General features: G+C 44.5%; 1 protein-coding gene across 10 annotated transcripts; it reads right to left on the bottom strand.

Moving 5' to 3' along the window:
• Positions 1 to 52995: 52995 nt before the first annotated feature.
• On the bottom strand, positions 52996 to 134304 carry LOC112244903 (protein MTSS 2). Of its 10 annotated transcripts, none has more exons than XM_024412774.2 (16): positions 133739 to 134304; positions 122053 to 122114; positions 121764 to 121837; positions 72983 to 73067; positions 70108 to 70199; positions 69681 to 69755; positions 68770 to 68778; positions 67779 to 67936; positions 67248 to 67355; positions 63645 to 63742; positions 61236 to 61455; positions 61017 to 61091; positions 60450 to 60599; positions 59778 to 59954; positions 59208 to 59388; positions 52996 to 59020 (listed from the first exon to the last, which is right to left on the bottom strand). In XM_024412774.2, the coding sequence occupies exons 1-16, from the start codon at positions 133805 to 133807 to the stop codon at positions 58245 to 58247; spliced, it is 2409 nt and encodes an 802-aa protein (XP_024268542.1). In that variant the 5' UTR covers positions 133808 to 134304; the 3' UTR covers positions 52996 to 58244. The 10 variants fall into 10 exon arrangements, with proteins under 10 accessions (XP_024268542.1, XP_024268545.1, XP_024268544.1 ...); XM_024412777.2 differs by having other exon boundaries at positions 61236 to 61368; XM_024412776.2 differs by having other exon boundaries at positions 59223 to 59388; positions 133739 to 134303.
• Positions 134305 to 144179: the final 9875 nt, after the last annotated feature.

The following is a 144179-nucleotide window of genomic DNA, read 5'->3' as shown; positions in this document are numbered from 1 at the left end:
AACTACGACAGTAAAATCAGAACCTCAGTGTTGCAATCATGTCCTCATCAGAAACATGACACCACGTGGAGGTACAGACAAACTTCGTAATCACTGGGAAGACAACTTTCACACAGTTCTACGCCAGGTGTGAGAAGACATTACGATCTATGAACTGAAACAAGGAAGGTCCAGACAAGTCTTTGCATCGTAACCTACCCTTACCGTGTGGCCACCTGCCCCTGGAAGTTCAAACACAGCAAAACTCTAAGCCAAAGAAAAGAGGAACAAACCAAAGTAACAGACAAATGGAAGAACTCGAACAGGACAATGACGACGACGATGATGAATGCTACAGATATGAAATGCCGCCTTGGGAGTACCCAGAAAGAAGCGAAAGTCCCGATGTAGAACCTGCAGAACACGCAGTTGATCCCGAACAGGACACACCTGTGGACAACCCAATGCATCTGCCAGAAGAGACTAAGAACGAAGTGGAACAGACAATGGACTTACCTGTAGACTTACCCATAGACAAAGAAGTTCCAGATCTTCCGTCACCAGCTCAAAGTGACTGCAACAGGGAAATAGAGCAAAAGTCTCAGTTGCCTATGGGAGAACACAGACCGCCGAAGTTATTCACGTATGACAAGCTTGGAACTCCAGCCTGTTACAATGCAGGACCAACAAACAATGTTGTGTACCAGTACCAGCCCTTGCACTATGCAAATACACAAGCAATGGCCTTATGGACAACTCCTGTTCAACAACAAAAAAGAGACAAGCACTGGCTAATACAGAAATAGACTGTTTAGTGAGCAAATAATATGAAAGTGATCATGGACTTATATGTACAGAAACAAAGCAGCTCATGGACTTACAGATACAGTTGAGCACTACCTCGGGTATACTATTGTTTTTTTTGCTATGCGAGAAAAAAAAGAGTTCCTGCTGATGTTTTAAGAGCCATACAAGACGTAAGAATATTTAAAGACACATAAGACAAAATCATGTTTAAAAGAGGCACATAAGGTAAAATACTTACAAAAGAACAATGCAAAGAATGTCAATTTAAGAATGTGAAGAGAGTGAATGTAACATTCATAGAGCACTTAAGGTCAATGGTGATGTTATCGGGAATTAAAGTGCCTTAACAATAATACAGAATCATAATATGTAATATGCTATACATTTTTCAAAATGTTAAAAATACGATCTGTGTACTCTATTGATGTCTGATCTGCGTTTGATTGGTTGTACCTAGGAATTCCTATAGGGACACATGAGTAGCGATAGAGAAAGATATAGTGGGGGTAGGAGGGAAAGAGGGAGACAGGAGGTTTGGGCTTCAGTAGTGCATGACTTTGCAGTTTTACCACCATTGTGACAGTGACAATGGCCCAGTGAGCAGTGGACTGAATCATCTCTCTCTTCTGTGTCTGCCTGCCTGTTGCTTTCAGACTGGCCCCGACTTTATAGTCTGCCTGTATTTTCTTTTCTCAACCCGAGGAGGTAAGTACACACCCCATCTTTCTCCCCCAACACATGATGAGTTCTTATTTTTAAAGCCACCCTAATCTTACCTCATCCACCCACCTTCCTCCCCCCTGTTCAGTCTAGACAAGCTGGCTTTAAGAGTGGGATAATCTTCTAATCTCTTTGTTGAGGGAAATGGGAGAAAAGGGAGAAAGTCATCTGCAAAGCTTGTGAAATGTTCTCTTGTTAGCCCAGAAAAAAACAGCCGTGGCAGCAGCAGACAGGACTTTTACCAAATTAGCTTTTTAAAGCAGAGGGAGGAAGAGGACTGCAGGCTCCACAGAAGAGAGAAACAGTTTGATGTCTGTGGCTGAGGCACTTCTTGACTTAGCAATCATATGTAAGGCTGTCAGCAGTGTGCTAAACCCCAGTGGCTGGGCACTGTGGGCAAGGACACACACACACACACAAACTCACAACATGCACACACACACCCGTGAAGGCTCTTCAGAGGAGGAAGGGGTGGACCGTCCTACTCAGTGAATTCCATACAAATAAAAATAGTGAAACATTTTTTAAAAGTTCTCCTTTTTAGATGAAACTATACTAAATATATTCACATCACCAAATAACTGATTAAAACACACTGTTTTGCAATGAAGGTCTACAGTAGCCTCAACAACACCCTCTAGCGTAGCACTATGGTATAGCCGGAGGGCGGCTATTTTGAGTCCAATTCTCACCCCTCCCATAGACTTACACAGTAATTATGACGACTTCCGGAGGACGTCCTCCAACCTATCAGAGCTCTTGCAGTATGAACTGACATGTTGTCCATCCAGTCAAAGGATCAGAAAATGAATCTAGTACTGAAAGCTAAGCTACAGCTAGCTAGCATTGCAGTGAATGAAGTGTGTTGAATAGTTTACTCAAAGAAAGAGAAATAAAATATTTTAACAGTTTTTCTTAAAAAATGAAGGTGAAGCAGCAGAGCTAGAGAGTAAGGGAGAGAGCGAGCTATATTTCATTGTATTTTTTTCCTTCTTCTTAGTTTAACTTTCACTTACTTAGCTAGCTAATGCAGCTAGTTTAGCCTACTCAACAACCTGACTCAAACAGAGAGAAATGCTATTTATGTGAGCTAGCTGGCTAAGGCTATCCAACACAGCAGCTCTTCCAAGTCAAGGTAAGTTTTAGGTTAAATACATTTATTGCCACCGTTTATTTGATTTTATTAATCAAGTTCCACCATGGGTACTATTATTCCTATCTGCTCCTGGCTGATGCTTTTATCCAGGGTCACTTGCATAACGTATCGTCTTATGTAATATCTAACCCAGTCTTTCACTTGACAGAACCTGAGATGTGGCTCTGCTTCTAAATGGCATTCAGTTTCTTCTGTCACTCAGCCAGTGAATCAGAGCCACAGCCAGAACACTGTACTGTTGCTGCACATAACCAGAGTGCACCTGGAATGGAAATCACACAAAAGACAACTGACTCCACGCCATCACCATTAGACGACAATGAGGTCTGCTTTTCTGTTCTTATTTGTCTGTTATGGAAAAAAAATGCAGATTAGCTGAGAGAGTGAGACATAATCACTTGTTGGCAGGCACTCTCACTTTCCCGCTTTCATTATCCTCAATTTCATTTGTGCATATTCATATTCACACCTGGGAGGTCTGGGAGGGAGGTCTGGGAGGGAGGGAGGTCTGGGAGGGAGGGAGGTCTGGAGGGAGGGAGGGAGGGAGGGAGAGTAGTGTTTATAGCAGTCTGCAGCAGTCCCATGTAAACACTCTTCAGAACACTGAGTCACAGAGCCGAGCTGTCTCGCCAAACTCTCACTGTGCAATGAGAATAGTGGCACTCCTGGATAATGAACTACTTACTGTAGGCTTGGGCTGGAAGTGGCCATGGGTGAGACGACAGAGAACTCATGAATGATGCGGAACCCTCCAAGCTGTAGAACCAATGTTGCGTTCATAGACTAATTGGATAATCAGAAATTCTTATTTAGCTGCATGGAACATCTCTTACGGAAATTGCACGGACTAATAGGAACATTTGTCTGACGACGAAACTATGAAACTATTATTGGCTTACACCCCTATTAGCTACAGCCACCCCTGTAACTCCCCTTCAAATAAGTCAAAGTTATAGGTGCAGAGGAGTTGGGTTATTGTCGAACTAGTGGTTATGCTCATTATCCTTCAGGCAGATACAGGTAGGCTCCAGTGGAAGGTCTGAAACTGACCTGGAGGAATAGCATTTTAGAGCTGAGGAGATGAGGAGCAGGTGCTAATGTAAACATGGAATAGCACACCTTCAGGCCTCAGGATAACCTTGACCTAGCGAGCAGAGTTATCCTGAACGTCGAGGCAGCTGTGTGTATGAATACTCTAATTATGTATTGTTTGTCTACAAAATGAGCAAATTTCTCTTCCAAGGCTGCAATGTAAAAGAGTTCCGGATGAGTATGAGTCTGTGGAGAAGAACGTTTTTATGTCGATATTATAATTTATGGTCCATTGAATGTAAAAGTAATGTGTTCTCTTTACAATCAATAAACGGCTAAGATAAGGATGCTCTCGTAGTTAACTGTATGTGCAAATGACTAAGTGCGCATTAACAATACTTTAGTTAGCAACTGTTGACAGGCATTCAATTAAACCTATATTAAATAAACCTTTATCACTGTCTGTGTATCGTTGAACAACCTTGCAGCTGACATTGATGTGCATAAACCTCCATAAGCCTATATAATGACAATAAGAAACCACACAGAAACCCTTTCATTTTTGACAGGTGGAACAACTGGATAATGATGTGTGCTTGTCGTTGGGCAGATTTACATTCAGATTTCCGGCACCATGTTCAATAGCAATCTAAATTGCACAGGATACACAGCAATCAATTGATATACATTGAACTGAATTCCGTTGTGGACCATGGGTTCACTCATCTGACCATGGGTTCACTCATCTGACTGCATCATTCTGTTCACATTTCACAGTATTTGTGTGTCGTGAAACTTATCATTCTGTGCATGACTCGCTGCGGTTTAGACGTGTTTTTACTAGTCTTATACAGTGTGGGCTGTATCGACAGAGGTCATTATAATGCAGGCCTTGGTCTGGGATCCTAGCTTGTTTATTTCTTCTCCATGGTATTGCATCTCCATGTCAAAGAGCACTGTTGTCATATAATTACACTCCCAGCTCCCATGACACAAAGTTAGACGCCAACCCTGATTAGAAGCTCCACGGCTTGCTCTCATTCTACTGAAATTGCACTCACACTACAATCAATTTATGACACTACCAGATCTTTACAGTCAGCCAGGGGATGGGGATTGAGGCACTCCAGGCACTAATATCAAAGCTGTCCCCTCAGCCAACCTCATAGTCACATCTTCAATTCATTAGGGGAGTTAGCTGACCCTTGACCCAGGAGGGCTTAGCGTTGACCTCTGTGTTGTTTTGGGCAGCTGAGGGGTGGCTCTGCCCCACATTTTCAAGAAAGGAAGAGTGAAAAGTAAACCCCTCAGCAGCTGCAAAAACAACAATAAGCCCCACTCTGATTAGAATATGAGAGTGAGCACACACAGTCAGAGTAGTTGTTGTTACTTGTGTGTATGCACATGCTTCCTTCTCCTTAAACAGGGATTGCTCATATGTGATTCTAGTAATAATAAGGAAAAATGTGTCAAGTCCCCTCTCCCCAAGAATATATATTGTAACACACAATGTACAGTATACCTGCACTGTATGTAGGCTATACTACAGTATATGCAAACAAAACTTCAGGAACAACAACATGCTGTTTCTCATCACACACACACATTCTAATTGTCTGTTTACCTCTTGTCAGAGCATTAACACGATTTCAACCCTTTCTACTCGTCTCGCACTGTCATGATTATCGTGAGCTCTCGATCCCACAATTATTAATGTCATGTGCCTGAAATTACATTTTGTGAAATCCATTGAAATATACTTAAATGGTTGGTTACGTGTCCACTCATTTTGGCAGTCATCTCAATCAGTCAGACCATTGGTTGCAGGCTCTCTAGTTTGTGTGTTGACTCACAGACACACACCAACACACACATTGTGTGTAGCCGTCTGATTGGTCACGAGACCAGAACTTTTACCAATAAAAGAAAGTCATTGAAAATCATTGAAAAAAAAAATATTTCTTGAGCCATATCTTCCACTATCACTCTTTTACACTCTCATCTCTATTCCTCTCATCTCTGCCACACACGCTTGGCTAGCTATCTTTCTCATGTCTTTCTCCTCCACTCCGTTTGCCTCCCTGACCTTCTCCCTCTATTAGGTCATCAATCTGTTCCCGCTCTCCTTCTCTCTTTCCTCCTCCTCTTTCCTCCTGTCTCCTGAGGAAAGGTGTCTGCCATCGGCCCCTGCAGATCTTCCCTGTCGGGCAAACAGCCAGCCATACTGAAACCGCTTTGCTGCTTCCAACCAGGTGGTACACACAGATAAAGCTGAGCTTTGATTCCAACGCAGCCTCTCCTGAAGGCATCTGCAGCCACATCCAATCTCTATGTTAATCAAACGTAGATGCACAACGCAAGACAGCTGAGAGAGCTCGATAAACCCATCCTCCACTGCTCTCCTCCCTCTTGCTCCCCACAGCCCAGACAGACTCAGGCTCTGTGCACGCTATCCAGAGGCCACCCCACTTACAGACAGACATGGGTCGTAAGATGTAAATGAAAAACAGGTAAAAGTAATGTGGAATAACACTATTTTCTCAATCCATCCACCGTTTGTCATTTAAATGTGGTCTATCATGTGCAGCATTGTAGTGCGTTCAGACACAGTACATTTGGTGGCTGCCGCTGCGATTCAGGTTCATTAGCATTTATGCAGCTCTGCCGCTTGAAAGTTGAGCTAAATTCTATATCAAAACACGATATTTCAATTCTCAGCCAAGTTTGAAAAAAGAAACGTATTGCTCGATGTGCTATATGTCCTCCACGTCTGTTGCTATCTGTTAACTGCAGCGCATTAAAACCAAGTTCAGTTTCATAACTAAGGCATCAAATATTTTTCTTGCTATCCTCATGAAGACGTCACCATCTTTGGGGATGAAAATGGTTTTATTCTGAGGCATAGTCCCGCTGGGGAATTTGATCAGCGTAACAATGTTAGTCTGACTAAATGACGGGATAAATCAAAAGTTAATATGTTGGCCAGAGTCCCAAATAATCCTGTTTTGGGGGGGGTTAAAGTGGAAGACAGTACTTTGGGTTGTAATGATGTAGGAAAATCTCCCTGTTGGCGCTGAGAAGGACACATAGTAGCTGGGATGATAAATATAATCATGGCATGTGAGCTGTGGTAGCCTACACGAGGAACCAGAAACACAGGCCATCTCTCTCTGCCATCTGCGTGTGTGTCCTCAGCTGTGCATCAATGGCAAGGAGAGGGCAGCGGGATAGGTCCCTGTCACAGTCTAGGTGTTTATCCAAATGGCGCTCATTTATGTAAATAAACACCTGGATAATGGAAAGTACATCTTCACTGGAATTGTGTAAATGTGCATGCTAAGAACAGTTGGCATGTCTAATCATTACAGGAAGGATGTAAAGGTAAATGACTTGGAGGGGAAGATTATCCATCCAGGGGTTAAACCCTTCCCTTATGTTCTGGGTCAGTTTGAAATCACTAAAATACTATTCCACGTAATTCTTCCACCATCACCCTACTTTCCTAAGTATGGATCTCAAAATGTTTTATGTTTTATTTTTATTATTACACTCTGTACTGGAATAGTGACATCCATGATGTTCTGGGACAATTTGACCCCTGCAATTTGACCTTGACCTATATCAAATCAAATGTATTTATATAGCCCTTCTTACATCAGCTGATATCTCAAAGTGCTGTACAGAAACCCATCCTAAAACCCCAAACAGCAAGCAATGCAGGTGTAGAAGCACGGTGGCTAGGAAAAACTCCATAGAAAGGCAAAACCTAGGAAGAAACCTAGAGAGGAACCAGGCTATGAAGGGTGGCCAGTCCTCTTCTGGCTGTGCCGGGTGGAGATTATAACAGAACATGGCCAAGATGTTCATAAATGAGTAATATGGTCAAATAATAATAATCACAAAGGTTGTCGAGGGTGCAACAAGTCAGCACCTCAGGAGTAAATGTCAGTTGGCTTTTCATAGCCGATCATTGAGAGTAATCTCTACCTCTCCTGCAGGTAGCACGTCCGGTGAACAGGTCAGGTTTCCATAGCCGCAGGCAGAACAGTTGAAACTGGACCAGCAGCACGGCCAGGTGGACTGGGGACAGCAAGGACTGTCAGGTAGTCCTGAGGCATGGTCCTAGGGCTCAGGTCCTCTGAGAGAGAGAAAGAGAGAATTAGAGAGAGCATACTTAAATTCACATAGGACACCGGATAAGACAGGAGAAATACTCTAGATATAACAGACTGACCCTAGCCCCCCGACACAAACTACTGCAGCATAAATACTGGAGGCTGAGACAGGAGGGGTCAGGAGACACTGTGGCCCCATCCGATGATACCCCCAGACAGGGCCAAATAGGCAGGATATAACCCCACACACTTTGCCAAAGCACATATATAATTTTAAAAAGGTGTGTCCTTAGAAACAAGCTAATTTATACACAGGACTGGTGCAACTTTGCTGATCACATATATACAGTGCCTTCAGAAAATATTCACACCCCTTGACTTTTTCCTCATTTTGTGTTACAGCCTGAATTTAAAATAGATTAAATTTAGATTTTGAGTGACTGGCCTAGACACAATACTCCATAATGTCATTGTGGATTTAAATTTGTAGAAATGTGTACAAATTAATAACAAATACTTATTGACTCATTTTTTTATGGCAAGCCTTTAATACGTTCAGTAGTAACAATGTGCTTATTAAGTCAAATAAGTTGCATGGGCTGCAACAATAGTGTTTAACATGATTTTTGTATGACTCTCATCTCTGTACCCCACACGTACAATTATCTGTAAAGTCCCTCAGTCGAGCAGTGAATTTCAAATATAGATTCAACCACAAAGACCTGGGAGGTTTTCCAAAGCCTCACAAATAAGGGCACTTATTGGTAGATGGGTAAAAAATTAAAAAAAACAGTCATTGAATACCCCTTTGAGCATGGTGAAGTTATTAATTACACTTTGGATGGTGTATCAATACATCCAGTCACTACAAAGATACAGGCGTCTCTCCTTCCGGAGAGGAAGGAACTGCTCTGGGATTTCACCATGAGGCCAATGGTGACTTTAAAACAGTTACAGAGTTTAATGGCTGTGATTGGAGAAAACTGAGGATGGATCAACAACATTGTAGTTACTCCACAATACTAACCTAAATTACAGAGTGGAAAGAAGGAAGCCTGTACAGAATATAAATATTTCAAAACATGCATCCCGTTTGCCATAAGGCACTCAAGTAAAACTGCAAAAATGTAGCGTTATGTTTGAGGCAAATCCAACACATCACTGAGCACCACTCTTCATATTTTCAAGAGTGGTGGTGGCTGCATCTTGTTATGGGTATGCTTGTAATTGGCAAGGACTAGGGAGTTTAGGGGATTATAAGAAATGGAATAGAGCTAATCACAGGCAAAATCCTAGAGGAAAATCTGGTTCAGTCTGATTTCCAACAGGCACTGGGAGACAAATTCACCTCTCAGCAGGACAAAAGCCTAAAGCCAAATTATGTGACCTTGTGGCATAGTTATAGTTTTGACTTGGCTTGAAAAACTATGGCAAGACTTGAAAATGGCTGTCTAGCAATGATCAACAACCAACTTGACAGAGCTTGAAGATTTAAAGAAGAATATTGTACAATCTAGGTGTTCAAAGCTTTAAGAGATTTACCCAAAAAGACTCACAGCTGTCATCGCTGCCAAAGGTGATTCTAACACCTGGGGGTGTGAATACTTAAATAAATTACATATTTCTGTATTTCATTTTCAATAAATAAAAATGTTTCATTTTGTCATTGAGGTATTGTGTGAAGATGGGTGAGAAACAAAAAGCATATTTAATCCCTTTGAGAATTCAAGCTGTAACAAAATAAAATGTGCAATAAGTCAAGGGGTATGAATATTTTCTGTGAGCACTGTATAAGTATGATGTCCCTATGATAGTCAGAGATTGAGAAAAACTGATCTGAAGTCAATTTTAAATCAATTTGACCTTTACCTTGACCTTTGTGCTACAGACAAATGGTATGACATGCAGTAAAGATATACCCATGATGCTCACAAGGATATAAGTATGTTTTCCCTGTGATGTTCAGAGGCCGAGGGACAACGATCTGAAGTTTGGCTAAAAATGTCATAAAATGTAATAATTTGGTACAGTAATCAAACATTTGTCTCTACATTTTGAACAGTTGGGTGTATCAACTCAAAGGGGGAAAAAATATGAAAGAGGACCTTCTCAGATACTGGAAAAATACATTTTGTGAGTATAAATCAGGTATTTATGATCTTGATGTACTTACTTTACAGGTCAAATTGACCCGGGACATAAATGGTGTAGGCCGAATCGAACAGAAGGGAAGGGTGTAGGATGTAGATCACATAGCTGCTAACCATGGGCTCCAGACGGCTGTGTTTTCATCTGTGTTTCTGTGGACCTGTGACAGTGAGAGCGCAGGACAGAGCAGTCTTCCTGCGAGGGAGAGAGCCCACCTGCTGAGGAAGACAAACTGCATTGGCCAAAACACCTCTTTTTGTCCCTCCCCACAGATCCTCCCTGTCCTTTGGTCTCCCTCCTGTCTCTAAAGCATCATAGCAGACAGTAGTTTGGTAAAGGAGAGGAGATGTTTCTCCTCCATTGTTTACTGGTTGAATAAAGCATAAAGGCCCCATAGAGTTGGGCGGACCAGCAGTGCGTTGATGACGTTCCAGCAATTCGCAGGACTGTTAGCCAAGCGCAAAAAGAGAGAGGTGTCACAGCAGGGGAGCTACGCTTCCCTGATGTATATGTCAAAGTACACTACATGACCTGCTCGTCCGAACATCTCATTCCAAAATCATGGCATTAATATGGAGTTGGTCGCCCCTTTTGCTGCTGTAGCAGCTTCCACTCTCCTGGGAAGGCTCTGTGCAGGCAAGTCAAGTTCTTCCACACCGATCTCCGCAAATCATTTCTGTATGCACCTCGCTTTGTGCATGGGGGCATTGTCTTATTGAAACAGGAAAGGGCCTTCCCCAAACTGTTTCCAAAAAGATTTCCCTTCACTGGAACTAAGGGGACTAGTCCGAACCATAAAAAACAGCCCCAGACCATTTGTCCTCCTCCACCAAACGTTACAGTTGGTACTATACATTGGGGGAAGGTAGCGTTCTCCTGGCATCCGCCAAACACAGACTCGTCCGTTGGACTGCCAGATGGTGAAGCGTGATTCATCACTCCAGAGAACGCGTTTCCACTGCTTCAGAGTCCAATGGCGGCGAGATTTACACCACTGCAGCCGCCGCTTGGCATTGCAAATGGTGATCTTAGGTTTGTGTGAGGCTGCTCGGCCATGGAAACCCCTTCCATGAAGCTCCCGGTGAACATTTCTTGTGCTGAGGTTGCTTCCAGAGGCAGTTTGGAACTCGGCGGTCCCGTTCTCTGAGCTTGTGTGGCCTACCACTTCGCGGCTGAACCTTTGTTACTCCTAGAAGTTTCCACTTCACAATAACAGCACTTACAGTTGACCGGGGCAGCTCTAACAGGTTGGATATTTGATGAACTGACATGTTGGAAAGGTGACATTCTATAACGGTGCCACGTTGAAAGTCCCTGAGCTCTTCGTTAGGGCCTTTTTACTGACGATGTTGGTCTACGGAGTTTGCATGGCTGTGTGTTCAATTGTGTACACCTGTTAGCTAAGGGTGTGGCTGAAACAGCCAAATCTACTAATTTGAAGGGGTGTCCAAAAACTTTTGTATATATAGTGTATCTTGTGTAACACACGCATATTCATATAGGGATATGTATAAAGTATATGTAAATATAAATGCATGGACATATAGGTTAAACGCAAGCAGACAAGGCAGTGAAAGAGTACAAACAAACTATTATGAATTAAACATAGCCGTTTCTCCTTTATATCCCCTCCTTCTCTCCCATGCTGGCTAACTCGCTCTCTATCTCGGCATTAAAAATAGGCCCGGGGCAACCGAAAACCTCAAGAACCTCTGGAGCAAAACAAGAACTCCACTGACGTGCTACCAGTGTGTTTGTGCGTCTGCCTGTGTGTCTGTTCCCTTGATTAATTATTGAGGGTCTCACTGGAGAGGCAGCAACAGCTTTAGGGTGCCAGACAGACAGGTTAACAGGGCAAGGGGTCAGAGAAAACGCAGAATCTCAGAGCAACGTGTGCATGTTGTGAGTACTAGATTGGTCTCCCTCTCTCTTTTCATTCCGTAGGCACCAAAGGGCCATCGGGGGAGAAGAGTCAGACTTAGGGGCTGTAGTGAAGGTCGGATAACAGGGAAAGATGTTGGTAGCAAGAGGGGTTAATGCCAAATTAATTGCCCTCTCCACCAGTCTTGAACTGCTCAGCATTTTCAGCAATTGGATTTCTATTATCCTTCTTTTTGTCCTCTTCCCTCCATTGTAGTTGACGTAGTGGAACGGAGGATCAGTTAATCTGAGGAACCCGCTCCACCACTCCCCTACTCTTCTTCTTAGTGGGTCCCCCCTCCCCTCCCCTCCCTCTCCCTCTCCCTCTTTCGCTCTCTCGCTCTTTGCTGCAGCTTGCCGGACAGGCTTCTTTGATCTCTTGCCCAACTCAACACTACTCTGAGATTCGATCCAGGAATATTTCCCCTATTCTCTTTCCTTATGTGTCGAGTATAAAGGGCCATTTTCTCCAACTCCTCGACTGGAGAGAGATTAACCATGTGAAGAGTGCCGCTTTGAGTCCGATAAACTGGAACCACATAATTGGAAATCAAAGAATGTACAACAACTAGGTTGTTGGAGCAAAATGAAGGAATTAATGTTTGAATGAGGTACAGAGCTCCCCTAAAAATCTCTACAATCATAAGATATTTTGGATAGTGATCAGTTGAAGGAGCAATTCTAAGATGACTAATCACTTTCATGAGTGGTCACTGTGAAAGTGATTATAGGAAACATGTAGGTTAAACCCAGTGGTGTAAAGTACTTGAGTAAACATACTTTCAAGTACTACTTAAGTCATTTTTTAAATTCTGTACTTTACTATTTTTATAACTTTTACATCACTACTTTCCTAAGGAAAATAATGCACTTTTTACCCCATACATTTTCCCTGACATCTAAAAGTACTCGTTACATTTTGAAGGCTTATAGCAGGACAGGAAAATGGTCCAATTCAAGCACTTATAAAGAGAGCATCCCTGGCCATCACTACTGCCTCTGAACTGGCGGACTCAATAAACACAAATGTTTCGTTTGTAAATGATGTCTGAGTGTTGGAGTGTGCCCCTGGCTATCCGTAAATTTAAAAAAAAACAAGAAAATGGTGCCGTCTGGTTCTGCTTAATAATCAGGATTTTTAAATGATTTATACTTTTGATAATTATAGTAAGTACATTTGATCAATTAGATTTACTTTTGATACTTATGTTTAAAACCAAATACTTTTAGACTTTTATTCAAGTAGTATTTTACTGGGTGACTTTCACTTGAGTCTTTTTCTATGAATGTATCTTTACTTTTACTCAAGTATGACAATTGGGTACTTTTTCCACCACTGGTTATACCATACAGCAAACAAATAACCTCACTAGAGGGAAGAGAGCAGCTCAGAGCAAATTACATATCTCATTTCAAGTGAGATTAAGTGAAGGCTTCAGCATTATTTTCTGGCTTTGTAACTTCACTTAGAGCCTTAAGAGAAGTCCATTTCAATTACGAGGCTGAGAATATCTCCCTTCTTTCTCTATATATACAGTATATAATCACTCATTCTCTCCCTGGCCCTTGCAAGGACATAATTCTGCAAGACTCAGTGATTATCTGATTATCTAGACGTTTCACAATTTCAATCTCTTGCCAATATTTTAAAAGAGGTGTACTAATGTACTGTACCTAACACAATCAATCACCCACCATGATCAAGGATGATACTAGAACCAGAAGAGGAGTTGCCACCAACAGCCCATCTGAGCTGAGATAGAGGAAGGGCTGAGACTTCATTCAGATCCGCTTTAGCCGACATCCCGCATAGCGGTTGTTTTGGGCGGTGTAACGATGTGCGCTGAGAGTCGGGAAGCAAGTTCAGGGAGTGAGTGCTTTAATAAATAAACACAACATAATTTCAAAATAAGCACCACTAACAGCACACAGACATGACACAGAATCAATGACGCCTGGGGAAGGAACCGGAGGGAGTGACACATGTAGGGAAGGTAATCAGGGAAGTGATGGAGTCCAGGTGAGTCTGATGACGTGCAGTTGCGCGTAACAATGGTGACAGGTGTGCGCCATAACGAGCAGCCTGGTGACCTAGAGGCCGGCGAGGGAGCACACGTGACAGGCGGTGACTTCAGAGGTGGAACTGCATTAGAGCTGTCAAATTCAATACCTAAAGCGGACATTGTCATTGACTGCACGGAGTTGCATTAAAATAAATCTAATGCAGCCTTGTTTACAAGTTGGAACACTGCAATATAAGATGTAATCTACACCTCAATTAGTATGATGGAAATTCTCATTATTTTTTGTTTAATGAGTTTCAATTTGAGCGTCATTGTTTCTCTGTAGTCCACACAAAACAAACAATACCTCACAGTGATGGGTTGCAAAGAACTGAACTCAATAGTGTGTGATAATGACATACAGGTGTGAGAACAGGTGATTAGAATCCAGGTGATTGGGATCTGGAGAGTGAGCTGCGTTCAGGGGATCTAGGTATTTGAGGGTGTGAGTTGGAAGCAGACGTTACAATCTGATTGAGTCTAGGCCACACCAAACGTGTTGTTCATTGAGTCATTGCAACTAAAAAATAAAGAGATGTCGAGGTCGGTTATCTGAATTTTCTAGTGTGTGTATTTTACACTTGTTTTTGGACACCTCTTCTAAGGACTTTGTACTCCTTTTAGAAAATGTTTCTGACATCTAAGATACAAAGGGTCTAAAGAGCCTCAAAGAGAAACTATCCATAAACATAAAATGGCCAGTAACCCAAGAAGATTACACAAGCCCCTGCTTTGTAAAAAAGTTCATATGTGCTAAATATTATGATTTTGATTGTAGATAACATGTTCTTTGGAAATATGCACCACACATGCAGTTAATTACATGTCTTTAGTATTTTACAGATAGAAAGATGAAAGAAGTTAAATATCCACAATCTGCTCTATAGAAGTCCAGTCCTAGTGGAAAAATGGAACCAAAATATGTATGTTCTCGTGATCCAGTGACCAGAAAAAAAATATTTGCAGTATATGCATATTTTAAAACAATATTTCTGAAATGTTGAAATACAAAGAATTATTATATTGGTGTCTATATTCAACTGGTAAAAGTTAATTATGATATGATTAAGGGGGAAAACATGACCCTATTAGGATGTGGTGCCTTGCCATTAAATCATTGTCATTTGTGTTTTGGGGCAATTAACCATGCAGCCCCAAGTGACAGAGAGCACATAAGTTTAAGACAGGACCTACAATTACATCTGGTCTGCAAAATTCCATTGGTGTTCTTTGAGCTGACCCATTGAAAAAATATAATACATCTGCTGAAAAATGACAGATTACAGAAAGCAATCTCTAGCTCTCATTGATGTGGTAACACACGCTGGATTTAGAGTCAGGTCACTCCTCATGGGGGATCATAATAGCTGGGCTTATTTAGTGACATAGAGTGAAGGAGAGGCAGAAGATGAACATTCAGGATTTGAGTGATCAATCCAGAAGTATTTGTGATTGCTTGGATTACTGCTATGATAAATTAATGCTAGCCCTTTGACCCCCTGTGTGTGTAATCTACTGTTAAACTACATAATTGTTGATGGGATCAATAATGGGCTACAGGATATACTACTTGGCTGACCACCTCTGTGAGACCCCTGTTCACAGCTGTGTCTGCCTGAAACCCGGCATTGCCATGAACCCTAATCAACATTCAATACGGAGTCCTCCATCGTTCTGCCCAAGGATCTTAATTACCATGGTAACATCTCAAAAACACCCAGTGCACCTCCGGAGTGTGTGGAGAGAGACAGAGAGACGGATATACAGAGAGACAGGGACCCTCCGGGTGGTCGAGCTCATTCCCTGTGGTGTGTATATACACATACAGCTCTCCTGCATTATTCACAAGTCTGTTTTCTTTTTTAAACTTCCCCCTTTAGAAGAGCAGTCCATATGCATTAGGACTGTCACGCACCGAGAGCAGACTAGGGGCAAACGTCTCCCTCCCTCCCAGCCGCCTGCCCTCCCCCGCAATCCACCACCTCCAAACAGTGAATCAATACAAGAGTGTATTCAGGGATTGCATGTCAGTTCCACTCTGAATGCACAGCAAGAGGAGGCAGGCAGGAGGGGACTGTGGATCTGCAGGTTGCTAGCTAGCTGTTCTGTTACCTCTACCTGTTCTCTACCAGCGGTAGAGCACATCCAATTAATGTGTCTCAGTCGTGTTTAGTTTGTAATTAACAGGCTGCTCCATGAAGTGCCTGAGGGAGATGTCGTTTGCACTTAGCGATTGCCTATGAGTTTAAACTGACATTGTGAGATGATGCAATCTCTATTGCACTCCACACTGCCCTTTCCCACCTGGACAAAAGGAACACCTACGTGCGAACGCTATTCATTGACTACAGCTCAGCTTTCAACACCATAGTGCCCTCAAAGCTCATCACTAAGCAAAGGATCCTGGGACTAAACACCTCCTTCTGCAACTGGATCCTGGACTTGCTGACGGGCCGCCCCCAGGTGGAAAGGGTAGGTAACAACACATCTGCCACGCTGATCCTCAACACTGGAGCCCCTCAGGGGTGTGTACTCAGTCCCCTCCTGTACTCCCTGTTCACCCACGACTGCATGGAAAGGTACGACTCCAACAACATCATTAAGTTTGCAGACGACACAACAATGGTAGGGTTGATCACTGACAATGACGAGACAGCTTATAGGGAGGAGGTCAGAGACCTGGCCGGGTGGTGCCAGAATAACAACCTATCCCTTAATGTAATAAAGAGAAAGAAAATGATTGTGGACTACAGGAAAAGGAGGACCAAGCACACCCCCATTCTCATTGACGGGACTGTAGTGGAGCAGGTTGAGAGCTTCAAGTTCCTTGGTGTCCACATCACCAACAAACTAGAATGGTCCAAACACACCAAGACAGTTGTGAAGTGGGCACGACAAAGCCTATTCCCCCTCAGGAACCTAAAAAGATTTGGCATGGGTCCTCAGATCCTCAAAAGGCAACATTGACTGGTTGCATCCTGACTAGTTGCATCACTGCCTGGTACGGCAACTGGTCAGCCTCCGACCGCACTGCACTTTAGAGGGTAGTGCGTACGGCCCAATACATTACTGGGGCTAAGCTGCCTGCCATACAGAACCTCTATACCAGGCGATGTCAGAGGAAGGCCCTAAAAATAGTCAAAGACTCCAGCCACCCCAGTCATAAACTGTTCTCTCTGCTACCGCATGGCAAGCGGTACTGGAGCGCCAAGTCTAGGACCTGAACAGCTAATCAAATGCCTACAAATGCCTACTATGCATTGTTTGTGTGTGTGTGTGTGTGTGTGTGTGTGTGTCCCGCCAACCCCTTTTGTGTGCTGCTGATCCTCTCTGTTTATCATCTATGCATAGTCACCTTAACCAATCCCACGTGTTCATATTACCTCAAATAGCCCGACTAACCGGTGCACCCGCAGTTTTTGATTTGTATTTCTTTACTTACAGTGCCTTGCGAAAGTATTCGGCCCCCTTGAACTTTGTGACCTTTTGCCACATTTTAGGCTTCAAACATAAAGATATAAAACTGTATTTTTTTGTGAAGAATCAACAACAAGTGGGACACAATCATGAAGTGGAACGACATTTATTGGATATTTCAAACTTTTTTAACAAACCAAAAACTGAAAAATTGGGCGTGCAAAATTATTCAGCCCCTTTACTTTCAGTGCAGCAAACTCTCTCCAGAAGTTCAGTGAGGATCTCTGAATGATCCAATGTTGACCTAAATGACTAATGATGATAAATACAATGTGTAATCAAGTCTCCGTATAAATGCACCTGCACTGTGATAGTCTCAGAGGTCCGTTAAAAGCGCAGAGAGCATCATGAAGAACAAGGAACACACCAGGCAGGTCCGAGATACTGTTGTGAAGAAGTTTAAAGCCGGATTTGGATACAAAAAAGATTTCCCAAGCTTTAAACATCCCAAGGAGCACTGTGCAAGCGATAATATTGAAATGGAAGGAGTATCAGACCACTGCAAATGTACCAAGACCTGGCCGTCCCTCTAAACTTTCAGCTCATTCAAGGAGAAGACTGATCAGAGATGCAGCCAAGAGGCCCATGATCACTCTGGATGAACTGCAGAGATCTACAGCTGAGGTGGGAGACTCTGTCCATAGGACAACAATCAGTCGTATATTGCACAAATCTGGCCTTTATGGAGAGTGGCAAGAAGAAAGCCATTTCTTAAAGATATCCATAAAAAGTGTTGTTTAAAGTTTGCCACAAGCCACCTGGGAGACACACCAAACATGTGGAAGAAGGTGCTCTGGTCAGATGAAACCAAAATTGAACTTTTTGGCAACAATGCAAAACGTTATGTTTGGCGTAAAAGCAACACAGCTCATCACCCTGAACACCATCCCCACTGTCAAACATGGTGGTGGCAGCATCATGGTTTGGGCCTGCTTTTCTTCAGCAGGGACAGGGAAGATGGTTAAAATTGATGGGAAGATGGATGGAGCCAAATACAGGACCATTCTGGAAGAAAACCTGATGGATTCTGCAAAAGACCTGAGACTGGGACGGAGATTTGTCTTCCAACAAGACAATGATCCAAAACATAAAGCAAAATCTACAATGGAATGGTTCAAAAATAAACATATCCAGGTGTTAGAATGGCCAAGTCAAAGTCCAGACCTGAATCCAATCGAGAATCTGTGGAAAGAACTGAAAACTGCTGTTCACAAATGCTCTCCATCCAACCTCACTGAGCTCGAGCTGTTTTGCAAGGAGGAATGGGAAAAAATTTCAGTCTCTCGATGTGCAAAACTGATAGAGACATACCCCAAGCGACTTACAGCTGTAATCGCAGCAAAAGGTGGCGCTACAAAGTATTAACTTAAGGGGGCTGAATAATTTTGCACGCCCAATTTTTCAGTTTTTGATTTGTTAAAAAAGTTTGAAATATCCAATAAATGTAGTTCCACTTCATGATTGTGTCCCACTTGTTGTTGATTCTTCACAAAAAAATACAGTTTTATATCTTTATTTTTGAAGCCTGAAATGTGGGAAAAGGTCACAAAGTTCAAGGGGGCCGAATACTTTCGCAAGGCACTGTATCTATTGTTTACCTAATACCTATTTTTTTTACTTAAAAACTGCACTTTTGGTTAATGGCTTGTAAGTAAGCATTTCACTGTATGATCTACACCTGTTGTATTCGGGCGCATGTGACGAATGAACGTTGACTTGATTTGATTTTGACTTGAGCATTTATGCCCAGGCTTGTAAGAGGTGATAGAGAGTGTTTACAAGGTGGTGTAGATGGAGGGACATTGTGGAAAAGATGCAATTGAGATGTTTCCCTTGGGTTGTCATCTGGAAACAGAGCAGGTTACGCAGAGAGAGAAGTTCTTCGGCTACAGTTTCACCCAACACTACCAAATAACATTTACACAACCAAAGATTCAGCCCTAAAGCTAATCTTTCAAATCCTGCTGCCAAATGCACACGCCATATCTGAATTAAACACTCTATGGAAATGACATGTCCTGCACTAGGAGGATGAGAACAGATCAGGTATGAAGAAGGAGACAGCCTTTCTAATAAAGAGCACCTTTCCTATAAACCAGGGCTCATTTAGGACATTTGAATTGGTTGGAACTGTTATTTTCTCCTACCTACCCTGTTTTCTCCTCCCTAACCTGTCTTACCAGATATTATTATTTCAACAGGTCAGAATGACTTAACAGGTCCCTGAATCTATTGTATCTAAGTTTTTTTTTAAATATGAAAGACATTGTATGTTCTGCTTCAGATTACATTTTTTATTTTTTATTTGCCTTGACGATCAATCAAATAAATAAATTAAGCCTAGTTAGGTTTCCAGCTGGCAGCTAACATGCAATGTTTTTACTACCAGTAATCACATCAAGGATTAGGTACTTTGTATCCCGTCAGTAATCTGTCCATACTTCTTCACTAAATCCGTCAAGTAGATGCCTGAATGTTGCAACTTCTCCTCCTCTCCTCTCTTCCTCTTTTCTGTCTTCCTCTGACCCAGCCCTTTCAGCATGTTCTTCTCCCTCTGTTCTTCACTGTATCACAGACAAGAGAGCAAGATGGCAGGATTGACAGAGATGGAACCTCAGCAGAGAGAATAATCAAGGCATATCAAATGGCCTGAGATGAAAGCGTGTGGAATATTTAAAAAAACGTAGTTTTGATTGGGAGCGTGGAGAAATGTGGCAGTGTCTTAACTGGGCCCTTCCATGGCAAAGGAGAAATATGGTTTCACTGAGATGTTACAACCATTTTCTCTCATATCCCCCCAGATACTTTCAGAGAAATGAGTCACACAATTGAAGGCAATCAAACGAATGGTCCCAGAGAGGAAGAGAGGTTTGCCTTCCACATTCCGTCATTCATCTTAATTCAGTACATCACGTACAGGACCCAATCACCCAATCACATTACACACAGGAGAGTTCAAAATAACTGAAGCTTACAACAGGGCGGAGTTTCATTAAAGATCCAATGCAGCCGTTTTTTATCTCAATATCAAATCATTTCTGGGTAACTATTAAGTAAGTACTTTCCTGTGATTGGTTTCAATTACAATGTTCAAAAATAAACACATATAGCCTCTTAGCAAAGAGCAATATCTCAAGCAAGGATTTTGCTATGAATGTCTGGGAATAGTCTGAGTGGGGATAACTGAAACCAGCTGTCGGCAGAGAGGTTTGGAACTCTCTTTCACATTGGTTCATTAACTAATTTACTGCCTGGTAATGTCCCCAAAGCTCCATCCCACCAAAACAGGCTGAAGTTGCAGGCGGTCTTTTCAAACAGCTTTAGGGCTGAGTGATACGGCAAAAATATCATATCACAGTATTTTTCACATTTATGACAGTATGACGGTATTTGACAGTGTATTATCTATAGTCCCAATAAAAGTTTTAAATCTGCTTTATGAGTAGTTCATGACCCTAGGGTGGCAACACATACGTTGTAAGGGATTTCAATGGGTATATCTCCATTCTGATTGTTTTATACTGTTCAATCCAACTTAAAACAATTTCACCTTTGTTATCATTTCCACACGGCGCCACGCGGGGCTGCATGACATGGGCAAACATCTAGACCTAGTTAGTTGGTGAACTGTAGGAATCATGGAAATGGTATGATTATTCCAATTCTATAGTTAGAATATAGTGGCATCACCTTGAATACATTGTTGTTTGACATGAAAAGGAATGAATAAGCCAGGGAGGAGTTATTGGCAGGATAGGAACCATATATATATATATTCCATATATATATATATATATATATATATATATATATATATATATATATATATATATATATATATATATATATATACACACACACACACACACACACAACCTCTCCATCAACGTCAGCAAGACAAAGGAGCTGATAGTGGGCTACAGGAAACGGAGGGGTGAACACACCACCCATATCGATGGGGCTGTAGGGGAGTGGGTCAAGAGCTTGAAGTTCCTCTGTGTCCACATTACTAAGGAACTAACATGGTCCACACACACCCACACAGTTGTGAAGAGAACACGATAGCGCTTCATCCCCCTCAGGAGGCTGAAAATATTTGGCATGGGCCCTCGGATCGTCACAAGTTCTACAGCTGCACCATTGAGAGCAGCTTGACTGGCTGCATCACCACTTGGTATGGCAATCGCAAGGCGCTACAGAGGGTGGTGAGTACAGCCTAGTACATCACTGGGGCCGAGCTACCTGCCATCCAGGACCTCTAACATCAGGCAGTGTCAGAAGAAAGACCAAAAAATACAGAATCCAGCCACCTAAGCTATAGACTGTTCTATCTGCTATCGCATGAAATAACAGATATGGAATCATGTAGTAACCAAAAAAAGTGTTAAACAAATCTAAATATATTTTGTATTTGAGATTCTTCATAGTAGCCACCCTTTGCCTTGATGACAGCTATGTATAGTATTTTACGTATCGTAGACTCGTCAACAGAGATGTTACCATGTTCCAGAGATTTCTGTAAGTCCTTAGCTGACACTCTAGGATTCTTCTTAACCTCATTGAGCAATCTGCGCTGTGCTCTTGCAGTCATCTTTGCAGGACGGACACTCCTATGGAGAGTAGCAACAGTGCTGAACTTTCTCAGACCATTTTTCATACAGTGGACTGATGACAGAGATACTTTTGTAACCCTTTCCAGCTATATGCAGTCAACAATTCTTAATCTTAGTTCTTCTGAGATCTCTTTTGTTTGAGGCATGGTTCACATAAGGCAATGCTTCTTGTGAAGTCATTAGCCTAGGGGTTCACATACTTTTTCCAACCTACTGTCACGTTCTGACCTTTATTTCCTTTGTTTTGTCATTATTTAGTATGGTCAGGGCGTGAGTTGGGTGGGCAGTCTATGTTTGTTTTTCTATGTTTTGGGGCATTTCTATGTTTCGGCCTAGTATGGTTCTCAATCAGAGGCAGGTGTCATTAGTTGTCTCTGATTGAGAATCATACTTAGGTAGCCTGGGTTGCACTGTTTGTTTGTGGGTGATTGTCTATGTTAGTGGCCTGTGTCAGCACAGGTCTATTTTGTAGCTTCACGGTCGTCATTTGTTTATTGTTTTGTATGCAGTGTCAGTACTTTCTTTATTAAAGATTTACCATGGACACTTACCACGCCGCATTTTGGTCCGACTCTCCTTTTCGCCTCTCCTCTTCGGAAGAAGAGGAGGAAGACCGTGACACCTACACTGTGAATGTTTAAATGATGTATTCAATATAGACAAGAAAAATATAATATTTTGTGTGTTATTAGTTTAAGCACACTATGTTTGTTAATTGTTGTGACTTAGATGAAGATCAAATTTGATGACCAATTTATGCAGAAATCCAGGTAATTCCAAAGGATTCACATACTTTGTCTTGCCACTGTATATACACTACCGTTCAAAAGTTTTGGGGTAACTTAGAAATGTCCTTGTTCCCCATGAAAACATACCTGAAATTAGTTGCAAAATGAATAGTAAATATAGTCAAGACGTTGACGAGGTTATAAATAATGATTTTTTAAATTATAACTGTGTCCTTCATAGAATCCTCCATTTGCAGCAATTACTGCCTTGCAAACCTTTGGCATTCTGGTTGTCAATTTGTTGAGGTAATCTGAAGAGATTTCACCCCATGCTTCCTGAAGAACATCCCACAAGTTGGACTGGCTTGATGGGAACTTCTTATGTACCATACGGTCAAGCTACTCCCGCAACAGCTCAATAGGGTTGAGATCCGGTGACTGTGCTGGCCACTCTATTATAGACATAATACCAGCTGACTGCTTCTTCCCTAAATAGTTATTGCGTAGTTTGGAGCTGTGCTTTGGGTCATAGTCCTGTTGTAGGAGGAAATTGGCTCCAATTAAGTGCCGTCCACAGGGTATGGCATGGCGTTGCAAAATGGAGTGATGGCCTTCCTTCTTCAAGATCCCTTTCACCCTGTACAAATCCCCCACTTTACCACCACCAAAGCACCCCCAGACCATAACTTTGCCTCCACCATGCTTGACAGATGGCATCAAGCACTTCTCCAGCATCGTTGCATTTTTTTTGCATCTCACAAATGTTCTTCTTTGTGATCCAAACACCTCAAACTTAGATTAGTCTGTCCATAACACTTTTTTTCCAATCTTCCTCTGTCCAGTGTCTGTGTTCTTTTGCCCATCTTAATCTTTTCTTTTTGTTGGCCAGTCTGAGATGGATTTTCTTTGCAACTTTGCCTAGAAGGCCAACATCCCGGAGTCGGCTCTTCACTGTTGACATTGAGACTGGTGATCTGCGGGTACTATTTAATGAAGCTGCCAGATGAGGACTTGTGAGCTATCTGTCTCAAACTAGACACTCTAATGTACTTGTCCTCTTGCTCAGTTGTGCACCGGGGCCTCCCACTCCTCTTTCTATTCTGGTTAGAGACAGTTTGAGCTGTTCTGTGAAGGGAGTAGTACACAGTGTTGTACAAGGTCTTCAGTTTCTTCGCAATTTCTCATATGGGATAAATCAAATCAAATCAAATCAAATTTTATTTGTCACATACACATGGTTAGCAGATGTTAATGCGAGTGTAGCGAAATGCTTGTGCTTCTAGTTCCGACAATGCAGTAATAACGAGCAAGTAATCTAACTAACAATTCCAAAAAAAAACTACTGTCTTATACACAGTGTAAGGGGATAAAGAATATGTACATAAGGATATATGAATGAGTGATGGTACAGAGCAGCATAGGCAAGATACAGTAGATGATATCGAGTACAGTATATACATATGAGATAAGTATGTAAACCAAGTGGCATAGTTAAAGTGGCTAGTGATACATGTATTACATAAGGATGCAGTCAATGATATAGAGTACAGTATCAACGTATGCATATGAGATGAACAATGTAGGGTAAGTAACATTATATAAGGTAGCATTGTTTAAAGTGGCTAGTGATATATTTACATAATTTCCCATCAATTCCCATGATTAAAGTGGCTGGAGTAGAGTCAGTGTCATTGACAGTGTGTTGGCAGTAGCCACTCAATGTTAGTGGTGGCTGTTTAACAGTCTGATGGCCTTGAGATAGAAGCTGTTTTTCAGTCTCTCGGTCCCAGCTTTGATGCACCTGTACTGACCTCGCCTTCTGGATGACAGCGGGGTGAACAGGCAGTGGCTCGGGTGGTTGATGTCCTTGATGATCTTTATGGCCTTCCTGTAGCATCGGGTGGTGTAGGTGTCCTGGAGGGCAGGTAGTTTGCCCCCGGTGATGCGTTGTGCAGACCTCACTACCCTCTGGAGAGCCTTACGGTTGAGGGCGGTGCAGTTGCCATACCAGGCGGTGATACAGCCCGCCAGGATGCTCTCGATTGTGCATCTGTAGAAGTTTGTGAGTGCTTTTGGTGACAAGCCGAATTTCTTCAGCCTCCTGAGGTTGAAGAGGCGCTGCTGCGCCTTCCTCACGATGCTGTCTGTGTGAGTGGACCAATTCAGTTTGTCTGTGATGTGTATGCCGAGGAACTTAAAACTTGCTACCCTCTCCACTACTGTTCCATCGATGTGGATGGGGGTGTTCCCTCTGCTGTTTCCTGAAGTCCACAATCATCTCCTTAGTTTTGTTGACGTTGAGTGTGAGGTTATTTTCCTGACACCACACTCCGAGGGCCCTCACCTCCTCCCTGTAGGCCGTCTCGTCGTTGTTGGTAATCAAGCCTACCACTGTTGTGTCGTCCGCAAACTTGATGATTGAGTTGGAGGCGTGCATGGCCACGCAGTCGTGGGTGAACAGGGAGTACAGGAGGGGGCTCAGAACGCACCCTTGTGGGGCCCCAGTGTTGAGGATCAGCGGGGAGGAGATGTTGTTGCCTACCCTCACCACCTGGGGGCGGCCCGTCAGGAAGTCCAGTACCCAGTTGCACAGGGCGGGGTCGAGACCCAGGGTCTCGAGCTTGATGACGAGCTTGGAGGGTACTATGGTGTTGAATGCCGAGCTGTAGTCGATGAACAGCATTCTCACATAGGTATTCCTCTTGTCCAGATGGGTTAGGGCAGTGTGCAGTGTGGTTGAGATTGCATCGTCTGTGGACCTATTTGGGCGGTAAGCAAATTGGAGTGGGTCAAGGGCGTCAGGTAGGGTGGAGGTGATATGGTCCTTGACTAGTCTCTCAAAGCACTTCATGATGACGGATGTGAGTGCTACGGGGCGGTAGTCGTTTAGCTCAGTTACCTTAGCTTTCTTGGGAACAGGAACAATGGTGGCCCTCTTGAAGCATGTGGGAACAGCAGACTGGTATAGGGATTGGTTGAATATGTCCGTAAACACACCGGCCAGCTGGTCTGCGCATGCTCTGAGGGCGCGGCTGGGGATGCCGTCTGGGCCTGCAGCCTTGCGAGGGTTAACACGTTTAAATGTCTTACTCACTTCGGCTGCAGTGAAGGAGAGACCGCATGATTCCGTTGCAGGCCGTGTCAGTGGCACTGTATTGTCCTCAAAGCGGGCAAAAAGTTATTTAGTCTGCCTGGGAGCAAGACATCCTGGTCCGTGACTGGGCTGGGTTTCTTCCTGTAGTCCGTGATTGACTGTAGACCCTGCCACATACCTCTTGTGTCTGAGCCGTTGAATTGAGATTCTACTTTGTCTCTGTACTGGCGCTTAGCTTGTTTGATAGCCTTGCGGAGGGAATAGCTGCACTGTTTGTATTCAGTCATGTTACCAGACACCTTGCCCTGATTAAAAGCAGTGGTTCGTGCCTTCAGTTTCACACGAATGCTGCCATCAATCCACGGTTTCTGGTTAGGGAATGTTTTAATCGTTGCTATGGGAACGACATCTTCAACGCACGTTCTAATGAACTCGCACACCGTATCAGCGTATTCGTCAATGTTGTTGTCTGACGCAATACGAAACATCTCCCAGTCCACGTGATGGAAGCAGTCTTGGAGTGTGGAGTCAGCTTGGTCAGACCAGCGTTGGACAGACCTCAGCGTGGGAGCTTCTTGTTTTAGTTTCTGTCTGTAGGCAGGGATCAACAAAATGGAGTCGTGGTCAGCTTTTCCGAAAGGGGGCGGGGCAGGGCCTTATATGCGTCGCGGAAGTTAGAGTAACAATGATCCAGGGTCTTTCCACCCCTGGTTGCGCAATCAATATGCTGATAAAATTTAGGGAGTCTTGTTTTCAGATTAGCCTTGTTAAAATCCCCAGCTACAATGAATGCAGCCTCCGGATAAATCGTTTCCAGTTTGCAGAGAGTTAAATAAAGTTCGTTCAGAGCCATCGATGTGTCTGCTTGGGGGGGATATATACGGCTGTGATTATAATCGAAGAGAATTCTCTTGGTAGATAATGCGGTCTACATTTGATTGTGAGGAATTCTAAATCAGGTGAACAGAAGGATTTGAGTTCCTGTATGTTTCCTTCATCACACCATGTCACGTTGGCCATAAGGCATACGCCCCCGCCCGTCTTCTTACCAGAGAGATGTTTGTTTCTGTCGGCGCGATGCGTGGAGAAACCCGCTGGCTGCACCGCTTCGGATTGCGTCTCTCCAGTGAGCCATGTTTCCGTGAAGCAGAGAACGTTACAGTCTCTGATGTCCCTCTGGAATGCTACCCTTGCTCGGATTTCATCAACCTTGTTGTCAAGAGACTGGACATTGGCAAGAAGAATGCTGGGGAGTGGTGCACGATGTGCCCGTCTCCGGAGTCTGACCAGAAGACCGCTTCGTTTCCCTCTTTTTCTGAGTCGTTTTTTTTTTTTTTGGTCGCTGCATGTGATCCACTCGGTTACACTGGTTGTAAGGCAGAACTCAGGATCCGCATCGCGAAAAACATATTCTTGGTCGTACTGATGGTGAGTTGACGCTGATCTTATATTCAGTAGTTCTTGTCGGCTGTATGTAAAGAAACCTAAGATGACCTGGGGTACTAGTGTAAGAAATAACACGTAAAAAAACAAAAAACTGCATAGTTTCCTAGGAACGCGAAGCGAGGCGGCCATCTCTGTCGGCGCCGGAAGGATAGCCTTCATTTATCAGAACAAGAATAGACTGACGAGTTTCAGAAGAAAATGATTTGTTTCATTTTGAGCCTGTAATCGAACCCACAAATGCTGATGCTCCAGATACTCAACTAATCTAAAGAAGGACAGTTGTATTGCTTCTTTATTCAGCCATTTGATTAGATGTTCAGGAATCTTATGGCTTGGGGGTAAAAGCTCTTTAGATGCCTTTTGGACCTAGACTTGGCGCTCCGGTACCACTTGCAGTGCGGCAGCAAAGGGAACAGTTTATGACTAGAGTAGCTGGAATCTTTGACAATTTTTAGGGCCTTCCTCTGACACTGCCTTGTATAGAGGTCCTGGGTGGCAGGAAACTTGGCCCCGGTGATGTACTGGGCTGTACGCCCTACCCTCTGTAGTGCCTTGTGGTTGCCTTCAGCCCCTCAGCTCTGTGATCAGTTGCCATACCAGGCAGTGATGCAACTTTTCAGTCTCCTGAGGGGGAATGTCTACACTATTTCTGATCAATTTGATGGACAAATGGACAAACTATTTGCTTTTCTTTAAAAAAACAGGACATTTCTAAGTGACGCCAAACTTTTGAACGATAGTGTATATATATATATATATATATACACCCTACCGTTCAAAAGTTTATATATATATATATATATATATATGCACAACACAGGTAAATCATGTTTTTTACAGCGCTGGCCTGTAAAAATGACTGTCAAAAATCAAACACAGAATTAAATTTGATTCATCATAAATAAACTAAAAGCAGCACGCAATGTCTTCATAAATAAAATTAAAAATCGTACATAACCTCTCATAATGTACAATGCTGATGAGAAATGGCTACGACACGCAGAACATCAGTGCCACAGAATTTGGCTAAACACACACGCATCAAACGTGAGCAAAACTGGGTTCAGTCCTATTAGCTTTATTTGACCCATTTCAACTATTTAGATTATAATTGATGGTAGTGTACTGCTGTCCAAGTATCTGGAGCCTTTCATGCACTTACAGTGTTAGTGGTAAAATTGGTTAATTCAGCCAGGTGTGTCGAACACCTGCAGTATGTCTGATTTTAGAATAAAACACACAAACAGATCAGGAAGATTTGAGATATGTAATGAAATGAATGTGAGGTCAGCGCTTCAGCAAGCTTGTGTGTGTGTGTGTGTGTGTGTGTGTGTGTGTGTGTGTGTGTGTGTGTGTGTGTGTGTGTGACAGGGGGTGGAGATGGGGGCAGGGGCTTGTGTGTGTAGAATTTGACTTACTGTGATTTATGTGAGTACCAACCCTATCCACGTAATGCTGAATCTCCACTTTTCTCTAATCTTCACTCCTAGTTTCTGCTGAGGTGGTGCATATGCACATCAATCATCAAACACAAAACACACACGTACGTCTGTGACGCATAGACTCAGAAATAAACAGCTTAAATTAATGATCTCAGTAGAAGGCACACGTCTCTGTAAATACTCGACGTGAGTGGAGTCAGGAGCTGGATCTTGAATGGTTATCTTAGAAACCCAGATCCTGTGTCAAACTCATTCCACGGAGGGTCGGGTGTCTGCAGGTTTTCGCTCCTCCCTTGTACTTGACTGATGGTCATTGATTAGTAAGGAACTCCCCTCACCTGGTTGTCTAGGTCAGCAGACACTAGTGACTGGGCCCACCATGGACTGAGTTTGCCATCCTTGCTTTAAGGCATGCCTGAAATCTCATTTAGTCACAAAGAACCCATCTCATGATGACATAAAGTAACAGGGCTTCTCTTAACAGAACGGAAGCTTTCACCATTTTGTATCTGCATTACATACATTAATCTAATCTTCTCTGTGATACGTATATAAGGGGGCATGAGGTCCAATTACAGCACTTTTACAGTGCTATGATAAAGTGAGGATGGAGGGACTTGTGGTGAGAACTTCTCACAGGAGAACTCTATGCATTGTAATGGGCACTATGTCCTTTTTGTTGTTGTTGCCCACTATGTTTTTATCTATGTGAAGATCTACAATAACTCTCTCTCTGTCATGAAACAACAGTTGATGTAATTAATAGAAAATACATAGAGTGAAAGAGAAAAGCTCGACATTAATTTGATCGAAGTGGCTCCATCTAACCAACTCAGCAACTCTTTCTTCAACTTTGGCTTTCTCTGAGAGTGTATCGCACAAGGACACGGCCAGGGGCGCATTCTGCAAACATCTAAAAATGTAGCCCCAAGAGAGAAATGAACTAAGCTTTGTATTACAAACCATACTCAATGGAATACATCCTATACAATATCAATCAGAGGCCACATAACAAAACCATAATAGAGTAGTTGAACTTTATTATCCCAGAGAATAGCTTTGGCTCGGTTTTTTGATTCCTCATTTGACTTCCATCAAAGAGAAATCTCTTTGAACACAGACACGCTTAACTCAAGGAGAGATTTGCACATTTCAAAATTTGCATGTTTGAGGTCAGTCTGTTTTTACTTATTGTTTTATAATATACATTTTTTACATTTTTTTTTTTTTTTACATTCCAAAAGCAAAAAATATAATATATACAGTACCAGTCAATACTTTGGACACGCCTATTCATTCCAGGGTTTTTCTTTATTTGTACAATTTTACTCTTCTTTTACTATTGTAAAATAATAGTGAAGACATCAAAACTATGAAATAACACATATGGAATCATATAGTAACCAAAAAAGTGTTAAACACATCTAAATATATTTTATATTTGAGATTCTTCGAAGTACCCACCCTTTGCCTTGATGACAGCTTTGCACATTCTTGGCATTCTCTCAACCAGCTTATGAGGTAGTCACCTGGATTGCATTTCAACAGGTGTGCTTTGTTAAAAGTTAATTTGTGGAATTTCTTTCCTTCTTAATGTGTTTGAGGCAATCAGTTGTGTTGTGAAAAGGAAGGGGTGGTGTACAGAAGATAGCCTTTGAAAGTTACTTCAAGTGCAGTCATAAAAACCATCAAGCACTATGATGCAACTGGCTCTCATGAGGACTGCCGCAGGAAAGGAAGACCCAGAGTTACCTCTGCTGTAGAGGTTAAGTTCATTAGAGTTACCAGCCTCAGAAATTACAGCCCAAATTAATGCTTCACAGAGATCAAGTAACAGATGCATCTCAACATCAACTTTTCAGAGGGGACTACGTGAATCAGGCCTTAATGGTCAAATTGCTGCAAAGACACCACTACTAAAGGACACCAATAAGAAGGAGAGACTTGCTTGGTACAAGAAACACAAGCAATGGACATTAGACTGGTGGAAATCTTTCCTTTGGTCTGATGAGTCCAAATGTAATGTTTTTGGTTCCAACTACTGTGTCTTTAAGAGAGGCAAAGTATGTGAACAGATGATCTCCGCATGTGTGGTTCTCAATGTGAAGCATGGAGGAGGAGGGGTGATGGTGTGGGGGTGCTTTGCTCGTGACACTGTCAGTGATTTATTTAGAATTCAAGGCACACTTAACCAGCATGGCTACCACAGCATTCTGCAGTGATACGCCATCCCATCTGGTTTGCGCTTAGTGGACTATCACTTGCTTTTCAACAGGACAATGACCCAACACACCTTCAGGCTGTGTAAGGGCTATTTGACCAAGAAGGAGAGTGATGGAGTGCTGCATCAGATGTCCTGGCCTCCACAATCACCCGAACCCAACCCAATAAAGATGGTTTGGGATGAGTTTGACCCCAGAATGAAGGAAAAGCAGCCAACAATTTCTCAGCATATTTGGGAACTCCTTCAAGACTGTTGGAAAAACATTCCTCATGAAGCTGGTTGAGAGAATGCCAAAACGGTGCAAAGCTGTCATCAAGGCAAAGGGTGGCTACTTGGAATAATCCAATTTGTTGAACCGTTTTTTGGGCTACTACATGACCCCATATGCTTTATTTCATAGTTTTGATGTCTTCACTATTATTCTACAAAGTAGGAAATAGAAACATGAAGAAAAACACCCTGAATGAGTAGGCGTGTCCAAAGTTTTGACTGGTACTGTACATACCGAACGACAACTTACAGACACATACAAACAATGTCTACATCTCATCTGCCCAGACCCACATGCTCACACCCCCATCCCTAGCTACTGCATTTTTGTTTGCCACTTGGTCTTAAATTGTACCAATTTGTTTTTCTCAGTCGCCCATGCTATTTCAACATTCAAATAATAAATACGTTTTTTTTTTCCATTGTGTCAATGATGGCGTATTGATTAACTTCCAAGTTTTTTGTATTGACTGTTTAATTGGAAAAAAACTGTGGAATGTGGTGCTGAGTCTGCTGACAAATGGAAGCAGATTCTAAACTTCTGATGAATTGAACATTCGGAATAATTAGACGATTCACACACTCTTCATTTCAATGTCATCCGTTGAACCGTTTCACCCTGATCACGATTTTTGTTGTTGCATGGATGTAACAGTACTTACTATTTACAGTCGAGGCCGAGGTAGCTGAGAGGAGAGTAGACTAGGAAGGAGAAGAAGAGAGGTATTTAGTGGGTGTTTTGTTCTCATTGTGTGCCCTGTCAGATAGAAACCTCATAGACACATCCAATTAAACCCAAGGACGAGGGGACACAGTGAGCCACTGTGATAAGAAGGTCTAGACAAGGTCACCTACCTCTGCTCTGCATAGCAAACTACAGGCATAAACACCAGTGGAGGCTGCTGACGGGAGGACGGCTCATAATAATGGCTGGAATAGAGTCAATGGAAGGGAATCAAACACATGGTTGTGTTTGATACCATTCCTTGGACTTTATTCCAGCCATTACTATGAGCCGTCCTCCCGTCAGCAGCCTCCAATGATAAACACCCATCCCAAATACAGAGGAGCGAGTAAGAGAGATGCACACATCGTGATCTGTGATAAATTGGGGTATTGGGTTGGAGAGTTGGACTGGATGGCTGGATGGCGGTTGAATATGGGGGTTACTCTGGCCAAGGAAGCAACCGGGACCTTTAGTTGGGGTCTCCAGCTCTGGGGAGCATCTGTTCTCTAGTTAGCCCAATTAGGCAGGCCCATGGACCATTAGCATGCTGCCGCTGTAGAGCCTGCCGGAGCCTGCCTGCCCGCCGGTTGGAACGGTAAACACACTCAGAGTTCTCCCTCCCTCTCCAGGCCTCGTCCTTCCACCCTCTAACCTCTTTACCGCTGCTGCCTCCAGTGAGGTTCTGATCCACCGCCGGAGGTCATCATTATCAACCCGGCTCAAACACTGCCAGGAAGCCAGCGAGCAACCACCCTGCATGTCTATTTATCATAGTCATCTATCTCTCTCTGTACCTCTCTCTCTCTCTCTATCCCTCACTATCCCCTCTCTCGCTCTCTCTCTATCCCTCACTATCCCCTCTCTATCTCTCTTTATCTATCTCACTCTCTCCCTCACTGTAAACAGATTCCCTATTTGCTGACGAGACTATGAGTGAGCATCACATCTGTGCACTGAACATCAAAGCGCACTTGTGATATGTAAATAGTGCAGAACTAAACGTCAGAAGTATTGTTGAATAATTTATTTCATCCATAGGTCTCTCTGAAGATGAGTCTGTATGGATCAAAAGGGAACATAAATAGAGCCGATAAACATACTGTCATATTAATTACTATTATGATAATGCACAGCCTGCTCCTTTATGCAACTTACCACCGACAGCTTTAATAAACACTATTTGAAGGTACAAAGTGGGGCATTAGTGCGCTGGACACACACACACACACACACACACACACACACACACACACACACACACACACAGTATGTCCAAGGTTTAGATGTGAGCTGGTGTGTGTTGTGGCTGCTGAAGCGTGCTGAGTTAGTGTACTCGCATGGTCTTTGAGGCAGACACACACTGACTCACTCTGGAAATGAGCACTGGAATGGCTTCACACGTGTGTGCCTTCAGCCCCTCAGCTCTGTGATCAAGTTTAACCCGCTCACAGTCCCCATGGCTCCCTTTTAAAGATAGTGTGTGTGTACAATCTAAAACACACAGTAATATGAAACGCAGTAACTGAACTGATCATGAGTGGCTGCAGTGGCTCGCGGGTCTACGTACCCACATCCATACCCATGCATGCAGTCAGAGCCGGCCCTAGCCTTCTGGGTGCCCTAAGTGAAACTTTGTATTGGTCCCCCTCTTGACAGCATAGAGAAAACATTGACATTTTAGAGTTCATTTCCTGCCATTTTTTATCTGATATCTGAGTGAGAATTAATGGGGGCCACCCATTCGGTAATTCGACCATGATTGCTATAAATTTAGATAGCTGGCTAGATGAATTTATCAAACTAAAAAATGTTAGCTGACACAGACTAATTGAGTGACTGTCAGTGACTGACCACATTTTGAAATTTCACCTTGTCTATTCTACTTTTCTAACTCTCAACAGTAAGTTGAGACTGAGTTCCTAAAAATATTAAAAACAACCAGGGACCTACAACAGGGGGGCCCTGCCTTAAAGGATTATATACACACCACATACACACTCTCTCACACAACACACCATAACACAGACAACACAGCCTGCAAGGCACACACATACAGATGCCCGTGAGCACACAGACACAACCACCCCCCACTATTCTCAGTGCTACACTGACTAGCCGACTGCTCCTTTGTGTGACACATTGTAAAATCAGAGAGATTAGACTGTTTAAAAAATGTCCAAGCACTGAGGCATGCTGGAGCCAAACCTCAGAGCTTCACAAAAGCTCTCGTACAAATAGAAATACACACAGATGCGGGCGCACACCCACCCACCCACACACCCACACACACACACACACACACCAACACAACACACAAGCATAACATTTTCATTCTTCGACATCTGTGTTGAATCCCCTGTCACCAGAAGTGAAGGAAGCTCTGCATGTAATAACCCAACAATCAAACAGTCTCAGATAGAAAGAGGCGACAGAATGAGGCGTTGAATTCCATTTCATCACATCTGACAGAAAATATACACCCCTTCCCTCCCTCCCCATCTCTACCATCCTCTCTCCATCCATACTCCTCCCTCCGCCATTCCATACATCTGTCCTTGCTCACTACACTGCCAGATTTTGTACCGTCTCTTCTTGCATCTTTCAACCCACCCCATGCTTTGCCATACCTTTCATATCAGTAGTCTCTCCTTGGTCTTCCTTCCCAGTCTTTCTCCTTGGATTCCCATGTCCCTCTAGTGCGCTGGCTCTGGGAATTGGGCTGCTCTTCGTGCTGTTGAAATTCAAACAGCCTGATATCACTATCCCCCCCACCAGGTATTCTCCTCTCTCCAGATCTCTCTTTCATAATGCAGTGTCTCAACCACCAACTCCTCCAGGCTACATTCTCAAACCCATGAGGTCCATACAACACCATAGCTTCAAGTGTTCACGATCAAACGCGCAAGACTGAAGCAACAGAAAGGGTAAAAAATGTATCTTTTTAAATGCATGTGTCCATACAGGCACTTTCCTCACGACCTTGCACATTTCATCATTATCCCATGGCACCATAACTGCAGGCCACAGAATAAACTAGAGAGTCAATTATCATGCCAATTGAGGTGCACAGCATAGTGAGTTGTGGCTGAGCTCGTTCTATTTCTCCAGACATTTTCTCAGAGGTGTTTGACCTGAACCTGGGCATCACTGTGGATCCAGCTCTGTGTGAGTCTGCGTGATGTTTACGCACCACTATACTGAGCAGCGACCGGCAGAGGAACGGGGTCCACTGGCTGTGTGACCGAGGCCCGCGTACTTTCAGGGTCACTGGCGTATCAAGGCTGTGTGATCGCCCTCTCATGTGTGATACATTCCAGCAGCCTGACTGACCAACGTCTGCCAGCAGTAGTGATGTGGTAGTAATAAGCCCATGCCTATCTGACTGGGCTGTCCTCTGAGCAAAGGGGAGATGGGAAATGGCTTCGTTCATGTTATGATCTCTGCATTACAGATTTGACAGGTTATCCCTGTACCATTAACAACAGAGTCATTTGCACTTTAACTGTACCGACTAAGTGTGGTCAGCAGGAAACTACAATCCTCTTCCCCAGTGCATATTCACCATGTTATAAAGTAGTCACTCTAGACCACAGGCTTACTGGTCAGCTACTACACCTACATGAAAAAATACTTTATTACTCACAGTAGTGTTTTTGCAGACAGTATTCACTGAAGTCTGCAAAAACACTGCAGTGAATACTGTACTATTTACTGCAGTATACTGTAATATTTACAGTTAACTATAGTATAAATATTGTAATAAAAGAACTGTATATACATTAGTAATTAATGTAGTGTTTTGCGGACTGTACTATACTGTAATATTTACTGTCGTGTTTTTGCGGACATTACTGTAGTATTTACTATAGTGTTTTCTTTTCTTATCTTTGACATAGAAGTGGAGGCTTTCTCTGTCAGGAAACCCACTGGAGAGATACTAAATCATCTTAAATGGAACTGACCGTCACTGGTAGTTAGGACTTGGGTCTGAACGGATAGTTCAGAGCTTCTGCTCTTTTTCTAACCAGTAGGGAACACAATATGGGAACTTCCATGTTTAGGTTACAGGGAGGTTCTGAAAATGTTCCACTATGGTTGCCTAAAGGTTTTCCTGGGAGGTTTAAATAAAACTCTGATAATTAAAATTCTAGGTTGTTTTGAGTTTTTTGTATAGCTTCCTTAAAAATGTCACTGAATGTTACAAGGGTACTTTTAATAACACTGCTAGCTTATTATATTTGTTTCACTCCAAGCACAGATAGGACACATGGAAATGTAGTGGGTTAATATTTATAATATAAGGGGCCGTTGGTAAATTCAGAGCGTTGTCAATTCAGAGCGTGTTCAGAGCGCACACTGGACGCCCTGGCCGAGGAGTAGGGTTGATCCATGCGTTCTGGCCTCAACAGCAGGCAAGCACCCAAGCTAACTGGTTAAAATTAAAATGTTATCTGACTCCATAAAGATAATGAAAATATGCACGTAAGCATTCGACAATGAGTTGACATTGACTAGTAAGAATTGGTCTGAGAATTGCTTATATCAATGGTAGATATTTAATTACATTGTAAAATGTATGAAATCACATACAATGCATAACGTTACAAGACAATGCTGACATTAACAAAGCATCATTCTAGGCATATTCAATGAGTGTACAAAACACTGTGGTGCAACAACCTCTCCCTCAACATGATCAAGATAAAGGAGATGATTATGGACTGAAGGAAAGGGAGTACCGAGCACACCCCCATTCTCATTGACGGGGCTGTAGCGGAGCAGGTTGAGAGCTTCAAGTTCCTTGGTGGAGACATCACCAACAAACTAACATGGTCCAAGCACACCAAGTCAGTTGTGAAGAGGGCACGACAAAACCTATTCCCCCTCAAGAGACTGAAAAGATTTGGCATGGGTCCTCAGATCCTCAAAAGGTTTTACAGCTGCACCATCGAGAGCATCCTGACGGGTTGCATCAGTGCTTGGTATGACACGCTCTGTCTCCTAGAGATGAGCGTACTTTGTTGAGAAAAGTGCAAATCAATCCCAGAACAACAGCAAAGGACATTTTGAAGATGCTGGAGGAAACAGGTACAAAAGTATCTATATCCACAATAAAATGAGTCATATAACGACATAACCTGAATGGCCGCTCAGCCAGGAAGAAGCCACTGCTCCAAAACTGACATAAAGAAGCCAGGCTAGGGTTTGCAACTGCACATGGGGACAAAGATCGTACTTTTTGGAGAAATGTCCTCTGGTCTGATGAAACAAAAATATAACTTTTTGGCCATAATGACCATCATTATGTTTGGAGGAAAAAGGGGGAGGCTTGCAAGCAGAAGAAGACCATCCCAACCATGAAGCACAGGGGTGGCAGCATCATGTTGTGGTTGTGCTTTGCTGCAGGAGGGACTGGTGCACTTCACAAAAAATATGTCATCATGAGGGGGGAAATTCTGTGGATATATTGAAGCAACATCTCAAGGCATCAGTTAAAGTTAAAGTTAAAGCTTGGTCGCAAATGGGTCTTCCAAATGGACTATGACCCCAAACAGACTTCCAAAGTTGTGGCAAAATGGCTTAAGGACAACAAATCCAAGGTATTGGAGTGGCCATCACAAAGCCCTGACCTCAATCCCAGAGAAAATGTGTGGGCAGAACTGAAAAAGTGTGTGCGAGCAAGGAGGCCAACAAACCTGACTCAGTTACACCAGTTCTGTCAGGAGGAATGGTCCAAAATTCACCCAACTTATTGTGGGAAGCTTGTGGAAGACTACCTGAAACATTTGACCCAACTTAAACAATTTAAAGGCAATGCTACCAAATACTAATTGAGTGCATGTAAACTTCTGACCCACTGGGAATGTGATGAAAGAAATAAAAGCTGAAATAAATAATTCTCTCTACTATTATTCTGACTTTTAAAATAAAGTGGTGATCCTAACTGACCTAAGACATGGAATTATTACTCAGATTAAATGTCAGGAATTGTGAAAAACTGAGTTTAAATGCATTTGGCTAAGGTGTATGTAAACTTCCATCTTCAACTGTATACCACTTGGATCCTGTTTCAGTAATAATGAAATCAGACCTTCTTGTTGCGTGTCCGATAATCTATTGTTTATAGTGGTTAAAACATGCTAATAATGATCCTCTGAGTATATAAAAAAAGTTTGGTATACTTCCACTGGTATGCCATCCAGTCCTGGAGTTTTCCTGGATTTAAAGGATTTAATTGCATCAAGAAGTTCCTTCTCTGTAATTCGGCCGTCACATGACTCTTTCTGTTCAGATGTTAATTTTACATTATTAATGGGAAAGAAATCCATACTTATAGCTTCGGTTAGTGGAGATGGAGGAGACTGAAACGAAAACATATTCTTAAAGTACTTTACTTCCTCTTTCAAAATATCATTCTGTGAATCATGTGTGAATCCATCATTTGTAACAAGTTTCAATACTTTTTTTGGTAGCATTTCTGTGTTGAAGATAATATAATAATAATTTGGTGCATTTTTCCCAATATTTCATCTAGTTTGCTTATTTTTATAATATCTTACACTGGATCTTTCTTGAATAAGTTCCTCCATTTCATTTCATTTTTCCTCTAACTTACTCTGTGCCTCTATGGTACAGTTGTTATTGCTTTCAATCTGTACTGTTAGTCCTTCAATTTCCTTTGTTAATGTCACACCCTGACCATAGTTTGCTTTGTATGTTTCTATGTTTTGTTTGGTCAGGGTGTGATCTGAGTGGGCATTCTATGTTACATGTCTAGTTTGTCTATTTCTATGTTTGGCCTGATATGGTTCTCAATCAGAGGCAGGTGTTAGTCATTGTCTCTGATTGGGAACCATATTTAGGTAGCCTGTTTGGTGTTGGGTTTTGGTGGGTGATTGTTCCTGTCTCTGTGTTTGCACCAGATAGGGCTGTTTTGGTTTTTCACATTTCTTGTTTTGTTAGTCTATTCATGTATAGTTTCTTTATTAAAGAACCATGAATAATAACCACGCTGCGTTTTGGTCCGTCTCTCCTTCGACTCAAGAAAACTGTTACAGTTAATATGGACTCTTTTGACCTAAATTAATTTTGTTTTAGAGATGAGTACTGAATTGCATGGCCTCTAAATGCACATTTAAAAGTGTCCCATTCAATAAGGGGATCTGCTGTATCTACTGTATATGCTATGTTGGAAAAAGTCTGTTTTAAATTCTTCTGTCCTAGTTGTAAACAAGTTATCATTCAGTAGGCTTTGATAAAATTTCCAATATCCTCGCCCACGTGGAAATTCTGTAAGAGTAACGTATATGCCAATTATGTGATGCTTCGACAACATTCTGTCCCCTATCAACACTTTTTAAACTTTTTGTGCCAGAGGGAATGACACAAGTAAGTAATCAAGACAACTAGCATGATTAATCCTGATCAATTTTATGCTATTTTTAAAGAACAAAAAAAATGTTTTTCTTTCAAAAACAAGGACATTTCTAAGTGACCCCAAACGTTTGAGCAGTAGTGTACATATTACCTCAATTACCTCAACACTGTATATAGCCTCACTATTGTTATTTTACTGCTGCTCTTTAATTATTTGTTACTTTTATCTCTAACATTATTTAGGTATTTTCTTAAAATTGCATTGTTAAGGGCTTGTAAGAATTTCTAGGCATGTCACAAATAAAATTTGATTTGATTCGGAAAGTATTCAGACCCCTTGACTTTTTCTAGATTTTGTTAAGTTACTGCCTTATTCTAAAATATTAATTTCATTTTTTCCACAATACCCCATAATGACAAAGTGAAAACAGGTTTTTAGAAATGTTTGCAAATGTATTAAAAATAAAAAACAAATAGTACTGTAGTATTTACTGTAGTATACTACAGCATTATATAGTAAGTACTACACATGATCGAAGGACCCTAGTGTGTGATATAGTATTCTACAGTATACTACAGTATACCAAAGAATTCTATAGTAAACTGTACTATTTGTTCATGTGGGGCACTTGGCCTATACTGTATGATGCGATCCATTCTGGCCGGTCTTATTGAATAAAAAAACATTTTGAATCTATATCATGAATCAAACAGCTTCCTTTACTGAGATGACAGTTATCTCTGCCATTTAAACTGTAACCTACTCCTCAATCTCTGGTCAAAGACACATCTACCTTGCTTTGGTGAAGATTCCTTTTCTTACATGAAGATGAGTAACCAATCACACAAATCAATGAAACTGAGGAGAATTACTAGCTCATCATAACGACAATCCCTTGATCATTCACTCAAAGTGAGCCCACGGTGGGAGGGGGTGGACTTCATAGGAGAGTTGTGTGTCAGGCTAGAAGGTACTGCAGTATTGCTGTGATCCTGGCTATGAAGGAAGGGGGGGGGGGTGTTGCTGCTATAGATTGGGGTCTCTGACTCAGTGTGAGAGGGTAATGATGGCCTGATAATTCAGCATAGACTTCAAAAGCCTGTACCAGATGAAGTTTTTCAATCTATGGATTCCAGGCGTCACTAAGCCATAAAAAGTTCCACCCGTGAAGAGTAAGTAATACAGGATTCAAAGTAATGGAGGAATTACTCCAGTATTAAGCATCGCACTGTGTCAAAGAGCACACGTCTGTTATCGGTTTCCAAAGGCCATGCTTTCAACTTCATAGATATTATTCTCTCTTCTCTCTGTCAGATTCCTTCCCATTTTACTGACATTTTCATCTGAAATAGGTTACAGCACTTTGATTGATTTATCACCTTTATGATTAGCATGATCAAATCAGAGAGCATGATTGTACAGTCTCTCATTAATTGTGAATGTGACCCCGTTAGTAGTAGTAGAGGCAGCGGTCGACAAGGACTGAAGAGTTTAACTTTGGGTCTGAGATGGGGCTGCCCTCTTTTGAACAGACTGATTTAATAAAGAGTTGAAAAGTGGGACTCCAGATGTTTCTCTTGTTCCAATGCCTTCTGGCTCCATCTTCCAAGGGCTGGAATCTATTCAATTATGTTCATAAATATAATATAATCTCACAGTTGACAAATATAGAATGGATTTGTATTATTTAAATGCAACCTGGGAGAAATGTGTTGAATAAAATTACAGCGAGAATATGCAAATTGGATAAGAAGATTAAAAAGATCAACGGAGGCTGCTCTAAAGTGGCATGGAGGGCTTTGCACCAACGAGAGTAGGCGGAGAGGAAAAGGGAAGTGGAAAAGAGAGGGATGAGGTGGGTGGAGCGAAATAAGGCAATCAGGTGAGAGCAGAGAGAAAACAAGGAGGAGAAAAAGGATAAAGGGGAGGAAAGAAAATAGGAGCAGGATTATTATACAAAGTTTCCGGCTGGGGAAAGAAAGAGTATAAGAATGATGAGACTGTAAAGGGGGATGATGCTGATTGCATCTCTGGCTCCATTGTACACACTTCAACTAAACTTAATGAGGTCTTACCAAGTTGAACTTTCTCCCAATTAATTGTAATTAATCACAAGCTGTCACTCCTCATGAAACAATGAAATACCATGAATAAAACAGAGCAAACTGTCAGTGAAAACATGACTCATTCTCTATCAGCTTCTCAATATCATTTCACTATTTCAACACATTATTTGTGGACATTTGAGGCTAATAAATAGCACATTTTCATGGCAACTGTTAATAAAGTTCCCTATCTTGTCTGAGCATGGCTTCTCATTACCGTGGTAACAATTATCCTACCAGTCTGCTCCCTATCAGACTGACGGATCGGATGGGATGATATCTTTTCAAAGCTTTTCCCAAAACAGAAAAATAACAGGCGATGAGGCAAAGCGTGGAAAAGAAAAAAAAGATTTAGAAAAAAAGAGCAGCTATGATTCAAAATGAGTTGTTCAAAGCTTAACAGTTGCTATAACAACTATCACAGATATGGGATATTTGACTGAGATTTCGATCAAATGGTTGATTATAGAGTTGTTTTGGGTGCCCTTAAACTTTCTCTAAGTTAAACATTCAGAGACTTGCGCTGCAGTTTACATTCAGAGACATATCCTCCATTAACTTTAGGTTCAGGAAATGATACCTTGAAGGCGTTTCGGAAACGCTTAACGGTAAGGAGTCCTTATTACAGTGCAATTACACTGTAACAAGCATGGTAGTTAATCGTAATAATTCAGTTACATTGTAATAACAATGTTGCAACTACCACAACAGGTGGTAATTGCAATATGTAATTACAGATGTCTAACAACAACCATGTTTGTTACAAATGGGCAAGTTTCCACTAAATTCTCCAATTTAGTGTTTTGTTTCTTCTCAGCTGCGTCCGATTCAGTAATAACTATCACAAGGTTGTAAGCTCTTGTGGACAGATCCACTGGGTGTCCCAAGATTACCTACCTGTAAATGCCCACTTCAAAATTTACACACAATGTTGTTGCTAGCACCTGCCCCCAAAAAAGGTACCATCTGGGTTGAGTTTACAAAAAAATATGTGGGTCAACCTCACTGACTGGGTTCTTCTGTACGGGTGTCCTCCTCAAGTGGGTGTCATGCTCAAGTGGGAGGTACACCACAGAGTTACATGTAAAATCTGCATAAGTATAATGCAATTACAAGGTGTTACATAGGATTTAGCAAGGTCAAATTATGTGTCTCTTGAGGGGTACATACTTGTAATTAAAGTGTACTTATATAGTACATTACCCATCCTGACAACCTGTCCCTAATTTGAAAGCTTGTAGACCAGTGGTTCCCAAACTTTTTATAGTCCCGTACCCCTTCAAACATTCAACCTCCAGCTGCGTACCCCCTCTAGCACCAGGGTCAGTGCACTCTCATATGTTGTTTTTTGCCATCATTGTAAGTCTTTTAAGAGTTTTTGTCACAACCCGGCGAGTGGGAAGTGACAAAGAGCTCTTATAGGACCAGGGCACAAATAATAATATAATAATAATCAATGATTTTGCTATTTATTTAACCATCTTACATATAAAACCTTATTTGTTCATTGACAATTGTGAATAACTCACCATAGGTTAAAAACTTCTTATGGCTGCCATCCCGTTAACGGGATAATTGTCATCAACAACCGCTGAATTGCAAACCTACATTCAAATAATATTACTAAAAATATTTATAGTCATGAAATCACAAGTGCAATATAGCAAAACACAGCTTAGCCTTTTGTTAATCCACCTGTCGTGTCAGATTTTGAAAATATGCTTTACAGCGAAAGCAATCCAAGTGTTTGTGTAAGTTTATCGATCGCTCGACAAAACATTATGTACACCTAGCATCAAGTAGCTAGGTCATGAAAATCAGAAAAGCAATCAAATTATCGTTTACCTTTGATGATCTTCTAATGTTTTCACTCACGAGACTCCCAGTTACACAATAAATGTTTCTTTTGTTCCATAAAGATTATTTTTATATCCAAAATACCTCCGTTTGTTTGGCGCGTTATGTTCAGAAATCCACAGGAAAGAACCGTCACGACAACGCAGAAAAATTCCAAAAAGTATCCGTAATGTCCACAGAAACATGTCAAACGTTTTTTATAATGAATCCTCAGGTTGTTTTTAAAATATATAAATCGATAATATATCAACCGCAACTGTCTTTTTCAGCAGGAGAGGGAAAGGCAATGGCAGCCAAAACTCTGCTGGCACCCGGCCATACAATGACGCGATGTTATCTTTCTTGCTCATTTTTCAAAATAAAAGTCTGACACCTTGAGGAAGCGATAGGAAAAGGAATCTGTCCGTTTAGTTTGGGCAACTTATTCATCCAAGCTACTCAATACTGCCCCCCAGCCATTGTCTGTAAGCTTCATTTGCACACAAACAAATCATACCATGATGGAAAGACCTGTGTGTTGTGCAGACAGAGAAGAGGTCCAACTTCTTAATCATAGCCTCAATTTCTCTCCCGCACACTGAATATAGTTGTTTCTGTATGTTGTAAAAGCGTTACATGGTCTCTGCCCATATCATTGCATAGTGCAGAAAAACATGAGAGTTCGGGGGCCTTGCTCTAATAAAGTTAACCATTTTCACTGTAGTGTCCAAAACGTCTTTCAAGCTGTCAGGCATTCCTTTGGCAGCAAGAGCCTCTCGGTGGATGCTGCAGTGTACCCAAGTGGCGTCGAGAGCAACTGATTGCACGTGCATTGCCACTCCACTACGTCTCCCTGTCATGGCTTTTGCGCCATCAGTACAGATATCATCACATCTTGACCACGAAATTCCATTTGATTTCACAAAGCTGTCCAGTACTTTAAAAATATAATCTCCTCTAGTCCTGTTTCCAGTGGTTTGCAGAAGAGGATGTCTTCCTTAATTGACCCCCCATAAACGTAACGGAAATGTATCAGGAACTGTCAGTGTCCATGCTAGCTGGGCTAACAACAAATGTAGAATTATTGATGCTAGCACTGGGTGTGCTCGTGGAAGCAGAACAACTTGTGTCGTCGACAGGTGCAGTACTGCTGGTAGTAGCAGTACTACCAGTAGAGCTGTTATGTGTCTCTATAGACATGGGCCTTACTTTTTTAACCATTTATCCATTTTCTAGCAAACGGAATGAGCAGCAGCTACATTTGGCTACATACGGACCGTTAGTTGAATTCCCGCGAGACAGTTAGTGTGATTGGATGTTAATTATTTGACTAGGCTTCCTTTATTTGACATTGTGTTGTTATTTCGCTTAACACTAGATGGTTTAATTTTATTTTTGGCAGTGAAACTGTAACGATGTGCACTGAGAGTCGCGAAGCAAGTTCAGGGAGTAAGTGTTTTAATAAATAAACGCAACATAATACAAAACAAGAAAACCCAAACAACGCACAGACATAACACAGAAACAATGACGCCCGGGAAAGGAACCAAAGGGAGTGACATGTATAGGGCAGGTAATCAAGGAGGTGATGGAGTCCAGGTGAGTGTCATAATGCGCTGATGCGCGTAACGATGGTGACAGGTGTGCGCCATAACGAGCAGCCTGGTGACCTAGAGGCCGGAGAGGGAGCACACGTGACAGAAACTAGGTTACTCAGGCGAGGGGAAAAAACTCACCCAAATGTACAGCCCCTTTCGAAAATATAAATGGACTGTTTGAAAATGTGAATGATTTTTTAACACAAAAAAATACATGTGAATCACATTTTTATTTGGCATACCCCCGACGACATTGCACATATCCCTGGGGGAATACCTGTTCTAGAAGTACCATCCAAGTGAGACAATATAAACACACTAGTACATTATGACACTCACCTGGACTCCATCACATGTAATATCTGCATACGCACATTGTAATTACTAGGTGTTTCACAGGATTTAGCTAGTTAAAATTTAAGCATATCTTGAGGGGTAGTTACTTATTAGTAATTATACTTACTTATATAGTAATTATTGTGTACCTACAAAGTATGCTACCCATCCTGACAATCTAATAGTCAGCTACAGAAAACGCCCTCCGAGGGAGAATATCAACACACTAATATAACACAGAGTGCATATCTGTAATGTCTGCATAAGTACAAGGTAGTCGCTAGTTGTAACACAGGATTTAGCTATCTAAAGTCAAGTGGAACTTTAAAGCAACCTATGATCAATTTCTATATAAGTACTTGCTACTCGTTTCCAAGTGAAAATACCTACAAACAAGAGATGAGCTTCTCCAGCCCCGATATTTTCAAACGTTTGATTTTATCGGCACAAATTCTGCAATGCTCTTGTAGTGTGAGATGTGCAACGATACTTTTTGAGTACGGTGATCAGCAATAGCCAATGAGACCTCGCCAGAGAAGAAGCCAGTGAGATGATGACGTTGTTTCGCATCACCCAGAATGTGTGGACTCTCCAGCAGGAGCGATGACTACTACTAGTATTATAGTGGCAAAATTACAAACTTTGTTATGCACATGAGCCTTAAAACCTGTGCATTTCCACTGTCTGTTTCTCTCATGTAAGAAGAAGCCAGTGTTTTTTTCATCTCGTTTCTGAGTAACCTGGTCACGCGACCAAAGACAAAGAGCCTCTGAGACTGACCACAGTGTTTGGTCCGTCCTGTTCTTTTCATAGCTTTCAAGGGCACAGCTGTGTGGAGATATGAAGAGAACAGAGGCTAGCTTGAGCAGCAGCGACAATTCTATCAACAGAAAGGAAGGAACTAAAACTGGTGATACCACCAGCTATGTTCCCACCATGATCTCACATACCTGCTAAACTGCCACGCAGACAGACGTTGTATTTTCCTATAAAGGCTGAGACCCAACTCTTGTTTGTTGGGCTCTTAACTCTTCACTGTTGAGTGGATTTTTAACCGGCTCGAGATTTGTTAATCCAATATTAAAAAGTAGTTGTTTTTAAAGTTGTTCTCTTCCTTTCGATTAGAATTTCCACGACAGTGTACATTTGCACTCGCTTTTAACCAAAGCATCAAATCGTTACAGCTCTGAAGTTTACAAGCTTTGAATGTTATTGAATGTTATTCAATTCAACATCTTGGCTCGACATTTTAACTCTGCACGGCAAGCGTGAATGTCTGACTGAAAGCATTTCTGAGGCTGCTTTGAGCTCGTTCTAGCTATGTCAACTATCTAAAGACATCATCATATCCATGTTATTCGCGAGACAGCGTGGTATCAACAATCCTCACCAACAAGTGAAGAATCTTGTAGTGTGTGACCCCGTCTGTGAAACATCGTTTAGTGTTACGCACCGCTACGTTGGCAAGACCAGAAAACTACAGGAAAGACGACCGTTTAATGTGAGAGGCTCAGCAAGGTTAGGATTTTGAATGTCGTGTAGGGTACACCCGGCTTAAAAGTCAACTTAATTTGCAACATGTAAAAATACCTAATATTTTTACAAAATGACAAGGATTTTTATTGTTTGATTTAGAATTGGATTAATTGGAGTCAACAAATATATAGGCCTACTCTATAACATAAAAAGAACTATTCTAGTGTTGGTGAGTAGTCACCTAGATAGTTAAATTAGAAGAACAGAATTGTCCTTTTGCTTCCTTTTTAACATTACAAGTAACAATGGAAATCGACAACTCTGCCTTCATCTGTTTCTTTGTTGTAAGCATTTTCCCATCCTGAAGTCTGAAACCTGGTGGGAATCTGTGGTAGAGAAGAATGTAGCTATGACAATTCACATTACCCTATAATAGTTCTCATCAGGGTTTCAGTTAGCAAGCAATTGCCGATTAAAAAAAATAAAAAAATAAAATGTGAAGCCCGGAAATTAGAACTGTTGCCGGCCAAAATGACTGGGAGAATCAAAATACCGTTGCAAAATAATGCTTTTTAATCATTGATGGAAATACCAGATGAAATGAAAAATGAAAAAACATTTGACTGTCATACTTATTGGGCTGTAGGTTAAATTGGCCTATGTGTATTTTCGTTAGTCATCATGTATCTTATTTCTCCAACTGTCACACGCGCACAGTATACAGAGACTTTTTTGAGCGGGAATTTCTCCAGCTCTTTGTTCCCCAGCTGGTTGCTGCTGGACTAAAATGTGTGCAACCATTCTACATGTCTTCCCACTTCGGTTTCAATGGTCGTTTTAGTGTTATTATTGCATCTCATTTTATCTCAAGTCTGTAATTGGAGATGGCAACTTTCACACTTCTGAGACTGAAAAAACGACACATAATTGCAGTGTACACAACTTCAATAGAATTCCAATTAGCCACGTTACCTCCTTGAAAAGTAAACCGGGCCCAAATAAACACTTCTTAAGGACACTCACAGAAAACAAGTCTTGGATAAGTCGCAATTAATCATTAATCATTATTTTCTCCCAGAAAAACAGAACTAAATGAATGACAGGTCCTATACCTCTGCCAGACAAGAGGTCAGCCTCTGTAGAGTGGCTTGGCAGTCCTTTCTCCTGTTTTGATAGATATCAGTGGAAAAAAGCAATGTCACTCCAGAAACACACTACATTCCTCAAGAGGGCAATGAGAGCCCGTTGGCCTCAGTCTGAAACTTTGCTCATCCAATAAGAGGCCTCCCACTGCTCGTCAGCTTTAAAGAGGCTGAGGCCTCAGATCTGCTCATCTCATAATCGTACTGTAACAGCAGCTCTGGCTACACTCGACCATTAACCCCAAGGCTAGGGTATAGAGCAGAAAAGCACTCACAGACAGAGATCACGGCCGGCTGATCAGCTGCTCCCTTGCAGCCTTGGCTCGGTGCTACTGACAGTGGGTTCTCCACAAGGGAGACGGCATCACATTGCCAATGTAGCGTACACTATGTGAAATCAATGTTTCAAGGATTATTAAAAGCCCATGTGTAGTCAAAACCAATGCTGAGCCAACCAAACAAAGAAAATAAGCACAGGAATGGAATAGAAGAGTTCAAGAGGAATTTCACCTCATTAGTTGCATAACCTAATTAAAGGCGCTTGGGTGTCACATCACTGAGGTTTCTCTTCCTCACTGAGAGGTGAGCTGCACTAGCTGCATAGTGACCAGGGACACACGGTGTGGTGTGGACAGGACAGGACAGGGAGGGAGTATTGATATGCAAATACTGCTACTCATTAGCTGCAATTAATTAGAGGCAGGCTGCTGTATGCCGCTGTGCTAGCAGTCAGACCGGCCAAGCTGTTTATCTGAAAACAAGAGATGCACATGAAACCATGTAGGCTGGGACTGATGAAGGGAGGGGAAGGAGAACAAACACTGTGGAAGAGAGATGGAATGAAAGGAAGCGAGACGGCAAAGAAAGATCGAGCAAGAGAGATACAGAGAGAGAGAGAGAGACAGAGACGTTGACAAGAAAGGATGGAATTGTGTAGCAAGGCGAGAAAGGGAGGATAAGGTTGAATACGAGCGCATTGCCTGTGGACAATAGGGAGAGGTGAGAAGAGAGATGTTTTGACTGCTCAGTCCTGAGGTGATGGCAAGTCACACCTGAGAGATCTGACCAGCTGATGATGACTTCCTTCCAAGGCAATGCTCTCGATAAGATAGTGTGACAAGAGGTCAGAGTCACACACGCACAGAGAGCGACTTGAAAAAGAGATGTCCACCTCCTCCACACTCACCAGACACAGAGCAAGGGTATTATTGTATTAGAGGAGCGGTCCATTCTCACAACTATATCCAGTGAGGAGGCCTCTTTTTTTCCAAAGACACAAAACCGTTTCCCCCCCCCCATTCCGAGCCTCACGACAGCTGCAGCCAGCAAAGCAAAGAGATGAAGGTGATGATGGGATGTCAGCGCACTCATTTCTCTGTCTTCAGACTGGCAGCCGTAGCTTAGCCCCGGGGGCTTCCTCCGCTGTCTCACTGAACACAACCTTTCTATACCTCTGCCTCTCTCTTTTCTCTCTACTTCCATCCGTATCTAAACCGCTCTACCTTTCAAACGCTGGCCTACATTCTCTCCCTATTACAATTCAGTTACTCTCCATGTGATTGCACAACCGATGTGCACAGTGCACACCATTTCTTCTTGCTCTCTCCCATCTTCTCCTCGAGACTTTCAGTAAGATAAGGCCTATTGCTAGTTTCGCAGTGAGCCAATATATTGCTTTTTTTTCTCCTCTTCTTCTTAATATTTTAAAGACTTGCAGGGCAAACAGCCACCAATCTCTGCTAGCATGACAACTGTGCTGTGACAAACAAAAAAGGCAGAAAAGTGGCTGACATTTTTCTGTCATCTTTTCTGATTTCCACACTCAAGGTTTCCTTTCATCTCTCAACCTTGCTTTCTCTCTCTCTTCTTCCTCAATAATGTGTACACAACCGTTCAAAAGTTTGGATCCACTTAGAAATGTCCTTGTTTTTGAAAGAAAAGCTTTTTTTTTTGTCCATTAAAATGACATCAAATTGATCAGAAATACAGTCTAGACATTGTTAATGTTGTAAATGACTATTTTAGCTGGAAACGGCTGATTTTTTAAGGAATATCTACATAGGCCCATTATCAGCAACCATCACAATGGCACATTTTGTTAGCTAATCCAAGTTAATAATTTTAAAGGCTAATTGAACATTAGCAAACCCTTTTGCAATTATGTTAACACAGCTAAAAAATGTTGTCCTGTTTAAAGAAGAAATAAAACTGGCCTTCTTTAGACTAGCTGAGTATCTGGATCATCGATTACAGGCTCAAAATTACCAGAAACAAAGAACTTTCTTCTGAATCTCGTCAGCCCATTTTTGTTCTGAGAAATGAAAGCTATTCCATACGAGAAATTGCCAAGAAACTGAAGATCTTGTACAACACTGTGTACTACTCCCTTCACAGAACAGCGCACACTGGCTCTAACCAGAATAGAAAGAGGAGTGGGAGGCCCCGGTGCACAACAGGCGCCTCACAAGTCCTCATCTGGCAGCTTCATTAAATAGTGCCCGCAAAACACCAGTCTCAACGTCAAGTGAAGAGGCGGCTCCGGGATTCTGGCCTTCCAGGCAGAGTTGCAAAGAAAAAGCCATCTCTCAGACTGGTCAAGAAAAAGAAAAGATTAAGATAGGCAAAAGAACACAGATCTTGAACAGAGGAACTCTGCCTAGAAGGCCAGCATCCCAGAGTCACCTCTTCACTGTTGACGTTGAGACTGGTGTTTTGTGGGTACTATTTAATGAAGCTACCATTTGTGGTGGCTGATAATGGGCTTCTGTACGCCTATGTAGATATTCCATTAAAGATCAGCCGTTTCCAGCGGCAATAGTAATTTACAACATTAACAATGTCTACACTGTATTTCTGATCAATTTGATGTCATTTTAATGGACAAAAAAATAGCTTTTCTTTCAAAAACAAGGAAATTCCTAAGTGACCCCAAACTTTTGAATGGCAGTGTACATGATTTCCTCCTGAATCATTATAATAAGTCCCAAACCACCATGTCATTCTGTGGCCTCGTCGCTGGTGCAGTTGTTATTCATTTTATCAGGATGATAAAAGTATCTGTGTGTATGTGTCTCAAATGGGCTGGGGGGGGGGGGGAGTGCTTTAATGGACAATGTGAGAGACATACTGTACAGATGAAACTGCCTTCCACATCAGAGAGACAGGCAGGCACTGAAAGAACTGACAACAACTTAGACAGCACCGAGAGCGAACCACTAAGAGAAACTGGGAGTTTAATTATGCCTCTTTATCATTCCATAGCCAGAGCCGCCTGTAGGGCAGGGTGTTATTATGAAGAGATACTACATTGTTATCTGGTTTATGACATTGTGAATGTCTGTCTGGAGCTCAGAGTCATTATTCACGTTGCAACTGTGTGGAGAGGTTAGGTATGCGTATGCCTACAAGACGAGACATCTAAACTACTATCTCAAGTAAGAAGCTGTTTTTAGTGCTCTGTACTTACGAGACATTGATCCAAAGTAGGAACACTATCCTTTGAAGTTAAAAATAGCATTTCTCAATGCCGTTGCCCTCCCAGTTGGCAATGTAGCATATGACTTAGGTTCATCTTCTGCTGTTCTTCTGATTAACAAAATAGGCGAGCAATATAGTCTCGCTTGATCGGGTTTGCTTATGAAACACATCAACATGTGACTAGATGTTGTAGATGCAGGATGTGGGGTGTATTAGTAATAAGCATGACACAATGCAGCATTGATTTCACAACTCTGAATTGCTCTGATAAGTTCCCCAAGTTGTGGACTTGTTTGGAGTCTGGTCATTAAATTTAAATTAAAAAAGGCTGTTATCTCGAACTAACTTTGAATGTACAGTAGTTGTAACATTTTAAAACATTTTGTGGCAAATAATCTATTTCCACAAATGCAGCGTTGATTTCACAACTCTGAATTGTCCTGATACAGCCTTCCCAAATAGACATTAGTTTGAGGTGACGGAGTCTGTAAGATATAATGGTGCCCTCATGAGAAAGAGGCATCTCAATCGTCCAAAAAAGTGGCTTCCTTTCCTCTTCTCAAGTCCTCCATCACTACCATTCTGAAAGACATGCCCGAGGGAAAGCAAACCCGTTGGCAGTCTTCCGTCAAATTTGTTTCACCTATCCTCGTGTCTTTTAGGTCATTGCAAAACAGGTAAAGGAGATGAGGAGAAGATACTGCTAGACTATTGAGACGCACCCCAACAGATCATTCTAAAGAATGTGGTGGGATGCTCGCTTAAACACACTAGAGGGAGGAGTAATACGGGTTCGGATGAGGAGGTAGTCTAGGCCTACTTGCAATAAAGCATCCCACCCTACACCCCACAATTACTACCCCGCTCATAGTCAACTACAAAAACAAAATACCTCATTCATATATCTCCTCCACCAGCTTGCAATTAGTGGAGCTCAACTTGTACCTTTAAACATTTCATTAGTTTCAGCAAAACGGGAAGCAGAGAACAGCAGAAATGAAACCCCCTGCCTTACCCATACAGTCTCACTCAGACGGAGGCCCCAAAGTCCCCATGAGTTTCAACGTCAGGCGTTCTCAGCTTAATTGTGCCCCACTTCTTTTTAATTCAAGTTTCCTTTGTGTGGTTTAAATTGTGGCTGGCGAGATGACATTAAGTAAAGGGAATTGGTCCTTGTTCCGTCAGTGGTTTAATGAGGACAGACAGGTTTTCCGTGTACTGACATCACCCGTTGTGTGGAGTCCAGGGCGGACTTCTGCCTGATCTCCTAGCAGTAACACTAGGGTGACATATATAGACCAAATAAACCAGACAGACCAACACTTCAGTATTCCGTCCCTCTGGTCAATCTGAAATGTCAAGCTACATCGAGCGCAGGGTTGGCACAGGAGGCTAGACTTACTGCTGAACTTAATTGAAGTTTTGGGTGAGATACACGCATCAATTGGCGCTACCGGCAGACAATCCCCCTCCTGGATTCAGAATCTGTGTTGCTGAGTTCTTAAAGCGTCCTCAGTGTTAGTCCTAGCAGATCTCTGGCGCCCCCTGTCAACCAAACACGGAACAAACGCTTGGCTCCACCTACAGTATCAACTCTCACCCTCTAGCTTAACACGGAGAGCTGTCAGTGCCACTAAAACACATTTTAAAATGCCAAATGAAGGACTCTTGTCTCTCAAACCCATGCACAGTTTAAGTACAACTTTTATTAATACTGGAATCATCACAGTGCGTTTTGTTACATTAGCAGTGACTAAAGTTAACAAAAATGAAAAGGATTAATATTACAAAAAGAACAACTTGTCATCAGCAACAGAGGCAAAACAGCCTTGGAAAAAAGGGGCACAATAAATTAAAGAAGAAGAGAAGGAGAGAAAGTAGAAGACAGACAACAGCACCTGTAGCGTTACGTGACTCCATGGAGGGAGGGGTTTTTGTACAAAAACATATGCACACATCATATCTCTTCACAATACTGTAATGAAAATAAGGACTTCATTAAAAACGGTGGCGACGGTCAAGTTCATAGACGCAGTGGTTTAGCTTTCATATTGGATTGGGCTTTGGGAAGAGGAAGGGGAAAAGAGAGAAGAAACCACAGAGAATCCACAAGTGATAAGACATTCAGTTCTGTTACCATGGCACCTGGAAGTCACCTCCTCCCTGCCTGACTACATCTCAGGAGCTGACAGCGTTAAGTTAACGGATGGTGACATCGTTGTGGGGTGACTTTATTGGCCTTTTTAAATAGACGGGGACAGGCTGTGTGTGGGTGGGAGAGTGGGCGTGAAGCCACCTTGTGTCGAGAGTCTCTGTTTCTCTATCAGTGTCAGAGATCCTCAACCTACACCAGGGCAGACTTCACGAGCACGAAGACACACCGACGCAACGCCTGTAGACCATGTAAACAAACTACTCCTAGACCACGTACAGTATAACCTCCATACAGGACCTACACCCCATAGCTGCCCAGCCTGACTCCGTCTCTGCCCTCACATATGCATGAACATAGTTAATTATAAGCTAATTAAAGGAAAAGTGTTTCGGGCTGTTTGGCCACCTTATAACGGTGCAAAGCGATTTGCAAGGTCACAGTGCGGCTATGTGTCTACTGGTGGCACATTAACACCAGCCTAAAAACTATAAAGGCATACAGTGTTACGGTCTATGTTGGCCAGAATGACTATAGTCCAGAGGTTTCCCTGACAGTCATGCACTCTTTCTAAACGTTCTTAACAGTAATAAGGCTGATTAACCAAGCTCTTATCCAGGACTAAGGGTGTTAGGTAAGGCATCATGGGAGACCAATGAGACCCATAGACTCCTGTTACATATCCTGTATCCTACATTATGAATGACTTCCATTGTTATTTCTACATAGCTTAGCGGGGGTGAAAGGTATTAAATCGCACACAGTGAAACTCAAAAGGCAATGAAAGCACATTTCCTCTATTGAGATTGTGAAAGAGATCCGTGTAAGTGTATTCAAAAAGCTATTTAAATAAGTGGAATTTGCGACCGAGGCTCCACGGCAGAGACAAAGAGGCGACAAATCCATCTCTACACAGCACTGTGTCACCTTCTCTCAGTATGACGAGAAGAGCATATTACGCCTAAACACTCCCATTAACCCGTTTGCCCCATTCCCCACAACGACAGCACTAACGCCATGGACACGCCAGCCGTGGCTAGCACCACAGGATACACAGACATAAAAAAACTACTCTCCCGGTTTGAGAGCGACATAAGTCAACTGGGCACTTATCGCAAATTAACACTCACTTAGAGTGAAGTTAAGGCTTAATTAAAATGATTTCATGAGCTATAATCCAGCCAGCATGAGACATCACATCTTGTTCTCAAGGAAGTGTTGTTCTTTCAAATGTGAAGCTAGCTTTTAATTGTGACGACACGGTTATTCCCTGTCCTTGCATTAGCACCCAGCGGAAAAGTGCTTCAGTCAAAGTCCTACTGAGGGTTTGGATTGGGCTTAAGAGCTGATGCTGAGGCAGCCTATGGAGTGAGTTGCTAGTTGGAGTTGGGGTGGATGGGTGGATAAGAGGTTTAAAAGCAACAAGTTCATTCATTGAGTATAAGTGGGGGTAGCCCACTGGGCAAAATCTAGTTGAATCAACGTTGTTTCCACGTCATTTCAACCCATTTCAATCTAAGCCATGACGTTTAATCGACGCGGAAAACTAATTGAATCTGCAAGAAGTCATCAACGCAAGTGCCTTCCGTCTTTTTTCCACCCAACTTTCAACCCTAATCCAATGACATTGCAATATTTTGGGGGGGGGATTTCATATTGAATTCTTGTTAGATGACAACTCAACCAAATGTAAATCAAAACTAGACTGACGTCTGTGCCCAGCGGGAGGATGGCGAGAACCAAGTGATAGTGAGGAAAGAGGGAAAGAGAGTCTGGACCCAGAGACAGCCCAGCTGTGGGAGTGTGAGGGAGTGAGGTGACTGCTAGTCACCCACCATGGGGTCTTGGGAGAGTGTCACCTCATCCCAGACAGAGAAACACAACTGAGACTGACATCCCTGTAGTTTCCCCTGTAGGGGTCCTCTCAGTCTCAGCCTAACACACACTCGCCAACAGCCCTGTCTCACTCACCCTGTCTTGTCTCTGTGCCACATCCTGTCTTTCTCTCGCTCTAATGCTCCGATAGAAGTGACGGTTACATAGTCGGGGGCTGGGGAACGGTAAGGAGCATCGCACACAATCAGAATGAAGCAGAGTAATCCGAGCATGACAAGAAATTGGAACAGAATAATTGCCAGAGTTACATCTGCACATTTTAAAAAGACAGTAAACATGTTTACCTTTTTGTTAGATAAGAAGTTGTATTGTTAAATTGGCTAATAAACACACTCCCATATTGCTGTCATACACTGTACATTTGACATTTGCCTGTTTTAATTCAGTAATGCGAAATAATGTCGAGTTAAACTCCTTTTTAAAAATTCTAGCGATTTGACTTGTACAATTAAGTGTTCACCTTCTTATACAGTATATGCATGTATATATATACACATATACATCGTTATGACCTGTGCTTTGCAGAAATTCTCTGGATGAGCATCCTCTGGTCCAGAATGCACTGTGGCAGGGGAGGTCACTTCCACCCTGGGCTGCTGGCCACTTCCACCCACACTGCTGGTCCCTCCCCTTCCTCCGCCCCACCCCACCCTGCCGTGTCACACAAACACTCACCTACTCCCACACACGTACCCTCTTCAGCCCCTCACTGAACTACTATTTCTGAGTTCATGAGAAAAGTTCTCTCCGGCAGATGAGGGATATTCGACAACAGCAGGTGTTTCTCTCACCTTCTCAAAGCAGATCCTCGCTTTAAAACAGCCACAGGCATTTCTAAAACAGTGCTCTATTTAGGCTAAATAAATAATTAAAGCATTTAGATACATTTTGCAATGGCCATTGTTGTCAAGGGGAGGACATCAACAGTCACTGCTAGGGAGCATGGAGTAACCCATGAAGTTCATCCCTACCCTACAGTACAACGGTCAGAATAATGCTCTCTCTGCCTGCTCAGAACCTATGTCACTGTGATATACTGTTCTCTGGAGATTATTATTATTGATTTTTTTCTTGATAAAAGCAAGACTACAGCATAACGTTATTGCAAAAAAATATGGCAACATAATTTTATGAAAGGTTACTCTATTTTCATACAGTTTCTAGTCTTGACTTCCTCCTGTGCGTCTGACTCTTAACTCAGGCTTACTGTATGAACAGGCAGTGAAATACTCATTCCATCTCTCTCCGCTGCATCAACTCTCTTCCAGCTAACTCTGTAAACATAAATGCCCCCCTTCTTCCTCCCAATCTGGCAACCCCTTACATCATCCTCACTGTTTCTCCCTGGCTACAGTCACTCTTTCATTCGAATGTCCTTAGCAAAGCCAGCTCCCGCGTAAGGCTGCACAAGGTTCAAATTAGCTATGGATCTCATGTTTGAGTCTCACAACATGCGATGACAAGTACAGCAGCTTACCATCCCCCTCTTTACATAAATGTTTTGATCTACATTATAAATCAGTTTTTGGAATTCAACATTTTTCAGCACGGACCCATTGTACATAACCATTCCCCCAATCCAGTATCCTTCCGTTCCCATTTCCCACCTTTCTTTATCACTTCCTTTTTCGATCATCCTTTTCTCTCCCCAATTGAACTGCTTCGCTCACTGGTCCGTGGCACGCATTCAGCACACCGCATGGCAACCCACTGTCTCACTCCCCCAGCACCCTCGTCTCATCACAGAGTGTGACCACACTGACCCCTAGTGGTCACACTAGAAATTAACCTTCAAAGTGCTTCAGTTTTCCATGTTTTTTTTTTTTTTTAACACATCAGGCAAGGACGTGAGAAAAGTCCAGGGCCAAAGTTAGACAGCAACTGTCATGTGTACTTGAGCACGCCTGATGATTGCCTGCAAGTTAAAAAAAGAGAACCCAAACCTACGATAACAGCTTCTGTTTCTCCTCCACTCCGCAAGCAGAAAATAAAACGCATTTATTGCTCCATTTCCTATTCACATGTTCTCTCTGGATTTAGAAAATATATACGCCTGGCTTCATTTTGTCGTTTCTCATACAGTGGTAACAGGAAATCAAATGTCGCAATAAAAATTCAACATCTGTTCCACGTTGGTGCAATGTAATTTCATTCAAATTACGTGGAAACAATGTTGATTTAGCCAGTGTGTGCCCAGTGTGAGGGTAACAACAAAATGACACAGAGGAGAGAAGCCCCACTCTCAAATACAACCAGCTGACCTGCAGCAGAACTCTGCCCACCTCTTACACGCACACGCGCACACACACGGGCGCACACGCACACTGTTGGCCGTGGTTTAAAGCTAACAGTGTGTCGTCAGAGCCTTGTGACCTGAGCCAAAGGGAGAGGGAGCGATGGAGCCCCCATTGACCCCACTTTTCACCTGTCTCTCTGCCACCTGCTTCCCTCTGCTTTACTCTAGAATGGGGGGGGGTGTAAGAGGTTGGGTGAGGAGTTGGGGGGGATGTGGGAGGAGGTGGAGAGGGTGGCTGGAAGTTCAGGTCCCTATAAACAGTCCCTCTCTCTCTCAGCAGTCAGTCCAGTCCAGACAGAGTCTCTATATACAGTCTGGAGGATCCCGTGGTGATGGTGGGGCTAATTAAACAAACATGCGCCCAGACACGACAGAGTTATAGTGGCCAGAGCCTGTCATTATTATTCATCATTTACTTTTTCATTATCAGCATTATTATTGTTATTTATCATTTACTTATAATTCAACTTTTTTGTTGTTGTAATCATCTGTTGTCATATTTACTTCTTTACTACAGAGTCAGTACTGTATGTAGTGGTTGGGGCACCTCGGTGGGTGCAGGCTGCACTCCCTCCGCTCCGTTGTGCGCCATCACAAAATCCTGGGCGCAGACCTGTCGTTGGAGACGGTCTTGCGGAGCCGCACGCCCCTGCGGATGGACACCAGCACGTCGGTGCCTGACCCGGGGGCCTGGGGGTCGTGCTGGGGGGCCGGGCCAGGCGGGGGGTCATCGGGGAGGTTGGGGTAGGGGAACTGTCCCTCCCCAAGGGCATGGGCACTGGCCACCAGCTCTCCTATCTTCTCCACCAGGCTGTGGCGGTTAGCGGCTATCATCTGGTCCTCCTCAGAGCCGTGCTGGACATACACACTCATCTCCATCGCTCCCCCAGACCCCCACGCTGTGTTGGGCAGGCTCAGACGCTTGGGAGAGGCCTTCACATACTCCAAAGCATTGGGGGAGGAGTCATCCGCCACGTAGAACACACACTCCTCACTGCCCACACGTACCGGAGGCCCGGGGTACCCCCCAGGAGCATCAGGCACCGTGGGTGTCTTCACTGGCACTATGGGCGGGCGGATGGGGATGGGGCCCGCGTTAGACAGGGTACGTCTCACACCGGGCTTGGTGGATGGGGTTCGGCGGATGGTGGCAGTCCCAGGGGTCCCAATGCCCCCTCCCCCTCCAAGCACTCCGCCCTGGGCCCCACTGGGCAGACCAGCGGTGCTGGCCGGCCTCTTGGTCTGGATCATGCGTCGGTAGTTCTGGCCGATGTTGCTGTGGCGGGGGATGGTGGAGGACTTGTCAAAGTCAGTTGACGCCTCACCTTCAGCATCTCCATTCACAGAGTAGCAGTCATAATCCGACCCTGGGGGAGAGAGAGAGAGAGAGAGAGAGAGATAGAGGGGTGTGGTGTGTTATTCAGAGGATGAGTATTGCATGTATTATGCTGTTGGGGACGGTTTCCCTGAGAGAGGACAGCGAGTGCATTCTCTGTTGGTTAATGTACGTGAGGTGGACTTCTGTATGTATAGGTGTTTACTCTACGAGTGTACTTGTCAGAGTGGTACCCTGAGAGGGGATAGTGTCCTCGGAGCAGGAGGGCGTGGTGGTCTGGGTGCTGTAGCCACTAGAGTACTGCAAGGAGTCCCTGTTGCTCTTCTGCTGCTCCATGCTGAGACCACGGGTCAGGACCATGGCCAGGTCACTGGCTGCTGGAGACACCTCTTCGCCGTGCTGGGAGGATGCGACAACACGTTGTCTTTAGTCATTAAGCAGACACTCTTATCCAATGCGACTTACAGTAGTGAGTGTATACATTTAAAAAAAAAAAATTGTACTGGTCCCACCGTGGGAATCGATTGCTCTACCAACAGAGCTACACGGGACTAGTGGACTAACACAGGACTAACACATGATTAGGATGATGACTAAGGATCTAACCGTATCGCAATCAATAGCCTTAGCAAACACTTATCACATGGTAGGAGCACAGGACCACTACCAATCACAATGGACAGACTATAACCACCAAACTCCAATCCGGGGTTAAAATCCAACAGTTGTGTTATAGCAGTGTCTTGTATTCACACCATTGCGAGGTAAATCTGCATTTTCTCTGTTACCTTGGCAGCGATGGTGGCGGGGGTCATTCGGGACCTCTGGACATCGTCTGGGTGAGCACCAGCATATCCCTGGGAGCCCGGGGATGCCTCGCTCTCCTTCAGCCTATCCAGGGGCTCCTTCCTCCGCTGAAGCGTGGCAGCCAATGGCTGCTCATAAGAACCTGCCTTGGACCAATCCTGAAGAGGTGGGTGTGATTAATAAGAAGCAGTGAAAAGCAACAGAGCGAACTCTCCATTGAGAGAGACCCGTCCACTATCCAGCAGTTTGACGCCTTTCATCTGGGTACAGTGTGGGGGTAGTTTGGGGGGGGATTCCTCATCGTGTGTGAGTGTTTGGTATTGGGTCAAATTGATGAGTGGGTTTATTGGTTTGAAGCCTTTTGAGTTTGTGAGACTTCGAAAGGTGAAATGGGTGGCACCCATGTCCTGCTCAGTTTAGCAAATCACCACACAGGAGATTTGAAACCAGGGGGGTGAGACTGTTGGCCAACGACAACACAAAAGGCACACAGGTTATGGAGCAAAGTAACGAAGTCATGAATGAGTTAAGCAGATGGTGAAATGAAAAGAAAACCTGGTGAATAAGCGTTAAATCAAGAAGCACAAATTAAAATAGAAAAACAAAAAAAATAACCAAAAACGGCAAAGAAAAGTGTACAGATGAAAACAAACCTTCCAGCAAGGAACCTTTGATGTGGGAGAGGTAGTGTTGGATCCAGGGGAGTAGTTATAGGGTGGGGACGCAGGAAGTATGACAGAGAGAGGCCTGATGGAGCCAGTGTGAGAGAGAGCAGGGCGGAAGGTAGCGAAGGACGAGCCAAACTGCGGAACGGAGAGACAAGATCGTGATCGTCAGAGCGTCCATCAACGCCAAAGGCTTATGGGAGGAGCCTTTGTGATGTGACCTCTGGGTCACAGAGACATACTGTACATGCACAAAAAGTACTCCAAAACACACGCATACACAAACGGTATGAGTAGTAGAAGAAAAGAGGGCAAAGACAAGAGATCAGCGGTGACAGAGCAGATGACCACAAGTTGACCTGGGGTGATGAAGAACACATACTTAGGGTGACCATCCAGCCGGTCAGTTTTACCAGCTTCTCTCATGCACATATACAGCACAACATTACAGTATGCAATACACAGATGACTAAAACGAGCATGGCTATGTGGATCATGTATTCCAATATGTTTGCACACGATAGGACAGGAGTGCGAGGTCACTGTTGTACTTACCGTTGTGGGAGAGCTGCACTCACTGACTGACTGGCAGGTCTCGGATGCCTCTGAGGATGCAGAGCTTGACGACTTCTGCAGTGGGAAATAGAGGTCAGAAAAGAGACGGAATGACCGCAAAACCAAGAGACGTCGGGCAGAAGAGTAGAGGAAATAAAACCAAGGAGGGGGCGGAACTACGTTTCAGCACTGCAGCGACATCTGTGACGGGAGTCATACCTGGCTGGTGATGTCAGAGGGCATGGGCGAGGGAGGCTTGGAGTAGACGTTGGCGTCCTGCGATATGAAGCCTGAGTCGTGGGAAGAGACGCTGCTGAGGCGGTGAGCGTTCCCCGGTGGCGGGTGGGCCAGGCTGCGGTAGCGATAGGACGAACTGGGTGAGTGAGTCTGAGAGCCTCCGGAGGAGCGGGAGGCGCTACTGTGGGCGCTGTTCACACTGCTGCAGTGGGGTGGAGCCAGGGTGAGAGGGTGGTGAGGGGGCAGGGAATAGGGTCAGGCAGGGTGAAGGGAATTATTTAAGGGAAGGTGATATCATATAAACCACATTTATGAAGCAAGAGGTGGAGAAGGTGTGAGATTGAATGAGGACGTGTAGTAATGGATATGGGAGAGAGTGATGAATTGAAATGAAAAAGGGTAGCGAGGTACAGTGAAGAATGGGCCAGAGGAGCAGAGCAAGCGATGGGTAGAGTTCATATGAGAGAGACAGGTAGTTTATATGATGGGCAGAGTTCATATGAGAGAGACAGGTAGTGTATATGATAGGTAGAGTTCATATGAGAGAGACGGGTAGTTTATATGATGGGCAGAGTTCATATGAGAGAGACAGGTAGTGTATATGATGGGTAGAGTTTCATATGAGAGAGACAGGTAGTTTATATGATGGGTAGAGTTCATATGAGAGAGACGGGTAGTTTATATGATGGGCAGAGTTCATATGAGAGAAACAGGTAGTTTATATGATGGGTAGAGTTCATATGAGAGAGACGGGTAGTTTATATGATGGTGGGCAGAGTTATATGATGATGGGTAGAGTTTATAGTACATAGTTTATATGATAGAGAGACGAGTAGTTTGTATGATGGGTAGAGTTCATATGAGAGAGACGGGTAGTTTATATGATGGGTAGAGTTCATATGAGAGAAACAGGTAGTTTATATGATGGGTAGAGTTCATGTGAGAGAGACGGGTAGTTTATATGATGGGTAGAGTTTATATGAGAGAGACGGGTAGTTTATATGAAGGGTAGAGTACATATGAGAGAGACGGGTAGTTTATATGATGGGTAGAGTTCATATGAGAGAAACAAGTCATTTATATGATGGGTAGATTTCATATAAGAGAGATAGGTAGTTTATATTATGGTTAGATTTCATATAAGAGAGACAGGTAGTTTATATGATGGTTAGATTTCATACAAGAGAGACGGGTAGTTTATATGATGGGTAGAGTTCATATAAGAGACAGGTAGTTTATATGATGGGCAGAGGTTAAGATGAGGACATTTCCAAGTTGGAGTTGAAAGTAGAGCAGCAGCAGTGAAATAAGGGAACCCAACCAGAATAGGGGGGAAAGAGGCACAGAGAGTAGAGAAGCCAAACACACAGGAAGAGAAAGAGGCCGTGCAAATACAGAAGAATAGGAAGTGATCAAACCACAGGAAATAGAGAAGAGGCCAAACACACAGACCACCAAGGGTAAGTGTGAATGTAGAGTGGAGAGGTTGGGAGACACACACACACACACACACATGCAGGGATGGGGATAGACATGTTGAGCGTGGAGGGGGGTCAGAGGTAGAGGGTTGGGGAGGGAGAGGAGGAGGAAACATGGAAAGACAAGTTAAGAGAGTGTGAGAACATGTGAGAACCAAGCATGGGTAGATTAGACACACAGGGTACAGGGCAGGGTAGCTGGCATGCCCAAAGACATGGCCTCCCAGACAGTGACACAAGCGACACGCCCACATAAACACACAGACACATAGACCATGTCACCACATCAGAGCACTGCCGTGACAAGCCTGAGAGATACTTGTTCAGAACAGAGGACACCACTTCAGACCTAACAAGTGTCCTACTTCATCACACATGGAAACAGGGATTCTTTTGAAAAACACTCCATAACATTGTAATATACATGTCATGTGCTATTTGTTATCATCAAACAAGTCTGTTTTAAGTTGAAATAAAGTTGTCATTTTCACCACTAAGTGAAAGAATACGGGGGGAAAAAAATGTTTAGTGCTCTGAATGTTGCATGCCATATGGTGCCATTTGTGATTAAACTCTGCGAGGACAGATGACATAACAGACATATGGACCAGCAGACAGACGCTCAGCAGACACTCATACAGACAGACGTGCGCAGACATGCAGGGGCGCCTTTTTTCCCCCTAAGATACGACACTTATCTGAACGGCACCTCTCACTGACACACTTTCGCTGTCACTTTCATTGTCAGACATACTGCGTGTTCACACTCACATAGCCTACAACACGTCATCCACACACCTAGGCTCAGAACAAAAACAAAGAATCCCCCTTTGTTGATCAAATCAAATTAATCCATGTCAATACAAATGTCTGTATTTCTTGCCCATGTGTCCTGTCTCCCTCCGGTTCGTACCTGCACATGCTGCTCTTCCTGGAGCCAGAACTGCTGGGGGAGGAGGGAGGGGTCTGGTAGGACCAGCTGTAGTCTGAACCCTTCAGGTCTTTGATCACCTGGGAGAGAGAGAGAGAGAGAGCCAATCCAATTGGCACCATATAAGTGTTATACAGTGGTTCATCCTTTAAAAGTTGCGTCATACTGCGGCACACCTTGATGGATAACGCAGCATTCTGTGGCACTTTATCTATTTGTCAGCCATTTTTTTCTGTTAATGCAAGTTATTGCTAGTTTCACCACCAGAGGGCAACTTTGAGAAGCATTTGATAGTCTTCCATATTGCAGGCACGTGGGAGACGGTAGGCTGTCCTTGTAAATAAGAATGAGTTCTTAACTGAATCCATATGTGTTATTTCATAGTTGTGATGTCTTCACAAGGGCTGATTCAAGGTTTTACTGCTAACCTACAAAGCATTACATGGGCTTGCTCCTACCTATCTTTCCGATTTGGTCCTGCCGTACATACCTACACGTACGCTACGGTCACAAGACGCAGGCCTCCTTACTGTCCCTAGAATTTCTAAACAAACAGCTAGAGGCAGGGCTTTCTCCTATAGAGCTCCATTTTTATGGACTGGTCTGCCTACCCATGTGAGAGACGCAGACTCGGTCTCAACCTTTAAGTCTTTATTGAAGACTCATCTCTTCAGTGGGTCCTGTGATTGAGTGTTGTCTGGCCCAGGAGTGTGAAGGTGAACAGAAAGGCACTGGATCAACGAACCGCTCTTGCTGTCTCTGGCTGGCCGGTTCCCCTCTCTCCACTGGGATTCTCTGCCTCAAACCCTATTACAGGGGCTGAGTCACTGGCTTACTGGTGCTCTTCCATTCCATCCCTAGGAGGGGTGCGTCACTTGAGTGGGTTGAGTCACTGACGTGATCTTCCTGTCCGGGTTGGCCACACCCCCTGAGTTGTGCCGTGGGAGAGATCTTTGTGGGCTATACTCGGCCTTGTCTCAGGATGGTAAGTTGGTGGTTGGAGATATCCCTATAGTGGTGTGGGGGCTGTGCTTTGGCAGAGTAGGTGGGGTTATATCCTGCCTGCTTGGCCCTGTCCGAGGGTATCGTCGTACAGGGCCACAGTGTCTCCCGACCCCTCCTGTCTCAGCCTCCAGTATTTATGCTGCAAATTTAAGTATTCTCTCTCTCTCTCTCTCTCTCTCTCTCTCTCTCTCGGAGCCCTATGACATATGCCTCAGGACTACCTGGCAGGATGACTCCTTGCTGTCCCCAGTCCACCTGGTCGTGCTGGTGCTCTAGTTTCAACTGTTCTGCCTGCGGCTATGGAACTCTGACCTGTTCACTGGACGTACTACTGTCCCAGACCTGCTGTTTTAAACTCTCTAGAGACAGCAGGAGCGGTAGAGATACTCTGAATGAACGGCTATGAAAAGCCAAGTGACGTTTACTCCTGAGGTGCTGACCTGTTGCACACTCTACAACCACTGTGATTATTATTATTTGACCCTGCTGGTCATCTATGAACATTTGAACATCTTGGCCATGTTCTGTTATAATCTCCACCCGGCACAGCCAGAAGAGGACTGGCCACCCCTCATAACCTGGTGCCTTTCTATGTTTCTTCCTAGGTTCTGGCCTTTCAAGGGAGTTTTTCCTAGCCACCGTGCTTCTACACCTGCATTGCTTGCTGTTTGGGGTTTTAGGCTGGGTTTCTGTACAGCACTTTGTGACATCAGCTGATGTAAGAAGGGCTTTATAAATACATTTGATTAAAATTGGATTGATTCACTATTATTCTACAATGTAGAAAATAGTAAAAATATAGACAAATCCTGGAATGAGTAGCTGTGTCCAAACTTTTGATTGGTGCTTGATTGACTTCTTCGGGCTAGGGGGCAGTATTTCAGAAGTTTGGATGAATAAGGTGCCCAAAGTAAACTGCCTGTTACTCAGGCCTAGAAGCTAGGTTATGCATATAATTGGTAGTATTGGATAGTTTCCAAAACTGTTAAAATAATGTCTGTGAGTATAACAGAACTGATATGGCAGGTGAAATCCCACTTATTCCAATGGCTGGGAATGGGAACATAAAAGGAAGACCTCCCAGATTGCAGTTCCTAGATGTCAGCAGTCTTTAGAAAGCGTTTCAGGCTTGTTTTTTGAAAAATTAGCTAGAATTTGTAGTTTTTCAAAGTGGCTCCCATTTTGGCTGTAGTGTTTGTTGCGCATTCCAGTGAGGGCGTGCACTTTGTTATTTATCTCCGGTAATGGTCTCCGGTATTCTCCGTCTTAAATTTTATTGTTTATTTACATGTTAGGGTACCTGAGGATTGATTAGGAATGTTGTTTGATATGTTTGGAAGAAGATTATTGGTAATTTACGGTATTCATTTGTATGCATTTTGAACGAGGGAAACCGGTGGATTACTGAGTCAAGCTCGCCAATGAAACTTACTTTTTTGGGATATAAAGAAGGACTTTATCGAACAAAAGGACCATTTGTTATGTAGCTGGGATCCTTGTGATTTCAGCCAGATGAAGATCTTCAAAGGTAAGTGATTTATTTTATCGCTATTTCTGACTTTCCTGACACCTCTGCTTGGTTGGAAAATGTATGTAATGCGGGGCGCTGTCCTTAGATAATCGCGTGGTGTGCTTTCGCCGTTAAGCCTTTTAGAAATCTGACAAAGCGGCTGGATTAGTTTAGCTTTTAAATGATGTATGACACTTGTATTTTCATGACTGTGTAATATTACGATTTCTGTCATTTGAATTTGGTTCTCTGCAATTTCACCGGAGGTTGTCGAGGTGGGACGCTAGCGGAAGAAGTTAATTCATTTGATTCATATTATGGTGTTTCTATTCCATGAAAACGAAAAACCCTCTGGGTTTCCGTTAGGATGGAGCAGAAAATATGGCGCTGTACAACGTGACACTCATAAATTCAGAGCGTTGTCAGATTGTCAGTGTGTAAATTCAGACCGCTTCGCTCTCGGAGCGCACACTGGATGTTCGGGCCGAGGAGTAGGGTTGATTTGAACGTTCTGGCCTTACAACAGCAGTCAAGCACCCAAGCTAATATTGGCTAGCTTGCTAGCTACTTCCAGACATAAATGAGACCCCTATGACCATTTTACTCGCCCTAGCAGAGCTAGTTAGGCAGTTTTCGTGTTAACCAGAGAGTTGGTGACTGTAACTGTGCTGCTGGAAACAATTCAGTTACGCTTTTTTGCCTGAAAGGGGGGGAATATGAGAATGATTCACATGGACGTGTAGCATTAGCTTCAGTTGTAATGAGCGAGCTGGTAAACTGCATGCTTCCCTTATAGGAACTCCTACGCATTACTAATCTAACTCTGTACAAACAGACATCAATAGAGCACACTGGTCATATTATCACATTCGGATAAATGAATAGCATATTGCTTGCTGGTGCACATTATGATACTATTCTTGTTATGGCACATTTCACTCTATCACACAAGCACTGTTCCATCTAGCATCTAATGACCTCTGTCTAGACGGTGGGACTGAGATATGGAGCATTATACTAAAATACTAGGCTAAAAATAATACAAATATCTTAGAAGAGAGTGTTGGTACCTGCTCGCTGGCGGGGGGCAGTTTGTGGGGATCAGTGGTCAGCACAGTGAGGTCATCAATAATGGCCTGAAGATGAGTGATCTCTCCCAGCATGGCAATCTCTCCATTCTGGTCAAAACAACGAGACTCATTTCAGTCAGTGTTATTATATATGGCAATAGCACTGGCCTTATGTGAATGACTGCAACTGTTCAGCTTTGACTCAACACTAGAGGGCAATGTCAACATATTTTAGCTGGTGGCTTATTGACCCCCCCCCCCCAACATCCCCTAAACCCTTCATCCTGTGCCCTTGTGGAGACTTGATAGGATTTGATTGGTATGAGCAGCCTGGTAATAGCTCCACCTCGCCCTCTGATAGGCTAGATGGAAGTTTTACCATATTGCTTATACCAATGAAATCCTCTCAGATCACCATAAGTGCATAAAGCGTAGGGCTTAAGGGACGATTAGGGATTGGCCCCATGTCTCACCCCAGCTCCCTGGTGTTCCCCCTCCCCATACAGCCCCTGCCTCCCCTCCTCGTCTTACCACTACAGGCTGCAGGAAGCCGATGAAGGTGCAGAAGCGTCCCCTCTCCTCCACCAGAGCTCTGCGCACCGCCTGCTTCTCTGTCTCCTCCATCAGCAGGTACATGTCATTCACATCATGCATGGCACTATCCAGCTGGGGCTGCAGGTCCCCTCGGCCTGTTGAGCCAGGAGGAAGAGCACAGGGGACAGGGACAAGGAGCAGGGAAAGGGAAACAGAGGGCAGGGGCATAGTATTCAGGGAGTGGGGGATTGGGTATGTAGAGAGAATGCAGGTAGCGGGACAAGGGAGGACAAAAGGAGGAGAAGAGGGTAACAGAGAGGTCACAAGGAAAAACCAAAGTGTGACATAAAAGAGAGAGGAGGAGAGAAAGAAATGATTAGAACTGTATGGTGTGTCTGGGCTTGAAGGGATAAATCTCTCCCCTCTCATCCCTCGCTTCTCGGTCCCCCAAGCCAATGACAGACACCATGGACACAGGACAGAATGATCTACAAACTCTACACTGGTACTGTATCTACATGAGCTAAACAGAAATGCATACAGACACTAAACAGACTGACATCTACAGAAGTAATAATGGAAAATGTCTTGTCTTGTAATGTCTTGTTAAGTCATGCAGCAGGGAGTAGTATCAGAGACGGCCATGATAGAGAAGATAGGGGGGGAACCTTAGTCAACAGCAACCAGCGCTGTGAGCAGAAAGAGCTTTAGAACAACAAGTCATGCAGGAGTCACAAAGGTCACAGGACAGCATTCCCAGAGGCCTTAGAAAGTAGACAGACTTTTAAAGGTTACAGCTACTAGGCCTAACTAGCTGAAGATGAGTGAGTCAGGCCATTGTATTACAGTGATGTAAATCACTTAGCTTTTCACTATCTCCCAATAGTATTTTTTGGGGGCATGGGAAAACCCCTCTAGACAGAATACATGTCAAGAAGAAGATGTAGCATAGCATAGCAGTGGTGTGGGACGAGAACCACATACTTACCCTGGATTTCTACAGAAGGGAAATCAACCGCAGACAGAGAGAGAGCGAGAAAGAGAGAGGGAGAGAGGAGGGAGAGAAAAATAGAAAGAGGAAGGGACAACAAAGATGGGTTGAGAGGAGGATTTGGGGACATACAGGGGGTCAGAGGGGTGACAGAGGTAAAGGAGAGAGAGCAGAGATCGTTGAGCTCATCGTTAGGGTTAGTACAAGGAAGCCGTCACAGCTCAGTTCACGGCCAAAGTGAGCACGGTTAGAGCAAAATCACTGTTGCCAAAATCAAAAACAATTCAGCCTGGTAAAACAACCCAAACATCAATGTTCCACCGGTTTTAAGATGAAAGACACCTCAGTTGATCATTTTAGGTTCTTGCATCTGCCTGGCAACTGTCTAGAAATAGCCTTAAATAGACAACGGTATTTATTGGCTGCTGGATCAGAGTGAACTGCATCATCGCGAATGAGGGAAGGCCTGTCATTATCATCCTGACCACCAGGGGAGAGTGTTGCTCTATAACCTCAGTCTTCACTAACAGGGAGTGGAGCTATGTTCTCCCTCACTGCGGCTTCCCTCATTTCACCCCCTCACTCGAGTGATTTGAGGCGATTTGAGGCCCTTTTAAAGACCAAACTGTAATCGTCAACCAGCTACAATGCCTTGGCAAAGGATCTCACCTTGAGGATTTGACCTTGACATTTTCAGCACTACTACTACTGTAAAATCATGCTGAAGGGGAGACACAGACTGTTACATTACAGAGAATGTCCGGGTTAACCTATAGTTATACAGCCCAAACAAAATGCGAAACCTGCTGTGATTTCAGAGCACTGGATAGCAGTAGAGGGCAGTTTAGGAGTGTTCAGCCATGCTAGCTATCAGTCGGAGAGAGCGAGAGAGAAGAGGAGCAGCCTACCTTTCCGGGCCTTCTTCTGCAGTTTCATGGTGTCTGAGGACTTCTTCTTGATCTCATGGCGAGATCTCTTGTACTCTGGAGGAGAGAGCGGGTACAGAACGTCATCCATATTGGCCCAGGAGACAGAGGGGAATATGATTGAGGTACCCTGTGTGTGTCTCACCTCCATCATGATGTTTTCATCATGGCCCCCCTCATTCCTACTTGGCATATATCACTCCTCACCTCTCCACCATGCTCGCCGATGTGTGGTGAGCGTTCTGGCACGACAGTGGTTGCCGTGCATTACCCAGGTTGGGTGCCACACATGGGTGTTGGATGAGGTGAGTTTACCCCTTACTATGCAAAGCACTTTGAGTAGCTCAGCTGGTAGAAAGGCGCTATGTAAATCCAATCCAATATTGTTATCATTATTATTATTGTTCACCTTTGGCATGGTCCTTGTCCAGCTGGTTGGCGGTCTTCTTCCAATCCTCAATCCTGTCCTGGAGAGGAGTGATCAAGCTCTCCATCAGAGCACTGGGAGGACAGAGGGAAAGAGAAAGAGCGAGGTACAATGGGTGTGTTAATTAACGGTTATAATAATGATTTAATAAAAAAATAAAAAATAAATGTTTGTACTTAATGGGAGGACAGAGGGAAAGAGAAAGAGCGAGGTACAATGGGTGTGTTAATTAACGGTTATAATAATGATTTACTTTTAAAAAATTTAAAAATTTAAATGTTTGTACTTAACCTGCTTTTTCTCCCCAATTTTGTGATATCCAATTACGATCTTGTCTCATCGCTGCAACTGACAAACAGGCTCGGGAGAGGTGAAGGGCGGAGTCATGAGTCGTTCGAAACATGACACGCCAAACAGTGCGACTTTACACCCGCCCGCTTAACAAGGAAGCCAGCTGCACCAATGTGTCAGAGGAAACACTGTTCAACTGATGACCGCAGTCAGCCTGCAGGCGCCCGGCACCCCACAAGGAGTCGCTAGAGCGCAATGAGCCAAGTAAAGCCCCACCCAGCCAAACCCTCCCCTAACCCGGACGACGCTGGGCAAATTGTGCGCCGCCCTATGGGACTCACGGTCGCGGCCGGGTTGTGACACAGCCAGGGATCGAGCCCAGGTCTGTAGTGACGCCTCAGGCACTGTAATGCAGTGCCTTAGACCGCTGCGTCACTCGGGAGGCTACAATGATTTTCTTTTCCATTTAAATGTAACAATTTGGCTTCATCTGGTACACATCATATGGAACACGTGGACAAAATGAATCTTTGCCATGATGAACTCTAAAAATGATATGTTTTCTTATGAACCATGGAAAATATAAGCTCTAAGATATAAGATGTTTGGAAAGGGAAAGCGGTTTATACATTTTCCTTCGTGGTTCGTCCCACTTCACTATTTGTGGTATGTTGCACATCTGCACAACCCCGTCACTACAGGACGAGCTGGGAGTCCCATGGTGGAGCGTGGAAACTGCAGCCTCCCAGGTCGACCACTCACAGACTGACAGCACAGTGCTGATGTGTGCTTCATCCCTGTTTATAGTGTGATGCAATGTAAACGGGTTAGGAGATCGGTTTTGATGTGCCACCACAGGGTGAGGAAACTTTTGTTCCCAGAAATGCTTTGTAAGGAATGTAAACACCCCAACAAGACACCACCATCATCATCATCACAGACACCATCATTATCATCATTATTATCATCATCATCTTGGTCATCATCATGCTCATCACCACAGACACCACCATCATCATTATCATCATCATGGTAATAGCCTCTGATTTGGAAAAGTCATTAGAGACTACAAACTAAATAGAATGGATTCCTTTCTTTGAGGTTTACTGTGTGGTCTAGAACAGAGTAGGCTGCTGCCGGTGGTGCCATTCATTTAGCCTAAGTGTCTGAGAGAATAGTCTACAGATGTCCTATAATGAGGTGCTTGGGATTCGGGGAGAGGGGAGGGAGGGAGGGGGAGAAGATGGAGGAGGGGGGAAATGGAGCGTGTTCGTCCTCACATTCTGTTTTCTCCTCCCTCCGTCTCCTGTCGGCATCATACATTTTAGGGGGTGAAGGTTCCAGTCTAGATAGTGTGTAGAATAACCCGTCTGAGGTGATCTTGTGTCTAAATCCCACATGCACAAGTATTCTGCCCTGCTATTTCCACATTACCACGGACCCGACCCAAACACTGGGATAGACTTACATGGAAAACCCATGACTGGTACCTCACTCAATGGAGGATGACACGTGTGAATTTACTCTTCTGGCATGAAGAGAGTCTGGGCAGCAGGTAACATAGCGGTTAAGAGTGTTGGACCAGTAACCGAAAGGTCGCTGATTCAAATCACAGAGCCGACTAGGTGAAAAATCTAGCGATTTCTATTTTTTTCATTTCACCTTTATTTAACCAGGTAAACTAGTTGAGAACAAGTTCTCATTTACAACTGCGACCTGGCTAAGATCAAGCAAAGCAGTGCAACAGAAGCAACAACACAGAGTTACATGGAATAAGCAAGCGTACAGTCAATAACACAATAGGAAAAAAAAGAGTCTATATACCATGTGCAAATGGCATGCGGAGGTAAGGCAATAAATAGGCCATAGTAGCAAAGTAATTACAATTTAACAGATTAACACTGGAGTGATAGATGAGCAGATGGTGTGTAAGTAGTGATACTGGTGTGCAAAAGAGCAGAAAAGTAAATAAAAACAATATGGGGATGAGGTAGGTAGATTGGGTGGCTATTTACAGATGGACTATGTACAGCTGCAGCGATCAGTTAGCTGCTCAGATAGCTGATGTTTAAAGTTAGTGAGGGAAATGTAAGTCTCCAGCTTCAGTGATTTTTGCAATTCGTTCCAGTCACTGGCAGCAGAGAACTGGAAGGAAAGGCGGCCAAAGGAGATGTTGGCTTTGGGGATGACCACTCCAACCGATGCCCTTGAGCAAGGCACTTAACCCTAATTGGTCCTGTTAGTCTCTCTGGATAAGAGTGTCTGCTAAATGACCTAAATGTAAATGTAAGCCTACCACATATTCTCATGTCAATACTGTTGTAGCCTCTGAACAAAATCAACGGTCACAGTTTGTCCAAAGCTTACCACAGACTATCAGAATGTCAGCCAAGGAACATGGATGGGATGACAGCTACTCCTCATTACTGTTGGCTACCATCGTCAAAGATATGGTTTACACAGAGCAGTGATTGACAGTTCTTGGGACCAATCCCCACTAATGGAGTAATGGCAGGGACAGAGCTAGGCCTATAGGAGGATGCCTGCGTAAGAGAGCGGGACTTACTTGGTGAAATGGCGCAGTTTGGCCTCGATGCTGCGATGCCGCATGCACATCCTGGTAAGAGCTGATCCAATGTCTCTGGTGGCGCCTGAAAGAGATCACAACACAGAGGAGGTTAGGGAAACATTTGGAAAATGTCCAGTCAACGTAATGTATACTGCAGACCGACAAGCCAGACAGACCACCAAACAGACTGCCCACTGAGGTCTGTTTTAATATTCACTCCAACAGACAGCAGCAACCTGGAGGTAATATACACACTCTTGCCCAAGTCCAAATAAAGATATTAAGGAGAGCCTTTTTAGAGGTCTACGCAGTGTGTGTGTGTAGTGTAGTGTACAGTATGTGTAGGGTGTGCATGAGACTGAGTGAGTAACCTGTAGCTCTGATAAACATCAGGCTATTTATAGCCGAGAAAGTTCACTTGGGAAGAAGCTGACCCGTGAATCTGAGTGTGCCACTTCACTTGCTTCCAAAGGTGAGCCGAGCAACACTAGTGTTTTACACAAGTGGTGTTACTGGCTTACAAAGAGCCTCGGAGAGTATATTATGGACCAAACTGTTATTTGTCACATGCTTCCTAAACAACTAGACTAACATGCTTACCCTACTGGTCCTTTTCCCACAACGCAGAGTTAAAGATAAAGCTAAACAAAATATATATACAGTGCCTTGTGAAAGTATTCGGCCCCCTTGAACTTTGCGACCTTTTGCCACATTTCAGGCTTCAAACATAAAGATATAAAACTGTATTTTTTTGTGAAGAATCAACAACAAGTGGGACACAATCATGAAGTGGAACGACATTTATTGGATATTTCAAACTTTTTTAACAAATCAAAAACTGAAAAATTGGGCGTGCAAAATTATTCAGCCCCCTTAAGTTAATACTTTGTAGCGCCACCTTTTGCTGCGATTACAGCTGTAAGTCGCTTGGGGTATGTCTCTATCAGTTTTGCACATCGAGAGACTGAAATTTTTTCCCATTCCTCCTTGCAAAACAGCTCGAGCTCAGTGAGGTTGGATGGAGAGCATTTGTGAACAGCAGTTTTCAGTTCTTTCCACAGATTCTCGATTGGATTCAGGTCTGGACTTTGACTTGGCCATTCTAACACCTGGATATGTTTATTTTTGAACCATTCCATTGTAGATTTTGCTTTATGTTTTGGATCATTGTCTTGTTGGAAGACAAATCTCCGTCCCAGTCTCAGGTCTTTTGCAGACTCCATCAGGTTTTCTTCCAGAATGGTCCTGTATTTGGCTCCATCCATCTTCCCATCAATTTTAAACATCTTCCCTGTCCCTGCTGAAGAAAAGCAGGCCCAAACCATGATGCTGCCACCACCATGTTTGACAGTGGGGATGGTGTGTTCAGGGTGATGAGCTGTGTTGCTTTTACGCCAAACATAACATTTTGCATTGTTACCAAAAAGTTCCATTTTGGTTTCATCTGACCAGAGCACCTTCTTCCACATGTTTGGTGTGTCTTCCAGGTGGCTTGTGGCAAACTTTAAACAACACTTTTTATGCATATCTTTAAGAAATGGCTTTCTTCTTGCCACTCTTCCATAAAGGCCAGATTTGTGCAATATACGACTGATTGTTGTCCTATGGACAGAGTCTCCCACCTCAGCTGTAGATCTCTGCAGTTCATCCAGAGTGATCATGGGCCTCTTGGCTGCATCTCTGATCAGTCTTCTCCTTGTATGAGCTGAAAGTTTAGAGGGACGGCCAGGTCTTGGTAGATTAGCAGTGGTCTGATACACCTTCCATTTCAATATTATCGCTTGCACAGTGCTCCTTGGGATGTTTAAAGCTTGGGAAATCGTTTTGTATCCAAATCCGGCTTTAAACGTCTTCACAACAGTATCTCGGACCTGCCTGGTGTGTTCCTTGTTCTTCATGATGCTCTCTGCGCTTTTAACGGACCTCTGAGACTATCACAGTGCAGGTGCATTTATACGGAGACTTGATTACACACAGGTGGATTGTATTTATCATCATTAGTCATTTAGGTCAACATTGGATCATTCAGAGATCCTCACTGAACTTCTGGAGAGAGTTTGCTGCATTGAAAGTAAAGGGGCTGAATAATTTTGCACGCCCAATTTTTCAGTTTTTGATTTGTTAAAAAAGTTTGAAATATCCAATAAATGTCGTTCCACTTCATGATTGTGTCCCACTTGTTGTTCATTCTTCACAAAAAATACAGTTTTATATCTTTATGTTTGAAGCCTGAAATGTGGCAAAAGGTCGCAAAGTTCAAGGGGGCCGAATACTTTCGCAAGGCACTGTATATATATATATATATATATATATATATATATATATATATATATATATATATATATATATATATATATATATATATATATAAAGAATGAGTAAAAATAACATATACAGGGAATAGCAGAACCAAGTCGATGTGCAGGGGTGCGAGGTAATTGAGATAGCTATGTACATATAGTAAGGGTAAAGTGACTAGGCAACAGGATCGATATTATGTTAACATGCGAGTAGGAAGAGACCCATCTGGAGTTCGAGTATCTAAAGAACACAGTCTCTTAGCCTGATAACCTCTTACATCAAGGTTTAATCTCAGAGGTATGACCCTGTCATGATCAGAATGGGAGAGAGACAAAGACAGACAGGGTATTAGGGGTTTAACAGGGAGGATCAACAGGGGGCGATATAGAGGATTTACAACCAGCCTCCTTCTCCTGAGCCCAGCTACTTTCCACTCTGCTGACTGGTAACTAAAGATTGTGGACTCTAGAGCCCTGAATCCAGATTGCTGGACACGACACAAGGGGCTTATACACCACCCTATCCACACCCCTCTCTCTCTCTACCTGGGGGTGGCTCGGACTACACCCCTAACCCTACCCGTGCCCGAGTGGGAGGATCAGGGAGAGGTATTACCCCAACTACATCTGATTACTCATGTTGGACAAGCAGACCCTTCCACCTTAGATAAGTGCAGAGAAAGCCAGCTCCTTCACCTGAACCTAATATCGTCATATTACTACTTCCTGTCTCCCAGTGGCTCAGAGACAGGAGGATCCAATTCGAGCATCCAGCCCCCTGGCCCCGGGTCCACCCCATCCCCACCGTTACAGCCATCAACCTGACACATTTCATAATGAGAGATCTGGGGCTCCTTTGACCTTGGCCTAATCTTGGTGAAGTCATACCTATAGGACTGGTGGGAGAGACTGGCTCCTAGTATATACATATATACACATTGATTACACACAGAGAGTGTTGAATGAGAAGGGGGGTACTTGTTCATTTGTGACAGTCAGCCTTCTGTATTGCTGGCCCATCCTTCACTTGGATGCCTACAGTCAAATCATTGACTACTGCACAGTAACACAGAGAAAGAGACAGAGACAGAGAGACGTAGAGAGAGAGAGAGAGAGAGAGAGAGAGAGAGAGAGAGAGAGAGAGAGAGAGACTAAAAGGCCAGTCTCTGTGAAAACACACTGTTAAGATACAGAGAAGCTGTATTCATAATTACCCAGCAACCATTCATTAATCCAGCCCAGGGCAACACTCCCTACGCCCCACCTACCCTCTACCCTCCCCCCACACACCCCAACACACAGCACGCACACACACATACGGAATGAGAGGGGGCGTTTTCTAACCTCACTTTGAAATAGTGTCTAATGTCATGCCAATAAAGTACCTTGAAATTGAAAATTGAGAGAGTGCAGGAGAGAGAGAAAGAGTCTGGGGGAGAGAGAACGAGAGTGCAGGAGAAAGAGAAAGAGACTGGGGGAGAGAGATGCATACATAGTGGCAAAAAGAGAGAGGGGAGCAAGTGAGATGCAGTGAAAGAGGGAGAGAAAGGGAGAGAGAAAGAAAGAAAGAGAGACAGGGAAAGTGAGAGAAAGAGAGAGAGAGAGAGAGAGAGAGAGAGAGAGAGGCAGTGCTGAGAGGGATCTCCTCACACATTCTAATGAGCTGACTGCTGGGGAGAGAGTGTAACAGCGTGTGTGTGTGTGTGTGTGTGTGTGTGTGTGTGTGTGTGTGTGTGTGTGTGTGTGTGTGTGTGTGTGTGTGTGTGTGTGTGCGTGTGTGTGTGTGTGTGTGTTCGCTCCTTTTAATATATTCCCTTCCTGTTTTATATTCTTATTAACTTCCTCTCTCTCTCTCGTAACAACATCCGCAAGAGATCAACAACAAGATGAGGAGGGAGAAAAAACTCCAGGCTCACATCTGGGCAACAAATTAGGCCAGCGTATGTCTAGCTATGTGTGTAGCTATTTGTGTGTGCACCTATGTCTGTGCATGCTTGTCTTAGAAGGGTGAAGAACGGGGGTAAAATTAAGCAAGTTTAATCCCCCCCCCAGCACACACTGTATTTGTAAAGTATGGGCAGCCTGTAGCTCAGTCACTATACCCTGTTCAGCTATAGGTCATCCCCTCATAGAGAGACAGCCAGTGACCTAATCCTGAAAGGAGCTCCTCTCCTCTGTGTAGTCTGCTGTCGTCCCCATCTGCTCCTGCTCCTGCTCCTGCCCCAGCACAGCACAGCACAGCACAGCACAGCACAGCACAGCACAGCCAGTCTGTGTTTACTGTTAGCCTCCCTCCCTGTAACCCTCCTCCCTGCAACACTCCCCTCCCACAAGGAACCCACGGGAAGCCAGCACATATTGATTTTTCCCAGGACATTTAGTCACCAACACCATGGTGAGGGAACAGGTTGATATGATAGAGAGAAAGGGGGAGGGAGAGAAAGAGAGAGCAAGAAGCGGGTGCATTGGGTGGATGTGAGAGGGAGTGGGAGAAAGAGGGAGGCACAGGCACAGGTAAAGGGAAAGAGCGATAGAGCGGGGTGACAGAGAAGGTAACACGGAGAATGACAGACAGGAATGGAGTGATCAGTCATTAGTGTTCCCTCCATCTCTTGCTCCCTACCCGATTTCCTCAGCCACACACCCTGTCAGGCTGCAGGCACCTTTAGGGTGCTAATACAATTCAGCCTGTTCCCTCACCATACCCCCCCTCCCCCAATAAGGCTATCTAACAGTAGAAGTAGATTATGTGACTTCTTTTCTTTTTTCCTGATTGATCAAAGAGGGAAAGTCGGGGTCATGACAGCCTTGAGTATTTCCTTGCAGATAAGATAGAATAAGCCAAGTCTCCACCGAGAGGGAGTGGAGTGGCAGCTGTTCAAACACACACAGTGGTGCTAACAGCTAACATCCACACGCCCCTGCACACTCTGACCTGTGGAATCAACACTCAGGCCTAAACAAACAGCAATAGGACTCAACAGGAGTCAATACTACACAGACATCACACACATCAGACCTCCAGCCACGTGTCCTCCGTAGCAGTAGGAAAGTGTGTGAATGTGAAATCGCAGTTGCTAATCGTACATCCTGATTCCTGACCCGGTCTTTTCATCTGTTCAGTGGGACAGCTGCTAGTGGTTTCCAAGATCTCCTCAAGTGTATTTCCTGGAGATAAGGCGTGTGAGCCGACCGCGGAAGCAGACAACCAACCCAGCCACTGTTGCTAGTCTCTGCCCAACCCACTGCCCCAACACACAGACAGCCCCCCACATTCACAGCTTCCTGTAAAATACTGCAGTATGCAACCACTCCAAACATACCACACACACAACACACACACACACCATCCGATATAATAGACCACCGCCAGTCCAAAACACTCACTATCGCAGACAAATCTTAGGTCTCATAAACACTGTAACTTGTCCCCAATGGTAGGTGAAGCACAGAGCAACACAGCACAAGATGTGTTCAGTTAACACATGGGGGAGAGGAGGCCAAGCCGGTCTGCACTGCATATTTATGGAGCTTTATTAATGCCCTGATGAAGTCACTGGGTGGAGAGCAGTAGATCAAAACACACACGGACAGGGCTGAGTGGCTGCGTGGAGAAGGATTCATGAATTGAGCAGGTCCATATCCCACTGCCATAAAGCATGCGGCCTACTAAGTTCCTACTGCATCTATTTCGCATAAAAACCTTAACATGCACCCAAAAGACTCAAAGATCAAAAGTAGTGTGTGGGTGTGTGTGTGTGTGTGGACAGTAAAGGTGTCATTAATACAGCCCCTGCTGTGGGCACCCCACCCTCCTCCCCCCTCCTCTTCTCTCTCCTGAAGGGAAAAGGAGGGGACGCCCCACCCTCCTCCCCCCTCCTCTTCTCTCTCCTGAAGGGGAAAGGAGGGGACGCCCCACCCTCCTCCCCCCTCCTCTTCTCTCTCCTGAAGGGGAAAGGAGGGGACGCCCCACCCTCCTCCCCCCTCCTCTTCTCTCTCCTGAAGGGGAAAGGAGGGGACGCCCCATGTGATATTCCTCTATTTACTCTACTCCCTCGCTCTGCCTTTCTGCCATTCTTCCACTCTGGGACAAGGGAGGGGTCACTGATCTGCCTGGAAGGCTGCATTACTATCTGAGCAGCTAACCGATCGCTGCAGCTGTACATAGTCCATCTGTAAATAGCCCACCCAATTTACCTACCTCATCCCCATACTGTTTTTATTTATTTACTTTTCTGCTCTTTTGCACACCAGTATCTCTACCTGCACATGACCATCTGATCATTTATCACTCCAGTGTTAATCTGCAAAATTGTAATTATTCGCCTACCTCCTCATGCCTTTTGCACACAATGTATATAGACTCTTTTTTTCTACTGTGTTATTGACTTGTTAATTGTTTACTCCATGTGTAACTCTGTATTGTTGTCTGTTCACACTGCTATGCTTTATCTTGGCCAGGTCGCAGTTGTAAATGAAAACTTGTTCTCAACTAGCCTACCTGGTTAAATAAAGGTGAAATAAAAAAATAAAAAAATAAAATTATAGGTGGTGCCAGTTTTGTCTGAGTGTGCCCACGAGTAAAACGCCCAGACACACTGGCGGGTTAGCTATACACACAATCCTGTCCGCTGTGTGAAATGTTCCTACTCATCAGTCTTTGAGAGACGGTGAGAAAACAAATGAAAAACTGTAGAGACCCTCGTTTTCATTTCGTCTGCACTGTTGATGAACTTTAGGAAATAACCTAAGTGGATAAACTCTGCCAGTTGCCCGGCAAGAGCCTAATACTGTTCACTAGCTTAAAGCCCAATTAGGCCTTTCTGGCAGGTGGGTTCAGTGTGAGGACGGCAATGCAGATAGGAGTGTGTGGTTGATGCACGAGAACAATGTTTTTCCCATTCCTCTCACTGGAGAGACAGTCAGAAAAAAGTAGAGCCTTGAATAAAACCCACAGAACCCTCGTTCCCTGCCTTCGTTCCCTTTCCAAATCAATCACCACCCTCTCAAACTGACGGTGCTGCTGGTTGCCGTGACAGCACAGACCTGGCTCTCCACCGTGACTGCGGTGGGTCTGTCTGTTGCTGAGGTCACACCGGCAGAAAATTATTTTTGACTTCCACGCCTCTCTACCTAATATAATAGTACCTATCTAACACGAGACACTCTAAAGAGTGTACTGTATGAGGATAAGCCTACATTCACATCCGTATCAGTTTGGCAAAGGATTATTAGACTGTTGCTTTAACAGTGCTGGATTGTTTATATCACGGGGTGTCTCTCTTTCACCTCTTCCTCCCCCTCCCTTCCTCTATTTCCTCAGTCACAAACATCATCCAGCCATTTTCTGCTCTGTCACAAGGTGGCCGGCTGTGGTTTCACATGCTATCCCATGACTCTTTATGGGGCTCCTGGAAATGAAGAGCTGTCAATGAGGCTTTCGGCGCAGCAGTAGGCCCACAGCTAATATTGAGGTCGGGCATACCTCCGCCGCAGTATTCCTTCATCGTACTCTTCACATGCAAGTCACAACACTCAGAGCATCTGACCAGAATATAGCTTCAAGCGTTCCATTTGGGAAAAGGGTCACTGGGACTGTGCCGTGAAGAAAACCACCTCTAGGACAAACTGATAGCACACACTTACTGAACATTATAGTGCCTGAGCAGAAACTTAAAGTGGAACTGACAGCATTTTAGCAACATCAACTCTTATTAAAATCTGTTCATACACAGTGCATTCAGAAAGTATTCAGACCCCTTCACTTTTTAGATTTTTTTTTGCAAATGTACTAAAAACTGAAAAAAAAGGAAATATCAAATTTACATAAGTATTCGGATCCTATACTCAGTACTGTGTCGAAGCACTTTTGGCAGCGATCACAGCCTCGAGACTTCTTGGATAGGACACTACAAGCTTGGCACACCTGTATTTGTAGAGTTTCTCCCATTTTTCTCTGCGGATCCTCTCAAGCTCTGTCAGGTTGGACGGGGATCGTCGCTGCACAGCTATTTTCAGGTCTCTCCAGAAATGCTCGATCGGTGTTCAATGCCACTCAAGGACATTCCGAGACTTGTCCCGAAGCCACTCCTACATTGTCTGGGCTATGTGTTTAGGGTCATTGTCCTATATGAAGGGGAATCTTCGGCCCAGTCTGAGGTCCTGGGCGCTCTGGAGCAGGGTTTCATCAAGGATATTCAGTTTTTTCTGTACTTTGCTCCGCTCATCTTTGCCTCAATCCCGACTAGTCTCCCGGTCCCTCTCGCTGAAAGACATCCCCACAGCATGATGCTGCCACCACCATGCTTCACCGTAGGGATGGTGCCAGGTTTCCTCCAGACTTGACGCTTGACATTCAGGCCAAAGAGTTCAATCTTGTTTTCATTAGACCAGAGAATCTTGTTTCTCATGGTCTGAGAGCCTTTTAGGTCCCTTTTGGAAAATTCCAAGCTGGCTGTCATGTGCCTTTTACTGAGGAGAGGCATCCGTCTGGCCACTCTACCATAAAGGCCTGATTGGTGGAGTGCTGCAGAGATGGTTGTCCTTCTGGAAAGTTCTCCCATCTCATAAAGGCCTGATTGGTGGAGTTCTGCAGAGACGGTTGTCCTTCTGGAAAGTTCTCCCATCTCCACAGGGGAACTCTGGAGCGTGAGTGACCATTGGGTTCTTGGTCACCTCTGTGACCAAGGCTCTTCTCCCCCGATTTCTCAGTTTGGTAGGCTCTAGGAAGAGTCTTGGTGGTTCCAAACCTCTTCTATTTGGATGAAAATGAAAAATGAAAAATAAAGTGTCATTCTTCCTGGGGGTATACAGTGCGTTCGGAAAGTGTCCAGACCACTTTACTTTTCCACATTTTGTTACGTTACAGCCTAATTCTAAAATGGATTAAATAATTTGTTTTCCTCATCAATCTACACACAATACACCATAATGACAAAGCCAAAACAGGTATTTAGAATTTTTTGCAAATGTATTAAAAATAAAATTGTCCATAAGTATTCAGACCTTTTGCTTTGAGACTTGAAATTGAGCTCAGGTGCATTCTGTTTCCATTGATCATCCTGGAGATGTTTCTACAACTTGATTGGAGTCCACCTGTGGTAAATTCAATTGATTGGACATGATTTGGAAAGGCACACACCTGTCTATATAAGGTCCCATAGTTGACAGGGCATGTCAGAGCAAAAACCAAAATCCTACAATGTGATTTTCTGGATTTTTTTCTTCTCATTTTGTCTGTCATAGTTGAAGTGTACCTATGATAAAAGTTACAGGCCTCTCTCATCTTTTTAAGTGGGAGAACTTGCACAATTGTTGGCTGACTAAATACTTTTTTGCCCCACTGTATCTCCACAGTAAAATGAGTACTATATCTACATAACCTGAAAGGCCGCTCAGCAAGGAAGAAGCCACTGCTCCAAAACTGCCATAAAAAAGCCTGACTACGGTTTGTAACTGCACATGTGGACAAAGATCATACTTTTTGGAGAAATGGACTCTGGTCTGATGAAACAAAAATATAACTGTTGGGCCATAATGACCATAGTTATGTTTGGAGGAAAAAGGTTGGAGGCTTGCAAGCAGAAGAACACCATCCCAACTGTGAAGCACGGGGGTGGCAGCATCATGTTGTGAGGGTCCTTTGCTGCAGGAGGGACTGGTGCACTTCACAAAATAGATGGCATCATGAGGTAGGACAATTATGTGGATATATTGAAGCAACATCTCAAGACATCAGTCAGGAAGTTAAAGCTTGGTCGCAAATGGGTCTTCCAAATGGACAATGACCCCAAGCATACTTCCAAAGTTGTGGCAAAGGACAACAAAAGTCAAGGTATTGGAGTGGCCATCACAAAGCCCTGACCTCAATCCTATAGAAAATTTGTGGGCAGAACTGAAAAAGTGTGTACAAGCGTGTACAAGCAAGGAGGCCTACAAACCTGACTCAGTTACACCAGGTGGAATGGGCCAAAATTCACCCAACCTATTGTCGGAAGCTTGTGGAAGGCTACCTGAAACGTTTGACCCAAGTTAAACAATTTAAAGGCAATGCGACCAATTAAGTGAATGTAAACTTCTGACCCACTGGAAATGTGATTAAATAAATAAAAGCTGAAATAAATAATTCTCTCTACTATTATTCTGACATTCCACATTCTTAAAATAAAGTGGTGATCCTAACTGACCTAAGACAGGGAATTCTTACTCGGATTAAATGTCAGGAATTGTGAAAAACTGAGTTTAAATGTATTTGGCTAAGGTGTATGTAAACTTCCGACTTCAACTGTATTCTAAGACATTTGTGACAATTCTATAGCAATTAAGAGTGGGAAAGCGGGCGTGCATTTGGACAGTTAATAGACACCGCAGCAAATAAAACCTAACAAAAACATCTGTCTCGTCCAGGACCAAAGTCTACGTAAACCGGTGATCCATCGTAGAGGTCGACCGATTAATCGGAATGGCCGATTAGGGCTGATTATGGCTGATTTCAAGTTTTTATAATAATCAGTAATCAGCATTTTTGGACACTGATTATGTCCGTTTACATTGCAATCCACGAGGAGACTGCGTGGCAGGCTGATTACCTTTTATGTGAGTGCAGCAAGAGCCAAGGTATGTTGCTAGCTAGCATTAAATGTATCTTATAAAAAACAATCAATCTTAACATAATCACTAGTTAACTACACATAATTGATGATATTACTAGTTTATCTAGCTTGTCCTGCGTTGCATATAATCAATGCGGTACCTGTTAATTTATCATTGAATCACAGCCTACTTTGCCAAACTGGTGATGATTTAACAAGCGCATTCGCGAAAAAAGCACTGTCGTTGCACCAATGTGTTGTCACACCCTGACCTGAAAAATCGAATTCGGTCGACCTCTAATCCATAGCCAATCAGAGCTACCGTAGGCCTATATGCAAACATCCATTTGCCACAAGGGCCTGCCATCATTCACTTTGAACTGGATTGTGTGTTTACAGGTAGTTGCAACAGTGTGATGTTAGATATCTAGACCGCATTCGGCAAAAGCCAAAATACACTTGATTGTATTTCCCCACATATGTAGATAAATACCACAGGAGTCCTCTTACATTTGGGAACTTTACAGTCCTATTGATTAAACAACCATAAAAGGGTAGGCTCTTTCCCTATATGCATATCAATCACAACGAGATCAACAACTAATGATAGCCAGAGCAAACCTTTTTCAGCAAGTTGACCGTCAAAATTGCACTGGTAAACGATGGGGAATAGCCTGCTTTGTCCTTCTGCAGCTTCCCTACCAATGTTTGTTTATCCCAACCAAGCCCCAAGCTAACTGACTAAAGTTGGCTAGCTTTTAGCTACTTCCAGATACAAATGGGAGAACTCCTCACTAACCATTTTACTCTGCCTAGCAGAGCTGATTAGGTCGTTATCATGTTATATAGCGAGTTCATGATTAACTATTCGTTTTTTTGCCTACGTATACTGACACCGGTCATATCCAACGGGTGTTGCGCATTCGTAAATTCTACACTTAGAAAAGAGTGCTCTAAAAATCGGAGTAGATAGCTAGCCAGAGTGAATTTACGAACACAAGAGACATACTAAATGTATAACAGTAGTTTAGTATAGCTAGCTAGCTAACAAGGTGATTCACAACTCTTGCTAGCTAACCAAATGACACCTGCATCTCTAGTTGTGTAGGGACCGAAAAATGATACGAGGGGAAAAAGTCAGTCACCCACTCCTCCATCGACGTCCTCCTAGCAGTTAGCTAGCTATCTAGCTAACGTTAGGCTCTGTGTTTTTAGCTTGCTACATAAATAGATATGCTAGCATATTAGCCACGTTATGACTGACTTGTGATCATTGCCCTTGCTAGTTTGATTGTATTGACATTCCCAGCCTTAGTCCATTTTTGTCCAAAATATTGAGTCATTGAAACTGAAACAGGGCATCCTGAAAGGAGGCAGCAAACTATGTACCAGGCCAGCTGTGATTTTCAACCTGATATTTTTTGTATTTCCAAGAAATGTATTAAGCATGCATTGAACTGCATCCATCTATTCAGCCAACAATGCCTTAGTGTACGTCATGGAATGCTGAGTCAAATAGAACCTCTTTTTAAAACCTCTAATGAAGTTGGTTTTGTAGCATAAACCGGGGGATAAATATTCTTGACTGGTATTATGATTGTCTGTTTGTATTTATATTTGCAAAGTAGTTCAAATGCTGTCAGTTCCACTTTCAATCCCTGGATATGATGCACAGTCTTATTTCAGGCTCTACCTTTATCCCATCAAGGAGAAGTATGCGTGACAGATCAGATCAGAGAAGATGGCCCAGCCTGTCATTGTGACTGATCCTTCCCTTGTGCCAGCCCTCCTCCCCTCGTTGGGCACACTAACCCAGTCAACATCTGCACAGCTCTATAGGGACACACACACACACACACTGCTGCTGACAGTACACCCCAATAGGCCTTTCTGGTATGAGAGAGAGAGATGGAGAAAATAGGTCACACGCACACAAATACATACCAAGCGCACACACCAACATATAAACATACGTAACACACACTGACACACACAGACTACATGAGCGCTCACTCACAGCACACTCTACTTAAGTGCTAATCACACAAGCACACATACAAGGATAGTAAAATCATACACACACACCTGCACACCCATGCCGTGACTGCAGCATACTGTATCATAAACTCAACATTCATAATTTAGTGATTACCGCATGGGCAGAAAATAGCTCTTTAGCGCACACATCTGGGCCAGACTCCCTGGTCCTAAGCATTTTCACCAAGCCCACCTCTCCCTCCACTGGGCTAAGACTTCACAGAGTAGGAAGGCTTTCACACATACAGTCATGGGAGAGTTATACACAGCCTATTTCTTCTCCCATATAGTCCCATCAATTCACACTAGGGCTGTCCAGGAGGGAGTGATGTGGTTTCAGGTGTTTATTTTGATATTTACAGGGTTGGTTGTCCAATGGTTATGGGGAGCAGGTAAAGAGGGTGAAATTGGAGAGAAGGAATGGCTGATTTCCCCAGAATGAGGGGCTAGTGCAGTGGGGTCGAAAGCGGTGTGCATGTCCCATCACCCCTGAACAAACCCCTTCACTGAGAGAGAGAGAGAGAGAGAGAGAGAGAGAGAGAGGATAGAAAGAGATCCTCTAGCAGGCCTGTTTACCACTAACACACCCAGCAAGGGCTGCTTTCCTTTCCCAGAGAATATCAATGAGCCTCTTTAGACTTTCTGCTCAGTAAAAATAGTCCACCATCACCACTTTCTCTCTCTCGCTCTCTTCCTCTCTCTCTGACTCACACGAGCATTCCCCTTTTCTCTGTGCCTCAGGCTTTGTGGCCTTCCTACCAGAGCATCTCCATGGCAACGGGGAGATGAAATCTGCAGAGGGATTCGTCAGCCCCTTTCCCTCGCTCTACTGCATCCACACACACACAATTAGAAAACATACACATGCTTGATACACACATTCACACCTGTGATCTCCCCAAAGGAATCAGCTGACGGACTCATCCACTGTACCTCCTGTTACTTCCTGCATCTTAGGAGCGAGTGTGTGTGTGTGTGTGTGTGTGTGTGTGTGTGTGTGTGTGTGTGTGTGTGTGTGTGTGTGTGTGTGTGTGTGTGTGTGTGTGTGTGTGTGTGTGTGTGTGAGAGAGAGAGAGAGAGAGGTAAATACCATTTGGAGGGCATTAATGAATGAGAGAGTTGGGTCGCTCTGCTCTGGTACTAATTATACCCAGCCTGCCTCTGGAGGATTAGGAGACTTTTAATAGTCCTGTTTTATGAGTTACAATCCTGCTGGGAGACCCTACACACGCGCACACACACACACACGCACGCATAGTACTTAAGTCATTTTTTGGGTTATCTTTAGGTTACCTTACTGTTTATATTTTTGATTACTTTTACTTCACTACATTCCTTAATAAAATATTGTACTTTTACTCCATACATTTTCCTTGACACCCAAAATGCTTAATCGAACATCCCTGTTCATCCCTACTGCCTCTGATCTGGTGGACTCACTAAACACACACGCTTTGTTTGTAAATGATGTCTGAACGTTGGAGTGTGTCCATGGCTTTCCGTAAATACAATTTTAAAAAAGAAAATGGCGCCATCTGATTTGTTTAATATAAGGAATTTGAAATACTTCTACTTTTGATACTTAAGTATATTTTAAACCAAATACTTTTAGACTTTTACTCAAGTAGAATTTTACTGGGTGACTTTTACTTGAGTCATTTTCTATTAAGGTATTTTTACTTTTACTCAAGTATGCCAGTTGGGTACTTTTTCGTCCACTGCACACATGCATGCACGGAAGTACGCACATCAGATACATTACACTCATGCTTGTACACACTGACAGATTTAGAAATGCAGACAGCTGCCTCATAATGTTTACATTACTAAACGCATTATGAATCTCTAAACTCTCAACGTGGGAATAAGGAAATCACAGGAATTATGACCCAGCAGTCGAGGCAATTAAACTATCTCTGTACCTGTCACGTTCTGACCCTAGTTATTGTGTTAATTGTTTGTTTTAGTTGGTCAGGACGTGAGTTGGGTGGGCATTCTATGTTTTGTGTGTCTAGGTTGTTTTTCTGTGTTCGGCCTAGGATGGTTCTCAATCAGAGGCAGGTGTCGTTGGTTGTCTCTGAATGAGAATCATACTTAGGTAGCCTGGGTTTCACTGTTGTTTTGTGGGTGATTGTTTCCGTGTCTGTGTTTGTTTCACCACACAGGACTGTTTCACATTTATTGTTTTGTATTTTTGTAGTGTTCTCGGTTATCGTCTTTATTAAAGATGTTGAACACTAACCACGCTGCATTTTGCTCCTCCTCTCCTTCAGGGGAAGAAAACCGTTACAGTACCTCCATCACCTAGTTTGTGTGTGTGTGTTTGTGTATTTGTGTGGGGTCTCAGTCAGACAAAGTGTATATCTTACGCACTTTGATCCAGACATTAAAATTTGACAATGGTGGTCTGGTCAGACAAAGCACTGTCCCACTTTCAGCAGTCCAAACATAGCACCAAGGCAGGGCAGAGCAGACTGGCCACTCCCTGTTTGAACAATCACAAAGCTGACATGACTGGCCCACGGACTGGAGCCAACTCACCCGCAAGGGGATGGTGAGCGGACATAAACACACACACACACAAACGTGCGACGCACACTCATATCTTCAAATCAAATCAAATGTTATTAGTCACATGTGCCGAACACAACAGTGAAATGCTTAAGGAAAGCTTTGACTATCTACAGATTCAGTGAGCATAGCCTTGCTATTGAGCGAAGCCGCCGTAGGCAGACCTGGCTCTCAAGAGAAGACAGGCTATGTTCACACTGTCCACAAAATGAGGTGGAAACTGAGCTACACTTCCTAACATCCTGACAAATCAAATTGTATTAGTCACATGTGCCGAATACAACAGGTTTCACCTTACAGTGAAATGCTTACTTACGAGCCCTTAACCAACAATGCAGCTTAAAAAGATACAGTTAACAATAAGAAATAAAAGTAACAAGTAATTAAAGAGCAGCAGTAAAATAACAATATTTTTGTTATTTTTGCGAGACTATATACAGGGGGGTACCGGTACAGAGTCAATGTGTGGGGGCACCGGTTAGTTGAGGAAATATGTACATGTCGGTAGAGTTATTAAAGTGACTATGCATAGATGATAACAGAGAGTAGCAGCGGTGTAAAATAGGGGGGGGCAGTCTATGACTAGGGTGGCTGGAGTCTTTGACACATTTTAGGGCCTTCCTCTGACACTGCCTGGTACAGAGGTCCTGGATGGCAGGAAGCTTGGGCCCAGTTATGTACTGGGCCGTTCGCACTACCCTCTGTAGTGCCTTGTGGTCGAAGGCTGAACAGTTGCCATACCAGGCAGTGATGCAACCAGTCAGGATGCTCTCGATGGTGCAGTTGAAGAGTCTTGCAATGCACAGACAGATACATATTTCCATAAAACTGCTTACACATACAATAGACTAAGCACCTTCCTCATCCCTACATCCACCATACTGTACTGTATATCCTTTTAATCCCTGGTCAATCTGAGCTAAAATGTACACAAACACACACAAATCATGATCTGTAATACCCACAATGGCCCACATTTAAAAAGTCCATAGTCTTGAGGCATTGGCCCAGATCAAAGAGATGGACAGATGAGGAGACGAGATGTGTAAACATACGATTAGAACATACAGTACAGGACCAAAAGTGTGTGCTCGACGAACATCTCATACCAAAATCATGGGCATTAATGTGGAGTTGGTCCCCCTTTGCTGCAATAACAGCCTCCACTCTTCTGGGAAGGCTTTCCACTAGATGTGGGAACATTGCTGCCATGACGCTTCCATTCAGCCAAGAGCATTAGTGAGGTTGGGTACTGATTTTGGGTGATTAGGTCTGGCTCGCAGTCAGCGTTCCAATTCATCCCAAAGTTGGTTGAGATCAGGACTCTGTGCAGGCCTGTCAAGTTCTTCCACATCGATCTCGAAAAAAACATTTCTGTATGGACCTCACTTTGTGCACGGGGGCATTGTCATGCTAAAACAGGAAAGGGCATTCCCTAAACTGTTGCCACAAAATTGGAAGCACAGAATCGTGTAGAATGTCATCGTATGCTGTAGGGTTAAGATCTCCCCTTCACTGGAAATAAGGGGTGTAGCCCAAACCCTGAAAAACAGCCCCAGACCATTATTCCTCCTCTACCAACTTTACAGTTGCCACTATCCATTGGTGCAGGTAGCGTTCTCCTGGCAGCCGCCAAACACAGATTCGTCCATTGGACTGCCAGATGGTGAGAATGTGAACGAGAACGTGTTTCCACTGCTCCAGAGTCCAATGGCGGCGAGCGTTATACCCCTCCAGCCGACACTTGGCAAGGCACAGGGTGATCTTAGGCTTGTGTGTGCGGCTGCTGGACCATGGAAACCTATATCATTAAGCTCCCGACAAACAGTTACTGTGCTGACGTTACTTCCAGTTTGGAACTCGGTAGTGAGTGTTGCAACCGAGGACAGACGATTTTTACATGCCACGTGCTTAGTGGCGGTTCTAGCTTGTATTGCTCCCTGGGCGAACCCCCCCTTCAGCAGCCCCCCTGCAACAACAAAAAAGAACCATTCTGCACTAACTGTAATTTTATTCACACAAATAAATAATCATAACAATTAAAACTATATAAATATACAAATATATACAAAAAGTAGTAACAAAGACAAATATAAACAAATTTCTGTTGATTTGGATCTCGAGCATCAATACATTACCCTTCCCCCAACACTGTCAACCAAGAGTCAAGACTAAACCAATTCAGCTTGGTGGTGTGCAGACTGGTTTTTAATTATTCTAAACGATTTCGCAAAAAAACACACAAAAAATGCAACAATATGTCTGTGAAGCTATATATTCACAGTATATTGAATGAATTGTGGTTATTTGGTAGCATTTCATATTGTGACTGATTTTACAAATTGCATTCATACTGTACAAAGTTAGAGGTGCGCTATTTGATAGATTCCCCCACTCCCTCAGGCTTCCAGTGGGGAGACCTGAGGTCAACTTACCCCCGCCCCCTCCCCATCTCGTACTTCTGAGTGGGAGACCTTCCCAGGCAGTAGCCTGCCTAGCTCACAAACTAGAATCAGGGCGCCCACTCCAACAAGGTTAATTGACCCACAGTCCCACACGGTGACATGATATCATTGACGGGATGTGCAAATGAGCAATAAAAAAACGATCGCGCAAATGTCACCATTTTAAATTGTTTTGTGTGGGCGCCCCGTGCCGCCCCCGGCAAGATGCCGCCCTGGACGGCTACCCATGTCGCCTATACCTAAATACGCCACTGCGTGATGCGTTTCATCACTCGGCAGTCCTGTTCTGTGAGCTTGTGTGGTCTACCACTTCGCAGTTGAGCTGTTGTTGCTCCTAGACGTTTCCACTTCACAATAACAGCACTTACCGTTGACCGGGGCAGCTCTAGCAGGGCAGATATTTGATGAACGGACTTGTTGGGAGGGTGGCATCCCATGACAGTGCCACGTTGAAAGTCACTGAGCTCTTCAGTAAGGCCATTCTACTGCCAGTGTTTGTCTATGGTGATTGCATGGCTGTGTGCTCGATATTATACAGCTGTCAGCAACGAATGGGTGTCCACATACTTTTGTATGTATACAGTGTATCTGTGCCATAAATCGCACACTGCCTGCCCCTGGAGAAAACATACTGCCTGCCCCTGGAGAAAATACACTGCCTGCCCCTGGAGAAAACACACTGCCTGCCCCTGGAGAGAACACACTGCCTGTCCCTGGAGAAAACACACTGCCTGCCCCTGGAGAAAACACACTGCCTGCCCCTGGAGAGAACACAATGCCTGCCCCTGGAGAGAACACACTGCCTGCCCCTGGAGAGAACACACTGCCTGCCCCTGGAGAGAACACACTGCCTGCCCCTGGAGAGAACACACTGCCTGCCCCTGGAGAGAACACACTGCCTGCCCCTGGAGAGAACACACTGCCTGCCCCTGGAGAGAACACACTGCCTGCCCCTGGAGAGAACACACTGCCTGCCCCTGGTGAGAACACACTGCCTGCCCCTGGTGAGAACACACTGCCTGCCCCTGGTGAAAACACACTGCCTGCCCCTGGAGAGAACACACTGCCTGCCCCTGGAGTGAACACACTGCCTGCCCCTGGTGAAAACACACTGCCTGCTCCTGGAAAGACAGGTCCCTGCACTTCCATACTACTCTAGTACAGAATTCCGTGGGTCATGTTTCAAATGGGCACAATGTTGTTTAGATAGTCAGTCTCCCATAGAGAAGACGGAGACACGGGCATGGCATGTCTTGCTAGTGGCTGGTACATATGGACACACCTCTCGCCCAGAACCCCATCCAGAGGGGCAGAGTGGGGCACAAAGGGAAATTAAGAAGATGGGAAAGGGGTGAAGGGAAGTGGAGGAGGAGGGGAGACAGAGAGGAGGGATGACAGAGCTTTTGGGCTTGAGTGGGATAATGAGGAGAGGAGGGTATCGCCATGGCAGGTGCGACTGTGGTTGCCAGGGTTACAGCCGTCTGCGGCAGAGAGAGATCAGCCCACGACACAGCAACAATGTGAGAGGGAAGAGAAAAAGAGAGAGGGGGGGGAGTAGACAGATAAATAAATAGAGATAAAGTGAGAGAGACAGAGAACACGAGACAGAGAGAGATAGAGAGAGCAAGACCGAAAAAGCGAGCGAGAGAGTCTGCAGCAGCAAAACATAAAACAGAATTATTTATGAAGGCCTGGATTCCTATCCCAGCGTGTGTCCATGCCTTTGAGCCGCCTGTGAGCCTCGGCCCAAAAACACAGCACCACCGTCATTACACACCAGACTGGATTCATGCATACTGCGACGCAAGATACTGAAACATGGATAACATGTTCCTGTACTGCAGTAGATAGGATACAGCCTGAACCACACACAATGCAGCAGAAAATGGAGGATCGACAAAATGCAGAAAATCACTAGTAGCACCGCAGCGTGGAAATAAAAGAATGATTGACACTACAGCAGGCCTTACACAGACCTGCGCAACTTGCACAGGGAACACATACATGCAGTAGCCTTGAAGCATAAATAATAGAGTGTGAATGCAATGACTACAACGATGAGATAGTTTCACAGTACCCAGTTAGCTCATAATGTTCTCAGAACCATATGTTTTGTTAGAGCTTGGTGAGAGCGTATTAATCCTATGGTTATTTTCCATACAACCTTCCCACAACTTTTTGGGAATTGTGCCAGATAGTTGCTTCTCATGTTCTACCAACTGCTGTTGGTATTTTGGCTTCACTGTTTGACATAACTGTAAGTTAGCCGTAGTTGGTCTCTGGCATCGTGTCTCTGGCAACCGAACCGATAGAACGAACGATCAGCCGGCTTGGGTAGCAACCCTAGATCTGTGCCGGGACTTTATCCTCTTGTGGAAGGATGAAATAGTATGAATACATTCATCAAAATAAAGTTTATGAAAATATGTCAATCCTTAATTGAATATGTTGGTAACCCTGCTGTGATAAAGTGATAATGCCCCCGAACAGCACCCGTTTAACAGCACCCGTGTCAATATATCCTCCAAGTACCGGCTTCGAGGGCATTATCACTTAAATACATTATTTTCTCAGCATCAACAAAACTCTGTCGTCTATCTTGTTAAATGTGTTCATGTGATCTTAAAGATTAAACCTTTTTCTCCCTTTGAAATGGAGTCTGTTCAAATAGACGAAAATAAACAGCTTTGTACGTGTAACACAAAACATGCTAGCTTCGTCCTAGAGGCGCAGTAGACTAAATCCAGGGACAGAGAAGCCAAGCCAAGCAACTATCCGGCACCATTCCCAAAAAGTTGTGGGACAGTTGTATGCAAAATAACCATAGGGCAACCATAGGACAACCACACCAAGCTCTAACAAACTTATGGTTCTCAGAAAGTTATGTGCTAAATGGATGGGTAATGTCTAACTTCACTGATAAAACACGAGACCAAGAATTTCACGTTAGATTGAATACACAGCACCAGTAGTGGACTACCAAGGCCAGGTCTGTCTGTGCTGAATAGCAGGCCAGCAAGTCCTACCCTCTGATCTGCACTATTCAATTACTAAAAGCCAGTGGAGAGCTGGGAATGTGCACTCTATTTAAATGGAGATGGAATGGCATGGCATGGAATGGAATGGGCTGTGTTCTAGGAATGGAGAGCAGGCTGAGAACGTAGTCAGGGTGACATGGGACACCCAGAATGTTAAGCTTCTACTACTGACCCTAGGTCAATCAGTAGCTGAAGAATGAGCAGAGAACAGGAGGAGCCTCTGTCTTAGCATCTGGTCCTAGGTCAGTTCACACAGCCGTGACTGGTTACTCATGTAAGTTTGAATATATATAGACTGGCGTCTCCAAGGCATCCTCCTGTGTGTCGGGGTTCATTTTCCATTCTGGGTGTACCGTGACAATAGCCTGGAGGACTTCAAGTTAGGTGTCAGCCAGACTACCGTGACAGGAACTCTCTGAGCCATGTAGAGGTCATGAGTTTAAACTGTACACACTGTACAGTAAAAGCATATTCTTAGGTGTTATTCTACTCAACACTTTCATGAACTATGACCTTTCTTGTCATTCATAGCAGAAGGCGGTTTCCGTTTTCCAGTTAAGCTTTGTTTACAATGGAGCCAGGAGATAGCTAGTTGCAGTAGCTAGCAGGTAAAAGTTAAGATTAATTTGCACAAAAATATATTATTTAACAAGCAATGACAACTGTTTTGTGACAGATCCACCTCTGTCTAAGCTAACGGAATGGGTAGCTGACATGACAGCGATGGCCTGACCTTAGCTACACAGACATTGTTAACTACTTCGTTCTCTCCGAGGGTGATGATGGCAAAGAACAAAGAAATCATAAAGCACAGAAGCCTGTGTAATAAAACCGGCAACGTTTTGTGCAAGAGACATGTGGACTTTCCTGAGAGCAGAGATTTGTTTGAGCCCAGTCAGAGTGTCAACAGACCAAAACAGACGGCTTGGGTAATCGTGAGAGGCAGTGGCATCGTCGAAACAGTTGGTTGCTTGCGTTTTGCAGGGTTAGGGAAGTCCTGTAGCCATGCAGCAGCTATATTGTGGAAGGCATTAGAGTGGCTAGCAATTGTATTTACAAGCATAAAAGCAGAGATGCAATTGCAAAAAATATATATTTGAGACATTTTGCATGTGTTGTTTTCATGAACTAGTGTAACGTTACTTATCCAGGCTTTTTAGGACGTAAAGTTACCCTGAGTTTGAGATAAGGTGCTAAAATAAACATTATTATTATTAGCAGGGACATTAGCAGGGATTTATCAAAGGGCTTTAATTCAGTTGACCTTGAATTGTTGCTAGCTAGACTCAGAAACATTGGTCTCTGTGAAGGAGCAGTAAATTGGTTCAGGAACTATCTTTCTGACAGAACGCGATGTGTATATACACTGACAATCACAAGTATAGCTTTCTTGAGATTAATAGAGGTGTGCCCCAGGGTTCCATTTTAGCTCCTGTGTTGTTCCCAATTTGTATTAATAATTTGGGAAATGGGCAGTTACATCTATATGCAGATGATACAGTTACAGTGGGGAGAACAAGTATTTGATACACTGCCGATTATGCAGGTTTTCCTACTTACAAAGCATGTAGAGGTCTGTAATTTTTTATCATAGGTACACTTCAACTGTGAGAGACGGAATCTAAAACAAAAATCCAGAAAATCACATTGTATGATTTTTAAGTAATTCATTTGCATTTTATTGCATGACATAAGTATTTGATCACCTACCAACCAGTAAGAATTCCGGCTCTCACAGACCTGTTAGTTTTTCTTTAAGAAGCCCTCCTGTTCTCCACTCATTAACTGTATTAACTGCACCTGTTTGAACTCGTTACCTGTATAAAAGACACCTGTCCACACACTCAATCAAACAGACTCCAACCTCTCCACAATGGCCAAGACCAGAGAGCTGTGTAAGGACATCAGAGATAAAATTGTAGACATGCACAAGGCTGGGATGGGCTACAGGACAATAGGCAAGCAGCTTGGCGAGAAGGCAACAACTGTTGGCGCAATTATTAGAAAATGGAAGAAGTTCAAGATGATGGTCAATCACCCTCGGTCTGGGGCTCCATGCAAGATCTCACCTCGTGGGGCATCAATGATCATGAGGAAGGTGAGGGATCATTCCAGAACTACACGGCAGGACCTGGTCAATGACCTGAAGAGATCTGGGACCACAGTCTCAAAGAAAACCATTAGTAACACATTACGCCGTCATGGATAAAAATCCTGCAGCGCATGCAAGGTCCCCCTTCTCAAGCCAGCGCATGTCCAGGCCCCTCTGAAGTTTGCCAATGACCATCTGGATGATCCAGAGGAGGAATGGGAGAAGGTCATGTGGTCTGATGAGACACAAATAGAGCTTTTTGGTCTAAACTCCACTTGCCGTGTTTGGAGGAAGAAGAAGGATGAGTACAACCCCAAGAACACCATCCCAACCGTGAAGCATGGAGGTGGAAACATCATTCTTTGGGGATGCTTTTCTGCAAAGGGGACAGGACGACTGCACCGTATTGAGGGGAGGATGGATGGGGCCATGTATCGCAAGATCTTTGGCCAACAATCACCTTCCCTCAGTAAGAGCATTGAAGATGGGTAGTGGCTGGGTCTTCCAACACAGGTGTGAGTGTTGACGAGGACAAGGCTGGAGTTCACTCTGTCATGATGATTGAGTTTGAATAACAGGCTGGAAGCTTCAAAAGGAGGGTGGTGCTTGGAATCATTGTTCTTCCTCTGTCAAATATGTTACCTGCAAGGAAACACATGCCATCATCATTGCTTTGCACAAAAAGGGCTTCACAAGCAAGGATATTGCTGCCAGTAAGATTGCACCTAAATCCACCAAACATCGGATCATCAAGAACGTCAAGGAGAGCGGTTCAATTGAAAGTCCAGCAAGCACCAGGACCGTCTCCTAAAGTTGATTCAGCTGCGGGATCGGGGCACCACCAATACAGAGCTTTCTCAGGAATGGCAGCAGGCAGGTGTGAGTGCATCAGCATGCACAGTGAGGTGAAGACTTTTGGAGGATGGCCTGGTGTCAAGAAGGGCAGCAAAAAAGCCCCTTCTCTCCAGACAGACTGATATTCTGCAAAAGGTACAGGGATTAGACTGCTGAGGACTGGGGTAAAGACATTTCCTCTGATGAATCCCCTTTCCGATTGTTTGGGGCATCTGGAAAAAAGCTTGTCTGGAGAAGACCAGGTGAGCGCTACCATCAGTCCTGCATCATGCCAACAGTAAAGCATCCTGAGACCATTCATGTGTGGGGTTGCTTCTCAGCCAAGGGAGTGGGCTCACTCACAAGTTTGCCTAAGAACACAGCCATGAATAAAGAATGGTACCAACACATCCTCTGAGAGCAACTTCTCCCAACCATCCAAGAACAGTTTGGTGACAAACAATGCTTTTTTCCAGCATGATGGAGCACCTTGCCATAAGGTAAAGTAATAACTAAGTGGCTCGGGGAACAAAACATCAATATTTTGGGTCCATGGCCAGGAAACTCCCTATACCTTAATCCCATTGAGAACTTGTGGTCAATCCTCAAGAGGCGGGTGGACAAACAAAACCCCACAAATTCTGACAAACTCCAAGCATTGATTATGCAAGATTGGGCTGCCATCAGTCAGGATGTGGCCCAGAAGTGAATTGACAGCATGCCAGGGCGGATTGCAGAGGTCTTGAAAAAGAAGAGTCAACACTGCAAATATTGACTCTTTGCATCAACTTCATGTAATTGTTAATAAAAGCCTTTGACACTTATGAAATGCTTGTAATTATACTTCACTATTCCATAGTAACATCTGACAAAAATATCTAAAGACACTGAGGAAGCAGACTTTGTGAAAATGTATATTTGTGTCATTCTCAAAACCTTTGGCCACGACTGTAGATAATCTCCTTACTTGCTTTGCCCCCCATGGAGGCTCCATGACTGTAGTACCCCGTTGATGACTTGTGATTGGCCGACAACAACAAGCTACACGCGCCTGCATTGGCTATTCTCATTAAGTAGTGGCCACATACTGTTAATGTTCTATCCACAACTCTCTGTCCATCGCCATTGTAATCTACTGTGAAACCAAAATCTTCTGCCAAACTGGGGATTTGAACAATGATGGAGGATCTTCCAATTCTGGTTTATCGACCCTACCACTCACCAACGTACAGAACTAGTTCCCAGCTGCTCCTCACAAAAGAATAAGATGAAATGCGCCAGTTAAGATTCAAATTTTTGATTACAACGTGCATATAGGCTCTAGTTGTTTTAACAGAAAAGCCTACAACATTTTTTTCAGCTCAGATTTACTCAAGAGGCAATGGCATACAACTCAGCATGTTTATTTTTGTAAAACATTTTTTTTTAGGTATTTAATCGGGTTCACAGTGCGGACCGAACTGAGGTGTAGCATTACACCCCTATCTAGTAGACCCACGTCCCACCCTGCGTGATGAGGACAGTGGCCTAGATGCCTGTCCTGAGATCACTATCAATTGAGATGCTGGGCACCAGCTCCACCCACACAGTCCAATTACCAGGACACGGACCATCAGTCCCTCACAAAACAGACATCATTAACAGGACAGGAATCTACAGTGGGGATACAACACGTGTTGCTAACCCCCCACCCAGCCAGAGGACTCAGTAAGGGGGAAGAGGTAGGGCTACATCCCCTGTTGACCACCCACCCAAAAGTCCCCAAACCTTGGGGTGAAATAGCTGCCAGGCCTGGCTGGAGAGAGCAGAGTCTCTACCAGGGACCAGGCTGTAAGTGGGTCAGAGCTCTACTCTCTCTGAATCACTCTGAGCCAAAAGCATCTCACACATGAAATATTGATGGTGCTTTTGATAGGTGAAGGGGAAGAGAACAGGGCTAGACATGGCCAACCAAAACTACATACAAGTCCAAGATGGGTTGACATACATAGCCTGCTCACTAACAAAGTGATAGGCCTACACTCCACTATCAGTCCGCAAGTACTTGTGTATTCAGAGGTCCTAATTAGGATTCTTTACGGGATGAAGTATATTTCACTGAATTATGGTTCCAACGTGAGATCATTTCATTAGAGGGTCAGCTCAGAGATGGCCTTCATTGGAAGGCCATCTAATGGATGCCAGTTCATTGGAAGGCCATTTCCGCAGAGGCAAAACAAATGCTCCCCAAAAGCTCATCTCACCCAAACCAAAACTGTGGAAGCAGAATGCTGATTAGAGCATGGTTTCTCTTAGGAGAAAGCCGGTCTATGGGAAACAGGTTATAGTCACTGTAGAGTCAGACCCTTGTTTCCTAACCAAGCTGTACCCTCACCCTGGAGAGATGATTGCCTCAGTGTTTTTTATTTCTCTAGCTGACAGAGAGGAAGACAACACGACTGACACTGTGGGGTCAGGGGTTAAGGGTCAGACGATGATCTGGTTACACCGTGGCTTAAGGAAGGCTGACTAATGAAGACACATCATTGGCTCCCTGACCAAACATGGTGTGTAACTGGCTGGCCCTGTTCACACGTCCAGAGCAGCACAGCTCCCCACAGTTCCCCTGAAGTGTGTCAGAGAGGATACCTGCCGGGCAGCTGAACACAATACGGAGGGCAGTGGAGGCCGCTTGGCTGGCGGCCATCACTTCAATGAGCGAGCAACGTTAAAAAACCAAGAGCAGAGGAAGTCTATTGGTGCATTCCCAACATCCTTCGATCAGTGGACCTATCGGCAGGGAGGATAATAAGAAAGCATGACATTCTCTGGGTTTGATGAAAGAGCATTTAAAGCGTCTCCTGGGTCTGAGGGAGGATTGGGAGGAGACTGGACTAAATACCCTCCATATTTACTCCAAAAGGAAGTTCCTGGCAGGGGACAGTATTACTGCTAAAAATACCTCAACACTGCCACTGACCAACCAGGTGGGCTATTCATTACAACCAGAAAAGAAGAAGGATAAAGAAAAGAAAGTGAGAGGAAAGCTATCCTCTTACAGCGACTACAGAACGATCAACAGGACTCACTAGCTCACACCCTCGCATTCTCTCTCTCTCTCTGCGTCTCTCGTCACGGATGGTTGCCACGGTATTTATGGAAAGCCGCTGACTTCATGGCTAGAGCGGTGGAGGCCCTGTGCGTGTACAGTAGGCTACGTAAACAAGGCCCACAGGACGTGATCTCACTATCTCCAGCCCAAAGAAAGCACCAAACCCACAGGCTGCTGATCCTATCGCCTCCACAATGCTGCTGAAATGTTTCCCAAACAATACTTCCCCTGGAACTCACCCACTCCCATGATAGGAGGGGGACTTTACTGTTTTCCGCCGCCTTTAATGTCAAAGAAATGACCAAGTAAATACAGATCCATCTCAATCTCTCTTACCACAGTGTACTTCTTCCTCCCCCTTTGATTCCCACTTTTCATCATTCCAAACTAATTCCACATCAGTAAAGCAGTCTTAACAACACTGAAATGATTTTAAAACCTTGTTTCCCCTGTAACTAGACCCTTTTTTTTACATCTCTGATGTCTGACGTTAGTGAACACAGTTCAATGTGAGTGTTGGCCCCAGGACACTGTGTAATGATTTAACTGTACGCGCTGCTCTGGCTCCAGACAACACATGATCTCTAAGTAACACTGAGACACTCACTGCCGTGACAAGTACACTAAGTGATTCGCCAGTGTCTAACAGTGGCAAGATAATATAGCCTGTGTGTGGGCTAGATATTGTGAGCAACTGCGTTTATACACTCCACTCGGAGTGTGTATATAGTTTGTGAATGTGTATGTTTGCGTGTGTGTGTGTGTGCCTGCTATGTAAGGTAACTACATTGCTGTGACTAAGCACATACTCAACACACTCCTTCCGGATTTACAAGCTGAGAAGGTCACCCCACAACTGTGAAGGACACTGGGCCCGCCACCACTTAGTTAGTGGGGTACACAATACTAACTAGAGCAGGATAGTTATATTCAGTAGTCAGTACTGGGAACTATAGCCAGTAGTACCAACTCCTTAAATACCACTGTTACCACTACCCAACTCAAATAGTATCTTACTTCACGTGTTCACAGTGCCAACCATTCCTGCGCACATGTTTTCCGATCAATTACACCTATATTACCAGGAAGGAATATTTTTACTCCAAGGATCACGCTAATGTTAGTAGGACCTGGTCTGATGGGTTTGGTCTCAGTATCCATACTGCAATGCCACACAAGATAGACAGTCCAGACACATAAGCCGCTCTGCTCTGAGGGGAAGCTGATGGGACTGATTATTAGCCTGTCTACTTCCTGTACAGATCAGCAGTTCTAGTCCCGCTACTTTGATGCATCTCCACCCATCACTGCCCTACCTCCTACTCCTCTCTTCTCTTCTCTGCCCCTCTCCTCTCTACTCCTCTCCTCTCCCCTCCCCTCCTCTCTACTCCTCTCCCCTCCTCTCTACTCCTCTCCACTCTACCCCTCTCCTATCTTCTCCTCTCCTATCTTCTCCTGTCAAAGTCCCCGAGGTTGGGTGGGTGGGGAGAAAACCCTCCAACAGGAAGAGGGTTTTCCTGCTTTCCTGCTTTCCTCTCTCCAGATAATCCAGGCCTTGAACTTGATTTACACTAGGATTCCCGGGTTGCTGCTCAGGGGGAAATATGGAAACGTCTGTCTGAGACCAGACCACCTGGACAAGAGCAGTGCTGACCTTGTGGAAAAGAATGACAACCCGCTGGCCCCATAAGAAGGGCTCTGAAATAATCAGACCTATGAGAAGAGACTTCCCACTGGGCACAGACGTCAGATCAACGTCTAGTTTTGATTTACATTTGGTTAAGTTTTCAACTAACCTGAAATCAACAAGACATTTCACCATATCATTGGATTTAGGTTAAAGGTTGGGTGAAAAAAAGACGAAATGCCCTTATGTTGATGATATAAGTTTTCCACGTTGACTCAACATCATAACATTGATTTTTATGGTTGAAATGACGTGGAAGCGATGTTGATTTAACCAGTTTTTATCCAGTGGGGTGGTTCTGTGTGCGCTGCGCAGAGCAGAGCCAATGTGAGCCAATCTAGACACATGAAGGGCCTCAAATCAGCTAACTCAAAGTTACTTAATAAAGGATATGGGGTACATCAAGCACAAACAGTGGTCATTCACCCTAAAAGCTAACATCTACATTACATAAACAGCCCCCCTCCGTCCCCTGAGTTTTAACACGTGCTTCCAGGGTGACAATCTGCAGGCAAGTATTACATATGTAGACAGCTCAGAGGAGAGTGTCAAAACTGTTCTCTATGGCCCTTCACAGAGAGAGGCACACGCCTCTGGCGGTGCAAGGGGGAGGGAACACTTGTATTACCTGGCTAATGCCACTCAATCATTGCTAACCTAGTCTGTGGTGTGAAGCCAGCAGGGCGAGCTCTCTGTAGGAGCAGAAAAGGGTCTGGGGACAAACACGCTGCATATCACATTCACATGGTGCTTTATGCGACAGGACAGGGACTGAAGTGCAAAAAAAAATGTTTCAGAAATGTAATGTTGAGTGGGAAACAAAAACCGACGCAGGCAGAAAGCTGTAGCCTAAGGCGTGTTCAACAAGGGGAATAGTTTGCGAATGTTTACCAACGTTAGCTTACGCTCGAGACAACATAATAACAAAGAAAAATACAGTTTGTGGCAAACCTTCGCTCTGGATGTTAAATACAGGTAGCGTGTTGCATTCATGGGTGGCAGAACGTACGTGTTCACCTACAGTGGGGCAAAAAAGTATTTAGTCAGCCACCAATTGTGCAAGTTCTCCCACTTAAAAAGATGAGAGAGGCCTGTAATTTTCATCAGGTACACTTCAACTATGACAGACAAAATGAGAAAAAAAATCCAGAAAATCACATTGTAGGATTTTTAATGAATTTATTTGCAAATTATGGTGGAAAATAAGTATTTGGTCAATAACAAAGGTTTATCTCAATACTTTGTTATATACCCTTTGTTGGCAATGACAGAGGTCAAACGTTTTCTGTAAGTTTTCACACACTGTTGCAGGTATTTTGGCCTATTCCTCCATGCAGGTCTCCTCTAGAGCAGTGATGTTTTGGGGCTGTTGCTGGGCAACACGGACTTTCAACTCCCTCCAAAGAAGTTCTATGGGGTTGAGATCTGGAGACTGGCTAGGCCACTCCAGGACCTTGAAATGCTTCTTACGAAGGCACTCATTCGTTGCCCGGGCGGTGTGTTTGGGATCATTGTCATGCTGAAAGACCCAGCCACGTTTCATCTTCAATGCCCTTGCTGTGGGAAGGAGGTTTTCACTCAAAATCTCACGATACATGGCCCCATTCATTCTTTAATTTACACGGATCAGTCGTCCTGGTCCCTTAGCAGAAAAACAGCCCCAAAGCATGATGTTTCCACCCCCATGCTTCACAGTAGGTATGGTGTTCTTTGGATGCAACTCAGCATTCTTTGTCCTCCAAACACGACGAGTTGAGTTTTTACAAAAAAAAATATTTTGGTTTCATCTGACCATATGACATTCTCCCAATCTTCTTCTGGATCATCCAAATGCTCTCTAGCAAACTTCAGACGGGCCTGGACATGTACTGGCTTAAGCAGGGGGACACGTCTGGCACTGCAGGATTTGAGTCCCTGGCGGCGTAGTGTGTTACTGATGGCAGGCTTTGTTACTTTGGTCCCAGCTCTCTGCAGGTCATTCACTAGGTCCCGCCGTGTGGTTCTGGGATTTTTGCTCACCGTTCTTGTGATCATTTTGACCCCACGGGGTGAGATCTTGCGTGGAGCCCCAGATCGAGGGAGATTATCAGTGGTCTTGTATGTCTTCCATTTCCTAATAATTGCTCCCACAGTTGATTTCTTCAAACCAAGCTGCTTACCTATTGCAGATTCAGTCTTCCCAGCCTGGTGCAGGTCTACAATTTTGTTTCTGGTGTCCTTTGACAGCTCTTTGGTCTTGGCCATAGTGGCCATAGTGGAGTTTGGAGTGTGACTGTTTGAGGTTGTGGACAGGTGTCTTTTATACTGATAACAAGTTCAAACAGGTGCCATTAATACAGGTACGAGTGGAGGACACAGGTCTGTGAGAGCCAGAAATCTTGCTTGTTTGTAGGTGACCAAATACTTATTGTCCACCATAATTTGCAAATAAATTCATGAAAAATCCTACAATGTGATTTTCTGGATTTTTTTTTCTCGTTTTGTCTGTCATAGTTGAAGTGTACCTATGATGAAAATTACAGGCCAATCTCGCATCTTTTTAAGTGGGAGAACGTGCACAATTGGTGGCTGACTAAATACTTTTTTGCCCCACTGTACATCACATCCACATGCTTGCACACGCACACACATTACTACGCCCTGTACAGATGGTTCCTATGGTAACATGCCATCTGCCCAGCAGGAGCACGAGAGCAGCTTCCAGGCGTGATGCACCGCCCCCTCCACAGACACACACACACACACACACACACACACACACACGCTTGTTTTACTATCCTTGTGGGGACCGAAAAATGTATTCCTATTCAAATTCAAATTTTCCCTAACCCTACACCTTAACCTAACCTTAACTTCTAACCCTATCCTTAAATCTAACCCTAATTGTGACCCTAACCTTAAACCTAACCCCAATACAGGATGTATGCCTGGCCAGGGACAGGAGTGTAAAGAAGGTCTTACATGGGGCAAGGAGCAATACTAACACTTTCGGTCCAACTATCCATTCACTTCCACACTCACTGGCACATCTTTGACACATCACTTCCACTGTCGACGCACACAAGCCGCGTCTCGTTTCACCGTCACAGCGTACGGCTGGATTACAGAGCTTGATCAAAGACTGCATTGAGACATCATTGCACTTTTTCCTCTGTATCATAGACACGTGTTTGCAGAGAGAGTGGTTAGGGAGTGAATTATCAAAACAATCCAAACCTGGACTATCGTACACATGAGCAAAACGCGTAAACAAAGCCGTGCTGTATCGTCCACTGGAGAGCGAATAATTGCTGGTTTCCTGGATAGTTTCTTCGTCCTGTGTCCTCTGTGTAGGTCTCTGTAGGCCCATGACCTCGCGACCCTTGGTGTCACCTCAGGCATCCAACATGCGTCATGCCACACTGTGGCAGGGGCACTGGGGAATTATGGGAAGATGACGGGAGACAGAACGGACGTTTGGGTTAGGGTCTCCAGCACTCTTCCTGTCACACATGGACAGGGAGCGGCTGTTCTTGGCAGAGCAGAGATGAGAGATAGAGAGAGAGAGAGGAATGAGAAAATGAACTAGAAAATTGTAGACAGAGGAACTGTAAGTCAAGCAGGAGCAGATTCCAGCTGACTCCCCTCAGAGAGAGAGAGCAGGCGCTTTAGTAACAGTTCCCACCAGAACATCCAGCAGTCAGAGAGAAAGGCCCCAAAACATCATCCCAAACAAGCAGAATAGAACCCATAGCTCCGCCCCCTCACAGCTCCCCTGTGATAGGTCAGGGGGCCAGGCAGCTTCCCTGAGAACAGATCTGCTTAAAGCAGCCCCTGGCTGGCCGCCCTCCAGAGTCTTTCTACAGGCTGTGGGAAACAGCTTAACACTCCAGACCAGTCTAATCATTTCATCAGGCCTGAAGAACAGCAGCTCCCTCTGACCTTTCGTGTTCTGCGTTTAAAGCGCTGCGGGACAATGGCAACACACCAGGAGTGAGAAAAGAGGGCCTTTGCGGGCCTCCTCGCCCCCCTGGAGGAAGAATCTGTATCGCATCCCAACTCCTCCACTCCTCCTCATCTCCACTTCAGGAGCTCCCTGACTCCGCTGAAGCCCTGAGGGTGTGAGAGGGGTTACCAACACCCACAGCTAAGTTAAAATCTCTCTCCCAAACAACCAGCACATATCAAACAGTCCCCTGTAAGAGCAAAGCCCCCACACAGTGAGTCTGCTTCGCTCTCTTTCCACACAGACCAGCGAGGACAGACTGGACCCGAGCATGAAGAGCAGGAAGACTGCAATTAGCCCTCTGCAATGATGACTAAGGACTGGTATGCAGAGCTTAGAAAGGACACGAGAGACAAGAGAACAAGACAGGCCTACTGCTATATTTGGTTAAATCGGTAAGAACAAAAAAAATACAAAGCCAAAATGAATCACAGTGCACACAAAAAAAAAGAGCAAATGCATATTATGACCAATGCTGTGTCCCAGATGGAAACAAAGGCTCCCAGAAAGACGAGACAGAGTATACACAGCCACTACATCTGCATCGTAAAATACAGCCACGGTTGCTATGTCAACACACCCAGAGGAATAGCTACATAGACGTGAGCCCACGCTGTCTTTAAAACGAGCAGAGGGGAGGAGGGAGGAAGGGAAGGAGAGGAGGGTGGATAAGAAAGGGAAACAGAGGGGAAGAACGATAGGGTGAAGACGGCAGGAGTGGAGACCAAGATGATGGAGTGTTGGTTGACAACAAAAAAAAAAGAAGAGGGAGGGAGGAGAGAAAACAGCCACTTGGGAGATCAAGCAGCTATAAACATTGTCCTTAGGGACAGAGAAGAGAGCGGGGACTGAGACAGAGCTATAGAAGGAGATACTGTGTAACAGGCGGTACCCCCGTCTAAACACCTACGCCTACTTTCATTCTGTATGTATACCCACCTAATCTAATACCGTATATATACCCGCCTAATCTAAAACTGTATGTATACCCGCCTAATCTAATACTGTATGTATACCCACCTAATCTAATACTGTATGTATACCCACCTAATCTAATACTGTATGTATACCCACCTAATATAATACTGTATGTATACCCACCTAATCTAATACTGTATGTATACCCACCTAATCTAATACTGTATGTATACCCACCTAATCTAATACTGTATGTATACCCACCTAATCTAATGCTGTATGTATACCCACCTAATCTAATACTATATGTATACCCACCTAATCTAATACCATATGTATACCCACCTAATCTAATACTGTATGTATACCCACCTAATCGAATACTATATGTATACCCACCTAATCTAATACTATATGTATACCCACCTAATCTAATACTGTATGTATACCCACCTAATCTAATGCTGTATGTATACCCACCTAATCTAATACTGTATGTATACCCACCTAATCTAATGCTGTATGTATACCCGCCTAATCTAATACTGTATGTATACCCACCTAATCTAATGCTGTATGTATACCCACCTAATCTAACACTATATGTATACCCACCTAATCTAATACTATATGTATACCCACCTAATCTAATACTGTATGTATACCCACCTAATCTAATACTATATGTATACCCACCTAATCTAATACTATATGTATACCCACCTAATCTAATACTATATGTATACCCACCTAATCTAATACTATATGTATACCCACCTAATCTAATACTATATGTATACCCACCTAATCTAATACTATATGTATACCCACCTAATCTAATACTGTATGTATACCCACCTAATCTAATACTATATGTATACCCACCTAATCTAATGCTGTATGTATACCCACCTAATCTAATGCTGTATGTATACCCACCTAATCTAATGCTGTATGTATACCTACCTAATCTAATGCTGTATGTATACCCACCTAATCTAATACTATATGTATACCCACCTAATCTAATACTATATGTATACCCACCCAATCTAATACTGTATGTATACCCACCTAATCTAATACTGTATATATACCCACCTAATCTAATACTGTATTTATACCCACCTAATCTAATGCTGCATGTATACCCACCTAATCTAATACTATATGTATACCCACCTAATCTAATGCTGTATGTATACCCACCTAATCTAATGCTGTATGTATACCCACCTAATCTAATGCTGTATGTATACCCACCTAATCTAATGCTGTATGTATACCTACCTAATCTAATGCTGTATGTATACCCACCTAATCTAATACTATATGTATACCCACCTAATCTAATACTATATGTATACCCACCTAATCTAATACTATATGTATACCCACCTAATCTAATGCTGTATGTATACCCACCTAATCTAATGCTGTATGTATACCCACCTAATCTAATACTATATGTATACCCACCTAATCTAATACTGTATGTATACCCACCTAATCTAATGCTGTATGTATACCCACCAACTAATCCCTTCACCCCCCAAAATACAGCCCTCTTACAGAAACCATTTCCTCTCTCTGTGGCCACCTAAGAAAAACCCCTGATGCCATAAATGTATATATGTCTGGCATCGGGCACCGCTCAGACTGTTTATAGTATACTCAGACGTTTATGGACAGTGCTCTGTACTAGTGTGGTCTGGTCCCCCTTCCCTTTCCCCAGAGGCCTCAGGGACTGCCTGGGCTGAAGGACGATAGGCATAACTGGCCTTCATCTCTAAAATCTCCCTTTATGGGCAGAGAGGAGCGCCTCCGAACCAACGCCCAGCCTACGTGTGTAAAACATGAAATAGAGAAAAATGAGAGGGCGTAAACAGTGTATGTGTGTTACAGACGTGGTTCATTGGCGAGGAAACAGGAGGTAAGGAGCAGGGGAGAAAGGCAGAGGGGGAGAAAGGAGCGGAGGGAGTGTGGCAGGCAGACAGACAGACAGACAGACAGACAGACAGACAGACAGACAGACAGACAGACAGACAGACAGACAGACAGACAGACAGACAGACAGACAGACAGAGTGCAGGCGGCCAGAGAGAGCAGGGTTAATGAAATGTGTGATGATAGCACCAGCTGAGCCAGCAGTACCAGCAGCAGTTGGGAGATCACGCCTGATTGCTAACACCTAATACCCTGGATTACCCTGGTCCTGGCCTGGCCTGTCTGATCCTACACACAGACACGCACATACACATGGATGCATGTACACGCACACACACCCTACTCCTACCTCCTCCCTGTCCAGCCAGCCACCATAACCTACATAGGCTGGGAAGCTGCCGCTTGGCTATTCTGGTCTGGTCTGGCCTAGGCAGGGCTAGAGCTGAGACATTGGGCCACAGCACCCTCATGCATGACTGAACACTGAACACTTTATATTCCACTGATCAAGCTGATCTGGATGTATGACAGACTAGATACAGTCTCTCTCTGCAATGACCTCATTGGCTTGATCCGAAACACAATTCAAGGTTATTTTTCTCAGAATTATGTTTTCTTGGCATTATTCAGCATTTGTTGACAGAAAAAACAATTAAAGGTTCTGGGAGCCCACAAAAATATGTGGTTGTCAATCAATTTAAAGAGGTCAAGATTGATAATAAACATGGCCTGAGTATCGTTGTGGCCTTTGACCCTTTCAGCCCTGTATTAACTCTGGATCTGAGAGGAGCTAACAGCACCAACCATATAAAACCAGACAGGGTAACAACCTCCATCAACCTGGGGATCACAACCAATCACCCCCTGTCTAAAGGCTGCTCAACCTGGGTCACCTTGTCAGGGACAAGGGGCTGTGCTTTATAACACACACACTGTCACATGGGGAGACAAAAACACAGCATCAAAACAGACCTCACACACAACAACTCTTTCTTTCTCTCTGTGTCTTCTCTCTCTCCCCATACTAATTAGGCCATCTCCACCTTCCTGAGATTGCCTTTTGTTTTGGAGAGAGTGGTACAAAAACAACATTATTGTCTTTAATTAAGCCACAGTCACAATGGCCATCTATTTCTCTCTATCTCTCCTTCTCCCTCTCTCCCTCCCTCCTACCTCCGTGCCTTTGGCCGCTCTGTGAGGACACTTCCGGGTGTCACAGTCCTCCTTTGTCCCTCAGCCGGCCAGCACAAGGCCAGCTCTATGTATGTGGGAAGCAGAGAACACTGAGTCTCCACGCCAAGGCCAAGTCTCCTCTTAATGAGAAGAGACTGCTGCTGGGAGGGAGAGAGAGGGAGAGGGCGGGAAAGAGACAGAGAGCTGTTTGGGGACACGCCACACGTCCTCCTCCCACATCTCCTCTCACCAACCCCCAGGCTCAGCCTCAGCCTGCCTTTTTCTTCTTAGGCAACGGACAATCAGTAAAGGCACTAAACCAAAGCCTATGACTATAAAAAAGGGTGCTATATACAGGTTGTACACACTGAGGTTGGAGCCTTGGAGGTTACTATCCATAACCACCCAGTAATCAAGAACCTTGTATTCAGACCGACCATCATAATCCCTATTCCATATTGCTTTAGAACTCTACATTTCACCACGATCGACCTATTCTTTCCAAAATACTGTATGTCATCTCTCAAATTACTCCTCTCACTTGGCAACACAGCTATTTTTCTGCCATCACTCTCAGGCTTTGTTGCTTGGCAACTGGGCCTGCGATCCACCTCTTCTCTGGTTGGTTGATTGAAAGCAGAAAGAGAGAGAGAGAGAGGGGAGAAGAGAGGAGAGAGAGTAAGGATTGGTCATGCATGTTTCAGTTGCCATTGCCAAGTCCTTGCCCCGCCTCCCCATCCGACAGGGATTCATGTATTATAACAAGCATGCTGGCCATATTGTGCTGTCAAAATCGTTCAACAATATAGCATTAGATATAGAGGGTGGGAAACAGACAGTGAAGTAGATGAAGAGAGAGAAAGATGGGGAAAGAGACAGAGATGGGGGGTGGGGGGTGGTCAGAGAGAGAGAGGGGGAAAGAGACAGACAGAGATGGGGGGCGGGGGTGGTCAGAGAGAGAGAGGGGGAGAGAGAAAGACTCAGTGAGCATAGCCTTGCTATTGACCGTAAGGTGCTACAGAGGGTAGTGCGTACGGCCCAGTACATCACCGTGGCCAAGCTTCCTGTCATCCAGGACCTCTATAATAGGCGGTGTCAGAGGAAAGCCCATGAAATTGCCAGAGACTCCAGTCAGCCAAGTTATAGACTATTTTCTAATGCTAGCGCACGGCAAGCCATATCGGAGCACCAAGTCTAGGACCAAAAGGCTCCTCAACAGCTCAAAAGGCTCCTTATTTTAGTGTACTTGGTAAATATTTTCTTAAATCTACTTGAACTGCACTGTTGGTTAAGGGCCTGTAAGTAAGAAGTTCATTGTAAGGTCTACACTGTTGGCTAAGGGCTTGTAAGTAAGCAGTTCATTGTAAGGTCTACATTGTTGGTTAAGGGCTTGTAAGTAAGCAGTTCATTGTAAGGTCTACACTGTTGGCTAAGGGCTTGTAAGTAAGCAGTTCATTGTAAGGTCTACACTGTTGGTTAAGGGCTTGTAAGTAAGCAGTTCATTGTAAGGTCTACACTGTTGGCTAAGGGCTTGTAAGTAAGCAGTTCATTGTAAGGTCTACACTGTTGGCTAAGGGCTTGTAAGTAAGCAGTTCATTGTAAGGTCTACACTGTTGGCTAAGGGCTTGTAAGTAAGCAGTTCATTGTAAGGTCTACACTGTTGGTTAAGGGCTTGTAAGTAAGCAGTTCATTGTAAGGTCTACACTGTTGGCTAAGGGCTTGTAAGTAAGCAGTTCATTGTAAGGTCTACACTGTTGGCTAAGGGCTTGTAAGTAAGCAGTTCATTGTAAGGTCTACACTGTTGGCTAAGGGCTTGTAAGTAAGCAGTTCATTGTAAGGTCTACACTGTTGGTTAAGGGCTTGTAAGTAAGCAGTTCATTGTAAGGTCTACACTGTTGGTTAAGGGCTTGTAAGTAAGCAGTTCATTGTAAGGTCTACACTGTTGGTTAAGGGCTTGTAAGTAAGCCTACACAAGTCTACACTCGCTGTATTCGGCGCATGTGACAAATAAAGTTTGATTTAATTTGAGAAAGGCCGCCGATGAGAATGGATCAGTAGCCCTCAGGTTGCGTCTCTGACCCGCTCGCATTAAATGAGAGTCGTTGACAGCCGCACGCCCCGAGTAAGCAACGACATCAGGATTTTGTCTCCGATATCAAAAACTTGTCTGGGACAGCTAAATCAGTCTCAAAATCTTGTAGGGTATCCCCATCTTAAAAACACACGCACACGGTTGTTCTCCCCCACATTTAACACCCATCGGCACTTTCACGGCAGCAAACGTTACATAATTCCTAACAAAAGCCAGGAACCACAGTCAATCAACCTATGGGGAAAGGACAATGGTCTTTCCTTATAATCCTGTGATTCTTGCTAATTCCTTTACTGCCCTCTGCCATTTCCAGAGGCTGGGGGGGATCTTAGCATGTCTATTAAAACAATACTTTCTATGAACCATATTCTGTCCTGTAATGCTAATCAGAAGTATACATTTGCCATGGAAACAGGACAACTCCAGGTAAAAGAGTGCTGACAGTATGGAGGGGCAGCTAGCCCTCCAGGCCGAGGCAACGCCCACCCAAGGCACTATGGGATTATGTGCTAGATCAAGGACATGTCTAGTCTGACCCATGTGGACTCAAAAGGTCATCGCGAGGCCATAAAGGTCACCACGAGGTCATCATGGCCTCTAAAGAATATCCACGTCCCCTCCCGTCCCGCCCCCTCCTCTCCTCAACATGGCACTCGCTATCCTCCGAGTTGCTAACCAGTGGAGTCTGCGGAGGGGAGGACGGCTCATAATAATGGCTGGAAAAGGAGTCAATGGAACGGCATCAGACACCCGGAAACCATTTGTTTGGTGTGTTTGATACCGTTCCACCGATTCCGCTCCAGCCATTACCACGAGCCCGTCCTCCCCAATTAAGGTGCCACCAAGCTCCTGTCTTGCTAACACAGTGTGAGAAAGAGCGCAAAGTATAGCTACAACGTGTCCCAAAAAGAGTCAAATAACGAGCTGAAAGAAACGTCTTTCTGCCTTGACAGCAGCACTACACAGTGCACTAATACACTACCAATCTACGACAAAGGCTTGTTTAGTCTGTATGCGAGAGCTGTCTCACCCGGAGTGCACAGTGTTGTTTCTTCTTTACCCGCGCGCTGCGACAATAAACCCTGGTGGGTCCGTGACAAGGTTGTGTTGAGTCTCAGTCTTAATTGTGTTGTGTTAATAGGGTGAGCTGCCCAGGGCGATGCCTCAGACTGCTGATCCCAGCATCGACTCCCTCTCACGGGGGAGCGAGTGTTCCCTAGAGGGGAGTGCCATGGAGGAGCTAAGTCAGGACAACTGTGATCATGTCAGTGGTATTAACTGGTCCTAGTGCAGCCCACATGAAGAACAAACACCCGCCCGGCACTCCACTGGCTAATGAGGGAGTGTTAAAGGAACAGGCCACCAGGGCTCTAACATGGCCTGATAACACACACACACACACTCCATGCCCCGGTCAACACACGCACAGGCTAACAACCTCCAGGGTCGCCTCTTGACCTCGACTCCAGCCAATAGAATGTTCTCGTTCTCTCCCTCTATCCCAGAAACAATTACACAACATCCTTCTCTGTCTTGATCTGAGCCAGCAGCAACAGCAGCAGACAAATGCCTTCTCCCTTCAAATTAAATTGCACAGGCCCAGTCTGTGCCTTTTGTAATCATCCCTTTCTTTGCAAATGAATGTGTTCTTCATTTTCATGTCAGTCCAAGTGCATTCCAGTCATAAGGCTGCTATTGAAAGATATAATGGTGCCTAGCTACACTGGGACTCAGCTTTGGACATTGAAATGTTTGGGGATTAGAGATGTTTAACTGCTAAAGCAATCAGAAACACAACCTGTCCCAATTTTATGTGATGTCTTTGACTACATGAGCTCAGTGACTGTCCAATGTAAGCCTGCATTTAGCGCTCAAGCCAATATTAGAACGGGAGAAACAAATAAAAACAAATAACATTCTTTAGAGGTCACCACACACAGGCACACACCGTTTTGCTCCTCATTCCCTCCATTAGGCTCCATGCTACCATTTGCTGAGCTGGCAGCCATGTTTTTTCTGCCTTCTAGAGGGAGTCATTTTGCCCCCTCGTGTATGAATCAGATTTATGATGTTCATTATAGGCCTTCCTATTCAACTCATGCAAGCAGGCCGTAAAACACCCAGATGAAGTCGTGTACGAGCTCATCTTGCACTGAGCACATCTGAGTGGACTCTTTATGACCAGGCTACATTGCCAATCTTTGTGGGTAGCGAGGCTTTTGGGATAGCCCCAGGTTTTAGTGCTTCAACTGTGGGGGCAAAGAATAAATAAATAAAGAGAGAGAGAGACCCAAAATTCAGGAAAGCTTTGACTATCCACAGATTCAGTGAGCAAAGCCTTGCTATTGAGAGAGGCCGCCGTAGGCAAACCTGGCTCTCAAGAGAAGACAGGCTATGTTCACACTGCCCACAAAATGAGGTGGAAACTGAGCTACACTTCTTAACATCCTGCCAAATCAAATTGTATTAGTCACATGTGCCAAATACAACAGGTGTAGACCTTACAATGAAATGCGTACTTACGAGCCCCTAACCAACAATGCAGTTTAATAAAAATAAAAAATATGAATAAAAATAAGAAATAAAAGTAACAAGTAATTAAAGAGCCGTAGTAAAATAATGATAGCAAGACTATATACAGGGGGGTACCGGTTCAGAGTCAATATGTGAGGGTAATATGTACATGTAGGTAGAGTTATTAAGTGACTTTGCATAGATGATAACAACAGAGAGTAGCACCTTCCTCTGATACCGTCTGGTATAGAGGTCCTGGATGACAGGAAGGTTGGCCCCAGTGATGTATTGGGCCATACACACTACCCTCTGTAGTGCCTTGCAGTCGGAGACCAAGCAGTTGCCATACCAGGCAGTGATGCAACCAGTCAGGATGCTCTCGATGGTGCAGCTGTAGAAACTTTTGAGGATCTAAGGACCCATGCAAAATCTTTTCAGTCTCCTGAGGGGGAATAGTTTTTGTCGTGCCCTCTTCACGACTGTCTTGGTGTGCCTGGACCATGTTAGTTTGTTGGTGATGTGGACACCAAGAAACTTGAAGCTCTCAACCTGCTCCACTCTAGCCCCGTCGATGAGAATTGGGGCGTGCCCGGTCCTCTTTTTCCTGTGGTCCACAATCATCTCTTCTGTCTTAATCACGTTGAGGGAGAGGTTGTTGTCCTGGCACCACACGGCCAGGTCTCTGACATCCTCCCTATAGGCTGTCTCGTCATTGTCGTGATCAGGCCTACCACTGTTGTGTCATCGGCAAACTTAATGATGGTGTTGGAGTCGTGCCTGGCCGTCCAGTCATGAGTGAACAGGGAGTACATGAGGGGACTGAGCACACACCCCTGAGGGGCCCCTGTGTTGAGGCTCAGCGTGGAAGATGTGTTGTTACCTACACTTACCACCTGGGGGTGGCCCATCACGAAGTCCAGGATCCAGTTGCAGAGGGAGGTGTTTAGTCCGAGGGTCCTTAGCTTATTGATGAGCTTTGAGGGCACTATGGTGTTGAACGCTGAGCTGGAGTGCAATAGAGATTGCATCATCTGTGGATCTGTTAGGGCAGTATGCAAATTGGAGTGGGTCTAGGGTTTCTGGGATAATGGTGTTGATGTGAGTCATGACAGCCCTTTCAAAGCACTTCATGGCTACAGACGTGAGTGCTATGGGTCGATAGTCATTAGGCAGGTTAACTTAGTGTTCTTGGGCACAGGGACTATGGTGGTCTGCTTGACACATGTTGGTATTACAGACTCAGACAGGGAGAGGTTGCCAGTGAAGACACTTGTCAGTTGGTCAGCGCATGCTCGCAGTACACGTCCTGGTAATCCATCTGGCCCTGCGGCCTTGGGAACGTTGACCTGTTTAACCTGTTGTGTGTATGGGGCAGTATTTTGATGTTTGGATGAAAAACGTACCCAAATGAAACTGCCTATTTCTCAGGCCCAGAATCTAGAATATGCATATAATTGGCAGGTTAGGATAGAAACACTCTAAAGTTTCCAAAACTGTCAAAATATTGTCTGTGAGGAAAATCCAACAGGGAAGTGCCTAAGAGAAACAAATCTACATGTTCCATTGCATGCCTTCCCTCTATTTAAAGGGATATCAACCAGATTCCCCTCTCTATGGCTTCCACATGGTGTGAACAGTCTTTAGACATAGTTTCAGGCTTTTATTCTGAAAAATGAGCGAGAAAGATCACATCGCGTCAGTGGATGGCTGGGTGCCAGCAGAGTTTTGCATGCGCAACAGCTTGGAGCAGACATTTTCTCTCTCTCTCCTATTGAAAAAGCTACGGTCCCGTTGAAATATTATAGATTATTTATTGTAAAAACAACCTGAGGATTGATTATAAAAAACGTTTGACATGTTTCTACGAACTTTACGGATACTATTTGTAATTTTCGTCTGCCCTGTCGTGACCGCTCGAGCCTGTGGATTTCTGAACAAAACGTACCAACCAAATGGAGGTATATTGGATATAAAAATAATCTTTATGGAACAAAAGGAACATTTATTGTGTAACTGGGAGTCTCGTGAGTGCAAACATTCGAAGATCATCAAAGGTAAGCGATTCATTTTATTGCTTTTCTGACTTTCGTGACCAATCTACTTTGCTGCTAGCTGTATGTAATGTTTTGGTCTGCTGAGAGAGATGTCCTAACATAACCGCTTGGATAGCTTTTGCTGTAAAGATTTTTTGAAATCTGACATGCCAGGTGGATTAACAACAAGCTAAGCTGTGTTTTACTATATTGCACTTGTGACTTCATGAAAATTCAATATTTTTAGTAATTGAATTTGAATTTGGCGCTCTGCAATTCAGCGGATGTTGACGAAAATGATCCCGCTAATGAGATGGGTGCGCCAAGTAGTTAAAGGTATTACACACATCGGCTGCGGAGAGTGTGATCACACAGTCTTCCAGAACAGCTGGTGCTCTCATGCATGTTTCTGTGTTATTTGCCTCGAAGCAAGCATAGAAGTAGTTTAGCTCGTCTGGAAGGCTCGTGTCACTGGACAGCTCTCGGCTGTGCTTCCCTTTGTAGTCTGTAATGGTTTGCAAGCCCTGCCACATCGCACCAGAGCCAGAGCCGGTGTAGTACGATTCGATGTTAGTCCTTTATTGACGCTTTTCCTCTTTGATGGTTCGTCGGAGGACATAGCGGGATAAGCTTCCAGGTTAGAGTCCCGCTCCTTGAAAGCGGCAGCTCTGGCCTTTAGCTCAGTGCGGATTTTGCCTGGAATTCGGGTTGGGTATGTGCGTATGGTCACTGTGGGGATGACATCATTGATACACTTATTGATGAAGCCAATGACTGATGTGGTGTACTCCTCAATGCCATCGTATATTCCAGTCTGTGTTAGAAAAACAGTCCTGTAGCTTAGCATCTGCTTCATCTGACCACTTTTTTATTGAACTGGTTATTCCTGCTTTAATTTTAGCTTGTAAGCAGGAATCAGGAGGATAGAATTATGGTCAGATTTGCCAAATGGAGGGTGAAGGAGAGCTTTGTACGTGTCTCTGTGTGTGGAGTAAAGGTGGTCCAGAGGTTTTTTCCCTCAGGTTGCACATTTAACATGCTGATAGAAATTTGGAAAGACTGATTTAAATTTCCCTGCATTAAAGTCCCCGGCCACTTGGAGCATCACCTCTGGGTGAGTGTTTTCCTGTTTGCTTATGGCAGAATACAGCTCATTCAGTGCGGTCTTAGCGCCAGCGTCAATCTGTGGTGATATGTAGACAGCTACGAAAAATAAAGAGGAAAACTCTCTAGGTAGATAGTGTGGTCTACAGCTTATCATGAGATACTCTACCTCTGGCGAGCAATACAGTCCCTCAAGACTTCCTTAGATATCGTGCACCAGCTGTTATTTACAAAAATACATAGTCCGCCGCCCCTTGTCTTACCAGATGCCGCTGTTCTGTCCTGCCGATACAGCGTATAACCAGCCAGCCGTATGTTGATAATGTTGTCGTTCAGCCACGACTCCGTGAAGCATTAGATAATGCAGTTTTGAATGTCCCGTTGGTAGTTTAATCTTCTGCGTAGGTCATCTATTTTATTTGTATTATCCCGGGAAAGCAGTATATCATTCACATCAGGCTCGTTGGGCTCGTTAAAGGAAAATAATATTCTGCCAGTCTGTGGTGAGAAATCGCAGTTCTGATGTCCATAAGTTATTTTCAGTCATAAGAGACGGTAGCAGCAACATTATGTACAAAATAAGTTAAAAAATAAGTTACAAACAACGCAGAAACGAACAAAAAAACTACATTGGTTAGGAATACGTAAAACGTCAGTCTTGCTCTCCAGCGCCATCTTCCCATGTATGTATGACCATGTTAGAGACACATATTTCCGTCAAATTACACAGACCCACAAAGAGTTCGATGTGAAGAACAAACACCATTGTAAATACAACCCATTTTTATGTTTATTTATTTTCCCTTCTGTACTTTAACTATTTGCATATTGTTACAACACTGTACATAGCCATAATATGAAATGTCTCTATTCCTTTGGAACTTTTGTAAGTGTAATGTTTACTGTTAATTCTTTATTTCACTTTTTTTTATTACTTATTTCAATGGCTTTGGCAATGTAAACAGATGTTTCCCATGCCCCCAAAAATCATTGAAACGAATTGAAGAGAGAGAGAGAGATGTGTACACAGAGAGCACACAATATGAGCCAAAAAAGCTTTTGTTATTTGTATTCTCTGAAATGAATTCACTTTTTATCCGACAGAAAAAGGCTATCAGCTTCGAAAAGGGCCATACACACTGCTTCCAATGTCAGCGATGGCCATCGTTAATTCAGCCTTTCAGTGGACATGTCACCCACCCTGGTACTTATTATAGCTCTCAATAACTATCATTCCACGAGAGGGTTTGGCAAATTACATTTGTTTTGAAAAAATAAAGAGAATGTGCAGTCAAAATAATTAGTAATCCCTGTGTGGGCGAGAGAGAGAAGAAAAGTAACAGTAAATGTGCAAATGTGCAGCTGTGTGGAGGAAGATGAGGAGGAAGATGAGTAGGTAAAGGCTGCTCAGTGAGAGGCAGAGAACAGGTTATTAGAGACGGGAAGCATGCCCCCCCACCCCCACCCCGAACCACCAACCCGGACCACAGCGGCCCCCCACCAGCAAGATGAAAGCCTGGTTTGCCCCTTGTCAGGGAGTTGACACTCACGTTTTCCTTCACTCATAGCGCTCTCTCTCGCTCCATATCTCCGCTCTCTACTCCCAACATTCAGACACGCACCCCTCTGTCTCATTCCATACCTCCCTCTAGGTCCTGTCTGCGGTTCAGTCTAGTCTGTTTGATCCTGCAGTCTGTTAGTTGACAGTCAGTCTCCTCAGAGAAGAGGCCTACATAGGGCCCCTGACCAATGGGCAACCTCTGTTAGCCCCGGCTCACTCCAGCGCCATCCCCACACAACACCTGTATGCGTTCCAACTGGATCTGAGCAGTTCCACACACACACACACACACACACGATTCTACAGAACATCTAGATGTGTTACAGCTGGACCTGTGGGGATCCAGATCAGGTTTAGCATAGCATCTGCCTCAAGCTGGGCCAAGAGCATGGCTATGGAGCAGGGAACTGGGCTCAACAGCTCCACATGGACCTGAGGCTTGTTTCTTTTTTACATTTTATTTCTAGAACAGAAAACCACAGAACATCACCACTCCTTGAGAGAAGAGGCTGGTGTTCTGGAGCACGGAACTAGAACCAACTATTTCTATGTTCTGTACTGTATTCTGAGAACAGCGCATGGGAGAGAGAGAGCGGCTTCACCCTGTGGGGCTGGGACAGACAGACAGACAGAAGGAGCTCTCTCTCTCTCTCTCTCACACATACACACAGACATTCATATTCTAAATGGCCAGAAGGGACAATTACTTAGGAGACACCATTGAACTGGCATCGTTCATGGGAAAGATCTATTAGAACACACGAGGCAGTCAGAGGGAGAATTGTGTGTTCGTATTGAGTCACTTCATTGAGAATGATTGCTCTACTGTATCTTGTAGTTACCACATATCTCCTCCAATACAAGGAGAACATCTCATGCAGCATGTTGGAATGTGCAGCAGATAAACATACTGTACAGATGTGCCTGACTGCTGATGCTGTGCAAGTGTGTGTGTGTGTGTGTGTGTGTGTGTGTGTGTGTGTGTGTGTGTGTGTGTGTGTGTGTGTGTGTGTGTGTGTGCGTGTGTGTGTGGCCATGGATGAGCCATGTGGAGCCCACAGGTCTGTGACCTACATTCGATGGGGCAACAGTGCCCCACGGTCCCCACCACAAATCTCCAATAATCACAGCTAGCATCTGCCACAGTCATGGCCACAACTGGACTGTGGCAGGAATAACAGACACACACGCACCGAAGATTTCTAAACTCCATACATTACTGCTGAATCCTCACACTCTTCTACTACAGCAAAAAGAGAGAGAGGAAAAAAGGACATTATCTTCAATCTCCTTCCTCTTCGGTCTCTGACATAATACCTTGTTCCGTCTCGTTGTGTCCTTGAACCACCTCCTATCTCTCTCTCTCCTTTCCTACATCTCCTCTCCTACACTCTAGTGTACTTCCTCCCTCTGTCCCCGGCGGTGTGTGTGTGTGTGTCCTGCCCTAGGTGGGCCCCTGTGGTCTCTGGAGGATGTAGGATCACTAGGATGTGCCCCTCACTGCTTTTACAGGCCAGACAGGAAGCAACAAACCCTGTCAGCTCATTAAAAATGTCAACGCCTGGTGGGGTCTCACACACACCAATGCGCGCACTTGTATTATCACACACACTTGCACACAAATGCAGACGCAGGGAGGGGGGGCAAACACGCACAAACGCCCGCACACACACACACACACACACAGGCACACACCCATAAACACACACACACACACATTCAGTACAAGAGCCACACCCAATAGGGCCCAGTATTCCATATCCCTAGGAAATGTAGCTTCATTATAAGGCCTACAGTCTGTATTGTCCCTCTGCTCATGCCATAAAACAAGCCTGAGTGTTCCCCCTAGTAAGACTGCTGAAAGGAGCTCAGCACAGTCTCCTAACAATGCCCAGAGCCCCCAGCCAAAAAGAACCCTGCTGCCCAGCCGCTTGCCACATCTTCTCTCTCTTGTACTATAAACCAAGCCTTTGTTCTCCCCTCCTCACATTATCTGGTGGGATGATGCTCCATTCATCTCCATTCATCTCCATCTCTGCTCCCTAAACACAGCTAATTCAGGGATGAAAACTCCTCAAAGTTCACAGAGAATGTAACTGCAAGCATGGTGTCAAACAACTTTTGAAACAGTAAACTAATGTATTAAAGCTGATAACATCCTATCAAGTGACTGTCAATAAAAAACCACATCCCTATCGGCACAGAGCGTGACGTAAGAGGATCTGTTCCCTTAACTCGTATCCAAGTAGAACTGATGTTATTCACTCACATAAAGGAACACCGACACACAGGCACACACACACACACACACACACACTTCATTCTGTGGTTTCTTTAACTAGATGCATGCATGACAATCTGTCCACACAACAACAGGAGGAGTGATCCTCTAATCACAAATCTGTCTCTCTATCCTCCTCTGGAAAGGCTGCCCTCCAAAGATTAACCCAAATCAGCTGGGATACCCCAATCCCCACACTCACAGACGCATTCAGAACTCACACTACACACACACACACACACACACACACACACACACACACACACACACACACACACGCACATATCAACTCACGTGTCCTCAGAGCGAGCTCGCTCACACACACACACACACACACACACACACACACACACACACACACACGCACATATCAACTCCCGTGTCCTCAGAGCTCGCTCGCTCACACACACACACACACACACACACACACACACACACACACACACATCTGGAAGCTCACGTACCTCTGGTGTTGGTGGCCATGTCCGCCACCTTCTGAAAGGCATCCAGGAAGGCCACAGCTGCCAGCACTGTGGTCCTGAGAGCAGAGCAGAGCGGGACAGAGCAGACAGGACAGACACATGATTGGCACCAGTTCACAACCACAGTCATTTCAACATAAACAAACATAGTCAGCAGATCTGGCGCCTCAGAACAGAACAGAGGGGGATTACATTGTTGTCAATGGCACTGGCTGGGAATCTCATTGACGGGCACAGCTCTAGTAGACACAGGACAGTGGCTGGGGCTTACCTGAGCTGGGAGTGCAGTTTGGTGGCCTTGGCACTGAAGTCTTCCCACACTGGGTATGAACACTGGGAATAAATACATAAAGAGGGACACGTTAGAAGGACATTATGCAATGCAACTGGTGCATGATCTGTACAAACATCTGACAGGACCTTTGACCGTTTGTCACGTTCTGACCTTAGTACCCACCCACAAAACACAGGTGGCAAAAGGCTACCTATTTTGTCTTTGTGTTAGTATGGTCAGGGCGTGAGTTGGGGTGGGCAGTGTATGTTCGTTTTTCTAGGTTGTGTTTATGTGTTTGGCCTGGTATGGTTCTCAATCAGAGGCAGGTGTCGTTCGTTGTCTCCGATTGAGAATCATACTTAGGTAGCCTTTTGCCACCTGTGTTTTGTGGGTGAATGTTTTCTGTATGTCACCTTTCAGAACTGTTTCGTTTCATTCCCCATTGTTATTTTGTTTAGTGTTCTGTTGAATAAATTAACATGGACACATACCACGCTGCATATTGGTCCGATCTCTCCTACTCCTCCTCAGACGAGGAGGACGAAAAGCGTGACACCGTTTTCACTCACAACTCACATACAACACAATGTGCAGCATTGCACCTCCTGTGAGCAGCAGAATATTCTGGCTAAAATGTCTGTGTTCCCTGGTCTGAGTCATCACTGTCTGTGATTGGGCAACACATCCTCTGTTTCCACCAGCCCCCGGCACCGGGCAGATATCAAACGAAGCAATGAATGGCAACGCAAATCAAACACGATATTTGCACCCCAAAATCACCGTGTGAAGTTCTCTTCTCTCTTTCCCCCTATTTACGTGTCATTTCCTCTTTGTTCACACCCATTATCACACACAAATGATCCACGAGGTAAATAGTAGTAAATGCAGTGGAGGCTGCTGAAGGGAGGACGGCTCATAATAATGGCTGGACTGGAGTGAATGGAACGGCATCAAACAGGTGGAAACCATGTGTTTGATACCATTCCACCCATTCCGCTCCAGCCATTACCACGGACACGTCCTCCCCAACTAAGCTGCCACCAACCTCCTGTGAGTACATGGTGTTACATGTTGACTATAACATCTCTTCTACCTGCAGGGCAGAGTGTGTTTCGAGCCCTCCGCACCTCTCTCTGCCTTTGTTGTCAGACGCTCCGGCCCGGATTTGAGAGCAGCAGATCAGACCGCTGTGTGTCCAAGGCTGAAATAAGCCTCACTCTACAGCACAGCTGGGGGTCGGAGATCTACATGAGCAAGTGCACCCAAGTCCCCCTGCCGTCTCCAAACCCCCAGCATGCAGGGAGAGTGGGGGTGAGGGGATAAGAGTCAGGGAGATAGCGGGAGGAAAAGACAAAAGAGACCGGAGAGAAGGGAAAGGGGGATATGGTGGAAAGGGAAAGAGAATGGAAGAGAGGGAGACAGGAAAGAGAGAGGATGAAGAGGAGCATTTAATGGGCAGGACCCGACCAGAGCAGAGGAGCTGGGATGTCACGGGGGCTACAGGGGGCCCTTTGATCTGACGTCTCATTCCTGGTGTTTGACGTCAGTTAATTTGGTCCGAAATCAGAGCAGCATTTCCCTGCGGTCTGCCGTCTGTGTTTGAAGTGCTCTAATCTTGCAATGTTGCAAGCCTGACGTCTGTCAGGAGAGGCCTTGTGGATAGGAGATACGGAGCGGGCGACGCCTCCTCTCCATTACAATCACACCAGCCCATCCCTCATTACCATATTAGGCCATTTTAATCCAATTGAGGGGATCCTGGCGGTGCCTGATAGTGTAACGGTTGTTTATGAGGTTCATTGTAGGCCTGGGGATATTTGATTTCCAATCCTCCTCAATGAATCACTCACTCACTCCTACTCGACTTGCAACCTGACCCACAAACAATGGGATAAGTACCTCTCTCCATCCATCCAGCCGCCTGGATGGTTCCCAAGTAAAGAGAGCAGGCTATTTTTCCTTTAGCTTAACCAAGTGGAAAAACAGAGCCATTAAAGGTGCACTCTAATCAGAAAGAAAATACAACCCAGAGGCATACTGATGATGCAGAGTAAAGACAACAAATCTTTCTGCATCTTGATTTTACCTTTATTTAACTAGGCAAGTCGGTTAATTAATAACACATTCTTATTTACAATGACGGCCAACACCAGCCATACCCTCCCGTAACCCAGACGACGCTGGGCCAAATTGTGCCCCCCCCCAATCACAGCTGGTTGTGATATAGCCTGGGATTGAACCCGGGTCTGTAGTGACGCCCCTAGCACTGCAATGCAGTGCCTTAGACCGCTGCGCCACTCCGGGTCCATATTACATTACATTGCAGCATTGACATTGCATTGCTGTTTGCGTCCCTGGAAGTCAAGGCATACAAACAGTAGCATCACATAACTGCAACGTTAATAGAACCTTTAGAGTGAGTGACAGTGTTCTGCCAGGCCATGCTGGCTGCCACTCCTCAAAAGGACACTCAGCCACTGACAACATGCTATTGCATCACCACTTCCTCTTCTGCACATAAAGACATCCTCACAGTAGTGACGGCACACAGAAAACTCCATAGTAACACATCTCATGCCTGACTACCCCTAGACATGCAGCGCATTAACTCTCCCTTCCACCAGCTCTCGCTAACTCCTCAAAAGGTTAACGGTGGTAGGTTACATGATGGGCTAGCTGGACTCTGTGGAACTGTCCAGAGAGTTTACAGTCCAGTTGGCCTATATCTGTGCTCAGCAGACTTGAATTCTGTTCTGTTGTTGAGCGAACCAACCATATTTACTTGAGCAAATGAAAAGCTCACCACTTCATCTCTTTGTTCCTTTGTTCTCTGGAAGATGACATAAACCGTGGATTAGCCCAATTCCAGCTCTTTCAATTCGGGCCAATTCAGACTTTTAAAGAGAAATAAAACATCCACACAATAGAGGCTAATTTCACAGTTCTTTATGCTAATATAATAGATCCCATTTTGGATGTGCTGGAAAGGATACTGTAGACATCCCCTCTATAGCAACTGTATGAGACAAGGAACGAATGGTGATTCCCTAGCTTACTAAGAAGCCCCTTTACAGGCTGTGGGAACAAGGACAGGGCACAGACAGGGAAGGGCAAAGGGTTAATAGACGCATGTGGCTAAGCTTCATTAAGTCATTGGAAGCAGAGCTACGCGTACAAACGCGAGCCACCACGACGTCTACTACCTCGCGATGCGTTATCTCCAGATCAGGGGAGCTCCTGCTACTTCGACCCAGGAAAATAGATTCCGCCAAGGGCTTTACCGTATCAGCAGACCAAATGTGTTCAGCTGGAGGGCTGGACACGGGCAACGCACCTGACAAGTTTGATTGAACAGAAATGTTCACTATGTCACAGGAGGTTGGTGGCACCCTTAACTGGGGGGGGACAGGCTTGTGGTAGTAGCTGGAGCGGGAATCTGTGGGGTGGTGTCAAACACATCAAACACTTGGGTTCCATGTGTTTGATGCCATCCCATTAGCTCCTTTCCAGCCATTATTATGAGTCGTGATGTGAAGTGTGATGTCAAGTTTCAGGACAAAAGATAGAACGTCTCCACTACTGGTATGAACAACGCAAACACCGGGTTGGAGTTTTCTCAGTAACGTTTACATTACCGGAGGATAGATACTATGTCGAATCTCAAAGTGCCTGTGAGAAACAAATACGTGCCTCTGTTATTACGAGAAAGTGATCGCCTTCTGTAACTTAAAGAAGCATTGTGCCTTGTAATTCCATTACCAAAAACCTGCATATCTTGAAGATATTTTCTCTCTTTTCTCTCCCTCGTGAGGGAGGATAATAAAGTTCACAGAAGTAACAAGTAAAGGTAGACCTACAAAATGAGTTATAGTGTTTTTACTGATACCAATTTTGTTTATTAATTATTACATTTTGTTTTGTTAATGAATTATTAAGTCATTAAGAAAGTAACAAAATGACACAAACCACAGTTGGGTCATCTGCTACTGTCCTCCCTTCCACTGGCATACTTTTAATGTTCAGCTCATAACTGATGGTTTTTCCCCCTTTCTGTCATCTGGTAGTCAAAGCAAAACTGTGAAAACAGTCTGGACAACCACTCCCTCTCACTTTCCCTGTCTCCAACACTCTCTCTAACCCTCTCACTTTCCCTGTCTCCAACTCTCTCTCTCTCTCTCTCTCTCTCTATCCCTCTCACTTTCCCTGTCTCCAACTCTCTCCCTCTCACTTTCCCTGTCTCCAACTCTCTCCCTCTCACTTTCCCTGTCTCCAACTCTCCCTCTCACTTTCCCTGTCTCCAACTCTCTCTCTCACTTTCCCTGTCTCCAACTCTCTCCCTCTCATTTTCCCTGTCTCCAACTCTCTCTCTCTCACTTTCCCTGTTTCAAACTCTCTCTCTCTCACTTTCCCTGTTTCAAACTCTCTCTCTCACTTTCCCTGCCTCCAACTCTCTCCCTCTCACTTTCCCTGTCTCCAACTCTCTCTCTATCCCTCTCACTTTCCCTGTCTCCAACTCTCTCTATCCCTCTCACTTTCCCTGTCTCCAACTCTCTCTCTCTCTCTCTCTCTCTCTCTCTCTCTCTCTCACTTTCCCTGTCTCCAACTCTCTCCCTCTCACTTTCCCTGTCTCCAACTCTCTCTCTCTCCCTCTCACTTTCCCTGTCTCCAACTCTCTCTCTCACTTTCCCTGTCTCCAACTCTCTCCCTCTCACTTTCCCTGTCTCCAACTCTCTCTCTCTCACTTTCCCTGTTTCAAACTCTCTCTCTCTCACTTTCCCTGTTTCAAACTCTCTCTCTCTCTCACTTTCCCTGTCTCCAACTCTCTCCCTCTCACTTTCCCTGTCTCCAACTCTCTCTCTCTCTCTCTCTCTCTCTTTCCCTGTCTCCAACTCTCTCCCTCTCACTTTCCCTGTCTCCAACTCTCTCTCTCTCCCTCTCACTTTCCCTGTCTCCAACTCTCTCTCTCTCTCTCTCACTTTCCCTGTCTCCAACTCTCTCTCTCTCCCTCTCACTTTCCCTGTCTCCAACTCTCTCTCTCTCCCTCTCTCCAACTCTCTCTCTCTCTCCCTCTCACTTTCCCTGTCTCCAACTCTCTCTCTATCCCTCTCACTTTTTGTCTCCAACTCTCTCTCTCTCTCTCACTTTCCCTGTCTCCAACTCTCTCCCTCTCACTTTCCCTGTCTCCAACTCTCTCTCTCTCCCTCTCACTTTCCCTGTCTCCAACTCTCTCTCTCACTTTCCCTGTCTCCAACTCTCTCTCTCTCTCCCTCTCACTTTCCCTGTCTCCAACTCGCTCTCTCCCTCTCACTTTCCCTGTCTCCAACTCTCTCTCTCTCCCTCTCACTTTCCCTGTCTCCAACTCTCTCTCTCTCTCTCCCTCTCTCCAACTCTCTCTCTCACTCCCTCTTACTTTTCCTGTCTCCAACTCTCTCTCTCTTTGTCTCACTCTCTCTTTCTTCTCCCTCTCTCTCTCTCTCTCTCTTTCTTCTCCCTCTCTCTCTTTCTTCTCCCTCTCTCTCTCTCTCTCTCTCTTTCTTCTCCCTCTCTCTCCAGCTAATGTCACCTCTTGCGGCTCTTACTGACACCTACCATGACACATACTACCACCTGCCCTCGTTCCATTTCCTGCAACAAGCATCCTCACCCACTGAACCCCGACTGACACAGGACGTCCATGGACGTTGAAACGTGGTTGAACTTTGGTCAGTCCGCCCTGGCAGGACCACATCTGAACCAGTCATGGAGGTCTATGTTTCACAAGTTTGGAGAGTACAGTACAGTACAGTACAGTACAGTAGAGTACAGTAGAGCACAGTAGCGAACAGAACAGTAAATAAAGGTACAGTAGAGTTCAGTACAGTAGAGCACACTAGGGTAGAGCACAGTACAATAATAGCTAGTCTGTAGAACAATATTCAAATATGCAAAAGAATGATATTGCATATTTCTACACCAATTCAGGATACATCCCCATGAAGAGAATGCTATTCAAATCCATAATGATGCATTTCTGTATATTACGCATCAGGGACCCATGATGTAATTGAGTTACCGTAATTCTATTTCCCGGATGCAAATCCACTTCAACTACTGTAGTTCAATAACTCAAGGTGTCATGTCATAGCTAACACTCCATTCTTTCCGCAGACATGTTGGAATTGTAATCTTTGAAAATGTAAATTTTTTTTATCTCAATATCAAATAACTTCTGGGTAACAATTAAAATGGTCAAAAATAAACAGGACTGTCCCCAGTAGGACTGTCCGGGAGTGGAGAGGGCAAAACTGAAAATGAGTTGTTATTGGCAGAGGTTTAGAACAATATTTCTTATTGGTCAATTAACAAATGTACTGTCTGTTGATGTCACCGGGTAGGGCAAAACTCCATCCCACCAAAACAGGAAATGTCAGGAGGACTTTTCAAACAGCTCTTACATTTAAAGGGAAATATCATAATTTTGACAATATTATTCAAACCATATAGTGTGGAAATATATATATGAAACACAGTACAAATCTAATGTTTGACTGCACTGGGCTTCTAACGGAGTTTTTGGAAAATGTGGTCACAAAAAACTAGGGTTGTACTTTACTTCTGCACAGTGCTTCCAGTACATGTGTTTTTGTGAAATGTTATGTGTAAATTGTTCAGAGTTGTCCTTGTGCGTAGTGGTACGGTCTGTTAAAATTTGAAATCGATGGTTTTTGTTTGGCTTACATTTTAAAGTGAAAAATCTGAGTCAAAGCACAATTCCGTTACTGTGAAATTGCCTAAATATAACCTCTGGATCCAGTCTTCTCCATCCCCTGCACTGTACGTGAATACTATTGACTCTGTCCCCACTGTTGTAGCTCCACACCAACTAAATACACTGCTGGGTTCTTACCTGAGGATAGATACACAAATAGACGCCTTAGGTTACCTTTACATCATGTTGGCAAATCATTGCTCTCAAATGACATCAGGATACAGGCAGCAAGTTGTTGTCAGATGAAACAGAAAGATTGTGTGTTGCATAATCTATGAGGAAGAAGATCTTACCAATCTAAACATAGTAATAAAAATGAAACTATCCTGCCCGGCCTTTCTACCATGGGACAAGGTTAATCATAGTCTCTGTTGATGTCATTAGAATTCTTAAATATGTGAATGCATTTGCTACATTCTCCTGAGCTTGACCTTATACTTCCCAGACATCGCAAGCAGATAAGGTGAGACCCAAAGTTCCCACTAATTTCTCGTTACTTTTTGTTTCTTCAGCCATAAAAAAAAACGGGAGATGAGGATGGAGGTGAGTGGAGCTCCCCAGAGAGACGAAGGGATGGCCGGTGGAGGCTGAGGACTATAGGTGTCTCTGGCTGGGGCCTGGGCTGCTCAGTGTGTTTCAGTAGTGTCAAGCACTGCCAGGCACTTGATCAAAATAGCAGGTTTGGTTCAATCTCATAACCCCCACCCACACAGTGCATCGCACTTGCTGGTGTGAATGATTGATAGAGGGTGGAGGGGGGGAGGGGGTAATCTCCCTCTTCACCATTTACCACAGCAGCCTGCAGCCTTGCAGAAATGAATAATGGAAATCGCTTAATAGGAAAAGGCACAGCTTCTTCCTCCATGTCAGTCTCTCTCTCTCTCCATCCCGCTCTCTCTCTCAATCTATATGTCTGTCTCTTTCTGTATCACTTTGTGCCTTTCATTCTACCTCATATGTTCTCTCATCCTTTCTTACCATCATTTCCCTTCTTTCTTCTAGTCATCCATTTTACCTCTCTAACTCACTATCTCCCTCTCCATCCCAGGTCTAGTTGTCCCAGGTCTCCAAAGTTGTATTTGTGTAGTGGCAGTGGGTGCACCACTCAGCCTAATTGAAATGGGAGTCTTCACTGAGGTCCTCCGTGTGACTGACTGCCACCACTCTGAGATACTGTATATCGTGGCGTTAAAACACATGACAGGTCTGTGACGGAAAAGCAGGGAGCATTTTGTGGCACTCTCATTGGTGGGGATGGTCGCCGACGGCTGTCCATCATGCAGAGACAGTCAGGAATGCAGATGTGTCTTGTTGGAGGTCGGGGTGTACTTGAGGATAAGGGTCAGCATCATCCTCCTTTTTGCTGGACCCAGTAGCCCCATAGTAACTTCAGGGGTATAGTGAATGGAAAACCACACTAAATACCTTTGCATGAGAGAACAGTGGACAGTGGATTTTGTTCCTCCAGCAGGTAATTTTTTTACGGTGCAATTTTTTGTGTGATTTGAAACCATTTCTTTCCCCCGTTCTTTACTTATCAATGCGCTGAGTGGTTTTACAGTCAACAAATGAATGTGATGAGATGAGTTTGACAGGCCCGACAAAGCCTGCACTGAGAACGACTGGCACTGTCCCAATGTGATTTCTCAATCTGAAACCAGTCGATTCGTCTCTAACGAGCCTAACGAGAGACAAGAGAACAGGTGCTCATTCAGAGAGCCAGGGCCCTGCACGTTGTTATGGCATCAATGGCCCCAAACAAACGGGATGATAGTTTTGGGGGAGCACGGACACATGAGTCACGAGGATGGATGGCCTCTCTGGTCCTCTGCCTCTCGGCCCAAAGGCAGTGTCCAGAAATGGGTCACACGTGCAGCAGTTAACACGCATTCTGAGAAATGTTAAGTTAGCCAGGCAACACACACACACACACATATTGTGCCTGTATGGGGTTGTTTCAATTCTCTAAGTCATGGGAAGAAGCTGTCAAAACTTTGCATGTATGTTGGAAAGCACAAGCTTTGTGGTTCATCCCACATTCATCTGTTTGTTAACGTTGTTGCCACTCTGACATAAAGGTGAGACGACACAACATTATCCATAGACAAACACTCACAAGCCATGCTACAAAGAAGACAATCAGAGGAAAAATAAACATCCGACTACCACATGACCAATAACACACACACAAACTATGAATCGTCAAAAAGACACACAACTTGACAAGGCAATCATTCCAGAATACTCTGGTGCACACACACACACACATAAACACTCTGAGCCAGATGGCCGTGTCTCGTTGTGTGAAGGCAGCATGCCTGTCTGAGACAGACTGGTATGCACACCTTGGAAAGAAGTGTGGCAAGGCCTGAGAATGTAAACAGTCCAGCTGGCAAACAGACCACGTCGTGGACTTCTCCTGCCTCCCGTCTTCACTCTAGTCCCAGGTACCCCCTGACTCTGTCTGTCTCTACTGGCACTGCACTGAGCGTGTGGTCAGCACACACTGGGCCAGCCTATAGAGAGACAAGCTGACCATGAATGTGACACCCTGTGCTTTCAAATCAAATCCCCTCCATCCTTGCTCTGTCACCACACATAATAACCATGTAATAACAAGACATAGCCCTGAGGGCTGTAGCCAACACTGCCAGACAGCCAGCCCCCTCACACACATATATTCCCGTCTGTGTCTCCTTAAAAGGGGCACACACACACCCCACCTACACACTCATCAAGTAAGATGTGCAAACAAAGGACTACTCACTCTCTCTTCCACATTATACCATACGGTGGGGTGGGGCGGGGGGGTGGGGGTCTATCTGGAGAACAGAGGGGGAGACGGGGGTCTCTTTGATGTCATTGTGGTTCTAATGTACATTCCTTTTCAGTGAAACATCTGACTCATGTACTGTATGCTAATGTCAGAGAGGCCTCCAGTTCACTCATCATGGCACTGTGCTGTGTTGCGCTGTACCGTCCAATTAAGAGGTGTCCTACATGTAGTCGACCGTGTCGTTAGTGCAGTTGCGTTGCCAGCTATTGTACTGGGCATGTCTACTGCGGTGTGAACAAAGAGGAAGCCCGGTAAACAGCCAGTGATTCTAGGAGAGGAGACACATATGAGAAGTGACTGTGCATGCCCTATGGGGCTGTCAATCCCCCTGCAACAAAGGGATGGTGAGGGAGAGAGGGAGGGGAAAACATCCTCCAGTTGAAACACTTTACTCGGACATGGATCAATTGCATGCGTATGTAAACGTGACCCGTCACACATAAGGCATGCGCTCCCCAAGGTGTTAAGTCTATAGCGCATCATTCAGCATATTTGCATTTCATTGCTCAGTGAAGAGATGTTTTGTCTTGAGCCATCATGGGGGCATATATCAGCTGGAGAGGATAATAATTGTTCAGAGACGGCATGGCAGCACTGAGTTTGCTGTTAAACTCAGCGCAAATAACATCTCAAGCATAGCCAGCCATCAAGACACAAATAGCGGAGGCCCTCCTCGCAATGACAATCCCTGTCCAACAACAGGGTATCCTCGGGTCTCCATTTGTGTGTGTGTGTGTGTGTGTGTGTGTTTTCCTCTCTTCTGCCACCAACAACGGCAGTCCTTTGAGAGGTGGGTCATTAGTGACAACATGAGGTTGTCATGAGGTTGTCTGGGGTTACATGAGCGCACAGCAGTCAGCCAGTGGCTTAGATCTTACCATGTGGCATCTCACTCTGCTGTGGGGACACCCACTAAAGACCACTGCAATGGCCAACCTGAGACTCCAAGTGACCCATGGAGGATGGATGCTGCGGAAGTGACCATTTGACCCGTATGTTAGTATCCTCCATCATGGTGTTATTCCGAGGTTGCAGTTTGACGTGTCCCTTATCTCCTTCAAAACCCTATGATGTTCACAGATATAGATGGTCCGTGCAGGAATAATAACCATGCAGAACACCAGCTTTACTCCAACCTTATTCACATGAGACTGGGGCTCGGATGACGTAGAAATCCCTTGATGCAGCATCAAACCCATGATTTCTCACACAGTGGAAAGAAAGGCACAGATGATGAGATGGAAACAACGGTAGCGGTGTTACTGGTCCCAAGTCAGCGCTACCATTTCCTGTTCAAGGACTGTCCACATACTAAGTATGCCAACTAATCTGTTGGTTAGTCACAGTGGGTGTAGCTAGGAGTCTGGCTTGCTGTCTTCTCATCTGGATCATTGCTGCTCTAACCAGAGAAGAAGGCCAGACCATACAGCAAGTTAGGTCGACACCATGGGCCATTCAGACAGGCACAGCGGTGTGCACTGCTGGACGCGTGCGTGATGGCTTTCGAGGAGCTCATGCTTACCTCACACGGTGTCTTTAAAAGAAAAATCAGCTTGGCAGAAAATCAATGGTGCTGCTTTCTACAAAACGGGAGAGCTTATAACAGCGGTTTTTATTACCGGCACGCAACAACAACAACAAAAAGCATGGGACATGTGAAAATGGCATGGTTAAATCTGACAGCTTAACATTTATTTATTTTGTGTTAATAAAAGCCGAATACATGCACATTTATTCAATCATAAATGATCCATATGGTTATAATCCATATCGTGTTCGAATGCACATGCTTACCCTAACACACACTAGGTTTAACCTGATCTATGCAGAGTAAACCAACGCTCTGACACACACAAAGCACATGCAATGGTGATCGAGCAATTGGATTCAATTATAGTAGCTGTCAAAGCAACATTTCCAAAGCAATGACGCGACAGAATGCGCAAACCTTGCTGGGGGATAGTCACTATCAGGTAGGTAGCCTTTCGATGCACTGTGACAGAATAACGGTTCCATGTCCTCGAGGGTGAAAACAAGCAGCTCACAAATGCAGGCAACAAACAAAAAAAATGTTTCGGTCATAATGATGCCCGACCTACCTTCATATCATTGACAATCGCCTGGAATAGTCCACCTAACGCCCCGCACTCCTTCTCCACCGTCTCCATGTTCACTAAATCCAGGGTTCACCAAATACGGACAGGGCACAAAACCCCACCAAATGTATTTCCACGGTAGAAATAGCGATTGCGAAGCCTTGTTCTTCTCTCCTTCCCTGTCTGTGCCCAGCGTGAAAGACAGGATGAGGACGAGAAAGAGAAATGATACACAAATACGGTACAATTATTGTGGTCGACTGTCGGCTCGCTCCCCGTGTCCGTAGAACACCAAGCGAGTGATGATGAGAGAAGAGAGAGGTTACTCTCTCTCTGGTCCCAGCTGCGGGTCTAGAGCCCGAGTTAGGAGGTAAAGCATGCAGAGGGCACCGCGATGTACACTCTCATCTTCGGATAGCAAGGACAAATCGAGTTGGGTTGATGAGAGGTAATAGCTCCGGAGTGATGTATCAAAATGTGAGACAGTAGGTTGGTGAGTAGGCCTACCCGGGGAGCGCGAGGCTACCGGTGATTGGAGAAGAGGCAGTGGGCTGTGCTGCGGATTGAGCAGAGCCAGTAATTCGATCTATGGGAATCGAAAGGGGCCGGACAGCTCTCTTGTCACATGGAGGTGGTGTTTGGGGGGAGGGGTTAACCGCGGGGGTGCATGCGCACACACACACCCACACACACACACACAGAGACAGACAGACAGACAGACAGACACACTAGCCCATCAAACATTTCAATGCGATAGCGGAGACGCATGCCGAATGCGCCTGTGCACAGGGGAAATGCTTTGTGATGCCTCAATTGTGGTTCAATTCATTAGAGCGTTTCACACATTATGGCTATTACACAACACTACAGGATCAACAAACATGCTTTCTATTATGTTTGATATAAAAACCAATAGAGCCTCGAATAGATAGATAGAGCAATAGAGCCTTTTGGATTATTAAACCTAAACAAACAAAAATATGCTGTCTGTGACAAACCCGTTTGTAAACTGGTCGTTAAACATTGATTAATTAGTCTACAGTGTAATATCTGAGTTAATATGCAGACCACTGCATAACTATATTATAATCATCTCATCCGTTATTGGATAGAGAACATTTTTTCGGGCATATCCACACAGTCAACCCTCCTCTGGATTATAAATCATGTTCCACTCATTCCCTGTGCCTCATTCATTGACATTGAGGTAATGGCTTTGGTCTCTCGCCTACCTTTATGAAATGTAAAATCAAATACAATTTTATTTGTCACATGTGTGGAATACAACAGTGAAATGCTTACTTATAAGCCCTTAACCAACAATGCAGTTTTTTTTTAAAGTAAGACAATTTTGGAGGGGGGGGGGGTCATGTATATAAAAAAAAAAGGAACACTATAAAAATAACAATTAAGCTTTATACAGGGGGTAAGGGTGTACCTGTACCGAGTCAATGTGTGGGGTAGAGGATAGTCGAGGTAATTGAGGTAATATGTACATATAGGTAGGGGTAAAGTGACTATGCATAGATAATAAACAGCGAGTAGCAGCAGTGTAAAAAAAGGGGGTCAATGCAAATAGTACATGAAGCCATTTGATGAACTGTTTAGCAGTTTTATGGCTTGGGGATAGAGGGTGTTAAGGAGCCTTTTGGACCTAGACTTGGAATTCCGGTACCACTTTCCACAAGGTAGCAGAGAGAACAGTCTACGAGTTGGGTGACTGGAGTTTTTGACCATTTTTAGGGCCTCCCTCTGACACCGGATAGCAGGATAGTCCTGGATAGCAGGAAGCCTGGCCCCAGTGATGTACTGGGTCGTACGCACTACCTTCTGTAGCGCCTTGCAGTTGGATGCCTTGCAGTTGCCATACCAAGCGGTGATGCAATTAGTCAGGATGCTCATGATGGTGCAGTTGTTGAACTTTTTGAGGATCTGAGGAACCATGTCAACATGTTTCAGGCTCCTGAGAGGGAATAGGAGTTGTTGTGCCCGCTTCATGACTGTCTTTGTGTTTTTGGACCATGATAGTTTGCTAGTGATGTGGACACCAAGGACACCCGCTCCACTATAGCCCCGTCAATGTGAATGGTGGTGTGCTCGACCCTTCTTTTACTGTAGTCCACAATCAGCTCCTTTGTCTTGCTGACGTTGAGGAAGAGGTTGTTGTCCTGGCACCACACTGCCATGGTCTCTGACCTCTTCCCTATAGGCAGTCTCATCTTTGTCAGTGATCAGGCCTAACACCGTTGTGTCGTCGGAAAACATAATAATGGTGTTGGAGTCGTGCTTGGCCACTCAGTCATGGGTGAACAGGGAGTACAGGAGGGGTTTAAACACGCAACCCTGAGGGGCCCCCGTCTTGAGGATCAGCATGGCAGTTGTGTTGTTGCCTACCCTTACCACCTGGGGGCGTCCTGTCAGGAAGTCCAGGATCCAGTTGCAGAGGGAATTTTTTCAGATTTGCCAATGGAGGGCGAGCTTTGTACGCATCTCTGTGTGTGGAGTAAAGGTGGTCTATAGTTTGTGTTCCTCTGGTTGCACATGTGATATGCTGGTAGCAATTAGATCAAATTGATGTAAGTTTCCCTGTATTAAAGTCCCTGCCCACTACGAGCATCGCTTCTACTTGAGCATTCTCTTGTTCGCTTATGACAGCTCGTTGAGTGTGATCTTAGTGCCTGCATCGGTTAGTGATGGTAAATAGACAAATAGATGAAAAATAGATTAAAACTATATTATTATGATCTACAGCTCATCATGAGGTACTTTACCTCTGGTGAGCAAAACCTTGAGACTTCCTTAATTTTAGAGATTGCACTGTTATTGACAAATCGACACAGACCACCACCCTTCGTCTTACCGGAGGTTGCTGTTCTGTCTTGATAATGCACGGAAAACCCAGCCAACTCTATATTATCTATGTCCTCATTCAGCCACGACTCAGTGAAACATAATATATTACAGTTAATGTGCCATTGGTAGGAGAGTCTCGAATGGAGCTCATCCAGTTTATTCTCCAGTGATTGCGCATTCACCATTGTCACGCCCTGGTCAAAGTATTTTGTGTTTATCTTTATGTATTTGGTCAGGCCAGGGTGTGGCATGGGGTTTTTGTAATTGTGGTGTGTTTGTCTTGGGGTTTTGGTGGTGGTATTGGGATTGTAGCTTAGTGGGTTGTCTAGCAAGGTCTATGGCTGTCTGGAGTGGTTCTCAATCAGAGGCAGGTGCTTATCGTTGTCTCTGATTGGGAACCATATTTAGGCAGCCATATTCTTTGAGTTTGTCGTGGGTGATTGTCCTTAGTGTCTTACTTGTACTCTCTGTTAGTTTGCACTAGATAGGCTGTTTTCGGTTTTCATTACGTTTATTGTTTTGTAGTGTTTAGTGTTTAGTCGTGTTTACGTTTTGTTTAATAAATATGGATCGCAATCGACATGCTGCAGTTTGGTCCGACTCTCCTTCATCACCACTAGAAAACCGTTACAGAATCACCCACCACCAACGGACCAAGCGGCGTGTCAACAGGCAGGAGCAGCCGAAAAAGGAGATGCTCAAAAAGGATTTCTGGTCATGGGAGGAGATCTTCGACGGGAGAGGACCCTGGGCTAAACCAGGGGAGTGTAGCCGCCCAAAGGAGCAACAGGAGAAGAGGCAACAGAGGCAGCAGCAGCAGGAGCAGCAGCAGCTACAGTGGGAGAGGTTGCACCACCTGGAGATATGGACATGGGAGGAGGAATTGGACGGTAAAGGACCCTGGAATGAGCCTGGAGATTATTGTCGCCCCAAAGCCGAGCTGGAGGCAGCAAAAGCAGAGAGGCGGCATTATGAGGAGCTAGCACGGCAGAGCGGATGGAAGCCCGAGAGTCAGCCCCAAAAATTTCTTGGGGGGCTCACAGGGAGTATGGCTATGCCAGGTAGGAGACCTGCGCAAACTCCCTGTGCTTACCGGGGGCTGGAGAGACCGGGCAGGCACCGTGTTATGCTGTGGAGCGCACGGTGTCTCCAGTGCTTCCAGCTCCTCGTATCGGCCGGGCTAGAGTGGGCATCGAGCCAGGTAAGGTTGGGCAGGCTCGGTGCTCAAGAGCTCTAGTGCGCCTGCACGGTCCGGTCTATCCAGTACCACCTCCACACTCCAGCCCTCCGGTAGCAGCTCCCCGCACCAGGCTTCCTGTGCGTGTCCTCGATCCAGTACCACCAGTTCCAGCACCACGCACCAGGCCTTCAGTGTGCCTCGCCTGTTCAGCGCAGCCAGCGCTTTTCTCCTCTCCTGCGCTGCTGGAGTCTCCCGCCTGTTTAGCGCAGCCAGAGCCTTTCTCCTCTACAGCGCTGCCGGAGCCTCCCGCCTGTTCAGCGCAGCCAGAGCCTTCCTCCTCTACAGCGCTGCCGGAGCCCCCCGCCTGTTTAGCGCAGCCAGAGCTTTCCTCATCTCCAGCGCTGCCGGAGTCTCCCGCCTGTTCAGCGCAGCCAGAGCTGCCAGTCTGCATGAAGCAGCCAGAGCTGTCAGTCTGCATGGAGCAGTCAGAGCTGTCAGTCTGCATGGAGCAGCCAGAGCTGTCAGTCTACATGAAGCAGCCCGAGCTGCCAGTCTGCATGAAGCAGCCAGTCTACATGGAGCAGCCAGAGCTGTCAGTCCGCATGGAGCAGCCAGAGCTGTCAGTCTACATGAAGCAGCCCGAGCTGCCAGTCTGCATGAAGCAGCCAGTCTACATGGAGCAGCCAGAGCTGCCAGTCTGCATGAAGCAGCCAGAGATGTCAGTCTGCATGGAACAGTCAGAGCTGTCAGTCTGCATGGAGCAGCCAGAGCTGTCAGTCTACATGAAGCAGCCCGAGCTGCCAGTCTGCATGAAGCAGTCAGTCTACATGGAGCAGCCAGAGCTGTCAGTCCGCATGGAGCAGCCAGAGCTGTCAGTCTACATGAAGCAGCCCAAGCTGCCAGTCTGCATGAAGCAGCCAGTCTACATGGAGCAGCCAGAGCTGTCAGTCTGCATGAAGCAGCCAGAGCTGTCAGTCTGCATAGAGCAGCCAGTCTGCATGGAGCTGCCAGTCTGCATGGAGCTGCCAGTCTGCATGGAGCTGCCAGTCTGCAAGGAGCTGTCAGTCTGCACGGAGCTGTCAGTCTGCACGGAGCTGTCAGTCTGTAAGGAGCAGCCAGTCTGCAAGGAGCTGCCAGTCAGCACGGAGCCGCCAGAGCGGTCAGTCTGTAAGAAGCCGCCAGAGCTGTCAGCCTATATGGAGCAGCTAGTGCCGCCAGTCTGCCCAGCGCCGCCAGTGCCCCCAGTCTGCCCAGCGTCGCCAGTCTGCCCAGCGCCGTCAGTCTGCCCAGCATCGCCAGAGTGCCCAGCATCGCCAGTCGGCCCAGCACCGCCAGTCTGCCCAGCGTCGTCAGTCTGCCCAGCGTCGTCAGTCTGCCCAGCGTCGTCAGTCTGCCCAGCACCGCCAGTCTGCCCAGCGCCGCCAGTCTGCCCAGCGCCGCCAGATCTGCCAGTCAGCCAGACTCTTCCAGATCTGCCAGTCAGCCAGACTCTTCCAGATCTGCCAGTCAGCCAGACTCTTCCAGATCTGCCAGTCAACCAGACTCTTCCAGATCTGCCAGTCAACCAGACTCTTCCAGATCTGCCAGTCAACCAGACTCTTCCAGATCTGTCAGTCAACCAGACTCTTCCAGATCTGCCAGTCAACCAGACTCTTCCAGATCTGCCAGTCAGCCAGGATCTGCCAGTCAGCCAGGATCTGCCAGTCAGCCAGGATCTGCTGAAACCACCAGCCAGCCAGGAGCTGGTAGATCTATCTACCTGCCTGAGCTTCCTCTCACTCCTGAGCTTCCTCTCACTCCTGAGCTTCCTCTCACTCCTGAGCTTCCTCTCACTCCTGAGCTTCCTCTCACTCCTGAGCTTCCTCTCACTCCTGAGCTTCCTCTCACTCCTGAGCTTTCTCTCACTCCCGAGCTTCCCCTCAGTCCCGAGCTGCCCCGGTCCCGAGCTGTCCTTCAGTCCCGATCTGCTCCTCAGTCCAGTGGGGTTCTGGGTGAGGACTACTAGGCCATGGTCGGCGGCGAGTGTGGACTATCCAGGGACGAAGGGAGAGGGGACTAAGACATTAAAGGAGTGGGGTCCACGTCCCGCGCCGGAGCCGCCACCATGGACAGACGCCCACCCGGACCCTCCCTATTGTTTTGAGGTGCGTTCGGGAGTCCGCACCTTAGGGGGTTCTGTCACGCCCTGGTCAAAGTATTTTGTGTTTATCTTTATGTATTTGGTCAGGCCAGGGTGTGGCATGGGGTTTTTGTAATTGTGGTGTGTTTGTCTTGGGGTTTTGGTGGTGGTATTGGGATTGTAGCTTAGTGGGTTGTCTAGCAAGGTCTATGGCTGTCTGGAGTGGTTCTCAATCAGAGGCAGGTGCTTATCGTTGTCTCTGATTGGGAACCATATTTAGGCAGCCATATTCTTTGAGTTTGTCGTGGGTGATTGTCCTTAGTGTCTTACTTGTACTCTCTGTTAGTTTGCACTAGATAGGCTGTTTTCGGTTTTCATTACGTTTATTGTTTTGTAGTGTTTAGTGTTTAGTCGTGTTTACGTTTTGTTTAATAAATATGGATCGCAATCGACATGCTGCAGTTTGGTCCGACTCTCCTTCATCACCACTAGAAAACCGTTACAACCATTGTGACTTGACATTAACGTTAATCTGAAGACTGTTATCTAATTACCTATGTTTAATTGTTACCCAATTAAATTAATCATGTAACTCATTAGGATCAGGGACACCACGAGAGCGGTTTTTAAAGAGTTACCATCTTCTGAATTAAACTCTAAAATGTCTTAACCTATCACATCTATAAACAGTCAATTTATTAATCATAACTTCTTATCATGTCATCATTCTGAACTGTCCTTGCATCTGCAAAAACCAGAGCCTTACTTATGATGCAGTACCTGTAAAATATACGCTGCGAGTTGGAAAGCAAGTGCAGGTGGTGAGTTTATAACAATATAACACACATGAGTAGTGTATACAAAAGACACACAAACAATACTGACTGGGGAAAGAACCTAAGGGAGGGGGGGGATTTGCCCAAACCAAATTCCCCCGTCCAGCAGGGAAACTCCTTTCGCTTCCCATGCCTCAGCGTCCCTGGTCCCATTTATCCATTGACTTTGTTATTTACAGTTGAAGTCGGAAGTTTACATACACTCGAGTCATTAAAACTCGTTTTTCAACCACTTCACAAATTTCTTGATAACAAACTATAGTTTTGGCAAGTCGGTTAGGACATTTTCTTTGTGCATGACACGTTTTTCCAACAATTGTTTACAGACAGATTATTTGACTTAAAATTCACTGTATCACAATTCCAGTGGGTCAGAAGTTTACATACACTAAGTTGACTGGGCCTTTAAACAGCCTGGAGAATTCCAGAAAATGAAGGCATGTCTTTAGAAGCTTCTGATAGGCTAATTTACACTATTTGACTCAATTGGAGGTGTACCTATGGATGTATTTCAAGGCCTACCTTCAAACTTAGTGTTTCTTAGCTTGACATCATGGGAAAACCTAAAGTAATAAGCCAAGACCTCCGAAAAAAATTGTAGACCTCCACAAGTCTGGTTCATTCTTGGGAGCATTTTCCAAATGCCTGAAGGTACCACATTCATCTGTACAAACAATAGTATGCAAGTATAAACACCATGGGAACACGCAGCCATCATACTGCTCAGGAAGGAGACCCGTTCTGTCTCCTAGAGATGAGCGTACTTTGGTGCAAAAAGTGTAAATCAATCCCAGAACAACAGCAAAGGATCTTGTGAAGATGCTGGAGGAAGCAGGTACAAAAATATCTATATCCACATTAAAACGAGCACTATATCGACAAACTGAAAGGCCACTCAGCAAGGAAGAAGCCACTGCTCCAAAACTGCCATAAAAGCGCAAGACTACGGTTTGCAACTGCACATGGGGACAAAGATCGTACTTTTTGGAGAAATGTCCTCTGGTCTGATGAAACAAAAATATAACCTTTTGACCATAATGACCATCGTTATGTTTGGAGAAAGAAAGGGGAGGCTTGCAAGCCAAAGAACAGCATCCCAACCGTGAAGCACAGGGGTGGAAGCATCATGTTGTGGGAGTGCTTTGCTGCAGGAGGGACTGGTGTAATTCACAAAATAGATGGCATCATGAGGGGGAAATTATGTGGATATATTGAAGCACCATCTCAAGACATCAGTCAGGAATTTAAAGCTTGGTCGCAAATGGGTCTTTCAAATGGACAATGACCCCAAGCATACTTCCAAATTTGTGGCAAAAATGGCTTAAGGACAACAAAGTCAAGGATTTTGGAGTGGCCAACACAAAGCCCTGACCTCAAATCTATAGAAAATGTGTAGGCAAAACTGAAAAAGTGTGTGCAAGCAAGGAGGCCTACAAACCTGACTCAGTTACACCAGCTCTGTCAGGAGGAATGGGCCAAAATTCACCCAATTTATTGTGGGAAGCTTGTGGAAGGCTACCCAAAAAGTTTGACTCATGTTAAACAATTTAAAGGCAATACTACCAAATACTAATTGAATGTATGTAAACTTCTGACCCACTGGGAATGTGATGAAAGAAATCAAAGCTGAAATAAATAATTCTCTCTACTTTTATTCTGACATTTCACGTTCTTAAAATAAAGCGGTGATCCTAATGGACCTAAGACAGGGTATTTTTACTGGGATTAAATGTCAGGAATTGTGCAAAACTGAGTTTAAATGAATTCGTCTAAGGTGTATGTAAACTTCCGACTTCAACTGTAGATGGAGTACTGTCATATTTATCCGGTAGGGACACACAAGCATAGCTGACCTGAGCGGCTCACTGGGTCACCTGGTTGTAGGGTATCCTCTGCTAGTTGATGACAACGCTTCCTGGGCATGTTCGAGATGCTGCACACTGTGAAGAGCCTCCTCTATAGCCGTCCCCAGTTGTGCCAGCTGGTCATGGTATTGACGTAGAAGATATCCCTGCCCGTCGACCGTCTGGGAGATTTTCTGTTTTTCCTGCTGCTTCCATTATTGGAGTCAGTATTCTGTAACGTATATGCTGGGAGTCGGAAAGCAAGTGCAAGTGGTGAGTTTTATAATAAACGGAACATCGAACACTATAACTATAGCTGTTATGATTTCAGTTGTCCTTGATGTCCTTTGTTTAAAATGTATTATTTTGTTTTATTATTGTTTTTTGCGTTGTTGTTTGCTGTTTTCTTCTGTCTTTTCCTTTTTTTTCTTTAGTTCATTCTCTTGGTTGTTGGTGCATTTGTGGGTTCTTGGGGGTGGGGGAATGTAATTGTATTTTTATTTTTATCTTTCTTCCTGGGGGGGACTGTGGGAGGGGTCTCGAATGGTTGAGGGACAGCTATTGGGGAACTGTGGGGGGAGGGGGGATCTTGGAGCATTCGGGTTCACGTTTTTTGGCCTGGTGGTAGATCGGTCAACATGCCCTTGGGCAGGGCATTGACCCTGGATGCTTCTGTGTATCGCTCTGAATGGGAATCTGTTGAATGTATCTGGTATGATGTATTTGTTGAGTGGCTTAATTAAAAAACTATAACAAAAAAAACTATAACAAACACGAGTAGCATATAGACAATAAACACATAAACAATATTAACTTGGGAAAGAACCTAAGGGAGTGCCAGATATAGGGGCGGTAATAAGTGAGGTAATGGAGTCCATGTGTGCCTGATGATGATGCCCAGGTGCGCATAACAATTGATACCAGGTGTGCATAATGATGGATCTCAGGACCGGTGGTTACTACATTGGCAACACCGAACGCCGGAGGGGAGGAGCAGGAGTAGACGTGACAGTACTACACAAATTGGTTTAATTATTTATTTACTAGCTAATTAAATGACAACACAGGATAAACATACACACTTAATACATTAAAAACATGTCCCTAGCGGCAATGTCCCTAGCGGGAACAAAGCCACAACAACGTGGCTGCTTGTTACAAAAGAGATGGAGATGGAGATGGGGACAGAGACACTTAACATGGGTACTTTCAGAAACTACTCTCACTTACAGTAACCATATTGCACAAGAACAGCCACATGCTTTGAGTAAGAAATCATTAACGTATTTACATGAAATGCCTTGGTTCGCCAGATCTCTTTCGGTGTACAGAGCTGCCTTGGAAAGGGAGTTGGGCCTTTTCGCTGCACTCTTGTAAGGCTCTGATTGTCCAACAGGGTTCAAACAAGTCTTCTACTTTTGTTCTTCTCTGTAGTTGTCCTGTATCCGGTGACTTGTCGTGTAGTCCTGAACAGAACTACAGAGTTTATTTTCCTTCCATTCGCTCTTGAATATGCTTTTTTGAAGATAGGCTAGCCAGCCGTGTCGATAGTTCCCAGTTGGGTGATGAGAGTAGCTTAATACGGTGGCTTGAGCAGAGTAGTATAATGATC

The sequence above is a fragment of the Oncorhynchus tshawytscha genome, linkage group LG04, assembly GCF_018296145.1.
Source record: "Oncorhynchus tshawytscha isolate Ot180627B linkage group LG04, Otsh_v2.0, whole genome shotgun sequence".
In the NCBI taxonomy this organism is placed as follows: domain Eukaryota; kingdom Metazoa; phylum Chordata; class Actinopteri; order Salmoniformes; family Salmonidae; genus Oncorhynchus; species Oncorhynchus tshawytscha.
This window is presented reverse-complemented; position numbering and strand designations above follow the sequence as displayed.

What these genes read in the sequence shown, in the direction of transcription:
- LOC112244903 (XM_024412774.2), bottom strand. Translation starts at nt 133,807, where the DNA reads ATGGAGACGGTGGAGAAGGAGTGCGGGGCGTTAGGTGGACTATTCCAG. An exon ending in CATGGCCACCAACACCAGAG is followed by an intron (nt 73,068 to 121,763) that starts GTACGTGAGCTT and finishes GATCTCTTTCAG; the next exon opens with GCGCCACCAGAGACATTGGA. An exon ending in GCTTCCTGCAGCCTGTAGTG is followed by an intron (nt 67,356 to 67,778) that starts GTAAGACGAGGA and finishes TGTTTTGACCAG; the next exon opens with AATGGAGAGATTGCCATGCT.